Below are 144,179 nucleotides of genomic sequence, written 5' to 3'. Positions count from 1 at the left end.
TGACCAAAGCTGAAAAAAACACAGGATTAAAGTGGCTCTCCCAGCCCTACACGCTGCTATCTAAGGGCTGAGCTTGCTAGGTAGAAGACCTGATTTAAGAGAGCGTACAAGTCCAACTCTGGTTAGGCTTAATTGGTTTTATAGTGTATATATGTGTGTGTATATATACATATATATTGTACACATATATATATATATATAGATATATATATATATATATATATATATATATATAACGAGCTGTTCGGAGCAGCAGTGAGACTATCCAGCCATGTGTGGATTACCTCTCAAAATGACCCCAGGAAAGAGAGGGAAGAGAGACAGGGGTGAACCTTTGCCCCCAGGAGAGCACCTCCAGATGAGGCCAGCTCACTCCAAAACAGCAGCCATCTTTAACACATGCACATCTATTGGCACTGAAGCAGAAAAGGCTTAGTACACACGGAGCAACAACAAGAGATGAATCTGACCCGCAGACATACTACAGTGTCCACACAACAGGAGACTAAAACTGCACAGAAAACATCAACTACGGAAACACAAACAAGCTCATCTTCCAAAGAGTCACGATGTAGAGGAGCTGAGCACTGGAAACCAATATTACATTCATTAGATTCGGTAGATACATAAGCGCAGAGAATAATCATTGCATGGCCTATTACTACATATTGCAGGTTAAAATGACCTTTTCATTGTGGGACTTGGAGTGAAACTGAGTAAAGGCGCTTTTAGAGTACTGCAGGACCTAGACGCCATAACCTGTGCACGCAGCCTGCACCGGTGCAAGCCTCTGAAAGTTTCGACTGAAACTTTTGCCGAAATTTTGCCGAAACACTAGTCACGCAAATGTTTGTATCACCGAACCTCCTCAGCTAACCTTCCCCCGATGTGTTATAGAACCAAACAATACAAAAAATAAAATTAATAACCAAATTTAGCAAACACGGCAGCTACTGAAATGATCTGGTATGTTTACATGATGGAGCTAGTGCTATAGCATGGCTGGGTCACTAGTGTTTATTGATGATATGACAGCTAGATGAATTTTAGTATAAAGGAATATACTGCCTGCTCCGATTCAGAAAAATTCAGCGGACAGTGTAAGACGGCGGAAGGTGCTTGAGAGTACAAATAGACCCAGCAAGTTCTCGTTCAAAGGTTTTTTAAGACACCAGGTGCTCCGTTAAAGACAAAACTAAAGGCAGAAAGACTCACAAACAACTAAAGACAGATGCAGTAAAGGCCTGGTAAAGCATCGCAAAGGAGGAAACCCATTCTTTGGTGGTGCAGAAAAGCTAATAGGAGCAACGGCTTTGTCCAAGGGCGTGTAATGATACATCAAATTGTTCATCATTAGGTGTGTATTGCATATCAAATAGATTTCACAAATTAAATCATTTAAAATATATCTCTATATCAATAACATTTTAAATTTGCATGACAAGTAATGGATTTACTTTTTACAAATTTCCACACCCTGAATATAAAGCCTTATGCCACCTCTGTTGCAGTCAGCACCATAAATCCAAAAAGAAACTGTTATATCTCTGAGACATCATCACAGCATACACTTGTCCAGCAGATACACACAGATCTCAACACTGACACAGATCACAAGCTTCCACTGAAAATGAACAAAATAGAGCGACACTTTCCACTAGGTGTAACAGAAGCAGCGAGAATGGGAGCGCATATAAGTGAGGTGTGAATCCCCCCTCTCTGACTGACGCAGTGGCCCAAAACCAAACACTGATGGTTATTGATCTGGACTTCTTCAGCTGCTAAAATTAAGAGTGAGGGGTCCTTGGTTGCAATGCCAAGGCTTCTCGTGCTGCGGAGAAAGGTGACGCTTTAACAAGGCCAGCAAGGCTAAATGAAATCCAGGGAGAAATCGGCTGTTCATCTACTGAACAAAGTCTTGCATGACAGTGTTTTTATCCATCTGTTGGGAGAAGTTTGATAAATGTCAGCCCTACTTAGCCCCCACCGTTGTTTCACTCATTCTTCTTTTTGCCCTCTGTCTATTCTGCCCTTGGTCCCCGAATGAAATTGACACTTGTAGAAGGGGGCAATTAGGATGTAACAATGCTATGGGGCTCTATATGGTCATTTCATGGGGCCACAGTGGTATTTTATAGATGCGTGGAACAACCTAAACAGGCAATTTGAAAGCCCTCGAGAAATTAAAACTTTCCAAACGCTGTACTAGCTACTGTAGGAGAGTGTTTCCTTAAGGGCTATGTGGAATATAGTTTGCATTTTTATTAACAAGACCCTCTTACTGGGTTGTTGAAGGAAGAAGAAAAATCGGCAAGCAGAGAAACAATAGAATTCTAACCACAGGCTTTTAAATACTTATCAATGACTAAGTCAATCAAGAGACGTCTTCACATTGCTTCTTAAGGAAAGTAAGAAACACTGTTGGGTAAACACATGATACTGAGGTAATTGTAGTTTATTTAATTTGAGAAGAAGAAGTTTCCTGTCATTTAACACCATTGTCTTCCAAAGTTGTCCAGGCCTTTCTTTTTATTTTCAGTATTCTCATATGCCCAGTTGTCTCTCTGGTAGGATTTTGTTTTGTTTCTGCAGCCTAAGGATGGCCTGATTCACATTGTGGGTTCACAGAAACAATTTCCAAAGGTAACTGCCACACTTGGAAAACAACGCATTACTTGCTTAATTGATGAAAAAAATAGTGACATAATTATGTTAATGGCAGTTTTTGAGTCAATTGACTAATCCATTTTAGAGGCTACATATTAAAGATCTTTAATTGTTTCAACTTTCCTTTCTTTTGGTATTGAGATATTTTCTATTTTATTTCATTTTCATTTAAACACCGAATTCATTTTTTTTTTTAAATGGTCAAAAAGGGATGAGTGACAGTTTTTCACAACTGATTTGTATTTTCCATTCTAAATAACAATCAATCACAAGAAAATTACCGTACAAATAAAGCCTTTCCCTTAACAATTAGATTACTCAAATACTACAGATTAAAGTAGTTCACAGTAGTTTTGCAGTTATTCTAAGAAGTAGAATAGCCTTGAACAATTTGCTGGCCTCTAGTGACCTAATCAACACTGAAAATGGGAGAAAGTCTTTGTTTGTATCTTCAATTGTACTGGACTCCATCAGTTGGTTTTGTTTTCATTTTTAATGAAGGCATATTGTTCAATTTCTAAATAATGAAAAATAATCACTTTTCACTTTCTTTTTACTTTGAAACATTATTTAATTAGATTTGTGAGCTATTAGAATAAGCAACTTGGGGGCAAAGCACCACAGAAATTTTGTAGGTAGGTTCATTAACTGTGCGTGATTCATAATCCTACCATACCAATCTCTTTGGGTTTTTTTTAAATAGTTTTATTTTAATTTACTAAAATCTAATTGCTTCTAAAGACTGTGTTTTATTGACTTTTAATGGCAATGTAAAATTGCAGCTGCTCTAAGATGTCTATAACATTCAGTTCAGAAGTGTAAAAATCTCCAGTAAAAACGTGATTCAACCAAAATGTTAGATTAAAGTCAAAGACAGATTCTTTAAGAGATGTGTTTCACCTCAATAAAGTGGAGCTAGTAAAATAAAGCAAGTGCATTCAAACAGTATGACTTCATTACCAAACCTTGCCTGGGCCAGGGCATGCTAGCCACTTGCAGCTTTGCACCTGTTATCCTGTACATAAAATGTATTTTCTATGCTGCATACTTTGCACAGAGATCACATTATTCCAGCAGGGAGCTGGCTGGGCCCCAATATTCTCTAATGTGTTTCACAGCCTGCTGTCTTTAATATGATGGATTGGCATACTTTACGCTTATTGTACTTATAAATAATGGATGTTTTATTATGCTGAACCTTCATGTGTGGCGTTTAGGAGGAAAATGTTTTGTATCACTATGAGCCTGAAGAAGTTATTCATCAAGATATCATGTAAAACAAAATTATTCTTATGCTAAATATATGCCTTTACTGCAGCTGACAACTCATTACACATTTCTTCAGATGAACTGCCTTGCCATAAATGCAGCCGTCTAATCCAAATCATTCCATTTCATTCTGATGCACAAGTGTTTGCTTATCGTGTCACACTGGGGTGCCCTTCAGATGAGGCAGGCTCATATTATCACCTCTATTTCCAGAAAAACAAACAGTGGAGACCGAGGCGCACAATTTCCATCCCATCCTTTAACCAAGTACACTTGCTAGTGTCAGCATGTGTCCTGGTTAAGATGCAAGAAGGGAAAGCAAAAGGCGGTAAGAGGGGGAAAAAAAAAAACAAGAAAACCGCCGGAGGGAAGCAAACAGCTTGGGTAGTGGGGTTTGAAGGAGTTGATGCTGGGTACACTAGAAGGTAAGGCTGTGGATGTCCTACATCCAGCAGAATAAACCAGTCTTCAGGCATCCATAGCAAGGAAAAATGAAGGATGCTAGGTCATGGAAATACTGTATGGAGCGGTAGTAATGGAAACCTGCAGTGACAATACTTTTTTTGCTAATGCAGTTAATATGGTGTGTTTGGCTGAATTAACAACCAAATACAGCATAACCATAGACATCAGGGAATTGCCCTGAAAAGCTGAATCAGCTTCAGAAGAATTTGCTGGACGAATGTGAATGTGTATAATGTACTTTAAAAAGCAAGCATTGATATCAGTGTTAGCCATAAGGGTCCCATACTGTGAAAATGTACTTCACTTTAGTGTTTTATCGGTTCCTGGGTGTAAAATAAATCTACTGTGAAGTAAAATGTTTATGTTTTTTTGCTAATTTTAGTAGGTCTAATGAAAATATCCTATTAAATATTAAGGATTTCCAACCATTTTTAATGTACAGCAAATAAAATGTATGCTCAATCATTGAGGAAACTTTTCTTTTAAACGCAGCATTCAGTGCGTGTTGTTGTTTCAGTGCAGCCCTTGCTTGAGTCTACTCGGTATATTCTTTTTCTTTTTTTATTGTATTGAATGATGATCTATCTCCTAAGAAGAAGAAGAAAACGTTTTGACGCTACAGGGACGTGGTTCTGTTTTAAGATGTTGATGTAGAAAAGTCCTGCCATGTTTTCGGGGAGATATCCATGGCAATGGCAGGAAGGATATGAGTGGCAGACACAGACACTTATCGGAACAGGGATGGATTCAGAGCTATACAGGCCTTGTATAGGGAAGAGTCTAGGCAGTATATTAAGATGAAACTTGAAAACACTTTTATTAAAAAGGCGTATAAGTATACAACTCCACAACGATGATAACAAGTGGAATCGAGGAGCTGATGAAAGAAATAAGACCAGAATGTATGAGATGTGGAAAGAGGGAAAAGACTGAGGCAAAGCAATGAACATAGAGACAAAGCAGTGGGGTCTGCAGTGTGTGTGTGTGTGTGTGTGTGTGTGTAGTAGTGGGGAGTTATCGTCCTTATTTGTTTCACCTGCTGCACTCCTTCAGCTCCCCACTAATGACATTCCCATGGGGTGGGAGAGATTCCAGAAACCACGCACTGTAGGCCAACTCTACTGTGTTCACACAAGACACAACACACCACTGCCACAGAGGTTCATGCTGGAACGCCACTCTGTTGGGAATTACACACACTATGAAGGAACTGATATAATGTTTGAAAAACTGCAGCTGAATAGATACGGTCTCTTCACAAAAAAGCACTCCACCATCAGAAAGTGTTAGTTATAGAATGAGCAAAAGTAAAACAGGCCCACTCTCAGGCTAAATCGCATGCCGTTCTATCAGAAAGCAAGTTACAGAAAAGGCCCCACATTAGGACATGCACTCGCTGTTCATTTTCTGTGACATTTTTTTGATTATTAACGAATGCTTGTAGAATATGTTCACGAACTTAGCCTATATGGAGAAAAGCAAAATTCACCAGAAAGCCCATCATCCCATTTTATCCCTGACTAACTGTGCGAACCCCTCATTTGAATGTAACCATTCACAGCACTGCTCATCAGTATTAATAGGCTGATAGACGTGATGCTCACTTTATACCCACCCAGCATTGACAGCAAATCCTCTGTGTGTGTTTAATAAATCGCAGCAGTTTGGTGGGATGGCTTAGTCTCAAGTCACCTAATGACTATATTATGAGCCATAGCATTAAGAGGGATTAATACTAATCTTGCCTGTTTCAGTTTACCCTGGCCTGAAGGGGTGGGTGGTTTGAGGGGGACAACAGAGCAGTGTGTGTGTGTTTCCCTTGCAGGCAGTTAGTCAGCTACTTGGCAAGTTGGTTTTGAATACCGATTACTGCCAAAAGAAAAGTCTGGCTGATGATCTATCTTCAGGGCCTGGTGGTTCAGAAAGTTTAATCTGGGTCAAAAAAAACAAGACCTGGAACTGGCCAGGATCAGACAATGCATCTTTCTTTTGTACTGATATTGTAATATTGAACTGGATCACCCTGGTATTTCATCCTTATGAAGTACGATCACACCCAAGACTGTATTATGTCACAAATTCCCATTTGCCATATACCATTTCCTAACTGGATTCATTAAAGAACGCCACTTTAAAATTCCTGATGCATCTTTTACCACACATGAGTTTACAGTTACTGGACAAATGAGACAAGACAAGACTCGTACAAAGTCACTTGGCAACAGGCAGGGTAAACAGGCTATTCCAGTTCTCCCTCCCTCCGGCAAAGTTTTCTAGTTACTCAAGATAAGTCCCGAGTGGCTCCCCTCCGAGGTGAGATATGCAATTCCACCAGCAATTCTGGGTCTAGACTGTGCTAGGTAAGCCTTCAAGGGGAGGCGCCCATAAGACATCCTCACCAGTTGCCCAAACCACATCAACTAGCCCCTTTAAATGCAAAAGACCCCCAAGCTCCCTCTGGATGTCTGAGCTTCCCACCCTATCCAATCTCTAACACTGAGCTTAGCCACTCTACAGAGGGAATTTATTTCAGTAGCTTCTATCTGTGATTCCATTTATTCAGTCACTACACAAACTCTAGGTGAAGGTTGGAATTTACCAGGAATAGTCATGTTGTCCATCCTAGTCTAAAGGCACATTTTTTATATGTGTTCTTAATATCCACACTCAAAAGTCCGAGCAAAAAGCTTACCATCACACCAGGGTTTGGACAAGTGGGGGCACAAGGTTAATTTCACACTGATATTGCTCATGTCTTGCTCAAGTTTGTGGCCCTGACCAAACAAACATTTACATTCACTCAGAAAGAGAAGATACAGAATGCTGATTCAAGTGTGGCATATTGCCACTTGCCTGTCACACTAAAATGACCAATGCAGCCTAAATACTAAATACTAAACGTAGCGTGTCCTTATTCAAAATGATGAAACTGGTCCAACTAAATTACTGACCTGCCCTGGCCTATAGGCTATAGCCTTTACCATCCTCTTGGTTGAGCGTAGGTGGGCCCTAGCAATTGTAACTAATAGGGATAAAGCTAAAGCTAAAAGGAGGTTGAGGAAAAACTGAACATTTGGACCACTGAACAGAAAATTAAATCAGTTGGATTTGATAACCGTGCTTTCCAAAGAACACAAGACTATTTCAAACAGATTCTCCATATTCAACACATTGCCTTCTCCATGGCAACACATGGTGACTTTCAAACAACAGAGGCTTACAAGGGACATTGCTAACCGCTGATGCTACATAGACTCCATGGCCGGGAAACATTAAAGCCTATCGGGTTTATCCCCACAGGGGCACTGAATTGCCCCGCTCAGAGTGGTTGGAGATGTCCCGGGTTGGCTTAACAGACCAAGGCGACAACTGTCATAAATTACTCCCTTGTGAGCGTGCATGTCTGTCATACTAGAAACAGCTTTAGGAAAACTCAGGAACAACAGGGCTGGGATTGAGAGAGCACATGGACAGCCTCTAGCAGCAGGACTATTGCAGTACCTATTCTAATAAAAGTGGCCGATCACAAGCTTCCCAATACTGCAGCCTACTCTTATGCTTCCATGAAATCGAAGTTTCCTTGTTTTTCTTAGCGTGTCAACTTGAGGAGGGGCTGAGTGGCTAAAGAGAAGAAAAAAGTGGCCCACTTCTCTGCTGTTCACATGGCAGCTCACTTCCACTGATGTATAAAGTGCACTTCCCTAGGGTTTGCTGGTTGTCATAAAACTTCTTTCAGCACATAATTTAACCAAACTTGAGAGGCAAAGAGAGAAAAAAATGGAATACAAACATAATTTACTAAAAGGGGTGTTGGAGCCTGAGTTTGTTTGCCAGCAGTGCAGTAATTCTAAACCAAGCTGCAGTAGTGCTTCCTCAAAAGATACTGTGGGGTAATGTCAGACAGCTGAGCATATGGGATGGGATCCAAGGAGTGCATTATCTTTATGTATTCATGTCTACATTTTGGGATGAAAGTAACAGGGATGGGGGCGTTTGTAAACACATTGTCATGTCATTGTGGTCTACTCTTTAAAAAGAACGTTGAAGAGCAAAATGTACAGAGTATGTTAGGCCTAAATGTGCATTTATTTCTCTCAAATGAAAAGAGAAACATAGTTTTATGGTCATTGCAGAGAGCACACTTTCAGAATGAGGTATTACATTTGAACACAACATCTATAAACGCAAATTTGAGGGCATCAAATTAAAAACCTGAACCTTAAACTGAAAATACAACTAACAAAATTGATGTGAAAACTAAGTATATCTCTTCCAGTTTTTTTGACTTACACAACTGGCTTCACAAGGATGAACTCTTAACCACAAAACAGTGGGCCTCTCACTCCCACAATGTTCTACACAACAAAAAGTGAATAGGTACCAGTGCCAACAAAAGCCTGAAAACTACACTGTATTGCTTTAAAAGCATAAAAATCCCAACGCTCACTTGTGAAACTCAAAATAATGCACAAGACCAATAGATGTGCACGGTGCAAAGTATCCCCGTTGTGTTAGTTCTTTCAAACATGTAGACAAATTCTTTCCCATAAAGTTGGTTTCTGTAGTGCAATGTGTATCCCTCACACCAGGCTCGTTCTGCACACGCAAGGCTGCGCCTATCCAATCTGACTGGCATCACGGCCATGGAATGCTGAAGTCCACATTTTTCCCATTCAGCAAGGAAAAACTGCCTTTCAAAGCCAATCAGCTAGAAATGTTGCTTTGTTTTTATTTTCGACTGAACTTCCTGGAACCTATTATGGAGCTGTCAGGGATGTATATTTAGCTATGGCAACACAGGGCCTCCTCACCCCTTTGCGCCACTGGTCATGTCACCTCTGATAAACAGAAAAACAATTGGTTATCCCTTTTGTCACCTTTAAAGAAAATGGCATGGTAGTGTGACTGTGGATGTAAGTGACAGATACGGCCTCTGTGAATAAACCTAATATCTCTGTGAATAAAAATAGTGTGGGATGGGATTAATGTATACCATACATAGTCATGTATTTTGTCACTGTATTTATCAATACAGTGATAAAAGACATAAAATCAGTCAAACCTGAAATTCTCCTTAAGTCTGGATAACATGTCTGACTATTTGTCAATTGCATCCAATTTTTCTGTACTGGTTTTGGCTCTGTCTTAGCCTAACTGCTGTAGATTAATTTATTTAGTTTATTTTTATTTTTTTTACTATCTTAGCACTGGAACACAACCTCCTTGAAAATTCTTCCACGTGGGAGTAGTGTCTGTGACCAAAAAGCAAAACGAAGTAAATGAAAGCAGCAACCTTTATGTAGATACATAATACAGTTGCATTTCCAATTGCAATCAGCACTAGCTATTGAAGTTAAATCATACACAGTCCGTCAATGACAGAATATAGTGAACAATACCTTTCCCAATCAGGTTTAAACTGCATAAATCTTAAATTTTTACATTTGTAAAGTTAAAGTTTTGAGATGTTCATTCATAGAGTTCATGTTAAAATATGACATTATGAAAAAATGTCTGAATAAAAGATGGAAACCTTTGTGGAAGTAGTCATGGTTATCCTCTAGGAGAGAGGTTAACCACAACTGACTGCTAAGAAAATAAGTGATAAATTAATCAACTTTAAATTGTGTTGCAGTCCTTGTACCATCCAAAGTTATCAGATATGACACCAGCAAACTGTTGTCACAACCTTGATAGTGCAGCATTAAATAGCACCTCTTATCCTTTTTTCTAAGAGCCCATACAATATAAAGCCCAGACCTATACATCTGTGGTGTTGAGTTTGTTCTTTAAGCCCCGGATTAGTATGACCTATACTTGACTTCAACAGTAATACTGATGCCTACTAGTTCACAAGTTCATTCCCCTTGACCTCTGAGTCTGACCCTCTGCCAACCCCACCTTAATTCTAACCACCCAGAAACACGACCGCCACCCACACACGTCCTTCCAGGTCATAAATTTTGTAACACATCATCACTCATGCCCAGCTCCTGCCAGTTTTGCAGGAATTTTTACAGTTTAAAACCATCATATGCATATCTGCATAGCTGGGATAGCTGCTACCTGCCTTGAGCATGCAGGCGCTGGTCTGACTGGCAGGAGGCAGCACCCAAAGTGTTCAAGCTCTCAAACAAGGATTATGAGGTACAATAGACAAATCCAGGGATAAATATATCCAACTGCTAATCACTACATTATTATCGACTGTGGGGAAACTATAGATAGGCCAGATCAGATCAGATCAGATCAGTTTCAAATCAAACTGAGCTCGCTTTATTTGCATTTTTAATTTTTTAAAACTGTACAACAGGTGATATTTTGCACTGGACACTCTGAGTTAGAAATGTGTGATTGAGATTTGAGATGAAAACTGAGCTGATACTGAACTGATATTGGGAATTACCTCAGGATAGAAAGCTTTGTCGCTGCTTTTTAGGAAAGAAATGTTGCCCCTATGTATATCCCACTGCCACTATTAGCACCACCAGTTCATGGTGGTAGGTTAAGTAATCAGATGTGTAAATATCAAGGAAGGGGTGTTCTTTTCTGCCAGATTGTAATTACTAGGTAATATTTTACTGAGTGCAAGATATTACTAAGTGCAGCATGTGTTAAAAAAAAAAAAAAAAAAACATGTTTAAATTGTCTGTGTAGTCCTAGATTACTCAGATTAACAAACTAATGTCTAAGTCATCTCTGTGCTGTCCAACTCTTGTGAAAAAAAATCAGTGGTGGAGCAGGGAGTGAACATGGTTTAACATATTGCCAAGTCTATTTTGCTTTCAGAGCAATCAACACCTTCTTGTTGTCCCAGGTTGTTAGCATGTCTCGTCGTCAGCTGCACTGGGCCACAGCAGTCTGCTTGGCTCCCTCCCCTGTCAGCAGGGTGGCTTTTGTCAAAATTTGTTATCAACGGTGCTGATCCTACTCTATTTAAGAAGGGATGCGTCAACAGGTTTAACGCACTCCTGTTGCATGTGTCACCTCTTTTTGATTCAATATTTTGCTTTGAAATGTAGCCAGTTGTTAAATCACACTCACCCATACATGCCCACTAGCACGCCAGTCATCTTCTTCCCACCACTCACCCTCCTGTCGTCCCTCAACAAGAAATTTTTGACCCATGTCACCTTTACAGCATACACTTCTTTCAAACCCCCAGCTGCAGCCCAGAAATAGTACATCTTTTTTTAATCCTGGGTGTCCACTCAGGGGCGAGGGCCTTGTGCCAGTGTCCTGTTCCAGACTCTAACAGTAGGGGGATGACAAGCATGTGGATGTTGTTCAGAATTTCTCAAGGGAGTTCACTGACTGAAATGAAATCCGAGTATCATCCTTTCCATATCCAATTATTGACTAACTTTTTCCAAAACAACGAGAAAAAAAAATTATGTTTGACCAAAAAAAAAGGTTTGGATGTGACCAATTTTAGCCAGTGAATGAAAACTAAATAATAATTTCCAAATTTAAGTCTTACAGAAAAATCAGCAAGCATGGGTGGACAAACATAAAGTATACACTGAAGTTATCTGATCTAGTTCTCAGTACATCTGAAATGTAATCATAGCAGGTGACTTCAAATTCGGTGATTAAGTCTATAAGCACCAGGGAAACAGCTCTGTATATCACAGTATACCAGAGTTTTAAATATAGTGTCTGTGACAACATTCAAACGCTGGCACACAGATTGCAATGTGTGTTGTGTCAGCCAGCAATGAACTGTCTGGTGAGGTGAAAAGAGGTACAGCAGTACTGACGGAGACGGAGTAGCCAACAGCAACTAAGAGTAAGGCACAGGATACGGTGGAAAAACATGAATTACAGATGTAACCAAGATGTGACTCTTCCTCATTAGTCAGTGATGAATGAAGGGAAGAGACTACAGGACTGTAAACATCATAGGCACGTGTTGACAGTGCTTGTGTAATTACTCTCACTGTCAGATGGGTGAGACAAAAATTACACACAGTAGCTTTAACATTCTTGTACACGACAATCGCAGCCTCATAGCGGGATTTCATTCATTATTAAACTCAACTGGCTGAACTTTTCTTAAACTAAACCTGTTCACAGTTTTAATCACACCCTGAACCTTCTCCATACAGCACAGACAAGGAATATTGGCAAAATTAATTCTCATATTTAAGAAATGATTCCATTATTGTGAGCTTCAATGCCATGTTCCAGTATCTGAGAAAGCAACTGTAAATCAGAGGTGGTTAGCTCCTTGATATTCTTTACTTAAAAAGCACAAATTCATTGAAATTAACACTTTGTATCTCTATTACAAAAGTAATAACTTATGGAAAACCATCACCCTGTGATCAGCATCAAAGTCTCATCAAGCTCATGTGAAATAGTAAACACCTTTCCTCACCTATGCTGACTCCAAATAAGTCTTCTGACTTCCGATTTTTTTAAAGTCGACTAATATGTGGTGAAAGTCGAGTCGACATCAACTAGTCGCCGATGATGTCACTCATAAAAACACAGTAAAAAGCAATACTTTGCAACAATGAAACTATATTCTTGCCTCAAATATATATTGTAACGTCTCACGCAAAGAAAGATACAAAGGCTTTTCTGCAGTTTTATTCCTCTGCTACTGTTGGCAGATGCCTTTTCAGATGAGTGTGCTTTGCAGTAGTACTTTTGTTGTATTTTAGGACTGCCTTACACATTTTGCATGTGAATGGGCTTCATCTTTAGTGAAGTATTTCCACACACTTGATGAACCGCTGCTAGTTTGCTGTAATGACCCACTGGGCCCCCGTCTTCTTCGTGATCGGTGATTAGTCGACTTGACGTTTAAAGCATCATAACACAGCAGTAAAGTCGACTAATCGACTAGTTGGTACAACCCCTATCTAACATCTTCTTGGTTGTATGATACAATAAGAGGCATGAGTCAAAAAGTGTTCACTTCAATGGGATCTCATTGTGGAAAGTTATTGCTCAAATAAGCCATACAAATCTAAGGCACAGATATACCATGTAACACAGTGAAGACAATCGTCAACAACTGGAGAAAATATGACACAACAGTGACATTGTCACACCCCTCAAAAATTGATGGGAAGACCAAGAGAAAACTAGTGTTCAGGCTTCTCCACATGTGAAACAACTATCTCCCTATTCTTCATCTTTATGGCCTATTGGGAAGGGTGGCATGTTGCAAGCCTTTTCTAATGTAAAACATAACTACCCAGCTAGTAGTCAGCAGTTCAATCCCCGGAACATGCCATATGCTCAAAGTGTTCTTGTACAAGACACTGAACCCCCAGTTGCTCCCAGTGCTTGGCACTGGTAACTGGCTGTTAAGCGCTTTGGGTACCAATAGGGAGAAAAGTGCTACATAAATACAAGACCATTTACCAAACCATTAACAAAACAATAAACTAAATAATTTCAGGTCTACTGAGATCAAGATTGAATTTTTTGTTAAAAATGGTAAACGTGTGTTAACCACACAAACAACCATACCCGCAGTGAGGAATAATGATCACAGGCTCCTGCTTTAGTGCTGCTTTGCTTCAGCTTTTAGCATGATAATGACTCAGAGCACACATCCACATCAGCAAAAGAATGGCAAAAACAGAAAATTTATTGTCTTGGAATGCTCCTGACAAAGCCCAGCTTTGAGTCCTAAAGCAAAAATCTGTGAGGAATGAGAGCTATGCACAAGAGATGCCCTTGCAATTTGACAGATTCACAACGTATTTAAAACAAAGCGTGGGAAAATTTTTCGCAAATCAATATGTGCCAAACTGATAAGTGCTGTAACGTAATAAAGGGTGCTTCAACTATTAGTTCAGGTATGTGCACACTTAAGAAGTTATGTTTTCTCCATAATGTGTCACATTGGTTTTCAGAATTATTGGTTGCAATTGTAATTACAGCCCATGACTCAGTTATGGTCTTGATCATTTTTATCTGAGCCATCTTGCTTTATACACAATGTGCAAACCAACAACAGTCTCGCAAAATATCATTGGATGAACAGAAAAACTACTTTTGAACCGTCAGGTCAAACTCCAACAACATAAACAATATGAAGTCATCAGATAAAGTGGAAATAAGGAAAGACATTAAGGGATTATATAGTATTTTTTTTTTTATTTAACATCTCATGTTTTCTAACTGAAATAATACTTCAAATAAAAATCACTGCTTTGCGATAAGAGACTATATATATATCTATATACAACAAGATATATTCTATGTCCAGTACAACAGAGCATGTATGTATCTGTGTGAATCCTAGCTTGAGACAACATGCGATGCAATGCTTAGCTAATTGGATATGTGTATTACAATGTCTGTGGTCACAGCTCCCTTATGGGGCATGAAATAACAAGCAGCTGTGTGTGTGTATGTGTGTCAAGAGGCTATATGTACTTGTGTGGGTGTGTGGGTGTGTGTGGTGTATGTGGGTGTGTGTGTGTGAGAGAGAGAGCGCGAGAGATAGAGGGAGAGACGCGGCTGCTGAGAGGTTTATTAACCCAGCCCATCAAGGCAGTGTGGGATTCACAGTGAGACACCAAAGGCTTAGGGATGTGAGCGCCACACAAGCAAACCAGCAAGCCAGTGCCTCTCCAAAATACTAATATAGGCCCTTATTTTTGACCACAACAACTCTACCACACCATCCATCCCCCTCCAAATCCAAGACCTCCATACCAGCAGTGCATCCACCGCTTGTGAATTGTGGGCTTTGATTTGACCGGCTTTGCTGTCCTATTGAAGAGATTATCAACAACAGCCGCAATTCTTTACTGCCGACTTTGCATCGTGGCTCTAACTGTGGAAAATTATAACAATGATCAAGAGGACAACGTGAAACCTTGTTTACAGGACTTTCCTGTATATAACTGTCAATAAAGAATTAAAGGGCTCTGTCAAAGGTGCTGTGGATTTAAAGGTCCCTATTTTAGTCCTTGTTTTCACAAACACGTTTTACAACCACCAGCAGGGCAACATAGTACATATCAGCTATGTATTCTCCACTGTTCATAATCCAACTCATCCCCTCACAAGTCAAACAGTTCTATGTGAGATTAGCATTGTAATTTATGTTGGGTTGATTTCAGGCATTAAACTTTTAAACTAACTCCTTAATAACAGTAATGTGCCACAAGCTACAGTGCACCGCTGTTAAGCGCAATGAAAACAGATAATACAAAAGCTAAGAATATCCAGAACACAAAAGTGCCAATAGCCTAGAGCAAAGTTTCAACAACATAGCTTGTGAATGGTGCTTGAGATTTTTTGTAAAACAACCACACATAAAATTCCTGACACAAAAGTTGAAGTAAGATGAATGAATCTGCTTTATGTGGAAACAAAGGTGTTTTCATTCTGGCCAGATTCATGATAGGAGCACAAAGCAGAATGACATTTTAATCAACCTTTAATCTGTTTTATGACTGACTGAAGCCAGATTTAGCTGCCAACGTTATACTAATAACTGAAATAAGGTTCAGTTTGGCCTATACAGTATCATATTTGCCAAAACTTTATGTTAAAAAAAACCAACTCTGGGATGAAACATGGCACTGATGCTCAATTGTGTACTATAAAAACAATGAGCAAGACTTCTAACAAGGAAATATCAGACAGCTGGTCAGTCATCCCTAATGCGCATCCAATTTGGTGTTTGACGCGCTTCATTTTTACGAGAACTGTGTGACATGCTGTTCTTATGTGTTTAGTTTTACTGCATTCTCCTCAGCAATGTCACTTTACTCCAGAAAGAAATACAGAAATTCTAAATGAATCCTGTTTGTTGCAATATTTCCATTGAGAATGTTTCTGATTTCATAAAAGTAAGATTATTTCAAAATGTTCTTATTTTTTGAGAAATAATTCACCTTTGTAAGTGCTGCATTTAGTTATTATTGTTTTTGTTGAGGCTTATGTATGACCCTGCACCATGGTAAGGATCCTGACATCATCTATCACCATGTTGTTTCACCACCACTAATGCTTTAATATATTCCTGAAAACAGGGATACTGTATAAAAACTAAAGACAATTCATTAAGCATCTATCTATCTAAGAGTCTATCTCGTTAAGACTTAAATAAGTCTTAATAAATAAGATTTAAAGAAATAATTCAATAAAGGTGTTTTAGGAGAACATTATGATCTCACAGTGAAGTTTGACTTTTTGGATATTTAAAATGACATAACTTCATAATTTTATCCTAGCAGCCACACACATGAAATAATTAGGGCTGATGTAGAGGAACAATAACTACAAATGGAACTTTAACAACAAAACTTTAACAATGGAATAGGAGCACAGAATTCGCAACCGGTAAGTCAGAGAGAGCTTTGCTGCTTAGCTGCATGTATTAAATTATTTTCAAGTTATAGACACACCAAAAATATACAAAGACATATACTCCAGGTCAAGTCAACAAAATTTGCACGCCCACTAACCCTGCCTTGGGGCTAAACTTAGAGTCACACTGTAAACCTACACTTGACACCTTCAGAAATTGTAAATGCCAGCTTGTATAGTCAATCTTGAAAATGCTTTTCAGCCAATCAACATGTCACTGCATACCAACCACGAGCCTGTATTTAGAGCAGACGTCAGGTGAAGAACTGGGTTCAGAGGTGTTGAAACGTCCCAAACCCTACTTTAATACCCTGTTTTTTATTGCTCTTGGCTCAGTGGTGAGTAATTAAAGTAACACTGAGCTCAGAGTCCATTAGCTCAGGAATAAACAGCAAACTAGCAGTGGGCTTACGGGTAGGGGTATCTGTCTTGTGGTGAACCCCCATTACCACCTCATAAGAATATTATTAACAGAACACTGAAACCCAAGGCAGGTTGCACTGACAAAAACACTAAATCCTCACCATCTAGTCAATGCTGACAGCACAGAGAAGGTCTAGACCTTAACTGATCCTGTCTAGACACTACAGTACAAGCCTGGAAAACTAAATAGATAGCACCACTGATTTGTTGTACAACTTGAGTTTTGTTTTCTTAGATCTGGCAAGAGGATCTATTTAAAAAAAATGAAACAATTCTTTAGACATGGTGGCATCACATGCACTTCACTTAAAGGTACAATACAACTGAAACTGATCGCACCATAACATAACCAAACATGGGTTTCACTGTGTGCCATGACATTGTCTTCCACATAAGCTGGTTTGTTTTCTATCCATAAGATTGACTACTGGTGCTTGTCGCTCCATTGGATGTATTATTAAAAAATTTCAAGATTCTCTTCAGTTAACTGAGGCTTAAGACAAACTCAACACGCTGACGTTGGGTCTATACTGGCCCCTTCACCGTGGGTAAAAAACGCTATGCTACAATGCTACATACAAAAATGTAAAATTGTTCTTTAGTCATAAGTCACTAAGGGTGTCTTTATAGAAAGAAAGCAGCAAAAACTGTTAAGCATAGAGTAGGATTGAATGTACTTCAATTCAAAAATAAAAAAAGGATTTATGAGGAACTCTGCCAGTGGCCACAGAGAAAGCTGGTAATAACTGAAAGTTTTACCTGGATTGAAACTATGAGTGTGCGTAGTCTAAGCCAGGGGTGCCCACACTTTTTTGGCTTGCAAGCTACTTTTACAATGACCAAGTCAAAGTGATCTACCCGTGTGTATGCACATATATATATATATATATATATATATATATATATACACACACACACACACACACACACGCACATATATATATATATATATATATACACATATATATCCTAAGTCATATTAATTGATGCTAGAGTGTTAAAAGCTCTATCCATTTTTGTCTTTATTTTTATCAAGAAAAATTGGTGCACTGCACCTTTAGAAAAATAGCGCTGTCTCTTTAAGAAAGACGGTAGTCTTGAGTTGTTGTTGAAGTTGTGCGTGGCTGTGGATGTGTGCCGCTGAACTGAGGGCATGTTGCAAATATAAAGTTAAAATAAATAACGATGAACGTTTGTCTTGCTGTTTGTTTTGGAGGCGAAACAGACGCGATCTACCCGCACTACCTTCGCGATCTACCGGTCGTTAGCGATCGACGAAATGGGCACCCCTGGTCTACGCAATTAAGTAAAATGAGTCAGAATTGTGTTTTTAATATTATTAATGCCATTAATCTGCAAATGAATTGTGTATTTTGTCAGATAACTTTAAGTGATAAAAACTTACATTTCAACATCACTGATAAGTAGCGACCGCCAATGACCCCCAGTGTCATGCAGCTTTAAACTACAACAAGCTCATCCCAGCCTGGGTGACCACTTTTCGTAGTTTCTCTAGAAACATGTATTTGCAGCATGTTTCTGTCTTTGCTTGTTGTATTTAAAGTTGTTATGAGTATTTGCATTGTGTTTCTATATTTTTTCATGTTGTGGGTCTTGTGTTTTCTTAAGTTGCAGTGTGCTGAGCTCTCTTGGCCACTGTACAATGCAGCGTAAAAACACAAACAAGCGTAATAAGCATGCCACTAGCCAAAGCACAACTGCAGGGGCCAAGGCAAAATCATATCAAATAAACACATCAAATCAGCCATGCACTCTTCGAACACAACTCCACACACCACACAAGTGAAAGTGCAGCACCTTCAGCATCCCTACTTCCCACAAGAGGTTTTAAAGCTTGTTAAAACACAAACTGCATATACAGTAGTGTGCTGTAGACTTTATATGAGTTTTGCTTCATCACAATTTCAGCAATAAACCATTCAATCAGGTTTAAGAGACGGGTTTAATTGGTGATTTAGTTAAGATTGTGACAACAAGTACTGACAAGACAATTGTTTCCCAAATACGTGGGGCATGATCCTAAACTTGTTGGACATCATTTGTTAATCATTTTGAATGATGTGATACAGAAAAACTGAGTCTGGTTCAAACAAGTTCAAAACTCCATGCATGCTGGATGCTTTAATGTAAATAGAAAGCACATTTCCCATGTCCTGGCGCAGGCTGCCTTGGGCCAGTTGGGCCTCCTCCCCCTCAGGACTCATGGAGGCTAGTTTGTTTTGTTCATATCTTGCCCACTGTTCCTGTCAGCACATCCAGATCCTCTGTGGCACCTTCAACCCTCTCTTCTAACTCTCAGTTCCCTCTGTGTATGGACCCGACCCCCCACCCAACAGACACCCCGGCCAGGATGATTAATAGCCCTCTGCTGGGACTCTACATCTACTCAGCACATTGTTGAGAGCCTCTGAAACAGAACAACAGTTGCATCCCCTCTTCACACCGGGCCTAAGCCTTTCCTGTCAGTCCCCGGTTAGGACACAGTTAACTGGCCAGATTTACAGCTACTAACCAGCACTAGGTGGCAGCCTGTCTGGGGAGGGGGAACCACTCCGATTATTCACAGCTGTTTTAATGGGAACTTTTAAAACCAGCAGGCCAAATGCCTATTACTGCATGACACCTGTATAACCCTGACTGTGGATCAGACAAAACAAGCTAACAATCACTAAATCACAAGCAAGATGAATAGTCCAACTACTCATTCACATCAGTAGCAGAAAATATTCACACAATTACCTGGTGTGTCCATAGTGGGTGAATACATGGCTTATTAGATGTACTAATAAGATGACACTTTTCATATGGCTTTATGAAAATATTTTTTTTGTGTGTATAGGTATTATGCGAGTAAATCTGACGAGACATCAATGTAAGTGATGACAACTCCACCCGCTCAGTTTATTGTCTTTTGACCGTGTCATAAAAATAACACTGACAGCAGGAATGAGAATCTAACCCATGATCACATGCTTAAAGCTACGCGACACCACTGCCACACAGCAGACACGCAAAGCATTGCTATGAGACAGATTCTCCTTGCTCAGAATGCCTTCATGAGTAAACATATTTGCATAAGTGGCTGAGCGACATGAATTATGGTTCCTCTTCCTCTGCATTTGCCAGCTGCCTTCTACCACTTCAATTGGAAGTGATATATGTGTGAAGATCAGGTGGCAGGGAAGAGGACGGGAGGGGTGAGTGGGTTGTGGAGAGGAGGGGGGGGGGTTTGGCGGGGGGGGTGGTGGGGGTAAAGGCCACAACGAGTTTGGGCTACGACCCCCAGAGGCCCGCCAGCGCCTGCCTGACCACAGCTGGGGACTGAGATGACACAAACACACACATACTTCACCTTGAAATGAGACTAGGAGGGACAGCATGTGTGCATTCTCTACTGATGACTGACATGTTGGTAAAATGTGACAAATTAGTGAAGTTGTCAGTAACATATGGATTACACCATGTGAAAACAGATGGACAACATTTCAAAACACAAGCAACACTGTAATTGTACCATCACGTTATTGCAACAGACAAAATAAATGAATTGAGCCCATCCAATGTCTGTTACACGCTGGGACCTCAAACTACAAATCAGCTCTGCTTTGTACTTTGCTTTGGGAAAACCAGGATAATTATTGTAAAGGTCAGCTAGTAATCAAATCATCCTCCACAATCTTCAATCTACAAATCCACTGCCATGCCCCCTGATGTCTACCTCTGGTGCTGTGCTGGTGTTTCGAGTCAATTAGAGGTGTGCTTGTGAATTTCGTTAGTGCCTGGATGAAAAGGAGAAAGCTGTCAGTCAAAAGGCCACTCTGGCTATGTATCTAGGGGCTGCAAGGGGCTCTAAACCTGTATTTGTATGAATAAAAATGAAGGGATTTAGGAGCAGACTGTTTCTTCTGCAGACTTGTCAAAAATCTGACCTTCCCTGCAGCAGAGGGGTTTGACGCGAGAGGAGGGTGAAAGGAAAGAATTGAAGATTTGAGAAGATGAGGCTCAGTGACTTCTGCATAAAAATGGGCAAGTGATGAGAGGGAGAAGAAATGAAATACATTTCAGGAATGAAAGGATGTTCTCCGCCCGCACTCTTTTACTCTTGAGGTATAGTGGAGCAATAAAATAAGTCCACAGAATTATTCAGCAAGAGGCTGAGACAGATTTGTCCGTGTAATGACAATCGCATATAGGAGGGACCCCCTGTCAATGTCATGTAAGAGACAAAGACTCAATCTGCAGCTCAAACAATGTTTCATATATTAGGAAACCGGATACAAATAATGTTTTCTGGGTGTTATTACATGAATTATTAACTATAAACATGAAATATCTCTCATTATCTGGTGATTCAATGGAAATAAAAGTCAATATGTCAGTTATGTTCCAGCATTACTAAGTTGTCAAGAAATGGCTTCAAGACATTACATGAACCCTTACAACCTGAAAAGACGTTAGAAATGCCCAGGACTGAATGACGTAATGAAGGTCCATATTTTTTGGAAGTCAGTACACATTTAAAGCGATTCTGGCCATGAAGCTGTGGAAAGCACTCACTGTAATAGGAAGTAATGAGGTTAGGGATGGAGCATTAGATATCAAGCTTAAACCAAACCATCCCATTTAAATCAGAGAATAGACTGCAGCTTCCTGGACTGATTTGCCAGGCTGCCTGAGCAAGGTGGAGCTGAGGCATTACAACACATGGTTCATCACTTGCCCGGCTTTTTTGACTGTGGTCTCATTGTTTGGGAGTTGAGAGTGGACCTTATATTTTCCAGGAGTTGAAGGAAAAGAGAGACAACACTTCCTTTCCCAGTACAATTTATCTCTTTGCTTGACAAGACTCCCTGCTATATTTACTAAACCAAAATTGCAGATGATATACTTCCAGCTGCACTACTCTCCAGCTCTACAGCACATGGTCCTGTCAATCACACTAGTTACAACAGAACAGAACCTCCAGAGGAGAAAAACCCTCAACCTGACAGAATGAGCTACAGAGAAAATCGGAAAGAAAGAAAATAAGAGAAGAAAGAGAGGGGCCTTATGGGGACTAATTCATATTTCCTTTGCTGGTTGGCTTTTATTGTTGGAGGGAGAGGAGATACACACCAGAGTGAATGGAATTACTGGGCTTTCATTAGTCAGACAGCTGGGCCACTGTGAAGCCTCAGAGCAGCAGCAAAACACAGCCCACCCACAACATTTCCAACCAAAATATTGCTGTGTTTCTGTATTACAGACACAGCTAGAGAGATATCTTATGCTGCTGCAAAAACAAAACAAATTGATCAGTCTCCGAGGCACAACATTCCACTCTCTGCTTGAGAGGCTAGGTGCACAAGAGATTTGGGCTTAAGGATGGAACAAGGCCTTCAAACATCCTTGACATGAACTCATTACTTCATGCAAATGTCCTAAAAATTCAATTTTGCATTCGACTTCCATTCTGCTAAATGTAATGGAATTAGTGAGGTTAGAGGCTTTCGGTGATTTGACGGCTGGAGGGAAAGGGTTATAGAGAGGGAAAAAGGAAAAAGGAGGGTTAACCAGTGTGGTGGATTCCTCCTCAGCCAGCCGCGCCTGTCCATCTCACAGTGGCAGAGGCATTCCCTGGAGGAAGGCAACAGTGGTGGGGGCTTAGTTCTGCACAGCTCCATGTGTTGCATCTTTCCCATTGCTCATAACTTCTACAACTGAAGCTGTAGGGCTGTGGGAGCTGCCAGGACTCATTGCAAAGGCATGACAACATGCAGGACTGTTCTCCCAGCTTGGGTCTCTCAGAAGGGGGATGGGGGAACTATTAGACAGCAGCGCAGAATTTACAGACACTTGAACTAGCAAAAGCTTAGTTAGTGGGATTTGATCGGAATAAAATAATATTTAATCTAAACTTGCATTTGAGGAGGCCTTGACTGAAAACATGATCTTGTCACGGCGCAACATATGATGGCATGAGAGTTACAAACGTTTATGTGTCTCGACTGGAAAGGTTGTGCAAACTTGAATCTAAAATATAGATGGGTGATTGCAGCTTTGATGCAAGCCCATTTCTTCCCTTCTCTCATCGGTCAAAGATGTATTGTCAATTACAGTGGCTTTAGGAACTTTTGAAAGACCTGATTCACATTTAAACTGCTTTTTAGTTCAATGTGTGGCGGTTAACATTGATGTCTTACAGCAAGAAGGTTCTGGGCTCGAACCCACCAGCTGGGGCCTTCCTGTGTGGAGTTTGAATGTTCTCCCTATTCCTGCGTGGGTTTCCTCCAGGTGCTCCAGCTTCCTCCCACGTTCCAAACACATGCTTGTTAGGTTAACTGTGATTCTGCTTCTCTCATATACATTTGAGGAAACTTCAAATATTACTTTATTTGAAATATTTATGTCATTTAGACTGCTTCCCAGCTAAACTGTTACAGGACGTTTTACCCATAATCGACACTTCTGTATTAGATGTGAACACACTATCAGGATATGTACCACAGAGTTATGGTTGCTGAAATGTAAGCTCTGTAAAATGATTTCTTTAATCAATAAAAAAGCTGTTGTTAATCAGTTATATGACCATTTGCACTGGAATGGTTTATTTAAGGAATTTCAGCAGGAATTTGAAACAGGAAACTAATAAAGTGGTTGCTTTGTAAAAATAAAACTCTGGCAATGTTGTATTTCAGTTTTTGCAAATCAATGGCAGAACAAAGTAAACAATTAGATTCCTGATTAGGGTAGCACAGCCTAAAACTTCTTTGTTTTAGAGGAAAACCTTAGAAGGACTGCAACCCCTCGTCATTCATCGATGACGACTCCCAGCTGAGCCACTGAATATCTGGACTGTTACGTTGAATTTAGTCTAGTGGTTGCTTGGTGGTCAGAGCCTGGTCATTGTTGTGTCCTTATCAGTTGCTTTTGAGAAAAGAACTCAACAGAGACTCAAAAGCAGAACGACTTAAATTTCCGTGAACGTTCAGCTGTACAAGGTGCAACCTTTAGCAGTGGTTAGTATCACACCAGAAAGTTTCTGGGTTCTAACCTGCTGGCTGTCAGGGTTTTTTCTATGTGGAGTTCATATGTTCTCCCTATGTCCATGTAAGCATGTTACGTTAATGGAAGTTTAAATGGTGACCTTCTACAGCCTAGGTCACTTACAGGCGAACCGCGGTCCAGACCCAGAAGCCATTTCAACATGTACCCTGGCCTACAGCCAAAACAGAAGTTTATGATTTAAAACCTGAAGGGGTGTCTCTATTTTAAATGGCGTAGCTTTTGTAGTCTTTATGGTAGGTTTAGTGGATGACGAAACACACAGGCCAATTGCATACGAGTTAAGCCATCCTACATGGTAACACTCAGGCAATCAATTCTGTGCATTCCAGGTAAACACTGTGACTCTACGCTGCAGACAGATGAGTGAGTTAGGGCCTGTTCAGACCTTGTATTAAAGGTGACACAGAATGATTGAACGGGGTATTTATCCTTGATCTGTGATGTGACATGCAGACAACTAAATTTTGGTTGGGTCTGTAATGCCTTAGAAGCTTCCTAAAAACCTCTCTCAGAAAGCTATATTAGGGTGGGGGATTTTAAACGCGTGGTTTTGCACCTATTTGGCGCCCCTTCGGGCTTAACTGGCAACCTCATTATGAAATGCAAGCACTTGACGCTGATTGGCTGCATTTGCTGCCACTCATGTAAACTTCGCTATCTGGCACATTCACAGATTCAGCCTTATATGTTTGAGCCCGAATCCGAAGAGGACACTGAATCGGAGGAAGAAGAACCAGTCCAGCAAAGGCTGGATTTAAACGTTTCTGAATGTTAAGTTTATTTGAATGTTTTTTTTGTTTGTTTCAAGCGTAATACATTCCTTGCCCAAAGTGTCCTAACGAAGTTATAGCACGGGCCATTTGGACATTAGCCTAATCCTTTTGCAGCATTACATTGAGAATAAATACTAATTCTACTCTACTGCATAAACCTGCCCGAGGCTGTTTGGGTCTTGGGCTGACGGTAGCCTACCGTTCGAGCAAAACGAAAATAGAACCGTTTCAACTAGACTGTAACAATAGGAGCATCAAAATAGACAGAGGCTCGCTCAAAGGCGGATGCTTGTTTTGTATTAAAAGTTGAAAGTGTATAGAAAAGTTGGAATAGGTTCGGAGTGACACACAAACGAAGTAGCAGTCTGTGGTTGAATGTAGTTGGAATCCGATTATAAATGAACAGCAGCCACGCATCTCGTGCATTTCTTTCGGTGGGAATGTAATGGAAAGTTTGCACACCGCTTGCACAGCCTGGAAGAGCACACCTCGGAACGCGACTCGCCATTTCGCCTTGAACTCCGCAAGCACTGCTGCAATGTACTTCCCGTTGGAGGCGAGAGGGCGGATGTATGCAAATTATTTTGAAGGGGAGGGAATTGAATGAGAGTGGGGGGGCAGTGAGATGCATTTTACGTAATATGTATCCGTTGTTCAGATTGGGCCATTTTCTGGCTGACATTTCTAAAGGAGGAATTTCTATGAAACGGAGATGTTCAGAATGTCTAGCACTTTTCGTATGTTCGTAAATGCGGGCAGACTACCGTTATTCAACTAAGACAAGGTAAAAACGTTTTTTCATTCTCTGTCACCTTTAAGATCAGATCTGGGGAATCTGGTCACAAGTGACCAGCATAAAAGACAGGTGCGAACAGGCCCAGGACGCATTGAGATGCATTTGGGAGATCTGATCTCTGACCACATTTGGAGGTGGTCTGGGTCGCATATGTCAGGGGTGCTCCTGCATCAACAGACTTTTGCCTCACACACCGCTATTATAAATGATCACCTGAAAATGAAAAGGCACTGTTAGAGATCAGTAAGTCTGTTCATTAATAATGAGAGCATCTTAAATTATTCTGTCCTTGTAGCTGAACTAATTGAACAATAAATATGTCTAAGCAATAATTAACAAAGTAAAGTATTTCATTTGAGTACACTAGTGTGATTCAAGAACGTTATCATTATGTGATCAATTATTGATGTGATCATGTTGATGTATAAGGAGCTACATGGAGTTAAGTTACATATTTCCTCAACCACCAATGTATTAATTTACCTTCATTACCAGAGACTGCAGTACATATGGAAGCTTTCAGGGTTGGAGTTATAATCTGAGATCAGATCAGGAGAGCTGGCTGGAGACACATTTGGAGATGCCTGTCAATGCCAGGTACCACACATGTACCAAAAGCTTGTCACTTGCGATCGCATAGCCCAGAACAGCTCTTAATGCAAGGTCTGAACAGATCCTTAGAGGCAAGTTACACGTGAAAAGACGGTAGAAGGAGAAAGATAGCGATACATGTAGAGAAAACAAAGGGAGAGATACAGATGACTGCAGACAGAGGCAGGGAGAGAAACAGACGAGTTTTCAATTGTTAAGTTGTGTTGAGATTTATTATCTGTAAAATTGGTTGACTGTTGAGTCAAGTCAAGCTTTTCCTCCCTTTATTAGTTATTTAAAACACTATGTATGCAAATTAATAACAGGATATAGAAAAAAACATCTTAATTAATTAAGATTATAATAACAGGTAGTACTACACAGAGTATCTGATGTGGTGGTGCAACTGAGAGTTTTGCACAGCTTTGGAAGCAGTATAATATCCTTTAAATTGCCTCACACGCCAACTAGTATTTGCCTTTCTTGTAGTATGGACACTTTAATAGAACTAACAAACGGCAATATTTAGATTTCTTAAAATGATCCACTGAGGAGATCACTGTACGATGCTGTGAGAAAATGCAGGGAACTGTGAAAGAATAAGATGTTTCTCAAAAGAAATCTGCTTGACACTCTTGACTGAATATCTAAAGGCAAGTATAGTTTTTCAGTTTGAGTTAGTTTAATAGCAAATAGTTAAAAAAGATGATCCTCAAACAGTTTGATCTGCAGGATTAAAACTGGCACAGACTTCATCACTTAATACATAACCTACATAACTCCAGCCCCACATACCTTTTATGTTGTTGAGTATGTCTTTGAGCTGGCCAAAACTGTGGAGTAATGGGTCTTGTTCTTCATCCTAGAGAAAAACAACAATGAATGATTGAGAAGACATGTATGACATATAAAATGTTTTTTTGACTCTTATTAATAACTGTCCCACATGAATCAAGACAGTCACACCATGCCACTTTATGGTACTTGAGCCACAAGTCGTTTTTCTTAGTAAATCTAATCTGCTGTATTCTGTATCCACCTATAAAAAAAATTCTGGGAGTCCACCAGAAAAAAAAATATCTAAATCATGCAGCTTTGCATGATCCTTATTTACATTATACTGCTTATTAAGTATGCAACATTATATGTATATGACAAAAAAAAGGAAAGGCATAATAGGTCATAATAGGTCAATGACACAATCAGTATATTCACTTGGGTTTAACTTACCAACGGATTGTGGGTATTCCATCTGGAATTCCTCTTTATAGCTCCAATAACAGTGCTAATTTCACCGTGGACAATGTAGATATTCTTGTCCACCATGCTGGTTTTCTGAGAGAAAAATAGCAGAAGAGAAAGTTACAGACAGGGATAGGTCATAATTCACTTTAAGTCCACCTGTATAATCATTTGTTCAAAGGTTCATTAGCATATACAGTACACGGTTTTAGTAGGATTTCCTTTTTTTAGCGTTTTCTATGTCTAGAAGTATGTCCAGAAGGATCAATCAAGGCTTCCAGGTTCACTATGAACTGGTTTGACTGTGTCCATTTGAAAACACACGAGGGGTAAAGCGAACACGGACAACTTAATAAGTAAAAACAAGATTTTCTTTCTGTATAGTCGTGCGAACTACTTTAGTTGACTGTATTTCTGTTATCAGCCTGGGGAAGATGACTTGCTTGCTCATGTTTCAGCTTCTTGGGAGCTGTAACAGGTAGGAGTCCGACTGAACAGATTGTTGCCTAAGCAATACAGATGTCTAATATTCTGGGTAAACTGGAGGGTGGAAAAGAACACCACAAACTACCTAATTCAAAAGAAAAATGATACGATCATCAACATTCATTCATTCATTCATTCATTCATTCATTCCTCTTCTGTAACCGCTTGACCTTTGAAGGGTTGCGTTGCGGGGCGGGGGGGGGGGGGGGGGGGGGGGGGGGGGCTGGAGCCTATCCCAGCTGTCAGGATAAGATCATCTTAACAGGTTATTCAGTATACTTATGGAAATACCATAAACACATCTGTACCTTTTGTCAAGAATCTATGTTACACTGTAATCTAGTCAAAATTCACACCAAAGTGGGGTAGTAGGTGTGTATTGTCCAGGTGGGTGTATGAATTTATTTAAGACAAAGTCTAAGAACTTTCACCCTAAAACACATACACATTACCATATTTACCTTGGCCATGCCTAAAACAAATATGGATAGCCAAACTGAATCAAATTGAGATGCTGTTCATATTTGACAAGCAGTATAGCTTAAAGTGGTTGGATTAACCTTTTTTCCTTGTTTCATGAAAGTCAGGCCAGATAATGTTCTGACTTCACAGAGAGATTTGAGTGCACCTACATAGCGGCTGAGACCATAATATTTTAAATTCAGAGTAAGCACTAGGTGCTGGCACCTAGTTAATATAAATACAAGGATGAAGGCATAGTAGGTGTTGAAGAGGATGGAATGTACGGACACAGTGGCAGGCTTCAAGCACATAATACTGTAGAGATGAAATAAAGATGAAATGATTACATTTTTGACCCACTAAACTCTAATCTGTATCAGTGATGTTGAGCTGATATTATATGTATTAGCATGCTACAGCTACACCGTGCTCACAGCACGTTTGTTTGTTTGGTCAAGGTTTTATAAAGCACTTCCTACCTATCAGTACTCAAAGCTCTGTCACAGTGACACATCTGCCCTTTCACTCACACAAGCACACACACATTGACACACCGGTGCCATGCACTGGGGGCAACTGGGGGTTCAATGTCTTGCTCAAGGACACTTCGGCATGTTCCAGGATTGAACCGCTAACCCTCCGGTTTATGGACAACCACCGCCCCATGTACAGTACAGTGAACTAAGGTTAGGTGAAACATGGCCGCTGAATGGCTCTGCTTAAAGAAAATAATACAATTTTGAAGAGAATTCTTCAACTAGGAAACATTTGTCACCATGAATTCAATTTCAATTTTCAATTCAATTTTATTTATATAGCGTCAATAACAATACAAATTGTCTCAAGACGCTTTACAACATCTGGTCTGAAACCCGGCCTGAAAACACCAGAGCAAGCCTGAAGGCGACGGTGGCAAGGAAAAACTCCCTTTTAACAGGAAGAAACCTTGAGCAGAGCCCAGCTCATATGGAGGGACCCATCTGCCTAAGGCCAGACGGGTAGAGTCAGAAAAGAGAGAGAACAGCAGGAGGAACGACATAAACATACATCTGTCATAGATACACATATCTGACTAAAGCGCACATGTGGAATCTGATGATGATACAAATACAACATATAGCTGATGATGTTACATGACAGTTTGAGAAATTAAGAGGAATCAAAGGCAGGAATAGAGAGATATCTTGTCAGACAACAGTCAGACATATCTGATAACCCTTTCAGGAGCCACACGTATTTCCAGATGATGAGTAGATCGTTTGTTTCAGCTTGGACAAGGGTCTAGTTATGTAAACTTGAGCCACATCACTAGAACTATGGGTTTACATATTCCCAAGATACTTAAGATGAAAAACATCATTTCATTTCACCTGTCACTTTGTCCGATCAGACAGAAAGCCACCTCGACAAGTCATGTCAAGTGTATTAATCAAACCCAAAATCAGTGGACTGTCAAAGAGGTGTTTTGAGCAGGCCTGTTTAAAATCGTATATATCCACATTTAAAGAGAAGTGGCCGTGTTGACTGGGAACGGTCATGAATGTAGGCCTGTTTTGCATGAACTTAGCCAACACGCGACTGACTAGTTAAAATACAGTGACAGTCATCGGGGTTAAATAAAAACATAATGACAGGTCACATGATCATGGTTTAGTTGATATCCATCAACATATCCAAGCGTTTAACAGCTAAACCTGACAGCTAACTCCTATAGCTCAACAAGCTAGCGTTATCAACTGGATTTGAACAGCTGTGTCTTCGGCGTTTGTCCACTACGAAAGACGGAGTTATTGCCTCGATTTAAAGACAAAAGCCTGTTGACAAATTCATTAACGCCTTTTTTCTGGTATTGTAGAGATGAATATTACCTGTATGTTGCTGCTATTTCAAAGATGGAGTCCTGCTGTAGCTAAAGCTAGCCTTGCTTGCCAAGCTAGGAGGCTAGCTGGAGTGAATGAAGACCAAAGTTCAGTTCAACACGAGCAAAAGACAAACTAAAAAAATCGGTCATTCCACCGTGTGATGGCGTGATATTTCCAGACAAGGCTTATTCATTCACTATTCAAAAATGCCCCATACGTGAATAAATGGAGCACCTTCCTGCAGCTGAGAATCTGGTCCTGGTAAACACACTGACGTGGAAATGCTCTGCACTCTCAACCTAGGCTGATGACAGCGTTTTGATTGGCATACTGCCGAACAAGGAAATTTTAGTTTCATCTAGTGCTTTGGGATACAATCATATATCAGATAATAGAAGCGGAATATGTGTTTGGGCTTGTAATATTTATAAAGCCATAAAATAACAAGAATCTTCTAAAAATAAAGTATTACTTGAGTTGCGGCGAGATGGGGGCGGGACAAAGGCAGCAGTAGTGGCGTAAAGGTAGGTTGCACCGGGTTGATGACGTAAGCACGGCCTGCAGCTTCATTGAGGGAGCAGTCCCGACTGTAATCTCTCTGTTATGCTGTCTGTAATGAAATTATTCTTTTAATCAGATTATTCAAGAGACAGAGATCGTGAGAAAGGGAGAGGGAGAGAAAGCGAGAGAGAGAGACACAGAGAGAGAGAGAGAGAGAGAGAGAGACGCACACATAGACTTATCCCAGGCTCCAGTTCAAAATCAGAGGGAAAATGTGACTCTATTTCCACAAAATGAGCTCCAGTTTAGGGTCTTCACAGTATCATATAAATATCGTATAAAGTACCACAATTCAAACTCCATGTCAAGACAAAAAAGAAAAAAAAAAAACAATCCATGAGGTCTGAGGAGTTCCTGAGAGGTGTTAAGCATTCATAGGAGCATAGTGCCCTCAGTAATTTTGACATGAGAGGATCTGAGACTCTTTTATAGCTCTCCTGACTGTATGGCTAAACTGAGAAGAAAAAAAAAGGAACTTGACCAAAGAGATGTGCAAGAACCCAACTCTTAATAACAGGCATGTGAATGGCTGTGCAAGACTGTAAGGTTGTTCATCCAGATGTTTGGTTAGCTTTAGGCGACAATGATTGTGGTTTTGACTGAACGCATCATGTTTCAAGTCACAGTGGACTTACACTGTCAATGAACACTGTACAGATTCATTCAGTATCTTCGTATTTGTGACTTGCTTGTGACGTTACTTAAAACATCTTATTGCATTGATAGAAACAGCAATACAGTTTGTTTTTCTTGACCAGATATTAGAGAAACTTAGTTTTTAGGAGACAGGGTTGACCTACCCTTTTACCCTTTTAGCTGATATGAAAGATTACCATAGATATTTCCATATGAGACGTTTTCCACCAGTGTATTGTCAGAAATCACTTTGTACATATTTTGGCTGTGAATGGCCATCAACTCAGACTTTATTGAACTTTTTGAGGATATGTTGATTTTCTTGAATTGTGAATATACACTCTTCATAAGAATAGGAATAATAAGAATAAGAAAAACTTTTATTTGTCCCGCAATGGGGAAATTGCAGTTCACAACAGCATACAAAAAGGGCAGAAAAATTATCAAGGGTGTATGTATTTGTGTCTGTGATCATTGACTGAATATATTTTGTCAGTTTTATAAGTGGGTGCACATGCTCAGGAGCAACAGATGCTAAAAAGATTGTTTTTGTTGAAAATGAAAATGAGCCTGCATGCTCAGGGTGTCTCATACGTATTATTTCAGAGAATGTACCAAAGTAATTCAATGGCTCCACATGCATGTCTGTGTATTTACTTTATAATGTGTGGAGGGGTGGTCCATGCAGAGATTCCACGGTTACAATCCTAAAACATCTTATCTCACTGTGCAACCAGAAGCCAAAATTTGCTCAACACCCACACTCAAAGTACTACTCTATGTTTAAAGCATGTAGAATTTACTTGTGTGGTGCCTCTGTTTGCTCATTGCAAACTGTTTGATCAGCTGTGGCATTAATAATTGCAACAGTTCATCTGCAAATATATGCACGTCATGTTTCACAGTGGCAGATATGTGTGCGCCACTGAGGAAATAGCAACATTTCATATATTTGTCATGCTCTTACATACGTTTGCAATGTTCTACCAAATGAAAGCACATCCATCATGTGTGGAACACAAGCACACCTTCATAGACTAATTTAATTATCACTTCCTAGAGTAGTGCTACTTAGTGACCAAAGATAGAACAACTGTCCAAGAAACTGTCTTTATAGTATGACTTTGGGTTGCATATCCTTGTTCAAGCAACCATATCCCTGTCTTTTTCCTTTACAGCTGCATGTAAAACAGCTGGATTTCTCTGGGTTACATTTCATGCATCCAAACTAAAAATATTTCTGTAAGCTAGTGTCTTGGACATGAGTCCATTCACCATTAAGTACAGACGTGAGATGAGAATTAGAGCAGAGTGATTAATGCTCTTATTTCACCCAAAGTCCTGAAGAAAAAACACAAGAGCCACACATTCTCTGGTAATAGGACATTTATTCAGCATATTGGCTTGAAGAAACACACTTGTGTCCTGTAGATTCATGTTTGAAAGATGAGGAAATGATGAACTGAAACTTATTTATCATGAGTTCATTTAACATTTTCCTGGATACTCCTGAGCAGCCGGAAACTTTACCATTTTACAAATTGTCATTTTTAAATTCATCCTTAACTGCTAAACAATATCATATCATCTACCGTTTTCTCAGTGCTGTAATTGTTAACCTCCATTTGAAGATCTACTGTATGATTAGATGCTTCCAGCCAAAACACACCTCTTGTTTCTACCTTGAACTAGACTTTGTCTAACAAAATGGTTTGTCATTTGAACTCATTATTTCACTGGGAGTCACAAGCCATAGAAGGTGTTTCTCTCTTGCTCAGGATTTAAGAATCTGTGCATCCTGCAGCTGCCCTTCTGTATCACCTGACCTGCAGAATGTTGAAACAAAGTTTATCAGAGTTGGCATGCATCGTGGGCTTTTCATGCAACAGGTGTAACAGAAAAACAAATACACCTGCATTTGAGTTTTGGTCATTTTCATTCATAACCCGCTCTGCTGGCCGATTTTGCAAGCCTTCAAGTTCCAGCATCACGTTGATGTTGTGTACATTCATATATCTCAAAGCCCACAGCTGTGTTAAGAACGTCTCACACCAGACAAATAAGTGTAGGGCAATTACTCTCGCTCTACTTTATAGACTTCCACTACTTTACCTACTGCATGTGAGTTAAGTCTTTAAGTTCGCATTTGAGTTAGGTCTACAATCACACTGGTGCCCCTACTTAGGCAGAGTGCTTTGTTTTAGCTGATGTCAGCATGATAATGTGTGTGTGTGTTGGAGGTGGTTGTCTGGGCAGTGAGCTTTGCCACAGTGAAACTCCTGAAAAAGACAAATATGGCTAATTCTGTTACTGGAATTAGTTGTATTTTATATATATATATATATTTCTTTTTTTTTTCGTTTGTTGTTGTTGTTTTTTGCATTACACCAAGAATGGGACAAACGTGAAGAAATTCTTACTCTTCAGCACTCCCTTTTCCTGGCTGCATATCAACTGCTTCCATTCTTTACAAGCGCTCATCTGCTTGAAGTTATGCAATGTGATCACATTCTCAGGGCAAACACTGCCATTGTTAAAACTCAGAGATACACAAGCATGCCCTTTGGCACTAGTGGATGATGCATCAGGTGTACACACTGATTCAAAACTAGAGACAAAGTCCATAGAAGGAAGTGGGGAGGGGAGGTGGTGAAGCTCTAAATCAGGAGACTGGGGTTCTTGTCTTTTGTGGGGTCATCACAATTATTTCATCAAGGTTTGTTTTCACTCTGTGTTAGGTTTAGGCACCAGAAGGCGGCTTGCTTAGGTTCAGGAAAGACCATGGCTCTGAGTTAAAATAGACCACCCTGTAGGAAGACTACTTATTATTCCCTGAAAAGGAGTGACAGCAACAAGAACAGCACAACATTTGGCTACAGTCTCATGGCATCTAACACTGCAGAGGGTGGGTTAACACGGGAGTCAGTTACAGACCCTGTCTGTCTGTACACCAAAGGGCACCTTGAGTGTATTTCTACGAAGCCAGTGGCTTTGACAAAATACCAGTATCTGGTACTCTGGGAATGAGGGCGGGCTCACTGATGACTCTTAACATTTCTAGCTCAGTTTATCAGTTACACTTAAATAATTTAAAATCAAAAGCTTTCAGTCAATGAACTTCAACTGAATATTTTGCAGCATTGCTGTGCTGTATGTTGTACAAGTAAGCTGAAAGTCAGTTTATCTATGCCGTCTGACTAGCCGACATGATGCCATTTAAAACATTCTTACTTTAATTATAGTGCCTAAAATGCCCTTGTGAAAGACTAAGTATTTGTTTTATTTTATATTTGGAGTTGTATTTATGAACCATGAGTTGTTGTTGAGTTTACAACTCAACCCGTGCAATACTACAACTCAACCTGTGCAATATTCCTGTGCAATATCTGTTCCACTATTTATCTTTATAGCTACCCTTTTTGCTCTTGCTATTTTCTTTTATTCTTTCTGTAAGCTGTTGTGAACTGCAATTTCCCCATTGAGGGACTAATAAAGGTTTTCTTATTTTCTTATTCTTGTATATGTCAAAATCAACAGCCATCACTGTTTCCTTGTAGTTTATTCTACAGGTTGGTTTTGCTTAAACTCCAAAAACTAAAAAGCATTTGGACCTACAATGTCTGAAAGTAAGTTACACTTGGTTCCAACAACATTTACCACTTCTATTTCCACTGACATTCCAACTGCTTCCATCGCTGACTATTACATCTGCCATTTCTCATTCTGTTCCTGAGAAATGATCTGCCTTGACCAGTCACTTTTTCTATTGTTTTAATGAGTGAACTTATTCCCCAACTCCATTCACTTACACCTAAACTCCCCCCAGTACTCACCTTTTAGCTGCCATTTTGATATTTTCCAGCCATGGTATGTGCATTGCTCGTTCAATTACTTACTAGGATTTTGAAAAGTATTTACAAAATGTACCCCTAAAACTGAAAATCGTCCACAGCATGCACAGATCATTTGTTTTCTCACGTCTCTTTTCTGGTTTATTACCTCTTTCACATGCCACAACGGAAAATAAAGATGCATTTGAAATCAGTATGGAGAAAGTAATTAATAATTAAATGTGCACCTGGGGTACATGCTGCAAGTCCCCACGTCTTTGTAGTCTGAATTAACAACAACGCAATAAAGAGCTGCAGTGTGGAGACTGCAAGTAGAAAGAGATGGAGAGAGCGTTTGTAGACATGAAGCCAATGGGAGGCGAGGTGGGGGTGGGGGGGTGCGCGTGTGCATGTGTGTACGCGTGCGTGTGTTCCCCGTGTGTTCTCAAAGAGAGGGGGAACGACAGAGAGTGGGAAAGAGAGAGAGAAGGGGGCCGTCCTTTCTACACTGGACCTGTCACACACAATATTTAGCATGAAGTTAACCCCCTCCCCTTCCCCTATACTCTGTGGGGATCAAGCCTCACTCCTCCACAGCCTACATGTCTGACAGCACAGAGGGCAGAAGAACAGGAGGAAGAAGAAGGAAACTGACTGGCAGGCATCTTTTTGTGACTTTCTGACGCACCGGGGAACTTTTTGTCCATGTCACTAGCAAACCTGGGCCCAGGACATCCATCAGCCCGCAGCAAAGCTCCTTTCCTTTTCCACGGATTAATTTAACCACACCGGGATTCGACGTAAGTACAACTAACCGCACTGTTCTCTTTCCTTTTCCTTTTTTTAAAAAAAAAAAAAAAAAAAAAAAAAATCTCTGTCTCACTTTCTCTCTCTTTGATTTCTCACCTTGTGTGTGCGCGTCTGGACTCCATCCAGTAGCCTTCAATTTTATTTGTGCGTAAAAGCTGCCAAAATAGCAGACAACTGGAAGGAGGGGCGACCTCTCTTCTAAGTTTGTTACAATTTGCAATTTGATTCTCAGTGTATAAAGTAGGAGTAAGATCACTATCACTTGCCACCGTCGTCCCGTTGCCGGAGTGTGTGTGTGTGTGTGTGTGTGACAGCGCTTTCTGCCCAGTTTCTCCCGTAGCATTAGACGGAATTATCATGGAATCTGGTGTGGTTCCTGCACAATTTCGCCGTGACGGAAATGATAAAAAATATTTGGGAGGACCAAAAAAATGTGGGATGTGAATAAAATTGATAGGTGGCAGGTGGCTGCGGCGCCAGGAGACAACGGGGGGAAAACGGATGCGCGCACACACCCGCACGCGCGCGCACACAATCACACTAACTGTACCGATAACTTCGGTCTCACTTGTTAAATGTGCATCTATACTGGAAACACACTGCCAGGAAATGACATGCTCTTAACGTTTTAGCATCCCAGAGGTGATCTTCAATCCTGGCCTTGGAAGCAATTTGAAAGAAAACGAAAGCAACGAAAGAAAAAATAATAAGTATAATTTTACACAATAGCCGGAACTCTTAACTGCATCTCGTAGTTTTCTAAAAAATCTAAAGCTTTTTACATCAAATTTTATTTAAAAATACCCTAGTTTCTTATTGTTGTTTACGTTAAAACGAGGTTAGTGCATTATTAAATGTGAGGCCTCACTCTTTCAAAATAAATAGAATAAATAGCCCGCATAGCCTATATGAAAAAAAATAAAATAAACTAAATTTGTTTCCATAAAATATAATTAATAGGCCTAGAGAAAATGACCTTGCACATTTGTTAGTCAGAAGTGTTATGTTAAGCTTTACTGTTTTATATTGTTTTCTGCTGAATAAAAGGCCTAATCCACGTGTAAGATTTGAACTGGTTCCGTCCCACAAACAATTTAGATTTGACTTTGGCTGTAAATTTCTTGATTCATACATGTATACACATATACATAAAAATCTCTAGATAAATAAAGAAGGCAGATTTACTTTCTAGGATCGCCAGGATAGACTCCCTCCCTTAGGCCTTCAGGTTATACCTTCGTTTGCATCTGTTCCGAGGTCGGGACATATTAAAATACGATTTGTTTAATCTAAGTTCACGTTTGGCCTCGGGGCTTAATGTAAATAGTTACTTCGTTTAGTGTTTATCACCAAACCGTGCAGAGGAGGCGCCGGCTTCTGTGCTGAGGGGCCAAGACTGCAACAGTGCATCTATTAGTCAGATGTCATTGTCATTGCATTCACAGTAGAGGCAGACTCTTATTATTATTATTATTTTGCAATTACATTTACTACAAGAGAACTTCAGTTTAGCCTTACATCTCACAATTATGGCAGTTAAAACAATCTTATAATAAATAGGCAACACGTTGAACAAATGTGCTGAAGCAGACCTGCAGCCAGGATTATGCATTTACATGGTTCAACTTCGTAATATTTAAGTTACACAACTATGGTATAAACTATGTTATTCTACAAATTATTATCAACTATTAATTGCAAGATCAGTGCAAACGTGGTAACCCCTTCTCAAAATATTACCTAAAACTAAAGGTGCCACCTTAAACAAACAAGCAACAATTTACTGTCTTGTAAAATGGACTATTTTATGGCGGAATGATTGTATTTCTAAATTAGAAAAGTTGTTGGGCTCAAGACTGAGTCCATCCAGTGAATCCTTTTTTCGATCAGCCGCAATAAATTCTTGATGTGGAAAGGCTCTGTGTTAATCACTGCTGAGGACTTCCGTCGGCTTGCACAGCCAATTATTTGCCGGTGATTCTGCTGCAGGACTGCCTCGGCCCTACTCCCTCAATCATATGCAAATGGCTGTTATAGGAGGGCAGAAATTAACATCTACAAACATTGGACTGAAATTCCATCTGCCGCCTCTTCGAGGAGGCCCTTAATAAGTTCTCAGACAGCAAAGTGACACACATCTTAATCAACTCTTAATCCCGGGAATTAATTCTCGACGCGTTTATGAATAATTCCCGGGCTAATGCCTGCAGTCCGTGGAAATGCAAGCAGTCTGCGGCGCGCACCGCCAGATGGACCCGGCAATCTCCCGAAAAAAATGAAAGGATTTTTTTGCTTCCATTATTAATTTTTATTATTATCACCAGATATATAGCCTGTTTTAATGAGATCGGTGTCACCGGGCTACTCTTTATGCAAAGCGCTCTAGTTTATGCAAACCGTAGACTCTCATCTGGCTGTTGATTTGCGTTCATACACATCGTCCCATCCTACCAGTGTTTAGGCTTTATTTAAATGTAGTGGCGTCGGAACAGCATGTCTGTGGACGAGGTTGCTGTATTTAGTGCCACGAGAACTCCAGGAAATGGTCTGGTCCGTGTGATAGCCCTGTCCAATGAAACCGCATCAAATCGGCTCTAAAGTTTCACTGCCGAGTAAGCTCATTGGGTGTATTAGACTGCAGCACGGTGATCAGCCTTAGTGCTACAGAGAGAGTTTGTTATTGAGCTCAGTCATAGCTTGATGTCCACACCGAGCAGGGACAGAGGGGGTCAAAGGACTCTGGATTTGTACAAAATGACTGTCTTGCATCTGGCCTGCTCGCCATCACACTGACATCAGGCCGTCTGTCCATCCATCCATCACTGCCACAGTGGATATAGTCCCCTGAACTGGCTCACATTTGGATTTCTGACCAAAATACCGGACCTTGCTGATACTATACCTGCCTTGTGTGCTCACAAAGGGACAGCTGTTGTTCTGTCAGGCAAGTACCCTGAGCAAACTGCTTCCAGCAGCCATTTGGGGCCTTTTTGTGGTGTGGTTTTGATTTTAAAAAACAGAGAAAGGACTCCACGCGCATTTACATATAGTTGTCTATTTATTAGTTATACATTTCTTCTTGATTTGTTCTGCGGTATGTTTGTGCTGAGATGCTTATACTGAGGTACTATTTTTTGCCTCATTCAAGAGGAAACTATCTGACTGTGCAAAAGTGATGCACTGATTTGTGTTTGTTAGATCAAGCGCATGTCCGTATCATTTTATGCGCCTCTATCAAGTAAGGCACGCTGAAATGTCAGACCAGGGCTGTTAAAAACAACTCAAACACATAATGTAACAAATGTAAGACAAAACTGAATATGTGAAAAGTCGGACAAGGGTCACATTTGTCTGGTACCGTATGTGTTCAAAAAAGAGACACAGACATTTGCTGTTATTCCACTGAACAAAATGGAAAAAAAGGACAATATTCGTGCGGTTATGAACAAGAGGAAAACTGATCTTTCTGACCCAAAAGTCAACTTTAACCCACAAATCCATATCAGAGGTTTATTAATCCAAAACCCCAACACAGGGGCAGTGTGCTTACTGAGGTAATCTCTCCACTGGGAGACTTGACCTTATCCTCAGTCTTGCATCTTTTTTTCCCAGAGATGCAGCAATGGAGTCTGGATGACTGGAGAAAACCCTTTTTCCTGTCCTCTAATCTTTTGTGAGATGCTACAGTCGTTCTCACGGTATAAAACATAAAACAGATGCAAGGCTTTTCTTTGAAGATGCTAGCAAATTTCGCTTTAAATGTGAATTTTAAGGGTTGAGATGTTAACTGTCTGGCAAAAAAGCTGGCCAGCAGATGAAAGAAAATGTTGGTTCACCTGTCAGATGTCACAGATGTTCAGCGGTAATAAGGTGCTAAACCTTTAATCAGAATATGCAGGTTGGCCTAACGCTGCATTATGTTACTTTGTCGGAGTGACTGACACATTGTTGCGTGTGGGTTAGGAAGAGTTTAAAGGAAAACATTTTTTGTGACCTACAGTAATGACATTGTTAATTTATGAAATCATTATAGTGAGTGAAACCAGAAGGATGTGGAGATGTGAGGACTGTGGGTCATTCTTCACATATTTACTGTCTTTCAGTAATTTCGTTATAAAGTTAATTCTGTTAAGTTTCATCATCCCTACGTGAACAAAATGAATAACTTCTAAATGTATTTTTACATGAAAGCAAAATATACATCTAATCATTTTCATGAGAAATTTAATCGGCATATGATGTTTTGGATGAACAGTGTTCCTGCAGCAAAAATGTTTGTTACTTTAGACTGGTTAACTGCACACTCTGTATCTAAAGCAACAACTGGAGATAGGCCTCTCTGTAGCTAGGGTTTAAGGCAAAAAAAATAAAATAAAAGTAGATAAAAGGAGAAGTACAAGTTCATATCACAGCAATATAGACCTCTGAATGATCAGAGTTAGAAATAGGAAAAGCCTTTATTGTCACTGTATGTATGATACCACCAAATTACAAAAAACATCACAACAGTGCTTTCAAAAAGAACAAAATTCTCAACAACATGCACTGACAAACTATCAGGCTTTCTTTACTCACTTTACTTTGACTTTTGCATGAATCTTCAACAAAGCTGCAGATGCACTGAGGACGAGTTCTCCTGGGGCGAGGAGAGGTGAGGGCTGGAGGGGTGGTGACAAATATGCATTCCCCCGAAAATCTAAATCTGCTGCTTCTAAGTATAAAGCTTGTAACCACAACGACTGCACACAGAGAGACTAGCAACATCCAAACAGTCAAGAGGAACGGCATGGTCAGAGGGAGGACTCTGGGTCTATCACCTTTTAAAATCTTTGATGACATGAATGCAGACTTTGCCCTGAACTAGTATACTTTAGATTTACTCACTGGACTCCTGGAAAATGAAAAGTAAATATAAATCAGGGTTAAACAATGGCACTGTGCCCGCTCGAGGCAGGCTGCTTGATCCCTTTTAGTTCTTAGTAAGTCTTTGCTTTCAGTTTAGTGCTTTGCCAGCATTAACTTGACATCACGTTCCAACAATAAAGTAACTGGAGGACATCATCGGACATATTTTCCGCCAGCATCCTTTACTGTCGTCCTGAACTAGGATGTTTTTTGTTTTGTTTTTTCATACCCCTAAAGTCAAACCCAGACTTTATTGGCTCTAAAGCCATGAATCATCCCACACCTCTCTCAGCTTATGCCTCTCCGACATTGTCAAGGTGTTAACTGCTCTCAGATAAATGAACGGAAAGTTATTTTGAGGGGCTCCATTGAGCAACACGTCTACCCCTCTGGCTTGAATTTGGCATGGAAATGTCATCGCGTATGTAAGGTGTATTTCGGGACCATATTGCTCTCCCATTGTAGCCCAAAATAGAGGCAAGGCAAGTCTGATTATAGCTGTTTATGTCAGCCTGCTATAAAGGGGATCGGGGTGACAATCACAAACACGGGTGAATGGAAAGATCCAAGACAAAATGGGATCAGAGTGTGCCGACGAATGAAACAAACACATCCAACCCACGTCTCAAATGGAGTCTGTATTGATTTAGATAAATGGACCCTTTCTCCGGATAGAATGAGTCTCTGAAGGGAAAGAGGGACGCAAGGTCAGGTATCCTCCAACCAAAAGAAACTAAACACATTTACATTAACACGGGATGAATTTATCCTTTTGAGAACATAAATTTAAAAATGCTAAGGAAGTTATTGTGCGTTTTATGTGTCACCCCTACTTAAAATAACATGTTAATGGATTTATGTTAGAGCTGCTGTTGTAGGCCTATTTGCATTATTAGTCCTTCTCTGTCTTATATTTGTTTTGTGAGGAGATTTTTTGATTTTATTTAATTTTTTTATAGAACTAAACAGGCTTCTGGAGAATGTCCTGTGTTGTGTTGGGAAATGCAAAATTTTCTCCATTCAAAATGAATCTCCACCGAAATAAAATATTAATAGGTAATAGGCTAGTGGCTACACAATCATCTCCGGCTCGTAGGAATATTTTTCGGTGATCACAATCGTCTAATGAAAGCGGCTATTTTACAATTAGATAACTACCGATGTCGGCATCACAGGAGGAGGAAGACGCCGCCTGATATGTGTGTGTCTCTGTGTGTCTCTGTGTGTCTGTGTGCAGAGCCTGGGGATGGATTTTAATCTGCTGACGGACAGTGAAGCCCGCAGCCCGGCGCTGTCGCTCTCAGACTCCGGAACACCGCAGCACGACCAGGGATGTAAAGGCCAGGACAACAGCGGTCAGTCATGTCTCTCTCATGTCGGGTTGTCTCCATGTGCAAGAAAATGTGCAAAAAAAACAATGGCTTGTTTACTCACTGAATATCGGACTAGTTGCGAGCTGGGTCAATTCAGTGCATGCAAGGAATATTCTGTACTAGCCACTAATATGATTAGTCTAAATAAATAAATAAATAAAACGGAGACTGTCTGTGTGCAGGCCTGCAGTCTGGCCCCAGATCCAACAGATTGTTAGTATATTTTGTTATACATAATGGACCATTCGCAGCATTTAGTCTGCTAAAAATGACTACTATCTACAACAGTCAATAATAATGATGATGATAATAATAATAATAATAATAAAGATTTCCTTTGTATTATTTCGCGTTGAGGGCAATGAAATAGTCTGATCCTGAAATCGAAGCCTTTTTAATTTGAGGCTTGCGGCCATGTTTACGCAGCAGCCTCATCAGGCCAGCGAACATGGGCCGTAATCAAATAGAAGCCCATCTGACCTTGAATATGAAAATGAAATGCAAAAGAAGGAAACGTAGGAAACGGAATTCTCCTGAAAGCGACTCAGAGGCCGACGGTGTGACTCCATCCGGCGCACTTTAAAACCAAGGTCAGTCCCGTCATCGGTAGGACGTCTCAGTGCGACTGAGAACTCTAAAACGGAGTGAACGAACTGCGAAAACAAACTGAGGAATAAATAAATAATAACACAATAAGCTAAGTAATAAACACAGTTGGCCTATGTGCTGAGGGACTTTTTTTTATTATTTTTTTTTTTTTTTGCAGTAGGCCTAAATGGTAATATGACAAAATAGCAACTCAAAGGCCACTGAGCTTCTTCTGCATCTTTCAGCATCATCTCACGGCCTTCATCAGGGAATGGATTTTGGTTTCCATTCGCAAATTACGCAAATTGAAGCGTTGGTCACGTGTTTGGCCGTACACGTAACATCTGTGTGATCACCTTCAGGGTGGTTGTTTGGTTGCTGGCGTGTTAGTGACAGTTCTAAACCAGACTGTTGAAATGTCTGTACTGCAACACCTGTAATATCTGTGCAGCAACTATGTTTACATATCTTTATTCTCGAGTGCAATAAACAGACGTACGACTTTCTGTTGTATTTCATTTGCTAATTTTTGTACTTATTCACTCTTATATCTCCTGTGTGCACTGCCCTTAAACTGTCTGCTGCTGCACCGCTGCAATTTACCCACTGTAGGAAAAATAAAGGATGATCTTTTTTTTTTTAACATTAGAGCCCATGTAAACTGATTCGGTTATGTTAATCATGTGGATCTGAAATATTTCTTTCTAATTTCTCGTTATGCGTCGTCCAGCCTGTCTTCAGCCTGCCTGCTTCTGGTGCTGTGTGAGTGTGTTTATGCGTGCGTAACCCAATCTAACTGCTAAGTGAGTGTGGTTAAGGATCCAGTCCTAACAAACTGTCAGACACAAACTATTTTGGAGAGAATTGTGGTGCAAAAATGCTTTGTAGTGTGGAGGGAACTTCTTTTATACTTATAACAATTGTCTAGACTGATTCAAAAACAAGCCCTCAGGGCAGACAATCCTTTTTTTCTTTCTTTTTATTAAATTATTTATTTGAATTATTTTAAAATGTGCAATTAGTGCTTTTTTAACTTCTGTGTAAACCTAATTTGTAAATCCAATCCCAACAAATTATGACAGATTACTAATTTAATAAGGAAGAAGCCCTCTAAATTACAATCATTCTGCAATTATCATATAATAATTATATAGCTTTGAGACTAATTGAATAATAAAAAAAAATCGATGTATTTATTTATTTGCGTCACATAAAAACATACACATTTAAACTTACTTGTACCCATATAAAGAGTCCAGCACAACCTGAAACACTATTCTGTAAGACAAGCAAGGGATTCATTAGGGAAGCCCTGACATGAGTGACTGAATAATCCTGGCTGTGGCCCTTCTCTCTCTCAGCTGTTTCACACACAGAACATTGTGTGAAGTCATGTCCTGGAGTCACTTTAAAAATAAATGGGATTGCAAAATGACTTTTCTGATGAGAGACACCCTTTGAATGACTATGTTTTCTGTTGTGTTCCCCTCTGAGCAATACTGAGTGAAAAAGTCTTGTGTTATCCCCATTGCGATCTTATTTATTTTCTTTCTTTATTTAAAAAAAAAAAAAAAAAAGAACATCACAAATACATTTCATACACTTTAAAGTTTGCTTTTGCTCTCCAACCTCAAATCCTGGCTTAATTGTTCTGAGGAATAATACGGCTGCCACACCTTACCACACTAAGCTGACGCCTTTGCCGGAGGCACTGATCCATCGCTGAATGACCAGAGTGTGCTCTATTATAATAAATGTTCTCTCTGATAAAAAGGAGCAGCTTCCATATAACCTGACTTTGGCTTATTCTTTGAGAAAGAGTGTGGCAAGCTGCCTTTCAAAGCATCAGTCTGAAAAAAAAAAAAAAATAGATTTGGTATGCCATATGTAGTCATCACTGCTTTTTAAATTTACATAGCCTTTTCTGTGAATGCCTGTCTATTCTGATCTGTGTTGTTTTTCCAGGTTTTCTATAGTGATTTGGTTAAAAGCCTCTTGAAGTTGTTTTCCACATTAAAGCACCCTGAGAAGCTGACCTGGAATGGCTCTGTCATGTCGGCACATTATCAGTCAGATTGCTTCTTTTGTTGGTTGCGTCAAAAGACTGCCCTTTCCTCTGTATTGTGATATAGACTTTGGCCTTAAGTGACAGCTTACCCAGTGTCAGTTTACTGCCAGATAACAGCCTCAGCCTGGCCCTTATTGGTTTTGCTGGTGGCCCTGTGGAGCCTCTTTTTAAACCCTGCTGATCATTTCGAACTGCTCCCAGAGAGCTAAGCCCTCGCCAAACAGAGCCCAACCTGCCCCAGTCACAAAAGCCTGATCCACAGGATTAGCTGGCCAACTAATTTCACTTCTTTCTGTGAGGTCCTCAAATTGTGGGAGTCAGATCTGGCATAGAGGAGCACTGGCAGACATAACATGAATGTGTGGGCCTCCATATTCACCGGGGGCCACAAGCACTCACTGCTTCTGCACATCTTTAAATGTAATGCAGTGTTTGCAATCATTCTCTCGTGGCGATGTCACACTCATGTCATTTTCCAGCAGGATGGAGAGAATTCAGAGGATGTTTGAGGTGGCAGTGGGACTGGACATTTCTGATTCTAACCAGGCTGAAAGGTGTCAGAATAAGATGCTGTTGCACATGTAAACATTGCTTTGGCTTTACAAGGGTTCATAGTAATTCTTCTAAAGCCTTAAATGCATTTGCATACTTTATTTGTGATATTTTCTCGACAAGATTTGACTTGTCAGTGTGAATCCTTAGAAAGAAGGACATGTACTAAAAATCATTTCCAGGTAAACCTCCAGTTATTTCCATATATTATTGGACATTATGCTTCCCTTTGTCTAAAAAGAGAACTACAAATTATACTATCATAAATTCCACTCAACTCTATATGCTGTGTATAAATTTCACCACAAATTCAGTAAATTAAAGAACTGAGGTACTTTAATTTGAGTGCTTTCATGTGATATTCTGTTACATTTCAGAGGGAAATGTTGTATTTGGTTCTCCACTATATTAATCCAGCAGCAACAGGAGTTATTTTGTTGATAAAAAGGCAAAGATGGTGAATTACGTTTTTATTTTTTTGTCTTTTAAATAGACTACCAACACCAAATATTCTAAACATTTTAAAGGCAGTGCCACCTTGAACCAAAGACGTTTTTTAAAATTTTATATTGTGCTACCTTTACGGAAGTGAAAGTTCCACCTTAGTATCTATTTGTAAAGATGACATTGTTTCATGATTGTTACAGGTAAAAAGACTGAAAAGACTGAACCTATGTTCCTACAATCATTGCTGACACCCATTAAGTGATAATGTGTTACAATAAAAACAGTGGTTTGTGATAACCGAGCAAATGCTGATTCTTCAGCATATATTGTAAAACAAAATATATTTCCATTTCCTACAACAGCCCAACAGTAAAACATAAAATAAATTACCTTACAATAGTTTCATCCATCAGTTTGCTTGTTTCCCTGTAAGGGACTACCATGGTCCTGAATATTGTGCAATAAGACAGTAGCTATAAGTCATAACAACACATTTCTTTGCGTCTTGACATGGACATTAAAAGCAGTGGTTATAAGCTTCGTGCTTTTGCAAAAAATTTAAATAAGCTGATATAACCGCAAGTAAGTGTCTCACTTCGCTGTGGCTCAGTAGACAGAATGGGTTGTCCATGAACCAGAGGGTCAGTGGTTTAATCCCTGGTACATGGACCACATGCTGAAGTGTCCTTGAGCATTAGTGTGTGAACGTGTGTGTGCTGGTGTGAACAAAGAATTATATTATTATGTATTGCTAGGACTCCATCAATTACTATGTGTTGATGCAGACGATCATTCTGTTGTTACTCAGGTTGAAAAGATTACAGCCAATACAAATAAATAGATTTGTAGGATCTAGTTTGTTCTCTTTGATAAAATAAAAGGTCTAAGTTCAAGGTTAACTTTCAATTTTGAGTTTCTGAAAGCATGTCTTCATCAATAGATGGCATTTGCTCACTAGTAATGTAACTCAGTTTTTCGACAATTGTGGAATTTATGGGCAGTCAATTCTTGTGTTTAACCTTGAAGGTCAAGAATGAAGGTTGATAATCGGCTGTTTTATTTTCATTTGCTTGTCACGGCACCCCGTCTATTCTCATCCTGTCATTGTCCTCACTGAGAATGTGTTATTGCTCTGTGTGCAGACACAGAGAAATCCCACCAGAACCAGCTTGATGAGTCAAGCGCCGAGGACGGCTCTCTGAAGAAGAAGCAGCGCCGGCAAAGGACACACTTCACTAGCCAGCAGCTCCAGGAGCTGGAGGCCACCTTCCAGAGAAACCGATACCCAGACATGAGCACCAGAGAGGAGATCGCAGTGTGGACCAACCTCACTGAGGCACGGGTCAGGGTGGGTACACAAGCTCTACTATGGTCTGACTGCAATAGGGAGCCCTGATTGAGTTATATAAGCTCTTTTCAGTGATGATGTCTCACTCACTGGTTGAAGGTGTGCTTATCATTTAAGTGTAGCATTTGTTTAGAATGCCTGTGAAACATGGCTACATGCAGATGGTCTGAAGAAGATCGAAATGTTAGTTTGCCTTATCACTTTAACATTTGGTATGTACAGTATGTCTGTGCTGTTCTTTTCTTTCAGTTCCTCCAATGGACCCATTTTTCTTTCATCTAGTGAATCTCCTCCAGGGTTCACTGACTCTAACGTTGCATAAAAAATTCTGTCTGTCTCCTTCATTTGAATGTTGCCAGTTTGTCTGCACAGCGGGACAGTCAAAGGAGAGGGCTTAGCCAAACAGCACGGGCAAACAAATCGTATCAGGCTTTTGCCACAATACATCAATACGCCAAGACTCCGCATTGGCTAATGCACACTATGTAACCTCCTGTCTCTGCTTTATAGTTGTGTAGCTTCGGGTTATACAAATCAGAATTCCTCATGTCATTGATAAATGGTCTGAAAATACAAATATTTTCCTTAAGGTAAGTTGTTTTATTCCCTTCTACCAAAGCTTGATTTCACATTCTAAGTTTAAATGTCAAAGGTAGACCAGAGTGTGGCCACGCCCAGTGGTTTGGTCATTGTAGCTATATGGAGCAGGAGGACACACATTCTGATGGATGACAATACAATCGCTGGACTGCCTGACAAGTAATGGATCAAATTAATGTTGGCTGGAAGAAAGGTCACATAGCACGCACTCTTCGTTGTTATTTTGAAGGGACAACAGACTACACGTTGTCTCACTCGTAATTTCCATCAGTCGCCCTTTTAAAGCCCTGCAATAAGACAGAGCACTACATGCCCCGAATACTCAGTTTGATTCTTGTGATTTGTCAAGGAGCTGTTGTTAGTCATTGAATTTGCAGCCTGACGGAACATACAGATAAGACTCTACGTAGGGTCTGGGATATAGAAGTTGGAAGGACTACGAAGAGCTTTGAAGCAATGTGTGATTTCTTTACATGATTTTTTTTTTTTTTTTATTAACATCACGTAATAGATTAGTGAGCATGTGTCACATAAACAGCATATATGCTTTGTGGGTAGCTAGATTTAATTATAGTTGTGATTGAGTAAGGTAGCATTAATATACTAACAAGCTCAGAGTTAAAATGTTTATGTGCAGATATATCGCAGGTAATGTCTATCAGTTAATGTCATTTAATGTACTAGAAGGCCAACAGTTTAATATTAATTCTTATTCTAGGATATAGCTAAGACAGACAATGGGTACATGTCCCCTGGGGACAAATAAAGTGATTTAATTTGAACTGAACCGAATAGGCCAAGGGCCCCCAAAAATTCATCCATCTCCACTAGTTATTCTGCAGTTTTATTATAATTGCGTGTGGAAAGGTATTTGCATGACAGCTTAGGCAAGTACTGCATTATTAACTAATGATTACCATCTATTATTCAAGTTTATTTTGCCCTCATGTGGAGCATAATATCCCACATGAAGCTGTGTTTCATCAATTTGCCACCAACTAAGATATATTAACGATTGTTCAGCACAGGGGGTTTAGTTGTTGGACTTAATGGGAGGTTGGCGGTGACACGGTTCGTATTTAAAAGGCTGGTAGATGTTGACCCAATGATGGAGCTGTATACAGAGAGTCAGTCATTCATTTTATGGTAATACGTTCACCTCCTGCCAAATTGTTTCAGTTTGTTCCAAAAGTTTTATTGTAATAATTGAATGTTTGTACAAACTGAAGAAAAGAATATAACTATATCTGCCACAAACTTCTGCGGATCAAGACATTTGATAAGAGAGGCATCATTATTCATTATTCTGAAATGACATCAAGTCATGATTTTAAAACCAGCCAAACAAACAAACAGTGAAAATGCCATATATTACATATGTTATAACTGTTGTGTAGTGTGTATCCTAATAGTGTGCTAAGGTAATTAAGTTCATTTGAAATGGGTGCCTGAATTTGTCTGTATTTCAGTATTAGGACCTCTGAATATCAAATGTTCAAACCAATCTAAATCATTTGGAAGTTGTTCTCAATTAGACTCTTAAGGCAGTTACAGGCAAGGTTGACACTCATCAGTCTGCCATTAGTATTTGATCATTTACATCAAATACATTTCAGTGCTTTTTTAGAGAAATCTTTTTGACCTATTTTTCTTGTAGTTTTTGACCATTTTCCACTGGAACAACCTTGACATTCAGTGTCTTACATGAACCTTCTAACAGCATTGCCACCATGTCACGACAAAGATTGGGTAGCTTCTGTCCTTCAGCATGGGGTTTCCCCGGCTGTCACTGAGTGTGATGGAAAACTTACAGTCATGCACTTTATACTGACCATATTAATGGTCAACAGCATTCTGTTACTATAATAAAAGTGGATTAAATGATACACAGCCTGTATGCCAAGGGGGCGGCAGAGTATCAATACAAGAAAGGTCTGTAGTCTGTCTGAGTTTGGAGTCTGGATTAAAGCGATGAAACATCTGATAGCAAATTATTTTAATGTAAAACATATACAAGAGAGAAACAGGTGACTACAGTATTTCTACTCTTTGTATCCATTTCAAAGAAAAAGTTTGTCCAGAACTTTACCCACAGCGGAACTTGGCTCTGTCATTTTTAAAAACCCTCAATTTAGATTTTCCATTAAACTTTAATCCAATTCATATCCTCTAAATATAGGACCATAAAATGACAAATGTGAAGATTGCCCTTTCCTGACATTTCTTTCATCTGGATCTCACTATCCAAATAAGTGAATGATTAGTTTTAATAAGCCTTGCCTAATATGACTGTTTGATGATACACTTCAACTTACTTTCTGGGATCATTATGTCTTTCAAATATTCTACATATGCACACAATATTACAGAAAGTATTTGAGAGGGGTTAGGATACTCTGACTGGATGTGTTTTAGAATTAGACTTTATTGACTCCTGACAGTTTTTGAGGGAAAAACTCATTTGGGAATAACTTCTTCAGTCATTCTATTTTCTGCTTGTTCTCAAAAATAAAATTAATTTAAGAGAGAGGAGGAGATTCATTGTCATTATGCGTTTGTACAATGAAAATGGGATGAAATATCCACTTGTGCAGCAGTCATAAAGCAATGAAACAGTACAACACTATTAAAATCAGCATTATAGGACATGACTAAAACAGACAAGAATACTACAATTGCTGGACACATAAGCTGTGTGTGTTCAGTAAATGGCATTATACAAAGTTACAGGCATTTAACAAAAGTACTATTAGTAGTACGTATGCAGTGTTGAATAATACAAGACCTGTGTAGGTAAGGAGTGTGCTTATGTTTAATGTCTGCAGTTCTTGGTCCAGGATGGCTGCTTGGCCCAGAGAGGAATGATGGACACCTCTGTCCCGTAGTCTGACTCCAGAAGTGCCCAGCCTTAGTTGCATAATTTATTGACCAGTATGTAGGAGATAATGGTGTTAAATCTGTGGAACAGATTGCCTGGTAGTAATTCTGGTTGGCGTCTCGATCAGGTGAAAATGATAGGTCTGATGTGTAAGAGCATCAGTTTCTTGAAGCACTTCATGTTTATTGGCATGAGAGCAACTGGCCAGTAGCCATCAGACTCTGACTGCTCGTACACCGAGGCAATGATGAACATTTGAGGCATGTTGGAACAGAGGCCCATGAATTCAGTGTTCATCCAGTCACTCAGTCCAGACGGACAGAGTTACTAGTGTGAACTTTCTGAAGGTGTAAATCCAGTGCCTGCTCACCAGCAGGTGCTGTAGTGTGGGGAGCAACTCTTCCATCCTCCACCGTTTATTTTCCGCTTGGCCTCTTTGGTGGCCCTCTTAAGGTTCCATTGTGCTTCTCTACCTGGAAGTCATGATTCCAGCATATGGTTGTTTATCAACTCTTTTTGGCTGGGAAACACATTTTCTTTCTTCTTTGTAATAACATTTCTAGTATAAAAATATCTCTCAAGACTGATCATTTGTGTTCCACTAGACTTCCTCAGATCATATCTGAACAGTACTGATGACTGGTTTTATCATTCAGATCTGGGGTTTGCAAGATGGTGTTAGGATCAGGGAAAGAGGGCCGAGGATTCTGGGGCTGTAGTTAATTGCTTTCCTTGAAATGTTTGTATAGATCTGGTCCAAACTGTTGCCATCCCTTGTTAGGAATTTTACATTTTTATATATTTAGGCACCCCAGTCTTGAGACATATCTAGAGTCTACTGGGTGCACATCAGCTGGTTGTTAACATCCTTATGTAGCTTCATTAATGCACATTTGGCACTGTTATGGGGGCACACTTACGGTCATAACTGTAGTAGATTAGCTTGGCAGAAATAATGAAAGTTGTCAGATGATTGAGAGGGTCACTGCATTTCCATGTGCCACCATGATGCAATAAATTGTAAAATGAATAAACTATACTGTAAGTAGCTGGGATAGGCTCCAGCAGACCCCACGACCCTTAACAGGAATAAGCGGTTACAGAAGATGAATGAATGAAGGAATGTACTGTAAGTGAAGTTGTGAAAACATCTATAAATCTGTCAACTTTCAAAGAAATGCAATTTAAGGCCTTCTACCTTTATTCATTTTAAAATAGTCCTACTATTCATAGGTTTTGCCTTCAACTGTTACTGATCACAGGAGGATAAGTGGCTGCACCAGTACAACCAGGCAAATTGTTCAGAATTAACATAATAGCTACCATGCAAGGTACTGGCTGACAATTTGAAGCAACTTGTGTTTCACTGTGTCAGTGTTCCCACATTAGAGCTCAAAAAGGGTACAACCAAGAGTGCTGAGTAATTTTTTTCTCCGTTTTTGTTTCCTAGGTATGGTTCAAGAACCGTCGTGCCAAGTGGAGAAAGCGGGAGAGGAACCAACAGGCAGAGCTATGCAAAAATGGTTTCGGTGCCCAGTTCAATGGACTCATGCAGCCCTATGATGACATGTACACGGGCTACTCCTACAACAACTGGGCAACCAAGAGTCTAGCAAGCAGCCCGCTCTCTGCCAAGAGTTTCCCATTTTTTAACTCAATGAATGTAAGCCCCCTGTCATCCCAGCCCATGTTCTCTCCCCCCAGCTCTATCCCCTCCATGAACATGGCGTCTAGTATGGTTCCCTCAGCGGTGACTGGAGTTCCTGCTACTGGGCTCAACAACTTGGGCAACCTCAACAACCTCAACAGCCCCACGGCACTCAACTCGGTAGCTGTGACTGCAGCCACTTGCCCTTATGCCACTACAGCCAGTCCCTACATGTACAGAGACACCTGCAACTCAAGCCTGGCCAGCCTGCGGCTCAAGGCCAAGCAGCACACCAACTTCGCTTATCCAGCAGTGCAGAACCCCGTGTCCAACCTGAGTCCCTGCCAATATGCTGTGGACCGGCCAGTATGAAGTGTTCTTTGTGTTCCTTGACCCAACCAACCAGCTGTCCACTGTTACCACCATCACCCCACTTCACATCTCTTCAGTGCCTGTCTGCTGCCAGATATGCAGCACACAGGCAGTTTGTGTTTTGATGGTACAAAATGAGAATTATCTTCAAAACTGACACAACAAATAGACATGGTCAGATGGACCACTGCTTTTCAAAGGAATGCTCTCCAGTATGTGAGACCTTGTCACTGAACTGACCAACTGCTTTAAAGGATTTCTAAAGATTATTATTCACATTATTCATATTTTTTTTTTCTTCTTTTGAACTGCATGGCTAGGGAAATTGTAGAAACCAAGGGTAAATACGTCATGGAGGACTCAACTGGACTAGTGGTCAACATACTGGCCCAAAAAACATCAAATATGAGCTTTGCTACTTTTGCAGGAAAAGGGACCTGTGGTTGCAATATGAAGAAATGGAGGATGTATATAATGAACATTTTTTTTTGTTTTGTATGTGACAAAAACATATGAAAATCTAGTACTTTAAAGATGAGAAAAGCATGTACTTCAAAAGGAAAGGCCCTAGGTTGATGTCCTTTTGGAACATTGTTTAGGAACTTTAAACTTTGTTGTGAATTCCTCTCCCCTTGGAAGGTCATAGGTCAAAGGTCAAATTGGATGGGTGAGAGGAAGGCAGTTCTAGAAAGTGGACACAACATCAAGCTTTTTAAATGAAGAAAAAACAACAACTCAGACACACACATATATCAGAATAACAACAAGAATTTTCAAATGAAAAGCCATTGAGTATAGATTTGTGTGGTGTTATACAAAAGGAGTCCATGACTGTAAAAACATGTATGTAAGAGTGCAGTTGTTATAACAAAAAACAAGCTTTTTTTCTCCTGGTGTAGCCTGCTTTGTCTCATTAAAAAAAACAAAAACAATTAAAAACTTGTTTCTATGAACTACGAACAGACTTTTACATTGAACAGACCTGCACACACCTCTCAGTATCTATGATCTATACCCCTGTGGAATAAGTTGTGTGACTTGGGCCAAAACAGGATGTTCTCAACACAGTGAGCATGGCACCATGGAAACCCAGACTCACTTCCATGGCAACATTTACGCAATGAGGAAAAAAAGTAGTAGGCTGGAGAGGGGAGAAACGGAGGAGATATAGATGTTCCCGATGACTGCTCACTGATATGTTTGACCTACACTCTGAGTGGTAACCACAGGCTATCCAGTAACTCAGCAGGAATTTACAGAGGCATGGGCTGAAGCAGTGCCAGGATTACGTAAGGGCCTCGAGAAGAGAAGTGTCCCAGCAAACCCACAAACGAGGCGTTAGCAGCCCATCAATCCCCATCAGCCCCAGCTACTGTTTATGGCTCTGACATTTCCACTGTTCTTGTCCTCTGATTTCTAGGGAAATTCAGATATATCATCATACTTAGAACAGCTAAAACTGAAGTTTTGCCACTAATGCTAGCAATTTGACTACATAAAATATCACTACATAAAGGAGCATAGGAGAATTCTTTATTGTTGATCTAGATGTCATGGTATTTATGGGGAGTTTTGAGAAAGTAAGTTGGAGGACACGGAGTTCAAATTAATTTGTTAAAGTAAGTAGGTTACAACAACATTTACATGAACAGATGAGAAAATTTAACATATGTAAAAGGCATCTTGTATGAACGTTAACAAACCTATTTTGTAACTTAGTCCATAGTGCAATGCACTCTCATTATTACTCATTATTAAACAACAATATTACATAACTAACTTTTAGTATTATAAGTTATTATAAGTTATATTTCGGAGACCCTCAAGTAAATTACAGCAGTTTTATTTTCCAACCTGTCAGTCTTAATGTTCTTTCCAAAGCCTCCATTGCCTCTGATTCAGAAATGCTAACTCCCACTATACTGAGTCTAACATGATTATGTACTACGAAATTAAACCTTGATTTAGTTCCCGCAATGTGAACTTCCTCTAGGTTGAAGAAAAAAAATATACAGTATATATTTTAGTATCTTTGAAAGAAACAAAAAACAATAAAGTACCCTAAACAGCCAGAATCATGCAAGGAGCTTTTAATCCTAGTAACCCTTCCTGTCGGATATCCAGTTTGCTTTAATAATTTACCCTACGTTTGTTGGGGAGACATATTCATTGTGTGTTCTGATTGAGCTTAGCTGTTTTAGCAGCTTTTCCTATTGACAGAAATTCGAAAGCGCAATTCTGATGCTGCAAGACCTCAGGAACTGAATCATTTAAACCACATACAAAATTATACCAATAATAGCCTACTTATAATACTAATATTAATACTTATAATAACGATAATAAGGACAAAATGTATCTATAAAGCACCTTTTAAACATAGCTACTAAGAACAAGGTGAACAAAGTTTCCATTATTTTAAATGGGGACAGTTGATCAAGATGTGCAGACATTAGTTTGGTTACTTTAAAGTACTGTGATAATAACTGTGAACCTCTTAACAGGTTTAGATTATTTTAACAGTTGGAAATGCTAAAGCTCTTTGTATTATTGTCGTCACCTTAGGATACAAGGTTCTCATTTGTGTCTGCGTATCGGAGCATCAACAACAACATCAACAATAAAATAATAAAGACAAATAGTAAAGGCGTTACAGCTTCATCAGACACAGAGCGACTGTGTGTTATTGTATCAAACAAACCCTCAGTGAGAAAAAGAGAGGCTTTCAAACTCTAAAACAAGCTGTGAGGAGCTTCCAAATCAACCTGCTGATCCGACTGCAACTATTCTCCTGGTGGCCTCTTTACAGACCTATTTTGTGGAGTGAGGTGAAACAGTCACAGTGTGTGCTCTTCACCTCACTAAAGAATCAATATTCCACCGAAGGGGAGATGTGTGCCAGTCCCTGATGTTTACTCACACAGCAAAACTACAGCAAGCGTGGAAAGAGCACAGACCGTGGTCTGGAAAAAATACAGAACCCAAGGAAGTTCTAATGATTACCTGAGGGAACAGAGAAGGGAAAAGACAAAATAACAGATGGCGGAATTAGGCATGAACATACGTTTCCATAGGACACCAGCTCAATTAAAAATGTTTTGTAGTGACCTTTCTTTCTTTCTTTCTTTCTTTCTTTCTTTCAGGCACATTTCAGGAAATTAAATGTTGCATAGCATGGCCTTTACATGATAACAGAGAGCTGTGATGCATAAAAACCATGAACAAAAAAATATATCAAAGGGTGTAATATGATGGCTTGTGCATATGTGTTATTTGCACCGTTTTCTCTTTTTGTCTTTTTGTCTTGACACCCACCAAAACCTCTTCTGGACCAGTATCACTTTAAGAGTCACCAGATCAGTACTGAGTATATATAACATTTACATCAAGCCTCTGATATAAACATCTATTGACAAAGAGGGGACATTTTGACAATACTCACCATTCAATGTCTCACAGCTACTTTAATGCACCAACAGTCCTACAGCAAACATGTCATGACTAAAACCTGCCTGCATCTCTTCAGGTAGTCTTTGTTTGGATTTTGCGGTGTGGTTAGGACCATTAAGTCATCCTCGTTGATCTCCAGCTATTTTACATATCTTGTGGTGTTTGCATACATAATGCGCTATTTATTTGAATCCAGTGAAATGTAACCCATGCCACTGGCTCCAACACAGTTGACGCTGAAGGTCGTATTTGTGCAGATGTCGTTGCAGAATACAGTGGACCGTCACCCCAGTCTACTAATGCTTCCGGAAGGTATTTTGCAGTCAAAGAGAGGTTTGAATTTCTAAGAATTATATGAGCAGTTTTCCATGAAAATGTTCTTGGTCTTTCAGACCTCAGCTTTACCCCACCCCTCCCTGTGAACTGCTGTTTCTTTATTGCATTGAGGTTACGGCTATCTCAAGTGCTATTCTGTCTTCTCATGGCATTTTCCTGCTTTGTGCCATTGAATTATTTTAATTTCTGGAATGCTAGGAAACTCCTCAGCAGAAACAATGGATGCTGATTGCTTCAGCAAAGTTTGAGAAGTTAAAGCTTTGCACCATGTGGCCTTTAATTCTTGGTCAAAGTTATCTTAAAGCTCAAAACACTTGTGGTGCCCAAACTCCTTTACTTTTCATCCTTCAAAAATTGTACAAAATAAATAAATAAAAAATCTCATCTGAACTGCCGTTTTTTTTATTCCTTTACGTGGTGAAAACGCTTTTCTGTCTTCTCGGGGCCTTTCCTGCTTTGTGCCCTTGACTTATTTGAATTTTTAGAATGCTAGGGAACTCCTTACAAGAAATAATGGAAGCCGATTTCCCCACTGTGGGATGAATTAAGGATTATCTTATTTTATGAGATGAGAGCTGACGTTTTCCATTTAATTTGCTGTTGGTGCATGTCGGTCAAGCTCCCACACTTTACTAAATTGCTAAATTGCCTGCAAATAGACAATATAAAACCCATTTTAGGATTACCCCAACCTGTCAGAAACATATTTATTCATATTTCAGTTCATGACAGAAATCTTTTCGTAATTATAAAATTACTGCAAAATATTAGTTTCCCTTTAAAATCTGTGACAGCTGCATTTTCTCTTCTAAATAAAATATAAAAAACAAATAGATCTGTCCAAACTTTCAAACAGTAATATCTGGTACACATTTGTTTCTAAAGAACAACAGGCTTTTCTAATTTGAGAAAATTATTTATTTTCATAAAATTTTGAAGGAGGAACTTCAGGAGATGAACTAGAACAGGACACATTGTTTCAGAAACCATTAGGCATGATAAAGAACGTTATAGTCAATGAGCTGTAAATAATTACATATGTTACTTCAGTATAGCATACCTATAATACATTATTTATGGAACAAAAAATCCCCAAAAAATCAAGCCTTACTTTTTTTGGCTTAGGAAACAATTATTAAGATTTGACAATTATAAGGAAACTAAATGGCTGATTAAAAAAATAAAAGTAATAATAATTTCTAATTTCAGGTAGAGAGTGGAGCAGGCAGAGATCAAGTTGATCAGAATGAAGCTGGGAGTGAGCTAGGGAATGAAGGGTGAATGGTTATCCCGGACACAGTGAGGTACAGGGTCAGAATGAGTGGGTTAGAAGTTGCTATTCTTTTCTGGGTTGACTGTGGACATTAGGAGGCTTACCAGAGCCAGGACGTAGCGCCTCATCCAGACACACGCAGACAGAGAGACTCACAAGACAAACACATGGACAGAGGGAAAGGCATGGCTGAGGCAGTGAGGTGAAAGGCTGGCGTTCGTGTTTCACATCCACCGGAGGTCAGTTTATTCGCTCATTTTTGCTGACTTTTGCTTATAAACCTGCTATCTGCAGAAAGTACCTGGTTGTAATTTTAGGAAGTGCCACCTATTTGCATTTCTTTATTCCTTAGTGATGTGGTAGCTTATTGTCTCAGAGGAGGTGCACTAAATAAAAGCCAGCAAAGTGATAAATATAATTAGGAGTCAAGCAGAAACCACCTTCATGGTAATTACTGTTGAAATTGAGTGACTGTGTAATTCAGCAGACTATTCTTACTGTTTGTTCCTGGTAGGGGATTAGAAAAAAATTAGGACTGGATGACACACGCTTTTCAAAGTTATTAACTAAACAAAGTGACTTTCGGTGGTACTTTTTATGAGCTATTTGCTCAACCTATTAAAAGTGGAATGAATCACATGAGTTAATTGCTCCAGCTGAATTTGGGAAATAAAAGTTTCATGGAGGATATGATGATAAGATCCCTTAGCTGTGGATGTTTGTTGTAGGTGGGTGTTTTCATGTGGCTGTGGTAAAGAAGTTACTCCGTGCTAAAAGGTGGCACAGAGACACATACTGTAATAACATTCATTTATGAACATCATTTGGCAGCTACTGCCTCAGATAAATGTTTCATTTAGCTGGACAACATTCAGGACAAAGTTTGGACCATTCTTCCTGACAGAACTGTCATCTGTTGAGTGTTGGGTTAAGGTCTGGTCTCTGACTGGATCACTCCAGAAGTGTGTTTTTGTTTAGTTTAATTTTTTTATTTGAAATCATCCTGTAGTAGATTTACTGGACAGATTGTGGTGGTTGTCCAACGTCTGCTGAGTACATGACAAACCTGGGTATTAATCTTCCCCTTCATGATGGTGAGCTGTCCAGACCTGGATTATGACCATGTTACTGTATGTCTGATGTTTTCACATTGATAGGTAGTGTTGTTTTAAAACCGTACTGGATGTCACTGACAGTCCACTTTAATTGACGTCTTTGTCCCAGGGATTTGAGTACCTTTATGTGTTAAAGTAAATTGTCTTTTTTATTCATAATTGCATCTGATCTGATCTAAAGACACATTTGTACCTTTTTTATTTTTTATTTTTTGCCAATTTATTAGTTATGATTTTGGTAGATTGTAATAGTTAAGACTCATGTGTCAGTATTATCTTACATTGCTATATTGTTATATACAATGTACAGATAAGCAGTTTGGGGTCTGGTTGTTCTTAATTTAGTGATTTATCCTTTAGGATTAATATCAGAGGAAGGAAAACAAGATCTTTTACACAAAACTGCAACCTTTTTCTTATCTTTTTTCTTTAGGTACGACAGTGGACTGATAAAACCCCACATCAAAAGACTGATTTAAGAGAAGTCAGAGGGACAGCATGTCTTTATTGTCAGCTCAGAATTAAAGCAAAACAATATGTAAGTCAGAACATAACACAATGGCCTTCAGCTCACAGCAGGTGTGAGCAGCTACACAATGAATTCTACCCTGCAGCTGACAGACAGCAATGACACACCTGTTAGGACATAAGGAGGACACCTTGTCTGGGGGTTTGATCCAGAACAAAGCGTCCTTTTTTATCGTCAACGGAACATCTGTGGTTAGGAAAAAGAATTTATGGAGGCTGAAGTTAATGTTGGTGTGTCTTCAGTACATACAGCTATCAGTACACTATGTGGCTCCTGATATCAGGAAATGTGACCATGGTTGTGGCACCAAAGAGTACATCTATGCCGCTGCTAATACAGAACTACAACATTTAAAATACAATGCTACAATAAGATGAATTTAGCAGTGATATATCTTTGCAGAAAATCTTCAGTTTTATTTACCCTACTTGACTTTCTGCCGAAGAAATGGTGAGAATTAAATCATCAACCATGCCTTTTTACAACTGGGGGCCACGAGGACACAGGTCTCGTCATTGAAAGTACTGGGTTTGATAGTGCAATTAAATTTCGGAAAAATTTACGAGTGAAGGAACGTATTTAAAACATCCAGTTTGCACCATGTAGCACCAAAGCAGAATTTTGCTTTGTAGCGAGTGTAGAATTATAGTGGAGACAATAATGGGTGTGCGTGCAAACATCCACAAACACACTCTGCTGAGCTTGGACAAGAACTCCGTTAAACTTCTAATTTTGACTCAGAACCTGGAGGCTCAAATGGCTCTTAAGCACAATGCTGTTTTAGGGATTTGAGGAAATTGTTGTCCATATGCCAGATGGCGGAAAACACACACACCACACACACACAGACACACAATGCAGACAATCAGTAACCACACTTTCTGTTGCGTTTTTTTCTTCTCTCCTCTCACCTTGTAATCACCCCCCTCTCCCTCTTTTTCTCTTTCCTCCTCCTCATGCCCCGAAGGCCCAGTTCAGCCTGTGGTCTTGCTCTTCCTCCAACTGTAATACATTAGGAGGATTAACATTCCTACAGTAAGCCGCTGCAGTGCAGGCCCAACCTACCAAGCTTTTCTGTCCTCATCCCCAGCTCCTCCAGCTTGTGCTGTCGTGCATGTAATTTCCCGTTTGCCTTAGAACTCCCCACCATCCAAATAATGGATTCCAATATGCATGCCATGCCCACAGTTCCAAGTTGTTTGAATTTGTGAGTCTGTGCTGCATCTATTAGAGCAGACGCACACTGAGATGACATCCCCGATTCTGCTTGGTTTCACATGCGAAATAGATTTACAGTATGTATATATGTACATATTTAACCGCCTATAGTTTCATGTTGTCTTGAGCTTTACTTTAATGCATAGTAATTACCAGATCCCAATCTGCTGAAAAGAACCCAAAAAGCATGACGTGTCAAAAATGAAAATTGCAAACAAAGACACAAAGATGTCATTGTATATTTTAACAATTATCTATCAATCCCAGCATCTTAACACATCCCAGAATAACTTTAAGAACTGCAGACAATAAAAATATTCAGTTTGCAGGCTCCCTGCTTAAATCTATTATCAGTGCTGTTGATAATAGCAGGCTCTGCTACACAAACAATATCTATTAGAGAACTGCTGGTTTGGCTTTAATTGCAGTTAGTTTGTAACAATATTTGTGATATTACTGTCAAGCTATGACTAAATGTCATAAAATGGAATCATACAGGACGAGTCTCTCACACACACGTACACACACACACACACACTGGCTGTAGCTGCAGCTCATGTCTAAGACCTATCCCAGACACCTCTAATTGGCTTGTATTTATCCAGGAGCCCAGGAGAGCATAGTGCACAGAGGCCTGTTTTCACATGGGATTAACCAAGGTCCAAAGCCCAGCACACTTCACAGACAAAAACCCAACACTCTCACTGCATCATCTGGCAAAGATTGGCCCCCGACAGCCTGTTTACCCAATCTTACTGCTCTGATTTAGCTCAGTGTTTCAGCGCAGTGGATCTCCTGGCAGGCGATGGGTGTGAAAGTGCTATGTGGATTATTTTATTCAGAAATGCCATGATGCTGTTGAAGTCAGTACAAAAATCACAGGAGCCTGTGAAGCATTCATTTTGTTGAGTGCTTGCGAAATGATTTTATTTCAGTGGGAAATATAACATTTCATGCTAGTATTTATATATTTTGTTCATTTAGTGTAAATGATGTGACAATAAAGGTTTTAAATACATACACGATAAAATACCTTGGGCTGAATCTGCTTGAACAGAGGTGTGACAGAACTGATGAAAGGGAAGACCCACCACATTCTTGCTCTCTAATGCCATCTATTGGACATAAGGGAAATGTCCAAAAACTAAAGAAAAACAAATGGCTTTCATATCATCAGTATTTTAGTTGATTGGTCCCAAGAGGTCAGTTGACTTTTCTTTTATCATAACTAAAAACTCTTGCCGCACGGACAAACTTTAATAAGATACCCCCTTATATATTTAAAACATTATCCAACACCTCAGCTTTTCTCGATGTACAAACGGTGTCAGGCTGAATTTGAGGAAAATTAGTGTACAAGGATGTACATCATTCAAATGATTCTTAAAAAAACATTAATTTCAGTGCATCAAAATGAGCAAGTCTGACTTTAAATGCGTTAATTATATGATTTCTAATGTATTATTATGGGCAACATTTGGATAGACACGTGTGGAGTTGAGGATGCACCTGTACCTGTACAGTGTACATGGTATTTACAAGTCTGACATTATGAAGTTTGCATGAAACAAACAGTACGTGATTCTTAAGCTGTGGTGGGAGGAAATGAAAACCAGCACCGCTAAATGAGCAGGCAGCTTCTCTTGTACAGTAAATCAATAATCAACAAACAACAGATATTTCTACACTTTTTTTCAGTCAGCAGAATAAGTCATAGAACTGATATGTTTGTGAGCAGCTGTGAATGGTGATATCAGCTGCAGATTCGCCCTGACTGACTGTGCTGACTGTGTTGTTCACTGCTACTGATTAGTTCTGCCAGCTGCTGATACGGAACAAACTGATGATTATGAAATCTTGCTGAATGAAGATATCTACATGGGAAAATATGAACATTTGTCTCTCTCGAGATCTGCTTATGAACACATCTGTTCAAACTCTAAAATGGGCAAAATCATGAACTATGTATGAAGCATGCACACTTGCAACTAATAAGTCACCTTTTCTTACTTGCCACCCTTAGCATATCAGTGTTTCGGCCACCTGTGTGTTTCCCCACTACGTGGGTAAAAAAGCAGGTGGCTGGAGTATTTAAAACAGAGCAGAGTTCCGTACCTTCCTGTCTGCTCCTGAGGTGAGTGTATAGCAGGATCATATTCATATCTTTGTTACATTTTTCTCCAACCCAATATTCTAATTCTATGTGTGTGTAACAGATGTCTCTGATGTGGAGTTTGGGTTTGTGCTGCTTCCTCGTTGGCGCATCGTATGGTAAGCTGACTTAAATGTTTGGATTCAATTTCAGTGGAATGAAAGTGAGCATTAGAGTTAAGGAGGGGTATTTTTGTTGTATTTCTCCAAATTCAGGCTACTTATTTTCTTTATCGGAAAGCTCTTAATGCACAGGCGCTATTTTTCTTCCTCATAAAATGTTTCTTTTAATTAATTTTTTCCAAAATGAAATTGTATTCCACACTGTCTGACATCATCATACAGTAAATATTCACTTGTGGCAGTTTTCAGTGAAGCCAAATGACTGAGTGGGATGGATCTGCTAGCAGCTATTAGAGTCATATAGTATAAGATCAATTAAGTAACATGCTTCATGTGAATGTTATTCTTTTGATTTGACCTTTCTAGTACATAGTAGATGTAAGGACTATAATCCGAACATAAAAACAATTTAAAGTTGAATGTTTCACTGCCACTAACCCCCCAAAAAAACAGAGCTATCGACACAGCTGCAATATCATCCCATGGCTGCAGTCACAAGCAGCTCTGGCAGTTGTCCACCACAGAGCTATTGAACCAGCTTCTTTACTTTTCCCTCCATCTACAATGATGCAGACTTGCACAGAAGCATCTGCTACATGTGCATGGACTCTCAGTGTGTTTACAACATTAACCTGATACTGTGCCATAGTCTCAGTGTGGGTCAGAGGAAATTCACTGTGATTGTTTCTGAGGTACAAACTGGGAACTTGGTGAGGTTCGACTCGAATCTGTGTGATGTATCCACGTCAGGTTCTTGGTCTACATATGAGATTTCTATTTTTTATTGATTTTTTATTTATTGATTTTTTTACTTTTTACATTTGTTGTGTCAAACTTTATCCCTCACGACACATTTGTCTTTACTGCCTGTGCTTGCATGACTATGTGGCTCTCACACTGAGCTCAGGAGTAATGTTCTCTCTGGCTATCCTGGATTAAATTGCTTTAGAAAACCATCTAATGAATTTTTAATTTGCCTGAATTCATGAATGAACAAAAAGAATAAAACCAAATAAATGGAGAACATGCTGTGACCTTGGCAGTACAAATCATGTAACCTTCATGAACTCCTTCCACAAAGATAAGCTGTTTGCTGCTTCAGCCTATGTTTCTTCCTCAGTGGTCTGCTGCACATGTCAGTTTGAGCTTCAAATGACAATGGACAATCTGAGTTGTCATTATTGAATATAAAACTGTCAAGATCACTGTGAAATTTTTCCATTGGTGAAGCATGATGGTGTCATTCAGAGGTACATTCTCCACATTAACAGCGGCTGAGGTCTGCTATAATGAGCTGGGCTGTTTTGATACCACGCCTCCCTGGGGGAACACCGACCAGAGACCTGTTTCCGCCCTGCCCTGGCGCCCTGAAGAGATTGGGACACGCTTCCTCCTCTTCACCCCGAAAAACCAGTACTACCAGGCAAGGAGGGGGGTTGATTGTCAGAACTGTTGTTTCTCACCAGTGTCATGTACGCATATAGACCATGAGTGTGCACACATATTCATCATTGCTTTTCAAATGAATTTCAGGAGATAACAGACCAGACCATCGATGCATCCAACTACAGTGGGTTGAGAAAAACTAAATTCATCATCCCTGGTTATTTGGTAAATGGAGATGAGGACTGGCCTCAAGACATGTGTAAGGTAAATTGCTCTAAACTTAAAACAATAAATACATTTCCAGTCTTTCATGCTCTGGACCTGTCTGCCATCTAGTGAGCACACTGCAAAAATATTTCCCGCAAACCACCTTCTAACAGAAGATACTAAGAATAACAGAACAAACTAAATCTGACTCTGTTAACAACAGAGCAAGACTGACAGTTTAAAAGTTGGACTAGTAAAACCCAAATGATCTGCACTGACATCTAGTTGGTAGGAGATGCAACCAAGTTCAGAGGTTCAGTGGCTCAAAAGTAAATGTGAGGAAAAATAGACACATTTAGTTCTTTTCGCCTGTTCTTTTCAAGGAGCAAGTGCTCTCCTTGTAAAATAAATGCTAATAAAGTTGTTGTGTGTGCTTGTAGGCTATGGTGCAGCAGGAGAATGTGAACTGCATTGTTGCGGAGTGGAAGAATGGAGTGAAGACTCGGTTCACTCAGGCTGTCAGTAATGCCAGGGTGGTGTCTGCACAGGTGGCCTTCATGATGATATACCTCATGGTATGTATAGTGCATCATTATCTCTCAGCGACTGGTTTAATCTATAGGTTACAACAGCAAAACACACAACAAGCAGTGGACTAGGACCTGCAGAGCTGCAACATGACATATCTTTTCTCGCATTTATTTTTTTCTGTCTACACTGTAAAGGTTACAATTGAACTGCCATTTATCAAACCCCTCAAATCATGTATCCGAGCATACAGTGTATGGATATTTTAGCTGACACAGACCAAGAGTTTATTAGACCAGTCTCTCATAGTGTGACAGCCAATAAACTCAAATGACTTTTGTTTTTGGACCGAGAAATGTGAAGCGTTTCGATACAACTGCAGAACATCAGTGTAATCAAAGAAGCAAAAAATTTAACTTAAAGTTTCACAACAGATGGGTCGGGTCGGGGGATAGTCCCATGGAGGATGAAGGAGTGTCTGTTCACTGTGTGTGTGGCAGATACTGCGTCTTTGAATAATAAATAAATAAATGTCACTTGACGCAGGGCCACTTCAGACAGACTTCTGATAGGTTCCACATTATTGGACACGGCCTGGGAGCTCACTCTGCAGGAGATGTTGGTAGAAGAATCCCTGGCATTGCACGCATCACAGGTGAGTCAACAATAGCTGGTAAATATAATTGTATTATGATATACCTAAATTTATAATGGGTGAAATACTACACAATATTCACACCATATTTATGCGACAAGTGACCATTACCTGCTATTCTAAAATACATCTAAAATGCAACAATATCTCTTCTGTTTAGAAAATGTTCAGACTCCAACATTTTGACTGGGCAAAGCGGCACCAGGTTCACTTACAACAACGTGTATATGTATATTTTATACACACTTCTGTATTGCTGTAACAGGTCTTTGTGTAGGCTGGTTCAGCTGCACCAGAACATCTTCCAGTCAGGAGTAGTCAGACTTAGACTAGATAAACTTAATTGATCCACAAGGGAAACTGCTTGGTCACAGTAGCTTAGTTGCACATAAAAAAACACTCTTAAGAACCACAAGTAAAAGCAAGATTAAATAAAATAAAATGAAAATAAGTAAAATAAAATCTAGTAAAATAAAATAAAAAATAGTAAGCAAAAATGTACAGAATTACTATATGATGTACAGAATTAGCATATGATGTACAGAATTAGCATATGAATTTCAAGTCCAGGCATAATGTCTGAATGTCCGTTACATCTCAGTGGTAGCTTAAATCTAACACTGAGTCATAAGACCCCCCCCCCTTAACATCCAGCTGACCACTTGTTAGATGCTCAGCCCGTCTAACAAGTGGTAAATATTGTGTAACTGCATAATCATATCTGGTGTACTATCAGTATCAGTATTTCTCCATTCCTTTAGATAAAATCCATAGATTGATATATCTTTGATTCATTTAGGACTGGACCCGGTTGAACCTTATTTCCAAGGCACTGATGTCTCCGTGCGTTTGGACACCAGCGATGCCACCTTTGTGGATGTCATTCACACAGATGGATATCCATTTGGCACCAAACTTGGTATTACTGATGATCACAAGTATTCTCTCAGTGTCTTCATTTTGCTTTCTAAAATCTTATGTCTCTGGAAAAACATGATTCCATTCCTGTAGGTCTCGGGATATCAGAGCCAGTGGGTCACATTGACTTTTACCCTAATGGGGGAGAACTGATGCCTGGATGCTCTGCCAACAGAGGCGATTCCACTGACCTCGACAGCATCTGGGAGGGTGAGATAAATCACAACACTCTTTACTTTCACTCTTCAAGTTTAGTAGACCTGTGATGTAATCACATTTTTTTAGTGCCCCCAAGTTAGTGAGTGTAATTCTTCACACTCGTAGGTCAGATAGTGTGTTTGGCAATCTTTTTTCTATTGTTGTGTGTAGTTATTGATGCTCTTTCAATTTCATTCTCACAACATGACCCAAATTTCTACCTTCCTTTTTGAAATTAACTTACAAACATGTGCTGTGACCTCTGGTCTCTGCGCTACACATCTGGTGTTCCGAAATTATTCTTGTCATTCATGACAAAAAGACTTATACATCCTATTTTCTCAACCATGCAACTTACAATGCACAGAGCCCTGTGGAATATTGGAGTTGTCCCAATGGAATAATTTTTAAATACGATGACGGCCTTCTTTTGATCTTTTGAAATGTGCCGCTGAGTAGCGAGGCTCAAGTGGCAACATTGGTGCCATGCCTGCGTCTCAGGGGTGGTGGGGGTGACGTTGGGGAGGGGTGGGAGAGGGGGTCACAGCTGAATCTGCCACTTTTGATCCTATAGATAAGAGAGAGAGAGAGAGAGAGAGAGTGGGAGCCAGGGCTGCATAGCTGGAGGTCCTGGGGCGCCTGTTGTTTGCTCTGTACTGGAAAAGAAAACAAAAGAATCCCTGACCTCTTTCTATGTCTGGCTCTCCCAAGACTGTCTCACATTCTTAACTCTGATTCTAACATTCTTAATATTATTGTGCTGTGACCTCTTGCTGAACCTATTTTCTGTTCAATTTAGGGCTAATATTTTCAATCATAGCAGGGCAGTTCTTGCCAGTTTGATAATATAATTGTCCCCTTCATAAACTTCCAAATGTTTCTCAGTGCTCAGCGATATATTCTCAATCTTGGCCTGAAATTAATTTACTGAACTATAGAATGTTAGTCTGCATTCATATCTCTCCCTTACTTTATGCTATCCTCCTCTAACCCTCTTCTAACACTATGTCCCTCCCCTTTCTCCTCCTCTTCCCCGTTACCTCCTTGTCATCTCATCCAATCTTTCACCAGGTACCTCAAACTTTGACCCCTGCAACCATGCCCGCGCCTACAAGTACTACACCGAGAGCATTGCTAAATCCCAAGGCTTTGTAGGATACCCCTGCTTTGACAAGGACACTTTTGCTGCTGTAAGTCTTCGGTTGAGTTAAGAGAGTTACCCCCGCTAACCCCCACTAACCTCCGCTGCGGCCGGCTGTGTTTCAGTAGGTAGAGCGGTTTGTTCATGAACTGACAGTTAGTGGTTCAAATCCTGTCACATGTCCTTGAGCAAGACACTGCTCCCGGTGCTTGGCATTGGCGTGTGAATGTGTATGTGCTTTTGTGAGTGAAAGGGTAGATGTGTCATTGAGACTGTAAAGCGTTTTGTGTACCAATAGGCAGAAAAGCACTTTATAAAACCAAGACCATTTACTACTAAATAATACTAGTTGCTGTAGCAATGGACAGTTTTTATTTTTACAAAATTTATCTAAAGACGCATTTAAAAAAAAAAATCAAATTGCAGAATGTTAAATAGCTTCCTTTTAAGTTTTGTTTAAAATAATTGAGATTAAATACTTTATTAAATAGAAATTAAACATCAATGACTTGTTTCAAATCTGATTTAACTGCACCTACAGTTAGCCTAGGAAAGGAAACAGGCTATAAGGTGAACACATGAAACATAACAATGAGCAGGTTCAAAATTTCACGCAATACAGAAAAAAAAACAAAAAACAGATCAATCACCAAAGTCATGACCAGTATCAAGTGGTTTTCAAAACTGTGGCAAGTCATGTCAGCTACACCGTTGCTGTAAATTCACAATGAAATATCAACAGTATAATCCTGTTATATCTAAATATAAAATATTACTGTAAATTTTAGTTTTAGTTAGTGAGAGGTAATATAACAGTGGTTTATATTACTGATAGCTCAAAGCAAAGTAAACAGTATTTTAACAGTATTTTTTTCATTGCACTGGGGAACAAAACTGAGTCCGTGAGTCCACACATGTTGAAATGGTGAATATTTATCCATCTCCATCTTGTGAACTAATTGGTGAGTACCATTTTTATTTTGCTTGTTAGCATAAGAAAATAGTTTTTCTTAACTGGATTGTTGTCAGACTGAGTCATTATCTGTGCCGATGCAGGCTCCCATTGCAATGCATTGCAATGGGAGCCTGCAATGGAATGGAAGCCAATATATGTGCCTGCATGTGCATGGCATATATTGTTTCACTAACAAGACCACGCCTCTTGATATTCAAAGAAGTTTATTTGACCAGGTTAAAGAGAAGGGAAAGATAGGAGATCGAAAGGAAGGGTCGAGGGGAAGGAAAAGAGAATTGAGTAGCGACAGATGATGATCCTTGGACGACTGGACGTAGGAAGCCAGGGAGAGAGATTCAGGGTGGGGCATATCTCTGGAGGCATCAGCTCCTTGACCCCCTGGTTCCTGCATGAATGAGGTGTCTTTGTAGCAAAGAATAATGCCAAGGAGTAATTTCTCAAGTTACAATGTTTAGAAAAAAAGATGTAAAAATAATTGCCTAAATCTAAAAATATGTACTGCGTGCATACACATACATGTTAAAAAACTTGCAAATACCTCAGATATATCATTTGTGGGGGAAACAAAGTGTAAATTAATCTTAATTAACTGGTAGTCCTTTGCCTACATATTACTGTAAAGGTGTAAAATATCAGTTTTATGCTGTTATTGAAAAGACAGTAACAAAAACAGTAAATTTCAACAACAGCAAGATATCATTCATTTAACAGTAACTGGGTGGCAGCACTGTTGTTTTTACAGGAAAATCTTTAAGAGTGTAATTTTAAAAAGCTAGGAACAACTTTCATTCACTGCACCCCGTGAGGGAGGAACCCATACAGAATATGTTTGATCGAAGGCAAACATATTTTGGGACCAATCTTGCCCATTTGTAGTTAAATTGTGTAACCCAGGCCTGCAAGGCTGCATGCATTTTACATGATCAAAAATCAACAGGTAGATATAACATTGCTGATGTTATATCTACCTGTAATTCTTTCTGAAGCATTTGCGCCGCACTTCTAGTTACTTGGGCTTTTTTGCTCTGCGCAGTGTGCTGGACTTGTAAATCAAAATTGTGACCTTCACAAATTTGTTTTGAGCCTTAAGACCTACAGTCTGGTTGATGGAGTTCTTGTTATTTTTCTCTGCACTTTGAACATCTTTTCCAGTGAAGTTAAATACTTCCAGAAGCTCAAAATACTGCATTAAAATACTGTGTGTCATTGGCCCCAGAGCCATTCCACTCATTTACCAGTTCAATAGGTACACTAGTGAAAACAAATAAATCGTCATGCCTATTATAATGGTCAGTTAATGTTAAAACAGAAAAGTGTTATAATATCTGATCATGTTGGAGGATGTAGTTTGTAGTGCTGTTAAACTGGATTGAATTAAGCACTAAAGTGATTCTGTTATTTAGCCTAGCCCATTGACTACAATGGCAAAATAACAGAAACATGTCAGCACAATTCAAAAAAAAATAGTTATATAAACCACTACCCCCACAATGACAACACAGTGGAATCAACAGCTCTCGGTTGTTTGAAACAAAGGCTGAATACAAAAACAGCTTTTTGTTCCTACACTGTTTAATCTAGACCTAAAATCAAATCCAGAGCTCTGACCAGATAATTAAACATAATAATTAAACAATTGTTAGAAACAGCTCTGCACTCTGGCCTATGGAAGCTGAACATGTATGAGAACTGATTGATTTACTTCACTCTCTTGAGTGAATCTACTAGTTGAAATAACTGACTTTTTTAAGGCAAGGGCACTGGTACAAAGACATTGGTATAGATATTTGTGCTGTGGACATTTAGAGAGTGGTAAAATCGAAATCAAAGATTTTTGTTTTGCTGCAAAAATACACAAATTTGTGAAATAAATTCTGTCTGAAGGATCCACTTAAACAGAATGGGACATGAAATGTGTACATACAGTGTAGAGAAGGTTTAATGATCCTAGTAAAGCTTCAAGTGATAGAGGCTACAAACAAAGGATCTAGGAGGCCCTCAGTTTAAAATGAGGCTCAGACCAAAAAAAAAAAAAAAACAACAGGAGGAGTGGTGGCCCATATCTCCACCATCCCAGCATGCGTGGGAGACGGCCACCTGTTGCTGCTGTATGACACTGATATGGCTGCAAACCATTTATTTGGTTTTAGAAGTTGATTAGGCAAGATTGGATTTTTGTTGCAGTGGATGGGGCAGTGTAAATGGTCTTCCCTCACGTCTTCCATGGAGAGGCCTTCTAACTGCAGCTGTTGGCTTTAATGACAGTTTATCCCCGCTTTGGACACATGTCCCGATCAAAGGAGCCAAGAATGACCTCATGTGACTATGTCCCTGTTGAGAGATGACAGCACCTCCTTGTCATTCTCCTCATAAACGCTCTCTAGTGTTATTCCTGCAGCCATAGTTGATGGCCACGCTGTCAGCCTGTGCAATTCCAGTGCAAATTCACTGTCATATTTATAGGGTGGCAATCTGCATCATTTTAAGGGAGTATAAGGGGAAAAGTCTTTTATGGTTGTCACTTTTCCCCTGACTGTTCATTGACAGGAGAAGACTCTTAATCACAGGGTGAGATCATTCTTCACACCTCACCATGTCCTTGTCTTCACAGGGAAAGTGTTTCCCATGCGTAGACAGCACATGTCCTCTGATGGGCCACTATGCTGACAGGTTCACTGTGACCGATGGCATTTCAAAGGCGAAGTACTTCCTCACCACAGGCAGTTCAAAGCCCTTTGGCCGTAAGTACCCTGCCTTTCCTGTCCTGATAAAAATAACAGCATGACTTACACACAGAGTGGAAGAACTCACTGTTTAGAAAACAGTGTGAAGAAGCATTGAAAACTTTTCTTATCCTTACAGTAAAAAATGGTATTTCCACTTTTAGTGTTTTTCATGAGTTCAGCTCAGTTGAAGGTTATCACACTGTACAGTTTCTTATAAACTGGTAACATGCTTCATCAAGAGTAGGATAACATCCTTTGCTACTGAGTTTGGGTCAAAAATGCACCATAATAATGCACCATTATAGTGTCAATAAAAGATCAGTTAAGAAGTGCTGGACAGTTCAATGTTATGTTGTCTTTGTCTGGACCTTTGAGTATGTCATATTTAAAAGTTCTGAGAGTTAGGCATTGCACATTTTTAGAATGCAAAAGTGCAGGATGTGCTTACCATTGCTTCTGGAGGGCTGGGTGAAAGTAAAACGATCTAATTATACAATCTGTTTATAATGTATTGGACTGCTGGATACATGTGAATGATGGGTATGTACAGTATGAAAACATGACTCATCCTTCAGTTTCCACTTTAATAGTACATCTCAGTGCATTAATGGTACATACCAAACTTTGCGAGATCTGTTTGTACTTTTTTCATCAATTTCACATCAACAACAAATCTTGCTGTGAGTTAATTAGGCATGTATAATTAGGAATGTTGTTACTTATTTCTATTTCTAGGTCACATCTATAAAATGGCATTAACCTTGGATGGACCCAGCTGGCCTAACCTGGGCATACTGTATGTGACTCTCGCTGGAACGAGGCATAGCACCAAGGAGTTCCAGCTTCACATGTAAGAATATTACTACATTGTTTTATTATGGACATGACTGTCATTTTAGCACCATGTTGTATATAAGAGTTCTTATTTGTTCTTGCTCTTATAAGAAGAACTCAGAAAGCCAGATAACCCCTGTGCTGTATCAGATAAAAGATTTTGGACATTGATGTTGTTAAAAAACAAAACAAAAACCTTACCTTACAGTTCATATTGTACAGTCTGACATACGGTGTTATCAATGTTACTATACTACCTATCAGTTACTATACTAACTATCAGTTAACAATACTATCTATGAGTGTTACTGTACAACCTATCAGTTACCATACTTCCTATCGGTGTTACTATACTTTCTAAACTGGAAGGATAGTGGGGAACCATTGTCTTCGAGGAAGAAATGTGGTCAGAAAAAAATTCTGATTGGCTGTGGTCGACTATCACTTAAACGTTTGGTGAAATCAGATCGAAGAAAAACAACAGTAGAACTCAGGGCTATGTTAAATAGTGAAAGTAAGAGCATTTCCACATGTATAATGTGAAGGGAACTCAAGGGATTGGGACTGAACAGCTGTGTAGTCTTAAGAAAACCACTAATCAGTGAGGCTAACTGGAAAAAAAGGCTTCAATTTGCTAGGGAGCATAAAGATTGGAAAGATTGGAAGAAGGTCATGTGGTCTGATGAGTCCAGATTTACCCTGTTTCAGAGTGATGGGGGCATCAGGGTAAGAAGAGAGGCAGATGAAGTGATGCACCCATCATGCCTAGTGCCTACTGTACAAGCCTGTGGGGGCAGTGCTATGATCTGGGGTTGCTGCAGTTGGTCAGGTCTAGGTTCAGCAACATTATGTGTCCAAAGAATGAGGTCAGCTGACTACCTGAATATACTGAATGACCAGGTTATTCCATCAATGGATTTTTTCTTCCCTGATGGCACGGGCATATTCCAAGATGACAACACCAGGATTCATGGGGCTCAAATTGTGAAAGAGTGGTTCAGGGAGCATGAGACATCATTTTCACACATGGATTGGCCACCACAGAGTCCAGACCTTAACCCCATTGAGAATCTTTGGGATGTGCTGGAGAAGGCTTTGCGCAGTGGTCAGACTCTCCCATCATCAATACAAGATCTTGGTGAAAAATGAATGCAACACTGGATGGAAATAAATCTGGTCACATTGCAGAAGCTTCTTGAAACAATGCCACAGTGAATGTGTGCTGTAATCAAAGCTAAAGGCGGTCCGGCAAAATATTAAAGTGTGACCTTTCTTTTTGGCCAGGCAGTGTATCAGAATCAGAATCAGAATCAGAATACATTATTAGGCAGGCAGACTTGAGAGACACAGCAGCATGGCATAAAAATTCAAGGGACAAACAAAGTAATACAGGTATATGTGTGTTGCATATATGAACAGTGTATTAGTAGCCAAATAATTATATACCATGTAGTACCATTTGGTCTATACACTGTATAAGAATGGTTGCCAGATACAGTTTTTTCCCATATCTGCTCCATATAAGAGTTTGGCGTGTATTGGTGTGTTTATGACAGTCTGAGCACTGATGGAATAACTTTCAATAAATACAGTTGTTCATTATGACTTACATTATCATTTTGACATTTTTATTAGTTTGTTTTATTTGCATCCTTTTGTAACTGCACACCTTCTGCACATGATATGGAGTCCTTGGATATATGTAGCTACAGAGTCCTCAACGAAGAACTGAAGAAATTGCGATTCATTTCATTTTTTTAAGAGGGCCTCATTTCCTGAAGTAGTACAAGTACCAGATGTTTGCATTGACACTGGGCACGGAATTTGAGCACAGTTTCCCACATGCTGATAAATAAATAAAATGTGTTTGTATAAGGATATGTACCAGATGTCAAAGACAATGATACCAGCATTTGCTAATTTAGAGAGTATTCCCTCACACATTGAGAAAGAAAATGTTACATTTTTGTATCCAAACTAATTTTATTTGTTTTAATCTTCACAAGGGACATTTTTAGGAAATACTTTTGCTTAAGTTAAGTGATATTGTCCCCATTGCATTGGTTATTTTATGTTTTTACAATGAAGTACTATATTTCTGCGTAATGTGGAATAGCTGCATGTAATGAATGAACAAATAATCCTCATGGTTACTGTGTTGTGACATGTTCTCCAGAGGTACATTAGTTCCTGGACAGATGTATGCCATGCAGATCGAAGCAGATGTGGATGTGGTTGAAGTGACAGCGGTGAAGTTTCGGTGGAACAACCACATCTTTAGCCCCTTGAACCCCAAGTACGGAGCATCCATAGTGGAGTTGCACAGAGGAAAAGACAACAAGATGTAAGTTTGTTTTTTATCTGTAAACGCTGCTGTCAGGCAGCTCATATCTAATGGCACAAAGAGTGCAAATCAAACACACCTAGCCAGTGTAGGGGCATATAAACAATGAATTCAAGCTAAACATATTACAAACTAGATTTGCACATGCCAGTGCTCCAATTAGAACTGTTCCTTGTTAGCTTGAGCAGAAGAAAATGGACTATAATATAAAATAAACTAATACACAAACTAACCATGGTCTACATATACAGTACCGCTATCAATATGGGACCTCAAACATCATACTGTTATATATCAGTTTATCTTAATGACATTTACTGGAGGTTTTAGTGGTGGGTTCCATCTCACAAATGTGAGTTTCATCTTTGAAAAATGTTTCACACACTGGGCGTACATGAAAAGAGATTTTGAATTAACAGTGTAATCAATTTAATTAAAATAGAGAAGTACATTTGTCGTTGAATGTACTGTTTCTGTAAACAGAAACCCTTACTGGGTGGGCATGTCAGGATATTCCAAACCTGGCACAAATGAATGAATTAATCTAAAACTAGCCATCATTTTTAAGTTCTAATTCAAACAATACAATTTTATTAAAAAAGGCCATTTTTGTGCAGCAAAAAGAGTATAAATGTATGAAATAAAGAAAACGTTTAGTTTCTAAGATTAAGGGTTTTAGATGGTGACCAGAAGAAGAATGTACCCAGAGAAACTGCAAGCAAATCTATTATATATATATATATATAATATATAAAAAAATATTATATATATATAATCCCTCTGTTGCAAGAATATTTTTTAAACACAATAAGCTCTCTTCCACTGTATGTGTGGCTGTGTTGTGGAACAGCAGCTGTTCCTGTGCCACAGTGTACACAAATAAGCTTTGACCACTAGAGGGCAGCAAGTGACTGTCTCTAGTGCCCTCTAGTGGTAATGGCAGCTGTGGAGTGGGGATGGGGAGGCTCCATCCTGTGTCAGCACTGTTCATATCTTTACATTGCATCTGTCAGTTGAAATAATGTTAAGTGGTTGACGCATTAAATGAGAATTATTTTAATTAAAGAATTATTTATTGATTTTGGAATTATCTGAGTTGATACAGCTCATATTTTCAGTCAGGACAGACACATTTCAAACAATAACAGTTGACCAGAACCCATTCCACAGTAGCATGTCTGAGTCAGAGGCAACTCCACTGCTGATACACATTTATACAACCGATACTTGAATCCCAATGTTGATTCAAATTCCCTTCTACAGTGTGTCACTCAGTCTCTGTCTCTTTTCATCTCCATTCTTCCTTCATAGCACCCACTTCTGCGGAACAGAAAACGTGGAAGAGAACGAGATCCAGTCCGTGCTTCCATGCCAGTCTTAATCAGCCACAATGACTGAGTCACGCAGGGTCTTTCAATAAAGATTTTGCATTTAAAACTATTCAGCCTTCTCTGTTTTCACCCTTTGTGCTGTTGTGCAGAATGTAGCAGCTTTACACAATGATCAGACAATAAAGGCAGTGTGATGAGAGCACTTACATCGCCAGTTCAACTGTCTGTTTAAGTCTTGTTCATGTTTGATGCCTCAAGATTAACATAAGCTTTCACAAAAGAGGACTATTATGTTAAATGTAGCTCTACGACATTTGGACATACTGTTTTTCATTCAAGGTAGGTTGGAATAATTTAACAATGAGTACACATAATACAGGTACAAAAAACAACAATAAAGAGACAAAAAGACAAACACAAACAGACATTTAGACACTAAAACCAACAAACACAAAATCAGCACAGACAAAGACTACTGGAGATTCAAAGTATGTTCAAACTGACACAAAACGAACAGTGAGACAGGACAACCACAAAGAAATACAAAAGAATCACAAGCTCTTCACTGAAATGGCATGTCATTTTGTGTCTATTTCAGTTTTGTGTGTCTTATGATGGTAATGATGAAAATGTAACAGCATAGATCAAGTACACAAGAACTACTTTCAATGTGGACAAACTGTAAGGTCTCCCAAAATCCATAAACTGGGATGAAATCGAGGAAAGCATCTCTAAGTGCAAACTTACGATCATCATTCATTAGTTAGCCTTCTTTGTAGCAGAGAATTCAAACCCATCCCTGACAACTTCTTTCCTATTTCTAGTCCTATTACTGCAGTGTTATTACTGTCAGTTTAACAGGCTCAGTGGGAGCAGCAGTACGAGGGATACTTCACATGTCCGACTGTTAACGTCCCTTGTCTTTCTCTGGCTTCACAAAGCTAGCTGTTCCTCACTGCCAAGGCCTGTCAGGACAAGGAGAGGGTAAATATTACCCTTATTAATGTTGAAAGACATCAGACTCCATTTGTGCAAACACAAATCAACAGTAAATTACATGGTGGGGTCTCTGCTTTCTCCTGCTCATTTGGATACAGAATGGTCCTGGAAAAAATCTTGTCTAATGTGTCACATATATCTGTAATTCCAAAAGTCCTTTGCATGTACGTGTGTACATGTGTATGCATGTATCTGCGTGTGTGTGTGTGTGTGTGCGCGCGCGCGTGTGTGTCTACAAAGCACTTATTAATCTGTCCGTGGCCTTTCCTGGGCTTATGAAGTCCTGATTGTGTGTCATTGTTTTGGCTTCATTTATTTGAACACACACCCCATAATCACGCTTGCAAATATACGGCTTTAAAAAGGCGAGCTGCCATTTTCATCATGGCACTAACAAAGTGCATTTGAAATCACTCTGACTTCCCCTGAGCTGAGCCATCAGTGCTCACACAATACCAATCAGAAAGAAAACTCTTGGCTTCAAAGCTTGAAGCTTGACTACATTAATAATATTAATAAAACAGCAAATTGAATGTGTGGGCTAAGAGGTGGGGGGAGAAAGTGTCTTGAAATCCTCTAAAGACATCCGTCTTTGTCTCTGACTCTTGTTTCTCTTTTCATTATTGACTCATTGAAAGTGAAGGCTAATGACAAAATAGCGGGCTAATTCCTGTAATTATGTGTGTTTGTCAGACGAAATTTGCGAATGACAGCGCTTCTTTTCTGATCTTTAAGCCAGCAGCTTCGGGGGTGGCATTGTTACTAACAAAGCATTTAAAGACAGGTTATGAATTAGTGAGGTATAGATGTAGGTGGCAAAAGAAAAATAGCTCCCCTGAGGAAAGCTTACACAACAAACTTAACCCCTGGCCGTTTGCTGGAATTGCGCTGCCGTCAAAAACAGTTAAGAAAAATATCACATGACGGCTGTTAGGGCAAAGTTGAAGCAAAATCAAGACGGAAATGTTCAAAAGCATATATTCTGTTAAATGATGTTTCGGTATATGGGGCAAAGCTAAAAGGAGCACAGACACACTAAACTGCCAAAGGGTTTTAAGGATTTGTTCACCATCTTCCCAAAGAAGTCATATGAAGAGGTTAAATCTATTTGACTTCCATAATAAAACTATTTTGAATACCACAATATGTTTTGACCTTCATAATAAATGGATTCAGAAATAATATGAGAGTACACAAAGGAATCTATTATCGTGAGCAGGAGGGAGGTTGAATAGAGACGGCTCTTTCAGACAGGCTCGGTGCAGACTTTTTAAAGCACACACTGACTGTTTTGTGCTGAGGTTGCTTTGCACTGATATTTGACTGTTTGAGAAGACGACTACTGCAGTGTTTTTCAAAGTATGTGATTCCATACATTTTCATAGTTCAAAGACTGTTTTTTATATATATATATATTTAAAGTTTGAGATACTGATTCATTGTAAACATTCGCTCTGTGTTTGGTCAGGCACAGTGGTTGCAAGGTGAACTCCAAGCCTCTGTAGCAGACATAATTCACTCTGGTAAGGTTGAGTTCTGATGAAAGTGAGACACAATAAACATCACTGTGGAAACAGATTTCACTTGCCTTGGAATCAAATGCCAACAATAGCATTCCACATCAAGTACCCAGGTGCTGTGTCACAATAAACTCTGTGACAGGCCTGTGCAATAAGAAAATGTGTCTGAAATATGTGCCTTCTTTTTCCTAAATTTGGACAAAAAGATCAATTCATAGGTAAAGAGAACTGCTGTTGCAGCTTGCTCCTGTTTTAATGCATATGCAATTTGCACAGAAAAAGCGAAGAATTTAAATATTTTTGGGTTTTATTACATACAATCCATGTAAAGTAGGAACTGGATCCAGTAGTTCTATTTTTTTACTGTGCATAGACACTGATGTAAGTGTATTTAGATATGGAACATGAATGTAAACAGACTGATCATAGCTAATGTGTCCTACTCATAGACTGTATATAAATATGGACAATGCGTCCCCACTTCCTTGCACTGGCCAAACTGATGCTAGTTTCCCGGGTATATGGGCGGCACCGTCTTGCGTGTTCGGAGCCAGAGTCTGTGCAGTACAGTGTGAGAGTGGAGCCACGCGGCGCCTTGTTATCAATGACCTGCCCACACTTCCATCAGACTCACTTGCGTTTTCATTTAATACTGCACTCTGCTCTACCTCCACCAGTTACACAGAAATGTTGGCTTATACACTGTACTGATTTATTACATTTGTCACGGTCCTATGGACAATTTCACGCAGCGGTTGGCATGGCAACTTCTAGTCATCATAATGTCACACACTAAAACGAAACTTGTCCAAAAAACGGACACTTAAATATGCATCAGCATTATATTAACAATCTAAAATTAGAGAGTCAGAAAACACAATGGTTGTGATACAATAGAACTCAATAGAGTTCAGTTTTTCATCAAATCCCACATGTGTATGGGTTCTAATGCTGTGGTATGTGAGGCAATGGGTGTATTAATATCTATCTGTGTATGATTGCTGGCTGTGTGTTGTAGGTTTACTGTCATGGAGGTAAGTTTTAGAACAGCTCTGTGTTCACTTACTGGTTTGAAGAGCCTGTAACTCTGGACTGTTTCCACTGTGACTCAAGCCTCGCTGGCGAGAATGAGCACCGCTAATCGACAACTTGGTCTCACTGAGTCAACACCAGCCTGTGTGTATGCGTGCATGTGTGTGTGAAAGAAAGAGAGAGAGAGAGAGAGAGAGAGAGAGAGAGAGAGAGAGAGAGTGTTTGTAGGTGGGTGGGCAAGAGTGAGAGTGTGTGTGGATGTTAAGTGTTCGGGTGTACCTTTACACCCGAACACTTAAGGAGGTTACACAAATATTCAATTCAAACAAACAAATTTTAATGAAGTTACATTCCGTCTGTTTTCAGCCGAGCGAAGCTTTAACAAGCTCGGAGCGTGTCAAGCCCCCTGTTACTGTCCTATGATTTCATTGGTTAGTCATGTAGCTTTGAACCCTGCCATTAACTGGAAGAGAGCGTGTATGTGGGAGGGCAGTCGAGCTGGTAACTAAAGGGCCACTTGAAGAGTTTGGGTCCCTCCAGATTGCCGTGGCAACTACTGTACTTCATAGTTATTTGAGGGAAATCGGCCACACCTATCCAACCCTGTCACACTATCTCCACAGTCCCCTTCCCCTGACCCCGACACGTACACATACAGCACGTCCAAACTAAAAACAACCTTGCCCTGTAAAAGGTTGAGTGGCTCTCTACCTCCACTTCTGAAAGAATAATACACTCAGTGTGTAAATGTATTCTGGTTACTAAAAAAGTGCCCGTGTTTAGTTTCATATTCTGCTGGGTGAATCACGGATGGGGGTGTTTGAAGAGAACTAAAGGAAAACAATACTGTGAGTTTAATAGAAAATGGTTCCTTTAACCTACAAAGTACAGTAGAAACGACAAAAAGAGTTGTTTTTGTTTGTTTGTTTTTCAGTTAGGGTACAAATTGACTTACAATTTATCAGAAAAACCAAGGAAAAACAGAGGATCTTTGGAATGTGTCCCAAAGTGGACGCCATATTATATAAGGACTGGATAAATATATGTAACTCATCCAGCTCATCCCAATTCCCCTATTTGTGGCAAGCAATACACACAATGCACATATTTTATTTAAAAACATATTTTTCTGCCTCTCGCCTGATGACAGCTGGGATAGGCTCCAGCAGACCCCCGTGACCCTGAACAGGAATAAGCGGGTACAGAAGATGAATGAATGAATGAACATATTTTTCTTTTTCTGGCTGATGTAGAACAGTAAATTATCTTCAAATCCAAAACACATACAGTAGCTCAGAGTTTTGGTTTCATGTAGCATGTTGCTAATGTCAGGGGCTTGCCATAGAGAGGCAGTATGAGGCACTTAAACATGTTAAGGCTGCTGTTTATGTAGAAAATGTTCTTTACTAAGTAGCAAAGAGACAAACAGTTAAGATATTGTAGTTAGCCGTGCTGATATCATCTGTTCAAAAAAACACTGGAATTTCCAGCACGGCCATTAACAAGGTCTCATAAACTGTGAATACAAACAGACACTGAAATTTGCTGCAGCCATAAATATCATGTCTCCTGCATGAACTGACATAACAGACAGAGTAGATCCTTAGGTTCCTTCTGAACCTCATAAAGGGAGTGTGTTGGTGTGACAGTTTCAAACGCAGGGGTCTTTTGTAGCTCTTCATACACTGCTGATGGTGTGTGTTTCACCATCAGTACCAAAATAGTTTTAGTACATACAAATACATAGACGATTTGAAAGACTGAAAACGTTCCAGTGTCAATCCTCACTGAATCCACTTGGTGGCAGCGTTGCCTCACTAAGATTCCACCGTCTGTCCAGATTCAGGTCATCAACCCCAGGAGATGTGGTGGTGTAGAATCTTCAGCTGAAACTGGTCTTTAACAGTGAAACTACATGGCTTTAGTTTATGTAGCTGGAACGTACCTATATATGTTATAAATATGGCCGTGCCTCAGGTTTCTACTGGAACGTTGCTTCCTTTGCTGCACTGTGATAGTGGAATGTATCAGATCTAAGCTAAGATGCCGAAAGTCAAATTCCAAGAAAAGAGGGCCTTTCTCTGTATCAACCCGGTCCTAAGGCAGCGACAGTGCATGGAGCTCTAAAACACTTGGTGGCACCAAAGATGAGAGCACACAGTCAGAGGTTACATCAGCTGTGTCTATGTGTTTGCTACTCAGCTACTCAGTTGCTGAATTGAAGCGTCTCTCCATTGTTTTAAGACAAGCTATACCTTTAGGTGTGCAATCACCAAATGAAAAGTTTTTCAAAACTAATAGTACAGAGATTCTTAAACACTTTTCCACAACAAAGAATAAACAAAACTATAAATATCACTCGAATGTTTCAGGGCAGAAGGAATACTGGTTTGACACCGCGACCTAAACACAATTAAAATCCATTATTATTATTAAGGATTACTGAGCAGAAATGAAGAGATAACACCACAGAGAAAGGTTTGTTGAAATACACATACACTTTATTGGTGACCTGGCATTGATCAAAATACATCCATTATTGTGTGAAAACTGCAGGATTACAAGACATTTAGTTAACTCAAGATAAAAGAAACAAATTGTATTTGCATCAACAATAAAGGATTAAAGGAACAAAGTGTGTACATTGTGTAGCGTTCCAGAGTGACTAAGATGATCTTAACTACAAGCTCAGTCATTTTAGCTGCAAAATCTTCAGAATTGTTGTATATTCTAGTGCTAAGCAGATACGTATGCGATGCAAGCTGAAGAGACTGCAACCTCAAATCACATCCACTGAACCGCTTGACTTCAGACTGACTGGCCAAAATTGACGCCCCACACCCCAAGAATAGCAAGCTAATGTCAGCTAAACATGTCTTCATATAGTATCATCATAGCTTTGAGTCTAAAGCTGCTACATAACAGTACCCGGTGCATCATATAATACTCAAGGTTAAGGAAAATACATAGCAATCATCTAGGCAAGGAAACAATAGAAACATGGTGTTATTAGATCCTTCCACTTGATATTCATCTCTCACGAGCACAGTGTAAAGAAGGGTTATTAGGTTAGTTACCAGTAAAGTATGTGAAGTGTTGCTCTACTATGTTCGCTATGAGCTGCCATCAAGTATGAGTATTAACAGTCCCAGCCCAGAAAGCAGCCCGGCCAGTCTCCAACACAGTGACAAAGCTGAGAAGAACACCACCACCAGCACCATCATCATCATCATCACCACCATCATCAGTGGTTAACCTTGATTTTGTGTAATAGTAGCAGTAATAAACTTGTTGTTTAGTCATTCCTATGCGACACATGCGAAACGTGCATTGCAGAAAGAGTGCTGAAAACAGCAGAGGGAACTGAAGTTTGTGCAACTTTGTACAGTGACACAGAAAAGCGAGACATGTCTAAATTCACAGTTCAAATGAAGGATCTATAAAATGGCTTTTAAACTGGTTACAATTAAGACCTCCAAAATTACTGATCAATACTGATGGCTCAATGATTACTTGGCCTCTGTCTTGCCAAACAGGTTGAGCAACTAAATTTTTCTTCCAGTCAACATATCAGGGTGCCATGTCGCCCCTTTAAATGATGTTTCACATCTACATACGTCATAATTACTGACCTAGCTTAGAGCATAAAGTATAAACAGCTTCCTCTCTCACTGAGTTGTGTTTGGACATGGTGACACTTAATGGTCATCTACTGTATACACACTTGTAAGGGCCACTGCAGCAAATTTATGACAGCAAGATTCTGCCCTTAAATCTAATTATTTCACTAAGTCAGTGCAATCACCAGATTTTACTCAAGGAGGCAAAATATCTGCAGGACTCTCATATTCATTTCAACACTGGTGAACTGTGATGACTTCAGCACACGCAAAATATTTGTGAGTAACTTTATCAAACAGACAATCTGACAGTGAAGCAGCAATCAGCAGCACCGCCACAGCTTTTGTTGCACAGGACCATGAAGGAAAAGACTGTCACGTGTGTGCCATCTGCAAAAATGATTGTACTAAGATTAGAAAGACCATAAAATGGGCTGCTGGAGGGAGCTCAGGCAGGGAGGGGCTATCTTAGTTTCAAATATACTAAGATGCTGACTCATAAATTCAAAGTGATGACGATGAGTCCAAAATGGAGGAAGCTATAATAATGCAAATTCATCTGGAGGGAGGAGGGTGGGAAGGAAGGGAACCTCCTGGGGGGGTTATCAGCAGAGCGGTTACATTCCAATATGAAGTATGCTCGCTAAAGTTAGCCTGCATTAAATTTGGAAATGCCCGTTTGCCAAAAGGTAACAAGTTTGAATCTATGCATATCAGCTGTTGTCTCCCCCAGATGTATATAACCCTGCTGTGTGAAAAAAGAAGCATCAACAAAAGAACATTTTGCCACGGAAAAAAAATTAACCACAGCCAAAGGTACCAACTGCATGTTGAGGTCACTACATTACAAGGACCAAGATTCCTTCTACCATCGTTCTTGCACCTTCCTAGCTGCCCACAGAGGTCGACTGAGATGATACAGAACTCACAGTAATGTTCCTTTAATTCTACCTGAAGTTCTTTTCACCAGGATGTCAGACTAACATGTTGAGTCACACTGAGATTTGGCAACAGCCTTCAGTGGACTCCCACTTAGTGAGACAGTTAGTGATAATGTCTGGAGTCACACTGTAGTGTAAAGGTAAATATATGATAAATGGGTGAAGGACTGCACTGTATGATCTGACTGGATGAGTGAATCTTGACATCACATTTTATTCATACTAGGCACTCATAATTAAGACTTAATTCTTTCATATTCATCTCATTAATATATGGTTCTGCATGACAGGTGGAAAATGGGACAGGACACATTCAGATTCTTCTACCGTCTGCACTGACTATCAGCAGATTTGTTCAATGAAATGCTTTGTTAAGGACGGAGGTATTCAAGTTTCCTTACAGATTGCAAAATAAGTATAAGAGTAAGGCAACATACTAAATGGTTGAGCAAACACAGCAATCAAATCTGCCTTGGCCTCTCATGCTATGGCTGGTGAGAAGAAAATGTCGAGTGGTGTCCACATGAAAGCAAACACACAAATGCACGCACGCACACACACGCACACGTATACACGCAATAGGCTCTAAAGCTGCTGAAACATTGCTAAAAATCTGTACAATATTTAAATACTGTATTTACAGAAGTAAACAAACTTTCTTATCTCAATCGGCCTGCACCGTTTATGTGCAACCACACCTCGATTCAAAAATATTCAAATGGGCAAGAAGCATTTGATCCAGCTAATAAGCACACGCATGCACAAATAAAGGCAACATTTAACCCCATTTAGTGGCTGTTCTTGCTTTTTAAATTGAGCTTGCAGCAAGTTTCACATTCTATGATTCAGATTAAACTTTGGATAATATTAAAGGTCTATACTGGTGATTCTGCATCCAATCAGTTATTTAGACTCATTTCAACACTGTGGGGTACTGAAAAATGACTTATTGCCATTGTCCATGCAGGTAATCTTCTTTTGAATGAACACTATCAAATTAAAACAAAGCTCTATTATTAAGTTTGTCTCTGCAAATGTCTGTAATACATGTTGCCATGAGAGCATCATCCCCCTGCATGAGGCTCTACAAAGCTAATTTAACCACCAGCAAAAACAAAACCTAACTGCATGTTATTCTCCCTATCAACACTTTTGCTTTGATAACACATGACATGACCGTGTAATGTGAACAAAAATAGTAACAACCCCCTGCAAAATTCCAATTTATGGCCCATAATGTTACAATCAGGTTCAGCCTTCATTAGCCTGGTATCCAACAGCAGCTAGAAGATATTTCCAATCAATAGCTTAATTAAATCTAAATCTGTGCACTACCTGTCCAGCACCCAACAGCAGACAGACAGTTAGGAAAAGAGAACACGGTGGAGCATTTAGTAGCTGAAAATCCCATTTTTTTTGTGGAGCTAGAGCTTAACTGACAAGAAGTTGAATTCAGTATGATTTCAAATCATTATTAATGTTGCTTGGATGAGGATAACCAACCACTTTATGAGGTGATGATACTATATACCGTTGTTTATATCTCATTTCAGTACAGTACAGTTGGCCAAAAACACCCCACAGTGAACTCTTGGTCCCATGTTCCTCCACAGCTCATATGTTTTACATAGCACTTCGGACATTGATAGGGTAATACCCAGATATGAACACGCTACAAATGGAACATCTTTATGATATAGCAAACTCGTCAGCATAGAGGACAACACCAACTAGCCCCTCTGCTTCACAAGCTGACAGGTATTTGGAATGCAACTCCTTGCTGCAAGCCTTCCATGAAATAAATTAACTACAACAAAAATCTTAGCAGTCTGCAAGTTCACTTAAGTAAATTACTAATGACAAAACGCTTTCTGGAGTATACAGTAGAGACTGAAAATAAAAAATAAATGTATACTTTAGAAAATGGTTTACACTGTACTTCAAGAGCAGATAATGCAAAACTTTTGATATTGTCCTCAGAACTGTAGTGTACTGGTGCTGATGTGATTTCTGAAAAGCATACTATCGTATTGTATTTGCATGTTATTATGCCCGTTTTATTCTTTTATCACATTCTGTAGTGAACACATGGAACAAGGAGATGCTGCATAAATCGGAAACAGTAATGATGTACAATGACTTGCTGTAACATGAAGTGTCATGAAAGAAGCATTCTGACTGAGTATTACTTTGTGTCTGTATTTGTGAATGAAGTGGCATTAATAGCATTTCCTCTGGAATACACAGAGATTCACTTTGAAAAGCTTTCCTATGCTACATTATGGCTGAGAAGTGATGGAGAGTTTAATAAGACATTAACAAAGCTTTCATCTTTCCTGTCAGGAGCTTTTAAACCTAACTCAATGAAGCTGTAGCCTCAGTGTGGGGTATCTGGGTTTGTTTTGAGCATATGGACACTATGGAGCGCCCCAGCAAATAAGCTCCTTGCTGTAACATGGCTTCTTCTATGTTTGGGTTTAAGGTAAAGTTCAACACTTTCATTTAGTCTACCATCCACTCTTAAACTGAAAGTGACTATGACTGATTAACATTAACAATAAAGACTTTTCAATATCTGCTTCTCATTTTGTGTCTGCGTGTGTGTGTAAGCTGCATGATTCCTACAATTCTGGAACATAAACTCTCTCAGGGCCTACTTAATGGCTTAGGAAGTCAATGTTAGCTTTGACAGTGCGTCCAGTGGACACATCCACTGCCATGGCCCGGATCTCTGTGTCACCAAACTGCATGAGCGTCTGGATCTCTCTACGTGCTGCCGTGCTTTCCGTTCCACTCACATCCAAGCGAAGTGTCCCACACTTCCTGACGCCGTGCTCACTGATGAACCCCACGGTTTCCTTTTCAGAACAGTAGACATGGATGACAATAACCTGCTGGGAAGGCTTGGCTGGTGTGTAGCTCCGCTTTACCATCTCGCCAAGTGCCACGGACTGGTCGGCGGCGATAAAGGTGTCGAAGACATCGGTGCACCAGCGTGTGCCGTCCTTCACCAGCAGCTTCTCTGGCGGGTGCTTGCCCTCCACAAAGCGATTGAGGACGCCCACGCCGTACGTGAGCGGCGAGCGGCGGACTTTAATAACACTGGGGTCCAGGCCAAACAGTACAGCACCTTTCAGGATGGTTAGGCCCACGTCATGGGGTATGATAATGCGGCTGCGGCCCTGAAGCATGTTCTGGACAGCTTGCTGTAGCAAGGGCGACTCGGCAAAACCTCCCACCAAGAACAGGAACTTAATATCGCTGACCTCAGGCTTCTCAAAGAGCTCAGCTAGAAGAAAAAACAGAATGTTCAGAATAACTGTTTAGCTGCATTTAGACAAACAAGCCAAAACATTTGCAAAGCACATGTCAGTTTGCCCCTTATACACCAGTTCTCTCTCTCTCTCTCTCTCTCTCTCTCAGTCTCCCACACACACACACAAACATTTGTTTATCTTTGTGAGGACACTGCCTAGCCTCTAACCATATCAACCAAATTCCTAACCCAACCTGAGTCTTAACCCTCAAACAGTCTGGTAAAGAAGTGAGGACCTGCCAATGTGTCCCCACTTTGCACAAATGTCCTCACTCTGGTCCTCGGAAAGATAGCTGAACAAGAAGCCACGCACACACACATACATCCCTACACTGGCCACAATGGATTAAATCTGTACCATCTTCAGCAAAGTACATTCACTGGGCAGAGGAGTCTATTTGAGACTATCTCCACAGATACACAGAGGAACTCTCTGTCCTTGTCACATATGGCTATTCAACTCTTCCCAGCCATGGCAGGGCAAAATGGATTCAATGCTCACCTCTATTAGGCTTAGACTGTCAGTCAGTTATGTCAGCCCTTTGCACAACTTGGATTTGTAATCACAGAAACTGTGGTCTTGTTCTTGTGCTGCCTGTACTTTTAACCTTACATTTTCTAGACTCACAGGAGGTTTATACTTCTAGGTTAAGTCAACAATGCAGACACTGGCAACGCAGAGCGCAAGAGCTGTGATTGGTCAACGTAGTAGTAGTGTGTTTGCACTCTCCGAAATTTTCATATTGATTGTTTTGGATCAATAAAGAATCTGTAAGGTTAACTGACAAAGCCTGGAATACAGACATAAGTTGTGCCATTTAGGCTGAATTTCGCGGAAATTTCAAAAACCCTAATTTCGAAAGTTTCAGTCGCCATTGTCGCCAAGTGAAGAAGGAAGTAGAGACAAAAATGAACCCGAATGACAAAAAAGACACAGCGGCGACTAACGTTTTGGTGGCATTTTTACAGAGCGAGCCAGACTGCCGAGTATAAATGGCAGTTTGTAAACAGGTCAGTCATGTTACACTATGAAATGGTAATGCTCAAGGCTTCCAGATTGTAACTTTTTAATTTAGTGTGGAGGGAGATTTGATATTGGTGGAGTCGGTGCACATTATGAGTAAGCATTCTGTGACCCACCCCCGGAGTTAGGATCATCACTGGTTTTGATAACCCTGACCCCTGGGGTGATCTTACTGTCTGTCTGACCACTCCATTTGGATTTTATTATGGGGCGTATATACAACCAATCAAAGCCATTTTGTTGTAAACTAATTCAACTCCACTGCAGTCAGAGTACATAATTTGACTACATTGCTGTTATTTTTCTGCCCAGCACCACATAAAGCCCATCTGAACGATCTGATCAGCCGGGCAGATCTTTGCCAGAACATGATCAATTCCAGCCAGACCCACTCCAGAGCAAATGTCCACTACAAATAAATGTGTGGGCGAGGAAGTTGGTCTACCTTCCAGGCCAGTACTGTATGTGTCTGCCTGTGTGTTACAAATATAGCTTACTGAGATGCTGGATGATATGGTCTATTGTGGGCTTAAAGAGGGAATTCATGGCATCTGGATTCATCCTCAGCATCCCCTGAGATGACCATTTAACAAAGTCCACACTGTAGAGAAGAGGAGAGAAAAATCAACACATTATGTTGAATGAAAGCCTCTAGGGGATATGTGGTGGACAATAACATGTGTGAATGTCCATACAAACAAAACATGCGTGTTAAAAGGAAAAAGAACAGAAGTTAAAAACTAAGAGATAAAATATATAATATTTTTAAATTAAAGCACCGTTTAAAAACAACAGCAGGTACATTTCAATTAAAGCGCAAAGCAGATATATCACGTAAATTAAACCTGGAATTTGGACAGCCACAACGGATATTAAATTTATTAAATATCCTGTTTCATGGGTGTGCTTATGTGCTCCGTTTTTTGTAGCACCACTTTATCACAGTATTGCAGTTTGAAAATGCAAGCCAGCTTGTGTCTTTCTCTGCTAAGTTTACATGTTCTCCCTATGCCTGCGCGGGTTTCCTGTCACATCATAGTCAGTCCAGTTTATGCTGAAATAGCTTCAGAAAGGTACAATTCAACTGGATGAACATTTTGGAGGATGTAGTTTGTGGTGCTGTTAAACTAGATTGAATTAAACACTATGTTTCTGTTATTCTGCCTTACCCACTGACTACAAAAATAATAGAAACATGTCTCAGCATGCAATACAACACTATAAAACTCAACAGTACTACAAACCACAGCCTCCAAAATGTAAACACAGTTGAATCAACAGCTCTCTCAGTTACTTTACACAAAAGCCAAATATTGTAATCTTCATGAAGCTAAGATTTAGTTACATTAAAATGTATTAGTTCTCACTGACGTACTGTACCAAATCTGGAAAGTATGTGTGGTGAACAACACATTTCTACACTGAATAAATCTGAACTTTTGTTGAATAGTATCAGTAAGGAAACGGTAAACTTTGAAAGGCTTCCTTTATTCACAGATACAATGCTAACATGTGTCATAATTAGGTTTGAATAAAAGTTCAAACATTTAATATTATTTAGCAGATAACCAAAGAACTGTATTTCTTCAGAAAACAGGCAATATGCTAACTGAAAAATAAGGCACATGCAAGTCAGCAGCTTTCTGTGTGTGTCCTTAAAATATGTGATCATTAATGGAAAGTAGCACATACAGAAAAAGTGTTGAGAAAGTGTTATTCTGGTTTATGTTGATCTATTTCATAACTAAAAAATAACAACATAAGTGGGAGAATGTTTGTCCGTGATTCAGATGATGTAGCTGAATCACTGCCTTCCATCCAGTAGGCTACTTTAACATGTTTTGTTGGCAATTTAATATAATTTACAATGTATAATTAATGTATGATTAATAAGTTGGTATCTGGTATGTATGTACATCTTATAACTATTTGCCTTCCCTTTAAAACAATGCCAGCATGATGACAGAGACAGAGTCATCCTGTCAAACTATCAATCCTGCCCCCACATGCTCTAGCCTATATCAATGTGGCATATCTTGATTAGTCTTACAGTGACAGGTGGCAGTAAATAAATAAAATAAAATATTAACTATTATGTTCTAATGTTTTTTTTAATGACAACAGTTCTGATCAGTCAAGTTTAGGTTCAAGTTTAGGCAGTTCAGGCTCAGACAGACACAGACAGACACATTCCAACATGACAGATCAAGGTCGCTGGATTTCTTTTTGCACTCACTTGCTTTTGCGCAGTGCATGCTCCACACTGTGGCCCCGGTACTTCTTGTAGTAGTCAATAAAGGAAAAGGGCAGGTTAATATTAAGGGGGTTGGTTCTGTCCGGAGCTGCTGCTCTCTTCCGAGACTCGAATGCAATCATGAGATCCACCCAGGCGGCTGGCCTCTTTAGCTTAAACTGGTCAATAAAATCCTGCCCGAAGATCTTACACAGCAGCTTCTCAAATTCATAGTCAATCCCAATAGAGCCGTAGGGACCACCTAGGAGAGGAGGTGGTTTTGCTTGTGAATAAAATAAAATAAGTTGAAATTTCAGCTGCAAAATGTATGTGTCTTGGGTTTACCTGAGGCCTTGTAGAGCTCTTTTAGATGTCCCTCTGGAAGACGAATCTGATGGACAGTCAGGTCTACTGTACCTCCGCCACAGTCCACCACCACATAACGGTCACCTGCACAGAAATACAGAAATGGAACACAGTGTACACCAAGCTCAGACACAAGGCAGGGCTCACTGCTCTGACATGCCACCACTGCCACCTATCTCATACCACTCTGCTGTCTGTGCAAACATTCTCAACGGAGGTTGGATGCAATTCTAACAGCTCAGTGAACTAGGCCACTGACAGTACTGCTCAGCTACATAATTGGTGGCTATATTGTCATGAGCCCAGTGTTGAGGCGATGAAAGAAGACAAGGTGGATGAGGTTAAAGATGGTTAGCAGTAGCTGACATTTCAGACTTCAGATGATTCCCTCAGTGAAACATATCCAAAGTCTCAAAGAACCCAGTGTCAGTGTGAAGCTTAAGGTGGGTAACTTTACTAATACAAGTCCCATTTGTATTACATACATACATACATAGATACATAGATACACAAACACAATGTGTCCGTTGCTGTCCGACTGGATTCAGTTACTAATTTGCAGTCAGAATGATGCTAAATTCATTTTTACATTTTGGGTTAACCTTTTAGAGGACGAAAACAACCAAGTCACACCAAGTAAAGTGTCTTGAGACAATCTGTATTGTCATTGATGCTATGTACATAAAATTGGATTCAACTGACCCATTGTCTACCATGCTGCTTTTCTTCAGAATCATATAATGTTTCAGCTGTCTAGTGTTCTACAGATGATCTGAAGGACAGTAGCTAGCAGGGAAGTTTCCTGCTAATATCAGTTTTAAGGCATATATCTCAGCATAGTTTTAAAATATTTTTTTTTGTTCATACAGTGGTACTTAATGACCCATCATGAGACTGGCCAACATTTCTTCCAGTTATGGCAACAATGTACAATCCAATAGGGCACCAAAACAGGCAGTCAGGTGATCAAACAGGTAGTAACAGGACTTGAGTTATATGCTCCCATGAAAGCAGTTAAAACGAAGATTGTAGTTGGACCCCTAATCCATCTGGGTTAAGGGGTAGTGAATCAGTGTAACGAGTCTTATTCATGTAAAGAGGAAAATAGGGTAAAACAAACATGTTTTCCAAAAAAAAAAAAAAACATGAACTCTATAATCTGTCAATGAAATGAATGACAGCAGGACTGTTACTTTTAATAGGCTGTGTGTATGTATTTGTGCCCTCTCTATTTAAGCTTTATGTATCTATGCATTTATGTAAGTGCAATCAGTTTCGGACACCTACTGTCCAATGCCTGTGTTACATCCTCAATATGCACTATGCAATAACCACTCATTGTCTGATAATTTAAATTATAGCAGACCATTTATTTACTATGGCAGACTAGATTTTACTTATTCCAGAGTATTGAGACATCTTAATAATTACTGGTACTTAGCTGTTCTGTTAAAACAAAGGCTCACTGTCACTGCTGCTGTTGTCAGAACCATGAACACTGCAGTTTATTATGTGTATAAGATGCACAAATTGCACAGCGGTATGATACAAAAAGGTGGACTGCTGTGTGTGTGAAAGTGTTGGAAAACTGTATTCTCTCTTGGTCAAGCAAAGCGTACTTGATAGGCTATTTTTTTGATTTTTGACTTATCTCCTCCTTTATGCCCCTGACATTATTTTAGAGAAATAAAAGCTTAAGCTGTAACTTGAAACAGCTTATTTTACGGTCAAATGGAGGATGAGAGGATTAAAAATGTTGCTTTGAATTTCTCACGACACAGGAAAACTGTGCACAAATACAAAATACTTAGTGTTTTAGTCTGTACACTGTGATAATTACAACAGATATTTAATTATTGCTCATCCTTGGTTTGTCTTCCAACTTAAGGTTTGACATGCGTGGCCTTTTAATATTACATTTGGATAACTGGGACTACTAAAAAACCTGAGAAATATGATGACATTTTAAAAAATCATTCTTTACAGCCTGATTTTTCTCTACATATGTCTTTTACCAGAAATCAACATTCTATAACTCTCAAAATGTATCTAAAATCTAGTACCTAATCTGACAGATTAGCAACATAGAAAACAGCAAGAGGAGGAAAAGAAAGTCAAAACAGATGAGTAAAAGAAGTGAAAGACTCTACCTTCTTCCAGCTCCGACCAAAGCTCCCCTATGACATTTTCCACCAAAAAGGTGCGGCTCTGCCGGTTGCGCCGTACATGCTCCTTAGCTGGTTGTTAACAGAAAGAGAATGTTCTGGTGAGTGTGATAGAGGCGTGAAGCTCTGCTGTGAAGCTGTGCAGCTCATATACAGTGGTGGGTGAGACAAGCAGCAGGCTGAGGTGCACACGTATCTGCACTACGAGCAAGTCTCATTCCTACCCTGTTACCCAACCTGTAATGGATATCAAATCACTGGATTTAAACGAGTATTAAATGCATCATTTGCCTGTCCAATACCAGTGTACAGACCTTTCAGAAAGTATAACACCTCTTTCCTGCTTTCTGCATAGTTTTGTAGATTTTATTAGATATATATTAGAATCAGAAACCCATAACAACAAAGTGAAAACATATTGGCCCTTTTTGTGAATTTATGCAAAATCAAAGCTGAAGTCTCTTATTTACCAGCGCTTTAAAGGCCTCAATGATAAAACTTTGGTGAGGCATGACAGTGGAAGCATCATGCTATGCAGGTGCTTCAGCAGCAGAGGAAAAGGAAACTGGTTAGAACTGTGGAAAGAAAGACTGCTGCAACATGTCCTTAGAGAAAACTTGCTTGACAATGCTACAATGTTAGGCCGGAGAAATTGCTCAATGCTAGCAAGAAGCTATCAGTAAACCAAGGCATACAGCCAAGACAGACAAGACTGTACATGAGTGGCGCAGCTACAGTCCAGACATCCAGCTAGACCCATATATTTCTGGTCACCGACACAGTTTCTATTGAGTTTTTAATTGACCAAGCTAACATCTGGAGAGACCTGAAGAAGGTAGTTGACAGTAGATTTTCATTCAGTCTGTCAGTGTTTGCATGCATGAATGAGAAACTCAAATCTGTAATGTCTGTCCAAGGAGATTCTGCAAAGTACTGAATTACACCAATCAGCCATAACATTAAAACCACTGACAGGAGAAGTAAACAACACTGACAAGCGTGTGACTATTATTAAGAACAACTCAAAAAACACAAAGAACAGCACAATGTGTTGACCTGGCCTAATTTACTAGATCCCAAACTGATCAAGATGATCCACAGAGGCCCCTCCCCTCAACCCATAGGACCCAAAGGCCTCCACTAACAACATTCTGTCACTAGACACCACAGGACACCCTCAGAAGGCCCATGTCCATTCTCTGATGAGTCACAACTATTTTGGAGGCACAAAGGAGATCTACACAATATTAGGAAGGTGGTCATAATGTTATGCCTGATCGGTGTCTGAATACTTTTGTAAATGAGAGATGCAGTTTTTGACTTATGTGAACAATTTGCAAAGATTTCTAAAAGTTACCAGTCATTATTGGTTACTGAATGCAGATTGGTGTGTACAATGTAAGTTTTATTCATTTAAAATGGAACCTAATGACAAAACTTCATGCAAAGGAGAAATGTTCTAAAGAAACATTTCTGAAGTGACTGTATGTAGAGCAGACAGCACTACACAGATGCAAAAAAGGAAAGTCTAAGTGGAGCTGGGCATTGGTTTGATTTTGTTGATTCTCAACTCTGATCGTGCAATCAAGGTGACTGGTTTAAGGTACTTCAAGACAGTCTATGAGATAACACTGACAGGTGCTAAACGTTATAAGGAATGTACTTGTTTTACTAAAATACAAAATCTTGGTCAAAGTCAACCGTCATGCTATCGCAGCAGCTTCATGATTCTATATTCATGCTCAGTGAATGGGAAGGTTATTTCACCATGATCAGGTTTAAGCATAAAGCCTCCTGAGTCAGTTTTAACGAGAAAACATGTTTCTGCAAAAGTGCAAAGCAAAAAAAAAAAAAATACTGTTGCCACAACAACCAGACAACAAACAACTACTTCACCAGGGTGTTTAACCTGCAGGGCATTAAAGCCATCTGACCTAAGTTTGACTGGCTAATAGCAGGAAGACCTGGCAGAAGTAAATGTCAGAGGGACATTTCCTCCTACATAAAGGAAACAATACAGAAAAGGAAGGACAACTCTCCAATTCACATTAACTGTGCAGAGGGCATGAGAGAGGTCTACCGTTAGCATTAAGTCAGTCAAACATTCCAGAAACATAATCAGACCAACAGCAATTACCTCCCAGGACAGCTATGAAGTAACATGTTCTGCAGAATATTTCAAGAAGATACTTAAGTAGATTTATCGCTATAAAATCGTACAAACAGTACAAAGAAATATCAGCCAGGAGCTAGTAGAAAAGACAAATGAAAAATCTATCGCTTGCAGTTAGGCCTTTTAGACAGAAGAGGAATCAACAAGAATGCTCATCAAAGCCAAAAGAAAAATGCAGCAGTGTGTTCAAAGTTGATTGCTTCTCTTGTGACATCGACTCTAAAAGACATGAGCTGCTTATACTAGCTTGACAGATTACTAAATATGGGTTTATCTTTGCTAGCCATACCATTGTATCATACTGTGAGACTGCTCATGCTTAAGAATTCGCAAATCATCCAGATAGCACTCCATCAACAATGCAGAAAAGCAAGCAAAATTATAATATAATGTTGCACATGACATTTTAAAGTCGTGCCTGAATAAAATAATGTTATGGCTGCAAGGAACACTTACTAAAAATAAGTTGCAATTCACTGCAATAGTTGAACAATCCTATATTTTATTTGCGTTTTACTCAACTACAGTCCTCCCTAAGTGGTAACACCCGTGACACTTCTCAGTTGGGTTTAAGGTCACACTAAAGGACAGAGTTGTCAATGACCCTGTATTTACTGCTGATGCTGGTGGCTTCGTGAGCAGTGCGTCAATATCTATGACACAGCTCAAAATTGGTTTAAGTCTAATCTGACTGATCCCTCTTCACCAACATGGAACCCTACGTATGAAATCTTGGTGTGATTATTAATTCTTATTTTTTTGACCTTGTTGGAAATTTGCAGATTAAATCATTACTAAAGACCAGCTGGTTTAAATGAGAAGGTTTGTCTGAGGTCAAACATTTTCCTTCCTTTGAAGACCTTGAAAATGCCACTCTTGGTTTTATTAATTCCAGTCTGGACTATTGCAGTTTATTTTACACTGGTATGAGCCAGCCATTTAGTTCCAGGTTGCATTAGGTTTGACTTGTTTTTCTTCTTTACTGCTTAATGTTTTTTGTTTTAATGTCATGCAGCTAAGGAAAGGACACCTCTTTAAGGGCTACAACATGAACAAACACATTCATAGGCAAGGGAACAAAACAGAACAATTAAATAAACGAAGACATTGTGTTTTTACTAGTGTATCTGTGGTGACTAGAGAAAAGACTGAAGTAAACCTTGTAAATCCTCAGTTTTGGTGGTAATGGTCATGAATAGCAGTGAAAAACGTGTGGGGAAAAAAGAAAGTAGAAGTGGGTATTTGCTTTTGCTGCTTCTCATGTGTCAGACTAATCTCTGAAATATTCAGAATTTACTGTTTACTAAAATAACGACCGAAGACTGATTGACAGCAATGATATTCTGACTTGGAAAGTATTGCATCCCTTGAATTAAAGGCTGTTTACTGATGTTTAAAAAAGGTGCCCAATGTTGTTTTTCTTTATTTCTTTACTTCCATTGCATCACCACCTGAGTGAGATGCGAATAAGAAAAATCCAATTATTTATAAATGCCCTGCATTCACAATCAGTACGCAAACGTGTGACCTATCAGACGGAACTCTGAATTACTGGAATACTCAACAGAGTTTTTGCACAGTTCAGATTTTCCATATTGTGCAGAGCTTGAGGAGTTACATAGGAACCTCCAGCACTCAAACGTGCACTATTATGTCAAACAATAAGCAATGAGTGTAATATTAGCCAAACAGAGACACCGTGCTGTAATCTTTGTTGCAGCAGCCTTGACCTCACCAACCTGCTCAGTGTTTATCGCTTATAATTGAGTCTCTCTTCTCATTCTCTTTTCTCTTCTGTTTGACCTGCCTTGTTTTCAGTTTCTGTACCCTGCCAGCCTCTAACAGATGGGTCCCTCCGTATGAGCTGGGTTCTGCTCAAGATTCCTTCCTGTTAAAGGGAGTTTTTCCTTGCTATGTTACCTAACGGCTTACTTTGGGAAGTCCAGGCACTGGCTTATGTAACGTGTCTAATAAAGTTTTACTGAATTTAATACAGTTTGCTTTCATAACCTTTACAACAGAACGAGTATGCAGTGATGGACACAAGCTGAAGTCTGCAAATAATAAGATAGTGGGCTTTTAGAGAATTGCCAATATTGCCCATATTCAGGCAGGGACTGAACAGAAAGACTGGATCACAGGCAGTATGAGATAAATAAGGATTGTGTTGAACTGTAAATTATTATTATTTCAGTGGATTCCCACAGCTGTGCCCAGTTTAAGTAATACTCAATTGGGCCAGGCCAGAGGCAGGATTTTGATACCATGTCTATACTCCTGGGTCATAACTGCATAGAGTCTGATTCAGCAGTGCCCATTTCTGAGATTTTGTGTGTTCATTTTTGTATAATGGGATAAAGAGGTGATGTGCTGTCCACCATTACGGTCTATGTTTTAACCAGTTTGTTACATTCATATCTGTTTCATATCATTGTTGATTTTCATATTATATTTAAAGACAAGTTCTTTTGTATAGGACGGAATCTCAGAAAAGAAGCAAAAGCAAGTTGAAATGTGATGGTTAAAACACAAGGTAGGTGAAGGTGTCATCGTACCCTCATGCATTAGTGTCTGAATTAAAAAAGTAAACAGTTTTACCATGGCCTGGAGACACTATTAAAAACAGCAACATTCACCAGGAGGAAACACAGCATGTTACAATGTCAGTACAAATGTGTACACGGCACTGATAGAGAAACTTTACACAGACAAATCTGGATAACAGTACACAATTACTGAAATGAAGCTTGGAGTCAGAGGTGGTAAGTAATGTATCATCAAAACATCACAGAAAATGAATCAACCAGTCATCAGAACCACTTGATGTCAGTGTTAGGGGAACATACCTTGGCTCATTCCGCTCCCCACGTTCTCAGTGGGGCTGAAGCCGTTCTGGGTGGTCTGGGAGGCCAGGTCCACCATCTGGTGGAGACGAAGCTTGCGGCAATAGATTGATGCTGCTTCAGGTTCTAAGGCAATGATCAACTGCTCTGGGTTTTCACGGGACACCAGACCAGACTACACAAGGAGAGAATACAACAAGAGAATATGCTTCAACTCTAACATAACCTTGAGGTGTCAATTCCAGACTTTCTGGAGTTATTATGTAAAAATGCACGTGTTTAGTTGGGTAGTATAAAAAATGTGAACATGAAATACACGCTGTGACACGTGTCGATTTTCAGTTTCAATTTTCAATGAGAATGAATCAAAATTGTTGCAAGACGCTTTCAACCCACAGCCTGAAAGCCTGAAAGCAAGCATTAAGTCAATCACAGAGGTGGGCAGGGAAAAACATTGAATCGACAGTGGAGATCAGCATGATTCAGGAGAGGCCAGCTCTGTAGTTGTAGCTCTTTCTAGCTAGTCCTAGACCCAGCTTGGTTTGTCTGGGCCTTAAGACTGGATCTGTAAACCCTCACATTACCAGATAATCTGAATTTGGAGATAAATTGTCCAGAAACATCTGTAGTTTGAGCCCAACATACTGTAACTGTGAGGGCGAGGCTTGTTTTGGAACCACTGACACACAGAGAAAATTACAACTGCTATAAATCACACTCCAGCAATATGAATATTTCATTCCAGTAGTGACAGATCTCATTAATTTCTTTTTCAGATTTCACTCAGGTTCTTCTTTCTTCCTTACTTTATCTCTAGGCTCCTTAAAAGGAGCCATGCTTGGATAAAGAAATCTAAAATTCTGCACTGATTTTATGGAGCGTAGGAGCCAGGAAGAAACAGTACTTGGCGGGTTAGCAGAGAAAATAGGAAGACAAAGAGCTGTAAGTTATGTCATGTCCCAGGAGAACTAAGGGATGAGGTAATCATGGGAGGAGGAGAGAGAGTCAGAGAGCTGTTCACTTGTTCCCTCCCTCCACCTCTGCTGTCCTCCAAGAACAGCCAATGAAATGAATCCCACTGCCTGATGCTGAGTCACTGCAGACGCCAAGCTTCCTCTCTGCTCTCATTCTCTCCATCCGAGTTCTAATCACATCCTCTCTCCATCAGCTCATCCCACTGTCTTGACTTCAGTCCTAAGCTAAAAGCTGCCCTCCTTTTCTTCTGCCCTCACCCGCATCCCCCTCTTCCTTCTCTTTTAGCGCAGGTAACAGGGATGTGAACAGGACAAAGGGATGACATAAGGTGGAAAGACAGCTGGGTAACAGACATCTGAGCCAGTCTGGAACTTTTTCGTGTGGTATAAGATTTTAGACTCATGACTTTTAGACTCATGACTTTTGAAATCATTCCTACGACTGGAATCAAGGTATGAAGGAGAAAGTTTTGACCAGTCTCATGTATTAGCAATGTTCCACCATAAATGGTATGGTATGGATGCGTTCTGATACAAACGCATTTTCCTTTGCCAACACTATAGGCAACTGCAAATAAAAAAATGGTGACCTGTAAAAACACTGACTCCATGACAAAGTTGAAGGTGGAGTTACATTTTGGAACTACAGTATATCCTGTCCAGTAGCATCGAGGTGCACAGTTACACACAGCTTATGCACAGCTTCCTGCAGCCTTATAGTTTGCTTATGCGTTAATCAAGCACAGATGTGATACACTGTAGAGTCAACTCGTGACCGTTTGTTGGAGAAAAAAAAAAAAAAAAAACTAAGACAGCCTCAGTATAAGATTTTCCATCATTAGGTCTGGCAACAACGTCAAATATGCAGGGTCATTTAAAGGGCAGTTTGCTAAGCATTTTTTCTCATTCCATTTAAGGCTGAGGTAATATATGATGCTTTCACATCTCCCAAATACATAGTGCATTTGTTCTGTAAGGGATTTATAGCAAAAACCGGCCCAGTTGGAAGCTACAAAACACATTACAAAGACGCTGGAACTAAAGTACCAAGAATCATTTTTTCATTATGGTAAATGTAAGTGCTTCAAAATTTTGGGGTTCAGCATTTTGCACAAGGACACTTTCACACGTGGACAGGAGGAGGAACAATTGAACCAGCAACACTGAGATTAGATATGAGCCACAGCCACCAACAGTTCGCTACAGATGTCTTTTTGTCGTATTCTTTCACAAACTTAGTAAGCATTTTCTTTTGTTTCTTTTTTTTCTTTAAAAGCATCCCTCTTATTATCATTTTGATGCAAATCTGCTACGGTTGGCTGTGGTTCAGCCCAGCCTAGTTGTGAATATGTGCGCACTTGTGTGAACAACTGGGCAGAAGTGTCAGTGTGACAAATGTAACATGACTAATCCAGCAATCACATGCAGACAGACAAGAGACTTTTTTCTGTGTGTGTATTTTGTGTTGACTGATTTGTGGTCGAGGGGACGTGCAAGCTAAATCAGAAGTGACACTTGGAGTGGGATGGTGAACCCAACATCTTTGACAGTGTTAATCACCACTAAAACCCTTTGACTTAAAGCCTACAAAGTACGTCTAGTGCAGAAAATCACATAAATGGAAATACGCAATAAAACATTAATCATGTCATGTGCAGTGTGACTGTGGGTCTTTATTTCTCTGTGGCACTGTAGCAAAATTGTGTACTATTCTCTCACAAACTGTCAGTGTTCCAACACAAACATCATTTTACTAAACCACCATAGATAATCCTGTCTTTCTTTCCTTCAAGCTTTCTAACTGGAGTCTGGTCTGTTTCTTAGCCTACCTTATAGGCAGCTTCTCTCATGAACTGCTTTGCAGGCATTTTCCAGATGGCAGGAACAGTGATCACCCATCTTACATCATTGTTGTCAAACTCGCCACCTGTCTGATCACTCAGCTCCTGTGGAATGAACATTTAAACACACATTCTTGGTTATATAATTCACTGTCAAGGGTTTCTGAATTCAGAACAAACGTCATAGCTGAGTCTGGTTTACAGCTCATTCTTTTCATCTCTACCACTCTTCCCTTTGAATGGATTTCTTAAGCAATTTATAACATATGGTAATGGTAATATGTAAGTTTTAGGCAAGGACTTTGCAAGAAATCTGTCCATTGTGGGCTTATTCTTATAATTCCAGTTCTCCAGGATGTAATTATAAGAATATCCACCAGATAATACATTGCACTGTATAAAATAGAAAATGTTGTGCTGGCAGAAATACGGTATGTTACCTTTAGTGCTTGCTCCTTAAAAAAGGCCAGTGCATATGCAAAGATGTCAATAGCTTTCACTCGCTTCCCATTGGCTGCGTGGAGGTCGGTGTCGATGGACAGATTCTAAATGCAGAGAATTATAGTTAAACATGCATGAAAGAAAACCCGTACTCATTCATCATAGGAATGCGAGATATGAGGTCTAGATTTGCGATAATATGTTCTCCTTTTCTCTGTGTGCATTGTAGATACTACTGATACACAGTATTACACTTGTCAGGGATATTTAGTGTTTTTCTCTTGGCATTGTGATGGTCACCATGAGCCAACACTTGAATTAAATGAGTGTATTTGAATTGCTAGCCAGACTGCCATAAACTTCAAGGTAGCTAATTTTAGTAGTGAAAATCATGTTTGAATAGTAGCAGGGAACTCTGTGCGTCTGTCTAATTTCATGCTCATATGCTTCAAGTGTGGCTATAATCACTACTACATTAAAACCTTGTGGTGGTGGTGGTGGTTAAGTCAGTTTAGATATTTAATTTAACAACTAAAAATATCCTCTAATTCTTCTGACATATTTATGATTACACTGCAGCGGGAACACAGAGGCATGAAAAATAAAAAGTCAAGAGTCTGCTGCAGTATCAGCATGCAATACATCACAGCTGCCAAGGTGAGCACAGTCAATGTGTAAAGAGGATGGAGTGTGTTTATAGCGCTGCTGCTTGCTAGAAGGGTAGCCAGGAAAGCTGCAGTGAATTTATTATATAGGGTGTGTTCAATGTGTTTGTAATCTTACTGCAGTGGTGTGAAGCTTCATTTTGAATTTTTCCAGGTAGAGCCATTGCTTGGACTCGCTGGGGTCTAAGTCATGGTAGAAGTCACGAGCCGCATAGCCAAAACTATGGAACTTTCTGTCTGGAGTCAGTAAGATAGTGGTTGGAGTCTTCTGATTGGACACACCAGGGTCTCCACCCTCCCAACGCCTGGGAAGAGACAAGACAGTCATCAATAAAAGAGTATGTCTGCTTTTGTAGAAACCAAGTCTTGACGTTTGGATCTGTTAGCATGATGTAGTTGATGCAGCCGAGCAATAATTTGTCAGGGCAAATATAATTTTAAAATATCAATTTACATGCTTTTTGTAACATTCACAGAACTTGTAAATACTTCTCAAATTCAAACCAATCAAATGCCAAATGAACCCAGTCCCTTGATAAGTTGAGCTACCTCAGTATTTCTGTAAAAATGGAGGTCAGCTGTAGCTTGGAAGCTAGCCCGACTTCCCCCACCCACTAAATTGCATCTATGCGGGTCATCTTTACCGAGCTGTTACAAGCTGAGGTAAAACTAATTTTCAAATGAGAATATTCAAAGGTTGCATCATGTGGAGAGAGGAGTGGAGTTTTAAATTGGTAAGAAGAGGATTTACCATCCATCTCCAAATAGCTGTAAGCACCTAAGGTTGTTTTCTGTCTTTGCGATGTTGTTGTAATCAATAAGGCTCCAGCTATATTTGTTTCTCTCTGACACAAAACACATTTTTCTCAAAACCAAGGAATCCAGGAACATCTAGAGCTATTCTCACTACAAATCTTTCAGCACAGAGTGAAAATAAGATATTCAGTTTTATCTGAAGGTTATACTTATTAATCTGTGTGTGGAGGAAATTCTTGATGTACATTTTTCTCATTCAAGGACATTCAAGAAAATATATTAAGTTTAACTACAGAATTTAAACAACCTGATTCTGAACACCAGCAAGACCAAGGGAGTCTACAGGAGGACTACAGGAGGTCCAGGAAGACAGAGCACACTCCTCTCCTCATACAAGGGGAGGCGGTCGAGCGTGTCAATGACATTAAATTCCTGGGCACCCACATCACATCTGACCTGACGTGGTCTGTCCACAGTGCACACCTGGTGAAGAAGGCCCAACAGAGGCTTTTCTTCCTCAGGAAGCTGAAGAGGGCTGGACTATCCTGTCAACTACTCACCAACTTCTATAGGACCACAATAGAACCCATCCTCTGTCTCAGTGTGACACTGTGATACGGGAGCTGCACAGCACAGGACAGGAAGGACTTAACTTGGGTGATAAGAACTGCACAGGGGACTGTGTGTGTGTGTGGGGGGGGGGTCCTCGCCCAGATTTGGACTCAGTCCATGTGAACAGATACCACGCACCCGGACCATTGACTGTTTGTATGTCCCCCATCACGGGAAAGTTCCAGAAACATCAGAACTACAACCAGCTTCTTCCCCAGAGCTGTGAAATCAATCCCCCCCCCCCCCCCCCCCCCCCCCCCCCCGTCTTGCATACATACACACACTCAACCCTCCCCCCAGACACACACAGACACATCTCCCCCCTGCTGACACTCACCCCCACCATGGACACTTTACAAGCCATTGCAATGTTTGCACTGTATGTTTACAAGGTTTGCTGCTGACTACTCATATGTATATATCTGTACAGCTTTCTTTTTCTTTTATTCTTATAGCGCTTATTCTATTGTTTCTATATTTGCACTAATCAAGCCAACAAGATGTGATTTGACACTCAACTAAACTAACCCAACTGGGGGTATTTAAAAGCATAGTCCTAATAAGTGCAATAGTAAATAGTAAATTCTGCTAATAGTAAATCAGTAGTGGAAAACCAACATATACACATTTATGAAGGCCTCATAGTGTTAGCTTCCATTCTAGCCGATCTTTCAACTGAATTATTTCGAATATACAGATGTAAAACTGCAAGAGCAGACAAACAATTGGACATACCTACTCAGTCAATGGTCTTTCTTTATTTGAACTATTAAGAATATCAAACATTAGATATTAAACCGTACCTCAGATGACTGGTTGAAGCCTGATAATATTGTCAAATAGACAGGATAGCCAGTCAGACTGATGGGATAGTCAAGCAATCTGTTTTTCAGTCCTGCCAATGCATCTTCTCAGAATGACTGCATCTGAGTCTTTCAAACTACTGTTTAATATTCACTTGGACTGAGGGAGCAAACGTTCAGCATCAGAGTTAAAATACTAATATTGCTACACACTTGCATTAACAAGAACACTTCTTTTTTACAACATTAAATTATAGCTATTCTTACTCGGCCGGCTTGCTAGAAACTAATTATTAGAGTTGGGCCTCAATGATTTACAGCACTGTATTAACACAAACAGACGATCTTATTTGTGAACTCTGAATTTTGCCAGCTGTCTTCTCTTCAAGAAAAACCAGAAGCAATCTATCCTCCTCGTAATGTGGTAGTAAGAGAGAGCAAGCAGAAGCAAATGAATGTGCTGCACGCTGCTCCACAACGAAAGAACTTTTAATCCATTTTAAATGGTAAAAAAATAAAAAAAATAAAATCCAGAAATCCAGAAATCCAGTCAATCTTGTCTCCCACTGGACAAGACCAAAAGCACTGGAGACACCTTGGACACAACCCTTCCCCCTGAATCACTGCTGCAGCTGTCCCATGCCACCACAGGAAGTGACCTCTGTAGATACATAAAACTTTAAAGGAATCAGTTTAGTTGACTCTGCTGCCCCTTTGCGACTGCCCCAACAGCCCTTTCATCATCTGCATTCTGAGGAAACAACAGACAGACTGAAATACATCAGCTTCCAATTCCAGCTTTTTTAAGTTATCCAAGTAACTGGGCATAACTGGGCTGCCAATAGGGAGTTTTAAAGTCTTGCATCACATACTAAAGGAGAATCTTCTCTCTAACCCTGACATGAGCTCACTGAAATAAATGTAAGAAACAGAGACTGTGGTGCATAATTGTGTTGTAAATCTACTGAACCACAACTCCAGTTTGGCACATGGCAATAAAGCTGGTTTGCCAACAGCCAATCAAACCATAAGAAGAGCAAAGACAAGAAACTTGCTCTAAATTCACAATACTTGGCAGTGAGAAAGAAAAACAAAGCAGAAGGGTAAACAGGCCCAAAATGTTTGGGGTAACTCCCTCAACAAGGGGTGTTGATTCTTCAGACAGAACAGGAAGTGAGATCTTAACTGTGAGTTTTAATATCTGTCTACTACTCCTGAGGCCAGCTTTAGGGTCTACCACAATAAAACTCTAGAACTTTAGAATTGTGTTTATTGTTAGAACAATGTGTATCTACTAAAGTCAGCGAACAGAGTGGATGGATGGGCCCATTCACTGTGTCACTAAGTGATGACAGCAATTATTGCATGCTTTTGGTAAATGGTCTTCTTTTTATTTAGTGCTTTTCTACCTATTGGTACTCGAAGCTCTTTACAGTCACAGTGACACATCTACCTATTCGCTCACACAAGCACACACACATTCACACATCAGTGCCATGCATCGGGGTAACTGGGAGTTCAGTGTCTTGCTCAAGGACACTTCATATTCCACTCTACCTACTGAGCACAGAGGAATAAGACTGATGCCATTAACCACTGCCTCTGCTCGGTCCACATGATTATCTCCCCTGACTGGAACTACCTCCCATGTGGGTTAAGTCTGCCATCATACTCTTCCACTTCCTCTTTCACTCCCTCGCACTTACACATACACACACCCACATGCCACATGCTTGCTTTGTTTGTTGTTGTAGTTGTAGATGTTTGTTGATAGTGGTATGGTTGTTAACTGATATCACTTGAATTATTAAGCGTGACTCAGTATGTAGAGCGAGTTGTCTATGCACCTCAGAGTTATCGGTTTAATCCCGCACACTAGTGTCACGAAGCGTGACACTGAACACTGAGTTGCTCCCGGTGCTTTGCGCTGGTGTGTGAATTTGTGTGTACTTGTGTGAGCAGATGGGTAGATGTGTGATTGTAAAGCACTTTGAGAACCAACAGGTAAACATTTGACATTTTAAAAGAAATATCTTGGTTTCACTTCTATGCATGTTGTGTAAAAGGCTGGTTCAGTGCTTGAATTCACACCTTCAACGTTAATCAGTGAGTGAATATTTAAGACTAGATGCACTATTTGGTTATTATTACCTATTAGGTAGGTAGGGTGTTGACCCATTGTTATACATTCTAATTATTCATAATCATAATCTTAACACAGGTATTTTTTAATTATCAGATAGTCAGAAATGTATAACCAATCTAATAATCTAGAATTATTATTATTATTTACTGATACTGATACAGCACTTGTTAATAATCACGGATAGTTAGTAATTGTCACTAATAAGGCAGAAAGGTGCAAAATAATCACCTTTTATTCAATTCAATTCAATGTCATTTGATTTAAATAACATCAATAAGAATAAAAATTGTCTTAAGACTCTTTACATAACCCTGAAACCACCAGAGCAAGCATGGAGCTAATGATGGCAAGGAAAAACTCCCTTTTAAAGGAAGGAAACCTTGAGCAGAACCCAGCTCATATGGAGGGACCCATCTGCCTAAGGCCAGCCAGGTAGGGACAGAAAAGAGAGAAGAGAGAGCAGCAGGAGGAGCAAGATAAACATACATCTGCCTTAGATACATACATCTGACTAAAGTACAAGTACAAGATATAGTTGATGCATGTTACATGAAAGATTTAAAGTGTATATAAACTAGAGAATAGAGGCATGAAACTGTTAGTGACAAAAGTACTAGTTCTATGGCAGGTGGCAGGTGGCATTTAAGAACACCCAATACATGAGATTCTCGACATAATTTGTATAACAGGCCTGGGCTGCTCAGGAATTTCATTTGTTTCTAAAAGCAAGTAAAGCGTAAATAAAAAAGCATGTATAGCTTGAAGTTTGATCTGTTATTTCAAAATGCTTGTATTTACTTCCAGGATACATGATTCAAAGATGCTATTAAAAGCTTAAATTACCCTTATCTAAAAATAAGAACTATTTCTCAAAGTATTCACAACTGCTAAAGTAACACTAAAAAATGTTAATCTGTTGGATTGTGTGAGCGTGGCTGTCATTAGATTTTGATTGAAATGTTACTAACACCTGACCCAGACCACACTGCTAGCATAGGTTGATTGAGAAAATAGTAAGACCAATCGATGGTTGTTTAATTTGACCCAGTCACTTAGTTTGCAAATTATGTTTACTTTTAATTTGTTATTTTAAAATTTGAGTAACTCCAGGTCCACTTTATTCTACATATGTGATGCAGCTGTTTTACTGAGTTCAAAGCAGATAGGCCACAATCAGCAGAATATTGTATTGATGTTGCTCCACCCCACCCCCATGCTCTTCCTTAGTGAGTGTCTGCATTGCAGTACTGTCCCACCTCATAGTGTGGATACACTCTGGCTCCTTAGTGAAGGCATAAGCATAACCGCTGGATGTGGTGCCAAAGTCAATGGCAACCACCACCACAAAGGACGGCCCTGATGGCACCTGGTCTGTGTCGTTCTGCTGTACACAGAAAAGAATACACAAAAATATAACAAGACATGTAACTATTCCAACCGTAGGATAACTATATTCTAATATATTATTCTTCTTATTCTATATTACTTTCGGTATAGTGACATGTACCAACGTTATGTAATTAAATTTACGTTTAAATAAAAGTAACCGTTAATCCATTACAGAAATATCCAGTAAATTACAGTTACTAAATAAAGTGATGGGGATTACAAAGGAATCACATCCATATATACTGGATATAGTGTATGCTTTTTGGTAAAAAGCTTATATAAGAATAAGAAGAATAGGAACAACAATGAAATACAGTTCAGCAGTTCTCTGGTTCAGAAGCAATAAAGATAAAAACTATAAAATCTACAGTATATACAGGGAAAGACATACAGTAGCACACAAATGAACATAATTAGTACAGTGGTGAATGAAAGTGACACTGATATTGAACAATAAACTGGTATGGCATAGCAGCATTGTAAAACAGTATGTTAAAATAACCGTGTGTCACAGAATGAGAAAAAATAATAATACTTAATGATTTATCCAAACTTATCCATAATAGTGCAAAGTTGTTTTGGAATCTTTGCAACACTTAGTTGCATTTAGATGCCTTTTGCATCAGCAGCACCTCCATTTATGATCCCCTTCACAGCTAAAACCAGCTACAAGTCAAAAGCAACTTTCCCAGCACTAATTATTTTGCTAGTATAGGGTGAAGAGTGAGCAGACAAGCCAGACACTCTTTCTTTACAGCAGTATGAAAGTATGGAGAAATATGTCTGCAGATTATACAGAGTTGGAAAAATAACTGGTACAAAAATGAGTTGGTGCTCAAACAATGAGTTACCTGGGCGTGTGAGGGAGAAAGAGGGGTGATTCCAGGATCCCCCATGCTCTTTGCTGGAGAAGGATTAGCCATGGCATCTGTACAGGAAGAAAGACACACATCGTCATGTCACAAGCACATTGTAGCATTCATTTTTCATTCATTTATACATTTATATTGTTAGTTATACTTTGCCATGCACTGTGCTGAATGTTGTATTAGTATATTTGACAACCAGACAACATTTTTACAACATCAGATGGTCACAGATTTCTGCAGGCACATTGGAATTGATAGGATACTCTCTTCATATTCCACTGTTGCTAGCATTATTTCAAGCTTACAAGAAAAAACATGTTGACGTAAATCAGCTCCAGACTTTGGGCACAATGCTACATTTAGCATACCTATAATAAAAGAAAGAAGACCAAGGCTGATTGGTCAGATAGCCAAAACACCTGAATCTAATCGTGACAGTCCAGCAAGCAGGTTGGTTTCCAATGGAAATTATAAGTGGGGAGTCTCAGAGACTAAACTGGGGACAAAGTGACCCAGAAACAGACGCTGAACAGCAAATTGTGGCAGAGGCTTCATTCTGCTATTGAAGTTGAACTCTGTAAACTCAATAGCTGAGGACTGAAAGGATGCCTGATTCCTGGCGCAATACTGTGAACAGGTAACATCTTCTAAGAGCAGAAAATTCCTGTCGCACCTGTCTTTAAAACACAATGACATTTCAGTTGAATTGGAGATTATCTCCCAATTTGCTAACATCATTTTCATTAGTCTGGCTTAATAGCCTTCACTGAAAGTGTTCTTTGAACGCATACAATAATAATACTCCCTCTACGTATTGTAAGTGTCTGGCAGAATTGTCTCTCAATGGGACATCTTGTTATCCATTCTATTTTTCCGCCTCACTCACCCTTTTCTCTTGTCCACCCCTACGGAGTGGATGAGTGGTCTGAAGACCCATAATACACTTTGCCAGGCAATTACGGTGCAGAATTACAGACCACCTGTGGCTAGACTCCATCTAGCAGCCATCCAGCTCGTCTCTCAGTGATCCCCGGAAGCCCACTCCCAAAATCACTTTTACAACCTGGATCTTTTATTCGTAACAATGGTTATAAAAATGGAATCACGATTAGAGAAGTAAAGTGATTGTAATCTTGTAATCAATAATATGTCAAGCGCTGCATTACTGAGATTTGACTCAGCTATTCTTTCTTACATGCTAGCACAGTTTGTATACAGTCTGTATATAGCGTCATTTCAAAACTGACATTCTAGACAGGCAGCTGTGTGCTGAGAATGTAAATGTTTACCTACAACACTGACTCGTTCTCTTAGTAAAAAAAGTGTTATCAGTCCTATCAGTCAATTCTGTGTGGAGTGCCATACGCAAAGGACCTGTTCTCCAAGATCCAATCTCGGCGATCCGATCACGTAAAAGTGAACACCCCCAGGACATATTCGAAAGAGCCGATCTCTGACCACATTTAGAGGCATTCTGGGCCGTATGTGTCCGCATTCCTTTTGTAGTGTGAACACAACACATTCTGAATCACATTAAAGACTGCCTTTACTCAGCAGGGGTGCCCCTGCTTCAGAGTTTAACACATTCAAAAACATACGACCACTACTATAAATGGTCACATGAAAAGGAAAAAGCAGCTTAAGTGTGAGAGAAGTACACGAGTGGGTTTCTTTGTTCATTATTGATGCAGTCATGTTGATGTATGAGGAGCCATGTGTGGTTACATTAAGTATTTACTCATTTGCTGACGTCTTCATTTATCTTTATTACCAGAGATTATGGTGCGTATAGAAACTTCCAGGGCTGGAATTATAATCTGAGTGGTGGAGAGGGTGGAAATCAATAAATAATAACTGTATAAATAATGTGTGCCAAAGTCATGACGTACACACATAAAACAGTACTTTTCTCAGTTCAGGAGCAGCGACAGAGATCCATTAGAGACAGTAGCTGTCTGGGGTTATTTGCATACAGAGCGCAAAACTAAGATTGGATGTGGAGACACATTTGGAGACAAATGTTAATGCCAGGTCTGAACACATGTACCTAAAGTTGGTCACTTGCGATAGGATAGCCCAGATCGGATCTTAATGCAAGGTCTGAAAAGGCCCTCACTATACAGACCTGGACAAAATTGCTGGTACCCTTCCATTAAAGAAAGAAAAACCTACAGTGGTCACTGAAACAACCTGAAACTGACAAGAGTAATTATTAATAAAAAAAATGACTGGAAATTAACGAAAATCAGACATTGTGATTTAACAGACCAATTTAAAAAAACAATCTTATGAAACTGGCCTGGACAAAAATGACAGTACCCCTAGTGTGCCAAACTGAACATGGGCCACAGAAAGCTAAGGACAGAGTTGTCTCAGAAGATAAAAAAGAAAATGATAGAAAAGCATGTTAAAAGTAAAGGCTATAAGACCATCTCCAAGCAGCTAGATGTTCTTGTGACTACAGCTGCACATATATTTAGAAGTTTAAGGTCCACAGGACTGTAGCCAACCTCCCTGGACTTAACCACAAAAAAAGACGACGAATTGGAGAGAAGGCTAATTCCAATGGTAACCAAATAGCCCAGAACAACTTCCATAGATATACAACCAAAAGACCTGTCAACAAGTGCAGAAGTCTCATTGAGAGCTACAGAAAGTCACTTGATTGCAGTGATTGCCTCAAAAGGTTGTGCAAAACAATATTAAGTTAAAAGTACCATCCTTTTTGTCCCGGCCAGTTTCATTAGTTTTTTTTTTTTTTTTTAAATGATTCTGTTGAACCACAATTCAAAATCAATGTCTGATTTTCATTAGTTAATTTTCAGTAATTTTTTGTCAGTTTCAAGTTATTTCAGTGGCCACTGTGGGTTTAACGTTAGGTACCAACAATTTTGTCCACGTGTGTATCTTCCCTATAAGACAGCCACTTGCATAAAGCAGTGTGTTTAGCCTTGAAATTCCTGAATTAGCACTGACACCTCACAGCATGAAGATTCTCGGTAGAGTTTGTTCTCCAAGTAGTCTTGCTTCCTCACACAGTCCAAATACATGCTTGTTAGGTTGATTGGTCTTTGCGTTAGCCCCATGATAGACAGGTGATCTGTCCAAGGTGTACCCTGCCCAATGACAGCTGGGATAGGCTCCCTCTAGGACAAGCGGTTACAGACAAAGAATGAATGAATGTGGTCCAAGCTTCATTCTGACATAATTTGCAATGGTTTATAAGATCCTCAAACCTGGTGTTTTATATTTCAAAAGTGTCTGATTGTAATATTACAATGTTAAGCGTCCCCAGTTCCTTGCATTGGCCAAACAGACACTGTTTTCCCAGGGATACGAGCGGCATCAATTTGTGAGTTTGGAGCCTGAGTTTGCACAGCACGGTCTGAGAGTGGAGCCACGTAGAGCGGTGTTATCAGTGACCCGCTCACACTTCAGCCAGACTCCCTCACTTTTTGTTTAATTAATACTACACTCTGCTCTACCAGTCACAAAGAAATGTTGAATTATACACAATACTTATTTACTTATTCTTTCCAACTCTCACGGTCCTATGATACCGCTTCACGGCATGGTTGGCATGGCAACTTGTAGTCATTATGATGTCACATCCTGTTTCTATAGTATAAAATAACTAATTGAAACGAAACTTATCAGAAAAATTAACACTTGAACATGTATCAGTAAAATATTAACTACCTAAAACCACAGAAATTTTAGTGTTTTAGTTTGGCCCACCCACTGACACGGAGGAGAACCTCAAACATTTAATTCTAAAATTTTGTGCTGATGTTCATGAGGGTGCTGAATTCTTTCTGGAAATAAAAGTGTAGATAAAATCCAGGACAATATTTGGACCCTTAATATTCTAGATAATGATCTGGTACTGCATCGCACCCTGTGTGTTTTTTCCATTTAACTGAACTAACTGTCTTCTACAAGTGTATTTGGTCATTAGGGAGCTCATAAATTTGTGTGATGCTGGAGGCAAATGGTGCTTTTTGTTTTGTTCCAGTTCCACTGTTGTTTCTTATGCATAAATGCATAAAAAAGTGATGAAGTATTCAGTACATCATCACAGTAACATGGTGGTGCAGGCCATCAGGTTCATAACGGACAGCATTTCAATTATCGATATTATTGGATTTTAACAATAGCGGCTTTGCAGATGAGGAATTAGACTATGTGACAATCATGAATCATTTGACTTGAATGGTACAAAATACATCTTATTAGAAGAGAAGTTTGTATGATCTTCCGTCACTTCAGTTGCCTTGATCTTGCTGCTATAATAGAGCACATTCATTTACAGGACACACTTACAACTTGCAAGGCCAGAAGATTTCACTAACACACACTTAAATGGAAAGTTTCTGTTTTCATCAGGAAACAGTTTACAAATGTACTTAACATGTTCTTTTTTAGTTGAAGCAAAAGTGCCTCCTCCTATAGCTCAGGCTCTGGCAAACAGTTGTTTGAGGAACAGATGGAATGTGAGGCCAACAGGAAGTCACTGCTCCTGCTGGGAGGAGAATCACGGATGCAAAGACTCTTTGCAAATTTTACATTTACTAATGTTAATTTCTGTCACAATGTTTTCTTACTTGCAACTCAAAAACACATTGTGAATTTTCATCTCAAATAAAAGCTATGCCATAATTCAGTCTACTGCATTAAATGTTTCCAATTGAGATATTTTAAGTCAAACATGGTCATTAACGTGTGAATAAACCCACATGGAATCTTGATAGAAAACAGCAGTACTCTGTTAGCAATATTTAAGAAGGATACAAAGCAAGGCACCACCTTTTACCAACAATAGCAGAACCAGAGCCTCATTAAATTCAAAGCAGCAAATTTCACAAGCCACAAGCACACACAAAAAAAAAAACAATCAAAGAACCACATTCATGAGGGCGGTGGCAAAATGAGTTTGAGGAGAGAATGTGCTGTTTCTTCTTCCTATCTGAGGTCCCATTCATTTCGTGCCATGCAGTGAGAGAGAGAGACCCCCACACATACCCTTCTCTCCCCGGCTGACTGCATCCACTTGGCTCTTAGCCCAGACACACAGTCCAGAGAAACAGCCTGACAACAGCTGCAGACACTCAACACGCGCATGTCCACACACACACTGGGGTGCATCTAAAGTGCACACAGACCTCTGAAACACATTCGATTCTTAAAGCCACACAAATATTACTGTGCAATAATACTTAGAATTATATCATAAAGTTTTTCTAATGGCTGACAGAGGCCGATTTTATGGAAGGATTTCTCTAGCCAGACATCAGTAGAATAATATTTATCATACCAGAGGTGAATAATTAACTGGCAGATTTGGTGAAAGCTATTACAACATTTCAGTCTAATCCTACTACTCACATTACTTAACTTAAGCAAATGTATTTGACATGATGTTATTATGTAAGCTAAATGCAGACTTGTTGAAGAGACAAAGTCCTGTTTTCATATGTTCTATGGTCCTAACTGAAAGACACTAATCACTGCTGAAACATGAAGATGAAGTCTCTAAAGTAAGCCACTAGTCCAATACATTTTTGTCACATTCTGTAAATTTCTCCTTGTGGTCCATTAGCTGTCCATTCTGTGCATGGACACTTGGTGGTTTCTCCATTGGGCTACTGGGGCAATGCACCTCCAAAGGAGACATTCAAACACAGACTTTGGCTGAATATAGAGCAATCAACATAAAGTCATACTAAATGGAGTATAGTGAACTTGGACTGTCCATTTTGAGTGATTTCTGTCTGCTTGCAAAGACGCTGCAAAGTAATCTGATCGGCTTCCGGGAGAGCTCTTGAAATATCACTTTATAATTAAATATTCTTTCCTCACAACTGCACTTTTTAAAGTGTATCTTCAACACATCACCACAGTTTTAAAATGTTCATTGTTGTTCCACTGTAGCCAATGTTGTACATGTACATGGTACATGTAGCCAAACCTTGTAGCACTCATGGTCACCTTACATAAAACAGCAATGCATAAAGCATCATAAGAATAAAGTAGATTTAAAAAGTATGTAGAAATGAGAGAAAAGGAAAAATAGATTAAACGGATTAAGCTGCTTTAAAAAGACGAGTTTTGAGTCTGGATTTGAAGCATGTCTGAGAGTCTATGCTTCGAATGTCAGGTGGGAGAGTGTTAGAAATCCATGGAACTGGCCAACTGACTTCTCTGAAAGCCATGGTGGACAGTCGGGCAGGTGGTGCAATAAGTTGGTGGATCTGAGAGTACTTACTATGTAAGAAAGTAATAAGTTAAACTTGGACACAGCAAACGGTGCAGAAAGTGTAGACAACCAATGCAAGAACGAGACAGTGCAAAGACAAACAATACTATACAGACAGAACAAAACATGTACACTAATTGGCCTAAATTTTCACTCAGTTTGGTGTTTAAGAATAAGTTCAAAAGCTGCTGATCTTAGACCGGGGTCTGCAACCATTACCCTCAAAAAGCCGTGGGTAGTGCTACGGTTAGACTGTTCGCTCAAAACATAATGCAATGTAATCTAAGGTAAACGTCTTTACATTTTATGCTGAGATAAAGACATTTTCCTGGAATTCCTTCATATTCTGCGCTGTACATGCTGTGTATGCTACAGTCAGGTCCATAAATATTGGGACATCGACACAATTCTAATCTTTTTGGCTCTATACACCACCACAATGGATTTGAAATGAAACGAACAAGATGTGCTTTAACTGCAGACTTTCAGCTTTAATTGAGGCTATTTACATCCAAATCAGGTGAACGGTGTAGGAATTACAACAGTTTGTATATTAGTCCGAAGCCTACATCCACCATCAGATTGGCCAGAGATCAGATATCTCAAATACAATCTCAATGCGTCCACACCTCTCTTTTACATGATCAGATCGCCCATATTGGATGCATGGTCTGAACAGGACCTTAAACTTAATAATGTTTCTGTTATTTAGTCTAGCCCATCGACTAAAATTGCGTGGTCAAAATAACAAAAACGTGTCAGTATAACGCAAAATGAGAACACAGTTGAATCAGCAGTTCTATCTGAAATGCTGAACACAATCTTAGCACCTTCATGGAGCTAAGATTTAGTGTGGGACTGTTCTATTAGAAAGCATTCGCTTTCACTAGTGTACCGAACTAATTGACAAGTGAGTGTATATTCAAATGTGTGTAATATTTCCAAGATAACACATCCAGACAGAGTGTGACTATTAGTGAAACAGATGTCTATAGTGACTGAATAGTGCATTGTTACTTACAAAAACAAAACAAAGACTTTTATATGAAACAATGAACAGAGATGTCTGAGAGAATGACAGAGCAAGGCAGGAAGAGGTCACTTTCTGAGGAAATGCCTTAAAACCTTCTGCTGAACAATGGTTTTCCTTCCTGCCTGTCTGTTATGGAAAAACTGATACTAACAAAAGCTCCACTCAAATACTGCCAGATTACAGAAGACAATTCCCTTAAACCAGACAAGACAAAAATAGATCACTAATGTGTTGACATTCACGTCAACATGCCATTATCTGTAGTCACTTTTAACAACACATCTGGAATAACAAGCAACTTCTGGTAGTAGATTTGCTCGGTGTTCTTTCACTGTATCAGATGCTTTCGTGCTACAGATATGTTTCTGCAGCCATGCTTTTCTTGGGGTGGCTGCAATTTTAAACAGTCTGTGAATTATTTAAGAGTGAGGAAGCATTCATAGCTTAGCAGTGCAGCTTCACATTTTAATGATACACGGTGTATATGTGCAAGATGAAAGAATATTAAGGACATGTTTATAATAAAGCAACGAGTATTAAATTACTTTTTTGTACAAATAAAATCCAAAGGAAAATTGCAAAAACATACTTTCCCAAAAGAAAGCAAGTGTAACAGATTGATATTTACATCATTAACATCAAGCGTTTTTAACTGCCTTTAAATGCAGATTACATGACCATGACGTCTTGTTTTTACCTAGTCATGTAAAGATACAAAACTTTTTCCGAAAGCCTTTAAAATTATTCACAAAAATAAATCACAAACCACAGTGGAATCATTAGACAAAACAGGGCAGTGGCTAAATGACAATAAAATCAACTTTTGTGTTTGCTGTCCAATCGACTAAAGGTGGCCGGGCCCAACCCTAGAGCCTAGCTAGGACAGACAGTAGGTAGAATACAACTGGATACAGTCTCTGTCACTGTGCTCATCATCACACATGTGTGGTGCACCAATGGTTCACATGTGTTAATGTGACAAGTACAACATAGGATATACAGCATCTCAGATTAATTAACTGATCACCAGATGTGGCTCTTTAATTTGAAAACCACTGGCCAACTGATCTGACAATATCAGATTTCATCTGATAGCTGTGTCCAAATTCATATGTTCAGGTTCAAAGAGTAAGACCAAGGCACAACTTCTGTGTAGTCATCTCAGCAGTTTGCATGTTCACACTCACATATATATACTGATTATCTACTTCTCAAGAGCCTTGGTATGGACGACAAGGACAATGTGAACACTGAGTAGAGTAACACTTAAGGTTCACAGTACTTCCAGAGACAAACATTCTTTCCTTTCAGAAACCAGACTACAGTGCTGTACACTGGACTAACATGGCCATCAAGTTCAAAGTGAACACACTTGGGTCAGCAGAAATTCAAATTACTCCACAATATAAAGGTGAATATGTAGAAATCTAGCACCATACAGCCTTCCTCAAAGTGTTTTGTTTTCCAGATGAGCGCTGTTTCCTCCCACCCACTTTCCCAGTTCCTATCTGATGGCCTGTTAGGAACACCTCCCCCATCCTGGAACTCCCGCTCCTCCACACATCACCACCTCCTCCTCCACATGGCTTATGTCAGAGGCATGACACAATCCCGAAAAGGGCCTCTCACTTCCATTTTCCCTACAACATTTTGAGCTATGATCTATCATTTTGGGGATTAGGATGGTTATACCATCATGTTGAGTTTGTTTTGGTCAGGTGGTTGCAGAGATTAGGTCATGCATGCTATGTTGTCTTTATATGAAGATATAATTACATTTGGGGGTCAAAAACTGTTTTTATGTAGGGGTTAGGGTTATGGAGTACAGAGAGTCAGTTTTTTTCAGTTACCCTAAACCTGCTGCTACTGAATTCTGTCTCAGATTAGGTCCCAGCTTTTTAAGCATCACATCCTCAGCTGTCGTGACTGGTAGATGCGGTACACTACACTACAGCAGTACAACAGTCATGAGTGCTACTGCATTCATTTCAAGTCTAAAAAGGGCTCTGCATATAGCATCTACGGCTTTTCCAATGTGGATGTTGATATTTAAATACAAATCCCTTAGTATAAGACAACTGGATGCTTAGGGGCTCTTCAGCTCCCAGTGTTTATATATAAAAGTGAGCCAGCCTTTTAGAAGTTAATGGGCCAGACAGCTAAATCACCTAACACCTCGACACCCACTATTAACAAAAAACTGATTCACACCCCCAACCTCATCCAGATGTTCACACACAGATGTCAACAACATGCAAAAGCCACTTCATTTACTGAGCACGGTTATGTAAATGAGGTACCTTTTGGTTTCCTATCCAACTCAATCAGATGAAAAGCTTCATCTCATTTAGTTATAGCTGAACAGGAGGTGCAGCTGAGAAAGTCAGTTACTGGTGCTTTGTATTTGCAAACTACATTGTGCTTGCTTGTGGGTAACAGGTCATTTGTATAACATGCTTTGTTATGTTTAGCTAGTTATATTCAAAAGACAGGAACAATAATTTTAAAACTCAGCACTACAACTGCAAGCAATGAATTGAGACGTGCACAAGGTTTAATTTTTGAATTTTCTTTTAGTGAAAAAGCTCCAGTTGACAGCTAAAGTTTGCCGCTTTTTAGTTGTGGCTTTAGAGCCGGGACGTGGGCTGGCATCAGAATATCATAGAGAGAGAAATTACCACCATTGCTTTATTTTAATTCAGGTGCCGCTGCAGGTTTGCCATGCAGCCATGTTTGCCATGCAGCCATGTTTATTTTATTTTTTTTACAAAATTTACACATCGCAGTGGTCTGTTCCATGACATTGCAAACTAAGTCAAACCCTTTCTACTTGATAGAAGGAAGTCATCTTCAGCAGCTCCAGTTACCCTTATTGCAGCTTGTTGTAGACTGCCAAAATTCAGACGACAGCATACATTACCACAGAAAACAAGCTGGCGTATGTGAGTTGCAATTGAAACTTTTTTTGACATTATTCAATAATAAAGACTCAAATTAATCAAATTAATTTAAATATTTCGCCCAGCCCTTACCATAGATAAACGCAATTCTCGCACATAAGTATGTTGCACGATGTGGCTCTTTACTGTGAAAACCACGGGCCAATTGATCTGACAATATCATGCCTCTGCGCCTCTTCCACTGTTAAAACAATCACTGGTCATTTGAAATCCTCAGCCTGTCCAATAGATGCTGCCCCTCCTTACTTTTGAAAGAAATGTTTGGAAGAACTATTGGACTGCTAGAACTATTGAACCTAACATTCAACAATTATAAGCAGCAGTATTGCCTCATGTGTAGTGTCAGCACATTTTAAATATGCAGAAGGGAATTCATTCACGAAGACATCCCATCTGGACACCTTGGTCCTTTCCAACTCTAGACCTTCAAAGATAATGGACAAGGATGTGTTCTAACAGTTGCAATATTTTTGGACACAGATGGTGTTCCAGTCTGGCTCCAGTTAATGCTCTTCATGAAGCTGCTCACATTTAATGTTTGTCTTTGTCCTCTATATCCTGCTCTTACCTTGTGGAGTCCCCAGGACTCTATTCTGGGGCCAAACTTAACCTTACACATGCTCCCTTTGACGTCCATTCTTAGGAAGTAAAGCATCATTGTTAAGCAGATCATGATATGTGACGTTACGAGTAACTGAAATGGAAAGATGCTCACTCATTAAAAAATGGACATCAAAGAGTGGGTGGATGGCTGCAAACTTTCTAAACTTTAATAAGAGCCATGATATTTGGACCTAGTTCCCTGCTTTCATATTTTAAAATCTGGGTTTGATAACAGACAGTGATTTTAAACTGGACAAAACTTTATAAATTCTATGGTCATGTCCAGTTTCTTCTAGTTGAGGCTCTTATCTAAAGTAGTTTTTATCTTTAAAGACCTTATATGGGTTATACATGTTTTTATCTTGTCCAGTCTCAGCCCTCTCTCTCACTTGCAGTTGATGCAGAATGCAGCAGCTCATCTTTTAACTTTAACAGCAAGAGCAGAGTTTGTGCTTGCGCCTGCTAGTTTGTGGGTCTCACTCATTGCCATATTGCTCAGTCATCCTGTGTGGTTCTGCTATCGTGTCTTTAAGCCTTGCTCTTTGGATTCATCGTGTTTTGCCATTTTATTCCCCTTTCTGCCTGCTCTATTCCTCAGCCTGTTTAGTCAGGCTTTGCACTCTTCCTGCCATGGTCCACATCTCCATCTCCAAGCAGCTCTACATAGCCACTGTTAACCTGTCCTAAACTGAGTTTGTGTTTTACATTTGGGACTCAACTATTGATTCTCTCAACTATTGATTGTAACATGACTATCAATCTCTTACACTGTACTCAGACCAGTGATGTAATAATCTTTAGAGTAATGAAATTAGAAGCCAAGTCCCCCTTACGACGGCAAGAGAAATGCTAGACAGTTTTTTAATAAGATCTTATTGCAGGCTGACAAGGATCAAATTCAATAAATCAATAGCAAACTGTGACAGTCTCACTTATATGAGACCCTAAAACAGATGAATATATATCATAGTATACGGTTGTTTGAGAGTTTGAAAGGAAAGGGTATATGTTGTATTACCATAGTAACTGTCCTGGGGCCTTATTTATTACAGTGACAGTGCAAAAGAAGACTCGTCAGACTCGAGTAGGGCATACAAATACAGGGTTTGGCAACCTAGACAGTGACATGGTGAACTGAAGGCAGCTTTTAGCATTTAATTTCACTTCAAATCGCACATTACATATAGATCCACTGAGTATGAATATTCAGATCAGCGCATACATAAACCAGCTAATTTCTCAAATCAATTTCCATTCAATATTTCATTAGCAGTTTCTCATCGTCACATTACATCTAGGGCTGCAACAAACAATTATTTTTTTCAATCTATCAATCTATTTTTTTATTAATCTATTTAGTAAACCACAAATATCCCCCCAAATAAAAAATGTATTCAGACTGAGTCATGACATAATTTGGCATAATATCTATGAATGAAGTACCCATTTCAGTCTTTAACTTTTAAACAGTGACCTATGACAGTAAAGTTGAGTATATAGAGGATAGTACAGAGGAATCCATGCAGACAAAGGCAGGACCCAGTCAGTCAGCAGGCTCAAACCCAGAACCTTTGTGCTGTGATGCTACAGTGCTAACCACTGCACGATCACGCTACCCTCTTCTACACTATTCATCTGCTAAGGTGGTTTACACCCACTTAGAGCATAACCTTAAAGAATTCTACGCCATTTAGTTTTACAGGTCTATATTGCACAGAAAAAAACTGCTTACAACTTGTGTAAGCAATTGAAAGCAGCACTGCCATGCTAGTGATTAGCATCTACTCTAACAAGTCTTTGTAGAGTTCTTATCTGAAAAACAACAGATGAGGACCCAACGGCAACTCCCTGGCACTGACCACCAACCAACATTCCGACAAACATGACTGTAATAGCTTAAATACTGATATGGCTGTCTTGCTGATTTGAGGGCGGAAAGCCGGCGGATCTTCCCCGTTAAGCTGCTCATGCTTGGAAACTGTGCAACACTACGACTCACGGGCCTATTCCAAGTAAATTGATGACATTGATGATTTTTTGTAGCCCCAACTGCATCCCATTTCTAAGACAGGAGGTTAACAATTGTTGATCATTAGCAATACCAACAAAGTCATCAAACTATTACTCCAGCTTGTGACAAACAATATTTCCACATACTAACTTTTACTAATATCAGTTATTATATAAGGACATAATATGACTGCTGCTGCAACATAACTATTTCTCTTGTGGCAACAATAGTATATCCATTTATCTCTCTATCAATCTATCAATCTGTCTGTGACAATAAACTAAACTTTCTGCTTGATGTTGCGTTTATTTGAGTCTCAGACTAAACTAGCCTGTTAAATAACATTAATCCTAGGTTGGTAGAAGTTATGGTAACAAAAGACACTGAAGGAATTGTGTAAGAGCTTTTTTACAATATGAAAAAAACTCTCTGACCTAATTTTGTTTAGCTACCGGGCCACTTTAGTTCAGTCGAGGTATCTTTGCGTAACTTCAACTACACCCACTGGCTAATTTGGTAGATAACTATATATGAAACTAGGTTAGCAATTTCTTTAGATGATGTTTAAAAAAAACTTGATCACAAGCTTATCTTTCCATTTGAGATCAAGGCCCTTCTCAATTTTTTTTTTTTTTTTGTCAGATGATAGAAGTCTCTTCAGCTTTACATTCATTCAGTAGTTAGGCATAAGTAAGGCTTAATGCCCTCAGCAAAAACAATTCTACTGTAGGGAACACTGTGAAAAACATGAATGCGTCCATTACGCTGACCTGTGTGGACCCACAGAGGTTCAGGTAACATATCAACATGAACAGAAGGATCTTTATCATCCAAGTGCTGCTGTGAAAATCTAAGATAAACACATATTAGGCTCATTACTAGAGAGTTTATAATATTACACACAGACAATCTGCACAGTGAATGTGGAGATGTTAACCCTAATTGTTTAATAAAACTGTTAAAATTGTCTAAATTGTTAAATAGAATTAGCAAGTCATGTTCAGTAATGTCATCTGAGAATGACATCTGGCTGTGAGCGTTGGCATTTTCTTCACTGGCAGGGTGTTACAAGCAACTTCTTCTGTCACTCTGATACACATACCATACATGTGATCTATTCACCTCCAATCATAATCAAAGCTCTCCTTTCACAAATAACTGATCACAGTCATGAACCAGGTAGCAGTACAAAAGTATTCAGTGCTGCTATCTGCAATCTTTCTAGCATAATTTTATTGCCCCACAAGTAAGACGATCATCTTTTAACACAAACAGCTTCAGAATTTAAACTCAGTGCTATTTAGTTCTCATCCTTGCAGGACCTCATTAGGGTGCAGTCTCTATGGCATTCAATTAGTTACATTATGTAACACTGGAGTGTGGCCAAGCCCTCAGAGATGTTACTCCTAGGCAGTATTTTAACTTCATACTTTTATACAATTATACATAATGAAACGTTTTGTTCCCCTCTTGAGGATCAATAAAGTCTATCTAAGTCTAAACAAATGATGCAATGTACACCATTAGGCTACCCTCAGCATGTGAAACCATAGTGGATTAAAAAATGAGTTAAGCTGGTGCGTTTGTGCAATTTGGGTGTATGTGTGAAAGTGATGACATTGGTTAGGAATTGCCGCATATTAGGTTTCTGAGATAATGGACAAAATGACAAATCTTCCAAATAAGTTGCCCTGATTGCTGCTACAGTATGGTATGTAGGCCCTAGATTGAAACAAGAGATATGAGGGCTTATATAGATATATAGAGATATCCTCCATGTACAGACAATAACTTACTGCATTTAACCGGTGGACATTTATGAGGGTGGTTTGAAACGTAGCTGTAGAATGGCCGGACACGAGCAGCTCCGCCTGGGCGGGTGATGAACACTGCGTTACCTGAGGACACGGTGCGGACTTTCTTTGCTGCATTGAGTCACAACTCCGATGGGACGAGACATGTGACCAAATTCTGCACCGTTATGGGGGCTCGGAGTGGAACCTATCTGTTCAACCCGGCCGACTGTAAGCGAGCTGAGTCACCGAGCCCAGCCTCTCCGGCAGAAAACACAAGGCAGAATGATAAACTTTTAATATCGCCATGTTTAGCTTGAGAGTGCCGCTCCGTACAGGCCAGTAGGCGAGGTCCTGCACACTGCGGTTGCCCTTGGAAAGCCAGACAGGGTATAGCTCATAGCCTACAGACTCTGCACTGCAGTAGAGGTGTCGCAAAGACTTGGCGGTTGATTTCCATCGTAAAATAGCAACATACAGTGTCCGTATCCTTTACTTTGACAGCTAATCTCAGGAATCCCACTAGAATCTACGTGAACGCGTCACACACGCGACCGCACCGACAAACCGCACGTGCGCATACATTTATTTGTTATGGGAGATGAGCACTGCTAAAAACTACTGGAGGACTGTTCATTACGAAATAAGCCAGCTCACCTGTTATTAATTTCTCTGTCACCGTCTCTTTCTCGGTCATGATGTCCCGCAGTTTTACCTCCTCCCGAGCCTTCTCTCCGATACAGCTACACCAAGCAATTTTCCTGGTTTACTGGGAACACCGGGCCAGGGAAGAAAAACATCAACAAAAACAAGCTTTGCGCTTATAACTCGACGTTCACTTCCTCTTCAGTCTGTCTTATCGCTTCCTGAATTGTGGAAAATGCGTTAAAAACACATGAGAAGATTTGGGGTCCGTTGGCTTTTGAAGCAAGAAGGGGGGCAGTGAGCTTCGGCAGAGAGGATGTTGTACCCCAGGCTTGCTGCTGCTTCTCAGTCCGCCCCTCCCTTCTCAGCCAGGGCTGTCCTGGACAGGAATGCTGCCGCTGCCCAGTCTGCTCTCTGCTGAATGCTGCAGCTCTGACCAGGGCAGAGAAGGGATGCTATGCTGGCACACAAGCATGAGTGCAGACTCCACATGCTCAGGACAGGCGAATTAGTATTTAGGCAGTGAATTTAGTGTTAAATACAACGTACAAGTTTACTTGCAACATATTATAGATTGTTTTCAATCATTAAGATGTGTTTGACTAAACCTAATGATATGCATATAAGCTGCACAAATGGTTGAATTCAGCTTCAATACATAGAGCTACAATTTTCTCTTGTCACTCTTTTCCTCAGTTCAGTTAAGTTAACCTCAAACGCATTTATATAGCATCACTAATAAGTGTCTTAAGATGTTTTACAGAACCCAGAACTTGAAACCTAGAGAGCAGCCACTAAGGCCATTGTGGCGTGAAAAAACTCCCTCTTAACAGGAAGAAACCTTGAGCAGAACCCAGCTAATACAGAGGGACACATCTGCTTGAGGACAGCCTGGCAGAGACAGATAAAAGGAGCGGAAAGTAGCAGGAGGAAAAAGATGATGCATACATCTGTCATACATAACTGTGTATCTGATTAAAACATCCATCCTGTTGATTAGTTAAAATAATATCCCAGCATGTATATACAAATAATATTTTAAACAGATTTCATGATTTCATTACATTTCTGAACATTGACCATCTTGTGAGAATACAATGTTCTGCTGGGGATACGTTTGGACCTGGCATTCATGTGGATGTTACTTAGACATGTACCACCCACCTAGACCAGACCAGGCACCCCCACCCCACAGCAATGACACTCCTTGATGGTAGCAGCCATTCCCAGCAGGATGCAGCCTGACACAGGCACACACACAAAAGCAGTTTAGGAACAACTCAAAAAACATGAAGAACAGCACAAGGTGTTGACCTGGCCTCCAAATTCACTAGATCCCAAAGTGATCAAGTATCTGTGGGATGATCCACAGAGGCCCCTCCCCTCAACCGATAGGACCCAAAGACCCCCAGTAATAACATCCTGTTGCCGGACACCACAGGACACCCTCAGAAGGCCCATGTCCGCTCTCTGATGAGTCTGTTTGGAGGCACAAGGGTTAGGCTTATATATCTGGTTTTAATCACAAGCACAGCCCTGAGACAATTCTTTTAATGGTAATGATATTCTCATGTGCATTGACTATGGTGAACACACTATCCCCATCCTCCTTTGACACCATCGCTCATGCCATTATATTAGGAAGGTGGTCATAATGTTATGTCTGATCGGTGTATTAACCATAATAAAAAAATCTGCTTGTGTCCATCATTCACATAGTGTGTCTGACTCAGTCCTGATTTTGATTGCGATTAAGCTAGCAAAACAGAAGTAGCTATCGCTAAACTAGCCTAAAGACAAATTCAGAAGAACTCTGCTGTTTACAGATTCATTAAGGTCATGGTAGTTGACAGAAGCGAGCAACACTGTGTACAGCCTGCACATTTATTTGATGAATAGGTGGATTCAGGAGTTAAACATTAGGTTGAATTCACACTCAAAGGATAATTCCATTCTCATTAAACCCGATCCAGTGCTGCTCTCCATCATTAACCACTCTCTTTCATCTGGGTCTGTGACAGGTTATTTTAAAATTGCCAGTATTCTGCCACTGCTTCAGAAACCCACGCTTAACCCTTCACAATGGCATAATTATTTTAAAATTCCCTTTTCTCAACTGCTTAAATTTGTTGATGTCCAGTATATATTCCACTTATATATCTGGTTTTAATCACAAGCACAGCCCTGAGACAATTCTTTTAATGGTAATGATATTCTCATGTGCACTGACTATGGTGAACACGCTATCCCCATCCTCCTTTGACACCATCGCTCATGCCATTATACTGGATTGATAAAAACACTGGGAAGGCATCTCTGGTGGAGTATTACTTTGGAGTCATACCTCAACTCTAGGTTTTTTAATTGTCTGTACTAATCATGTGTCGACCTCTGCCCCCTGTTGTGTTGTGTCCTTCAGGGGTCAGTCCTGGGTCCATTTCTCTTTTCCCTGTACATGCTCCCTCTATGCCACTTGTTCAGTCGCTTTTAGGATGTCACTTACCACTATTATGCAGATGACACACGGATTCACCTCTGTCAATCTAAACCAACGGAGGGTTAGCTGTTCTTTGAGCAAAACCCTAAACTCCCAGTTGTGCTGAGTGCATGGCACCAGTGTGTTCTTGTGTGAACGAATCTGTAGATGTGTCACTGTGACTGTTAAGCCCTTTGAGTACCAGTAGGTAGAAAAGCGCTATATTAAAACAAGATGATTTACCATTTAGCTTCCAATAAGAAGGAACTAGTTACTGTATCCACATTGCATTAATAAGCATTGACAGGAATCTTCTATGATTCTCTAATTCATGCAGCTAGCTCAAACATAGATGTAATTGCTAAGCAGAGGTTTATTGGTAGGCAAGCTCTCATCTAACTGAATCGGCATGGCAGGGAAGCATGAAACTCACCGAATTTTGCAAACATAAGGTTAACATTGTTAACACGTCAGTCTGAGAAGCAAATATACTGATACTGATAGTGTCAATCACCAAGAGTTCTAAAGCTTGATAGTTGAACTTGATGAAGACCTTCCCATTAATTTGTTAATCCACTGCCCTGTGGAATGTCTTTCAAGGGGTAACATGCTTCCTAGTTTTTTTGGAGCTTTCGAATCCAGCTGGAGCTTTTGAACTTGAATTCACCTGTGCATGACATCTCTCATCAGTCCTTTCCTCCTGAATCAGACTGTTTGGAAGCCCCTTTAGTGGTCAGATGGAGATGACTGAACTTTCTGAGGATGATGGACTTAAAGTGTTAAGAGCAGGACTAGTTTTGGAAAATCATGGCCACAGACAGATATCTCAATGTCAAGCAGAGTGCACCGTAGCTTGGTCAATGTTTAAATCAACTTACAAATGTGACTCAGTTTTTACAATGCTAAAACAGGTGAAGTAAAAACATGTCTCTGTTGTTGCGGCCACACATGTGAAAGCGTTCCTGAAGGCTGGCTTTAATATAGGGCTGTCAGAGTTAACATGTTAAATATGCATAAATGCAAATTCCTTTAAACATGGATGATTTAAGCTATGTAAGGTGCATGAACATTCTGTGATTTGACCCTGAGAGCAAACCGTAGGTTGGCAAATCAATAGGAAAACCCATGGATGGCACGTAGAAATAAACCTCCCCGAGCATTTATAAACAAGCTCAGCCCCAAAGCCCCACCAGATGGCTCTCCTGACAAGAATAAAGCCACCTGTATTCACTGTCTATGCGAACTGAGTCAGCGTCAGAATTCCAACTATCACCTCCCACCAAAGGCAGACCACACTGAGCAGCCTGCAACACAGATTCAGCGTATCCTCTAAGAGTGCAGTACCTTGAAGTTATTCTGAAGAATATTCTGAACAGTATCTATCGTTGTTTTGGATTGTTTCAATTATAATAAACTACATCTGCATAAAGTAAGCATATTCGTCCACTCCCATGTTGACAAGAGCATTAAATGACAGTAATTTGCGATTAATCGCGAGTTAACTATGGAAACCATGTGGTTAATCACGATTTAATAGTTTAATCGATTGACAGCCCTAATATTTACCATTTACTGCTTGGTAGACACTGTGAGTGCACACAATAGGTAGACACCAGCATTAAATAAAAACTTATATAATTAAATAATAAGCATAAGCAACGGATCTTTGAATGATAAAAATATATCTTTTATTAAATTTTAAAATGAGAATAGAATGAGGCAGGTTGTGCTTTCAGTTACAGAATGAGCGTACTGTGTACTCAAAGTCTGTACTTCACAGTTAAACTAGCCAAGTCTGAACTACGCAAATTCAAACTTTGCATACCTAAAAGTAACAAAGAAGCAACAGAAGAAATCGTGTGTCACAAAAATCTGAGAAATTGAAGCTCAAGATCAAATTTGTCCCTTCCTACGTTTTTTTTTGGGACTGGGACCACAGTTACAATGCTTTACACACGTTTCATTCCAATTAGTTTATTTAAGCATATTTAAGCACATATTGCAATCATGTTCTCCTGGCCATGGTATACTTTTTAGGTTGGCTTTCCCGCCCTAATTTTTCTTTGCATTTTGTTTAACTTCGTCTTTAATAATCTTGAATGACCTAACCTTGTATTTCAGTTTGGTCCAAGCTGACTTTTATTTTGTACATGTTTAAATCTCAGTCTTGGTATCACTTCTGGTATTTTCAGTTTGGCTCTCTAGCTTTATTTTCTGCCCGGTTGTTGCACCTTAACATTTCTGTTTGATCTCATTATCTTTTATTTTAGTTTTATTTCATCTTCCCTTTCCTTATGTTGAACCCATCGAAAGCATGTGGTGGTGACATCATGCATATCTTGTGGTGTTTTCAGTTTGGCTGCTGAGCCTTAGGTTCTGTTTAGTCGTTGGAGCCTGTGTTTCTGTTTGTGTTTTATTTCAATCCTTGCTTATTTCAGTTTGTTATTGATTGTTTCATTATGCATCACTCATGGTATGTTCACTTGTGTTTGGCCATAAAATCTTAAATTTCCGTTTGCATTTTATTTAATCAGATTGTAACCTTATCACCTGTTTGAATGTAAGATTCTCAGTCTTCTGGGTCATGGTGTATCCAAAAGCACTGAAAGAAGGGCAGCTTCTTTGTTCTCAGGTTCAAGAGTCCAGTGGCCCTTCTTTCAGTGTTTTTAGATAGGTTCTATTTGGCTTCTTGACCTTTTATTTCAGTTCGATCCTTGGTACCCGCTAATACATGCATTCTTTTTTAATGTTCTGATATACCACTCACATTTGTTCTTCATTCACATATAAATCAAGTAATGACAAAGCCCCATAACATATAATTTCAGTCCATTCATGGTTATGTCTCATCCATGGCATCATTTAATATAGGCCCTAATAATGAATCCTATCTATAATTATCATGTTCTCTTAGCTCCATGCAACACGTTGCTGCCTAATGTTCTATTACCTTTTATGCTAGAAACTCTGCTATCTGCTATGTAAGGTCACCCTGGTTTGTAAAAGCTCTTCATCCACTTGTGTTCTTTCAATGAAGGGTTTCCAGTGCTAAGCATGGACTCACTTTCTCCACCTCAAATATGATAACATCACGATCGGGTTTAATCACCAAAGATTTTGGTGATTAGACCCAACAACACCTCCCGTCCCCACTTGAAGGTCAAATTAATTTTATTTAATTTTATTTTCTAAATAGTTCCAGATCATAACAAAAGTCTTTATTTCTACTGTTCATGATATAAAGTAAAATCTGAATTGTTTACCTAGAAGGAAGTCTGAAATGTAGTTCTTGTGAGTGTATCTGGAACTTCCTGAACAAATGATTGTGGGAAAAAAATGTCTCACACAAAAAAAGAATAAAAAGCTATCTTTGGTATAAACTACTAAAGACATCTGAACCCTCAGCTAATTGGTTAATGTGTACCATGAAATAAAACTGTAGTGTACTTATGCATTTACTGGGGATTTGGGGGATCCAGTTTTCTGAACTAATTTTGCCTTCTCCTTCCATTAGCTTTTCTTCATAACAGACATTTTAAAGCTAGTTGTTGTTCTACACATATGCATGAATAAGAATACTGTGTGTGTACATAACATATTCATACATAGATCTACAGCTTATGTACACATGCAAGCATCTTTTTTACTTGTGTACAATAGCAGTATCTACAGCAAATTGTGCAATGGTTGTGTTAATGACAGCTGAAAAGACAACAGTGCAGATGAACAGTACATGTTGAAGTGATTTATATAAATTGTATTTATGTAGATGGCAGTAAGGGGTTTATTTTGCAGAGTCACAGTCTCTTAAGGATGGAGATACTTGGTGTTGAGTCTGTCGCTGAACGTACTCCTGAGTTGCCTCAGTTTGACACAAAGAATAGGATAGGGGTTGTTTGTGAGCTTTGTGAGCTTCCCTTTCACCAGCTTGCCCAGTTGGTAGCACAGGTCCCATTGCAACCTCTCCATCACACAACAGTAAAGCAGATAATAAGAATAAGAAAAACCTTTATTTGTCCCGCAATGGGGAAATTGCAGTTTGCAACAGCATACAGAAAGGGCAGAAAAAATATCAAGAGTAAAAAGTGTAGCGTATAAAAGATAAATAATGAAATAAAATAGGAGAAAAAAGTTGCACAGATGAATTGTCAGATATTGTACAGACCAGGTGTAACTGCTTTATGAAGTTTTTACACCTTGTGGTGTAATAATATTGCACATATTAAGAGTGTCCGTTGTGGATCCTAACAGCAGCAGGAAGGAAAGACCTTCTGGCCACATGCTGGCCACAACAACCTACCTCTATTTATATTATTTGTATATTTCCTTATTGTTCGATTTTCTGGCCTTGCGTATATGTGTATTATGCTGACCACCACAACAAATTCCTCATATGTGTGAAAATATGTGGCAATAAAGAGAATTCTGATTCTGATTTAGTGCTATAACATCCATATCAGCCTAGTGTACATATTAAACAACACGAGCCTCAGAAAGAAGAACCAGCTCTGTCCTATTTCTGTTGAATGCCTCTGTGTTGTCTGATAGTCCACACTGTTGTTTGTTTAGTAGCACTTCTCTCCCTCTATATAGCTTTTGCTGAACAAAGTCGATGGCATTTAAGTTCAGGTATCATGTTCATGGTTTCACAAGAGGCAGCATTATTTATTTATGCTAACAGGAAAATATGTGTTTCAATTTTTTTAATTAGTTTTATACACAAGAAAATCCAATCAGGGTTTGATTTTTAAATCAAATATGAGATTGTATATATATATTTAATCAGTGCCCTGATTCTGCAGGTTATTTCTTAAAAAAATGTGTGTGTCTTTAATGTGGTGTACGGTTTATGATATTTCTTGTATTGCTACCAGTGCTACCAGATTGCATAGAGTTTTACATAGCCTGAATCTTCATTTTCAAACCAGACATTTTAAGAGTAACCAGACATAAGAGTTTTGTCTTATAATTGTGTCATTATAATGGTCACAGCTCCATTGGAAATTCAAGGGTTTGGTATTCAAATAGGGCAGATTTTGACGGACCCCTGGGAAAAAGACGGCTGAGAATCTGATTTATTTTAGGTTCCCTGCTCTCTCTAGTGTTTCCTTTGTGTCTTTGCTGCCTCTATCAAATAAAGATAAAAAGCCTTAAAATCTGTCTTAAAAAAATACGTAGGGACATTGTGTCATCATACTTTTAAATTTATTTATATGACAGTTGGAGTATTTTATACATTAAGCATTTAAACATAAAATTATACAGAAGGATACCATAATAAAGTAACCTATGGGGGCAAAAGTCTCCAGAACACCTTCATCTACTTCACAGCATCTTTCTTATAAAATATGTGACCTCATTAATTATTTTTTTATTATGTTGGAGGAGGCCACTAATATGCTGCTCAAAAGTCTCCCAGAACTCTTGAACTCTTGTGACTGTGAAAACCATATATAATGTAAAGGGATATTTTGAATCAGTAGGAATTTCTAAAAAAAAAAAAAAAAAAATAGAAGCTTGATTTTAGCATGTGGTTAGGAAGTACCTCTTGGTCATTTACGTTATTTTTACCATGCTGATCAGCATCTTACCCCATCTAGTGGTCACTTAGCATCAGGTCTTTCGGCTGTTGTTTATCCTAGGTATCCTTGCCCTGTATCTTGTGGCGGACAGATGAAAGAAACCTTGCTTCATTATAGGATTTACTGGAAAAGAGAAGACAGGGGGTGTTATTGGCTTCTTATCTCCTACAGATACATGTTCAGAGAAAACTTTCCACTTATCCGGAGACATGGGGACACCCGGTTAAGCTGTCATTTGTTACAGAAAAAGTATTCTTTGCATAGTAATGTGGGGTCATGGCAAAGGAAGATATCAAGGGGTAAATGAGTTTGTTTCATGTTGTTGTAGGTATGTAGACTAAATGTAGTAAGTTTAGTGATAGATCAATTATTTGTTTTATGAGCTGCATTACTGGAAACGTAGGAGCCAAAAATGTCCCAGCACCTGCTCCTACAAGTTTCACCATTCATCTTTTCTCTTACCATTTCTCCTAACAAGTGCAATGCCTAGTTGAAAAAGTATTTTTTCCCCCCATTACATTTTCAGAATACCATGCAAAACATGCAGAGCACCTACGTCTTATATACAAAAATAAAAAAATACGGACAGAAAAATACCCAGACCAAAAAAAGTGATTAAATAAATACTTCAAATAAATAATGTATTATTATTATTATTATTATTATTATTATTAGTAGTAGTAGTAGTAGTAGTAGTAGTAGTAGTAGTATTTACTAAGCTTTTTTACACTGCTCGGATATAGCCTGTGTATGTGTGAGATGCAACAACTTGAGTGCATCACTAGAGGGTAGTACAAGTGTAGAAACTAAAAGCTGCCTGCAGGCTACCACCATGGACACACATTCCCTTAGGTTGAATTAGCTGGCTAGTAGGGCGTTCAAATATCTAATTAAACAGAATTAAATAGTGAACTGATATTTTCTTTCTCTCTGTGTGTATATATGAAGTACTGGGCAGAACTGCCGACTGTTTATTTGTATTATTTACCTACGGTTTCATTAAGTGTTCCGTCTTGAGATTTTTAGCCTTAAGACCTGAGCCTGCCGTGCCTTTCACAAAATTAAATATCTAAAAAAATATGTACAATATTATGGTTGTTTTGAATAATATTAATTCAACAGATGGATAATATGAGGTATAATTGAATATTTTACCATTAAATACCACCAAGTTGGTGGTGACAGGTAAAGACAGGCTCTGTCTGTGCGTTTGCTATTTAAAATTTAGAGTATTTAAGAATTTAGGCTCAGAGGTAATTTACAGGGTTGTGCAAGTCAAGTTTGAAGATTTAGCAAAAGGAACCAAGACACCTGAATGCAGTATAATTTTCCTCTATAATATTAATTAAAGTTTCCTTGGAAAAAATGAAATAAAATTGCATATTTGCAGTTTTTAGTCCGTAGTTACACCTAGAAATAATAAGGTAGAATTCATACTGAACAGAATAAAAAATTAAGAGAAGAAGTAAGATGTATTTTCAAACCACGCTTCGCAGACTTAACAAGTTCTGACCGTCTTGAGTAAGTCTTTCTCTAAAGCATGCAGGGAAAGAGTTCACCAACAGGTCGGCCACGTCTTAGGCTTAAACAATGAGCTGCACAATACTGCTGAGGTACCGGAACATCTGTGCTGATTATGTGATCTACATCAGCTCACTCTACATCTACCCTGAAACGGCAGCGCCAAACACTTTCTACAGACATACTGCATGTCAAACAAGGAAAAGCTGATCACCGGAGAACATGACCTGCTAAATTTTTTGGTTTGATATAAATCAGTGTTACTCTGTTACTCCATTTTAATATCTGCAACAAGCAGTTTTAACCCAGTGGGTAAATATGGACTGGCAGCTGCATTTGAAAAACTTCAGTAACTGAAATACACTAAAAATTCAATACAAATTGAAAATAAAGCAAAAGTTAATTTATCTGCAGAAAGCACACAAAAAGATAGAAGATTGCGTCACGAAGTTACACAGTTAATGAATTTCTGTCTATGTGATAGCTGTATAGTACCAGCCTTAAAACATGTTTTATGGTGATATTTAATTTGGTATCTCCAAAAACATTCTTTTCATTCATTCATCTACAGTATCTGTTTAATATTGAGCACTGGATGGATTTATGAGGAGCTGACTGCAGGCTATTATGAGGTTCAATAGTTACAGATTAAGAAACTACAGCCACATGTAGGATAGGCCTTTCTATATTATAGACGGTATAAAGGTTTTATCCACACAGTGTTGTTTTTATGCAATGCATCTCGAATTTATAGGATTAAAAAGAAACTGAAGGATTACACATTCCGTTATAGGCAGACAAACACTTCTAATCTCTAATCACTATAAACAAACTAGATTATATGAAACACACATGATCACAAAAGAGAAATAGATAATAGAGGCAGATTTTTTTAGTTCTAGATTCCTCAGTAATTAGTTAAATCCTGCACCTACAACCACAAACAAGAACACACACACACACACACAAAATACGACAAAAATACCACATGTTCCAACTCGTCAACTTCTGTATCACCATCACAAGCAATCCTTCTTCAGATACCAGTCTGAATCCAGATTTTTAAAGCCCACCAACGCTCCCATTCAAACCACACCTGGTCAAGTTTGAAAACACGACGAGGAGATTTTAATTAGACACAATTAGCAATGGGGAACACGCAGAGGAGCTGGATGCGCCCAGTGCTCTTTAGACTGCAGAAAAAAGATGTGCTAATTAGGCCAGAGGCTACTTTTATTCATGTGACCTGTGGAGACCTTGTGTAAGCTATTTAAGGTCTCCGCTCTGACAATTAAATCGGGAGATTTGAATGAACCGTGAATGTTGACATAAACAGACACCATTGCATTTACTGCAGCGAGATGAGATGTCTATGAACCTTGAATGGCCTGTGTGAAAAGTAAAACAGCAACAGGTGATCAGCAGAGAAGGAGGTGGATAGAAGTTCTGTGCAGCCACGCCCCTTTAAAGAACTAGTGTGTCGGATTTAGGGGCCTCCACCAGCGGAAACAGACAGTATTCGTAGTCAGGATTGAATTATAATTAATCACACTTATTCAAGAATCAAAACCAAACTGGAAAAGATGACAGTAAAATGTTTTCTTTTATTAGGCCGAGCTATCTCGTCCTCCCCCATAATCTATAACCTGACCCTGCAAATGTGTCCTATTAATGCTATCTTGCAGACACAATGAGAAATAAGTAAAGATATTTTTTTACCATACCTTCACAAACGTTAGCAATAAAACACACCACCATGTGTATCAAGTAACAATAAAATGTTCTGTCTTGCAAGGAAGCTATGACCAGTGTTTAACGAACTAAATAGTTAAATACAACTTTGAAATATCCATCCAAAGAAGCCTCATTTACACAACCACCAACATGGCGTTCACTCTGCATTGACTCAATCTGCAAGGGATTATGAGAATTTAACTGACACAGACGCTACAGGGATGACATTGTTTTGGAAGAAGCAATCATCCTAGGTTCTTCTATGTGCTGGAAAATGGAGGAGTGATGAAGGAGAATTCAGTTGATTGCAATCTGCCATCTCCCTGGTAGATCCCACTAAATCCTACACACTGACTCTTTAAACGCATATATTACTAGGCTACTTAAATAGATACATAATAAGCCAATGAGCATTTTTTTTGAGACGGAATTATTCTGCTGAATGTTCCCTTACATGAGATTATAACTGAGTATTGAAGTATTCCACACTGATTTGGCCTCTTCGTGTGGAAGTATTGTTTTAAGTTCTGTCTTTCTAAGAAAGCTTCGGACAAAAAGTCCATCTTCTGTCCTCGACATAACAAGAAAAATTCAACTATTCCTTGTTTTCTCAGGGGATCTGTGCGAATTCCCAGAACCCCCTGAAGGACTCATGGTGGACCCCCACAAAAGGCAGCATCACTTTAAAAAATACATCCAGTTCTTCTTCCTGTGACAAATTAGTTCTAGACACTTTTCATGCAGCCCAATTTCATATGCCATTTATGTCACTTAGACCAAACTGGTCATCACACGTGAATCATTTTCTTGGCAGCTGCTGCATTTAAAATAAAAAAAAGAAGCTTGTGGGCACCCTGCTGCTGTAGCCTACCATCCTCTGGAAGAAAAAAAACAAAGAGAAAGGAATGATGGACCTATTATAGCCTCAGATGTGAGAGAAGAGTGTCCAGGAGGAGGCTGGGGCTGGGCCTCATTGCCTGAAAGCTTCACCTTTTTAGGATTTAGCGTCTTAAAATGTGTTCCTTTTTGACAAGCCTGAATGGGTTTTACTTTTTAAAAAATATCCTGCTTAAGGGTCTGGCTGAGTCTGTGGCCTCGGGCCTGGTAGGTAAGGCTTTTGATATGTAAGACTAATGGGAATATATAGCCTAACTGTTGCGAACACACAGGAGATCCGGATGACAAAGGGACAGTCCTTCTCCTCTGCATCCAGGCGGTGGCGGCAGTAACTTTCAGAGTGTGACCCGGCCTCACCTACAGTAATGGTAATATGGATGTAAATACAAGATTAAAACATTGGCCTATATTTATCAGACAAGATAATACCATACATGACATGAAAAACTCTTGTTCTGTCGTCATCCATGTACGTTGTGTTTTTGTCTGACTGTCTATACAAGGACCAGTGTCTATATTTTATTTTAGTTTAGTTTTTTATCAAGCAAAATAAGGTTTGGTATCATGTTTATTTTTTTTATTTTTTTATTTTTAAGCACAGTATGTTTTTATTCTAATTCGAATCTATTACAAACGGACTTTTTTCATTATTCTAATTAAATAAGTCGTTTTGTAATGGAGTTTGAGGAGCAAATATTAAGTACATTTTGAGAGGAAGTGTGTCACGAGTTTTTTTTTTTTTTTTTTAATTATTATTATTATTCTCATCATAAATTCCGTTATTTGAATCCTAAAGCTCATGTTTTGGTGGGAGGTTGCACTTTAGGAGAAGAATGTGCGGTTTGATGAGACGCAGTGATGTGTTGTGGCATGAAAAGTGGCGGTGAACGGAGGACCTTCTCTCCATAGTGATTATTCTTTCCGCGTGGCAAATATGACCTGTGCCGCCACGGACACGCAGGCTCGACACGACGCTCTGTTTGACCCTGTGGAGCTGCTGCTGGCGGGGCCTTCGAGCACATTCAGGCTTCAGTTAAATTAACGTGGAAGGAACGGAACAAAAATAAATATATTTTGGTTATCGTGGAAACATTTATTTTTTTTTTAGACCACGTTTCTTTATTTTATTTACTTCTTTGGTTATATGGGAATGAGCAGAATCGTTGACCTTTGTCGAGAACAAAAATCTATTACAAAATATAAACATTAAAAAATATATATTACTAAAAATATATCAATGATTTGACTTCGTTATAGTGGCTTATACTTAAAATATTAAAAGAAATGTTAAGTGTCTCTTTGCTTTATCCTCCATCTGAATTTTGAACTCAATATTCCCTCTGTAACCTATTTCACAGGCTGTTCACACAGTCTGAAATGAATTGAAGTGAATGTCTGAATGCTGTATGTCGAGTAACGCAATATAGCAACACAAGCTTTCCTCATAAATTATTGAATAATTATGGACAGGTTGAGAAAGAGAGAATTTTGCGCTTAAAATGTCAGAAATCTGAATGAACATGGACGGCACATATATAAACGACTGATGGCATTTATAGCATTTATACTAACCACTTTACACGGTGCGATCATATCGACAATTTCCTAAAATCATATTTGAAAAATATTTTTCAAATGCAACTTTTGATATCAGTTTGCTTTATATTTATTTTAAGTTATTTTCTATTAGGCCTGTAAAATGTGTCTCAGAAATTTGGATAGGCTAGAATTTTAATTAAAATATATCAAGTAAACTAATATAATATAGGTAGGCTGCGACAAATTAACGTATTCAAAAAGGATAGCCTAAATTTTTGAATTTTATTCATGTCCTGAAGGAGACGGGGTTCTGAAATGCATGGCGCACTGTAATATGCAGCGACAGGTGCGTTTTTATATTTACAACCTGCAGAGTTCAACCGTAAACCACATTCTGTGTGCATGAAGGAGCTCTTGACTCACTGATCCTTATTTATGGGAAACTGTTCCGCGCTGCTCTGCCTTCATGTGGTTGGAAAGCTCACCTGTGACCACCGCCACTGAAATAATACACGCAGGAACATCCATCCGTACGGAACAGCGTGCACATGTCAAGTCTGTGGCAGTGCTCGTGTTACGTTTACTGTGACAAATTCGGAATGTTGAATAGACATCAGCACAGACTAAATGGAAAAGCAGCATAGATTAAATAGAAGCCAGCCCACTAGTTCTCCCTAAATCAATATTACTATATAGGCCACCAAACGTGGCCGGTTTCAAAATAAAAGCTCCGCATGAGTAAATTGAGATTTATTTTTATTATTATTTTTTTTCAAATCCAAAGATGACAAAAGGGAGAGCGTGAGATTAAACGGTCCAGAGTGAACTTTAATTCAACAAACGTGTGAAATGTTCATGAGCAGCGGAATCGTCCTGAAACAATAAAAGCCTTGTGTGTGCGTGTGTGTGTGCGAGTGTGTGGGTGTGCGTGCGTGGGGGTGTGCGTGGGGGTGTGCGCGTGTGTGTGGGTGTGTGTGTGTGTGTGTGTGAGAGAGAGAGAGAGAGAGAGAGAGAGAGAGAGAAAGAGAATTGTCCATTAGTCTATCTCTCCAACAGGATTTGAAAGTCAAGAGTTTATTGTGGGTGTGTAACGGTCTCCCTCGGTTGATTAAGGTCACAAACAGGTCAAGGGTTCAGCTAGTGTATTTTCACAGCTATGGTCAACCACGCAAAAAGGAGCAGAAGGCGCAGGATGGAGGTTATTACTACTGTAATCTATATATTTGTTAAAAACTGATTTAATTGTCTTTGGTTGCATCTTTGTGGCTCTGATTTGTGTCGGGAATGAGGGTATTATTATTATTATTATTATTATTATTATTATTATTATTATTATATTTGAGCTTGACCTTTCAACATAAAGTGTCTTGAATTATAAAGGGTACATAACGGGAGATGTTTTCAGCGCATAACTTTCTCGTGCCATTGTGAACATGTTCTTTCATTTGCTCTTGCGTATTTTTGCTGACAAATACTTATAATGTTAGGAATTCTGTCAGCCCTATATGACCTTGTGGGTATCAGTTTGTGAGATTGAATGTTTGTGAATCCAATTCAACGCTTGGTAATAACTTGACACTGGGTGTAATGAAATGAGCCAGGGTTAAGGCCTACCAAATAATGTTCCCATGACTGTGTGTGTTTGTGTGCTGCGTGGAGGCATGTTCATGGACAATCGGTGGGGGTCTGATTGCCAATAGCCTACTTGGTGTAGGCTAGGCTATACAGAGAGTTCCTGTGAAGTTGCTTACTACAGACGGACGGCCTGTGTGTTAAGTTTCACCATTTTAATTTTAAATATGATGTGTTGATGATGTGATATGTGGTATACATATACACATATCTCCTTTTCCCGTATAGTAATAAAAGGTAATGTTCTTGTTTTGTTGCTTGTAGTTGAGTGACGTCTCAGCGTGTATTTCTCAGCATTTCATTGTTTCATGCAGGCACTACTCCTCTCAGCTGCAGCAACACAGGAAAGAAGAAGACATCTGGAATGTTCAAGAAGCAACTCTACATGTGAGACAGGGCTCAGTCTCCCCTGCAGACTAAAGACACAGCACAAAAGCAAAAACTGTCTCAGAAGAGCCAATCCGCGCCCGATCTTCAGAGATGTCTCAGCTGACTGCACAAAAGGAGCTTTAAATTTCTTTTGGCATAGCTGCTGCAAAGAAATGCACAACCTATAAGGAAGGTACATTAAAATTGTTTAAATTCTTATAATCTCAAAACGCAGGCATTTAAGTTTGTGTTTCTCTCTATTTACTCATTTCCAATGGTTTACTTCATGATTTTTAAAACATTTCTAACCCCTCACAAGCTTCAGTACATTGTGAACACTTGCAGAGAGTGAAGTGAACAACATGTCTGTCATCACTGTTACCAGACTAACATCATTATATCATCCATTATGCACATCAAATAAATGTTACAGTTTTACAAAGAAATAGAAAATGCAGGTCAGAATACTATGTATCTCTGGTTCTTAACATTTAATAATTCAAACTAAACAGTTTGTTTCTTGTATTTTACCTGTGTGTGTAAAATACGTGTATTTAGGTAAAGTTGGATTATATTGTTGGATTATTGTATTTCTACTTTAGTTACTGAGCTGCTTGTGAGTAAAATAGTAGTAATGTTGCCATTGATGAACTTCGGAGCATTTCTTACCTGCTCTTATGTTTTTGAAAAATAAAAGATTTGTAAGTTTAGTAGTGTGTTGTTTATGGCATACATAATTTCCAAAATTAGGATGTTTTTGTTATGGACAAGTTTATCAAAGTAATGTAATTGTTGAACAGACATGGTTAGTTGTTTTAATATATTTACTGTAAAGTATAATAGTAAGGAGGTAGAATTAAGCTAACATTTCAGTTAAGATACAAACATTCAGCCAATTTATCAGGTACACAGCACATGCTGTGGTGTTAAAATTATGGTGTTGGAGAAATTTTAGCAACGGTAGAGATAATTCTACTCTTTCTAGGGTTAAATATGATATATATAACTCTCTGAGGACAGATAGTTGGTGTTAAACTTTACTCTGTAAGTGTCAGTGCAACACGTTTAACTCTCTTAATTTCTACTATGAGCTCTGAACCTGGATAAGACACCTAAGGTGTTCATTTATTAGCCCCGCCCATTTATCATACCCGCACCTGGACAGTCATCCCAAGAACTAGTCACTGATTTTCACTAATGAGAAAACATTGTTTGTTATACTTTGTGTATAATAGTATGTTTGATGTAAAAATTGGCTGTCTTACATCTGACATGCCCTGTGTAGTGCTGTGTCCAAACACCAAGCTAACGCTAACATTCGAGTTTACACCTATGTCAAAGTCAGTAAATGCTAATTCATGTACAATTACACGGTTAACATAAGTAGACTATTACAGTTGTTACAGCTGATGGCAGAAACAGTAGTTACCTAAAAACAAGTAAGTAAAAACAAGTAGACAAAGTCTGTGGTGGTGTCGGTTAGGTTAGCGGGCCCATCACAGCCGGTGCCGTTATACACTATCGAAAAGGAAGAGTTCCAAAAAAACTACAGGGAAATGTAGAGGCATTATTTGAGAGATTTCTGTCTTCACCGATAAATTATTGGTAAAGTTGATAGAGACCAACAAGACAGCAAGTGGTACTGGGTTAGCTGGGTACAACTTTACTGCACCGCTGCAGGCTGCTGTAACCTGGTACTGCTGTCTGTTTGGTGGTTCACATGAAGTCCAAAAACTCTGTAGTAGTCATTTGAATATATTTCTCATTTAATTCAACATTTATTTTTTGTGTGTGTGTGTTTTTTTGTGTTTGTGTGTGTTTCTTTAACCAGGAACTCCACTATGACCCTGAGGCCAATGTTGCGTGGAGACTGGAGACAGTTCAACACCTGCTGTAGGAGCTACACGACTAATACGCTCTCATTTTCCCTGATGTTTGGGAACAAAGTATCTGGGAAGTTTGATGTGAAGTGGCATCTAATGTGTCCATCCACGCAATTTAAAATAAACGTTTTAAACTTAATGTGGTCTCTTTATTTTATCAGTTTATTTTACATATAAAATGTAACTAAAAACAATATTTACACCATACAGTGTACATACAGTGTATGGTGTAAATATGTAAATGTTGGTTAGTGTTGAAAAGTGTTAAATTTTAAGTATGAGAAGAGTCAATAATAGCATGTTGGGAGAACGGAGAACATACCAACATTCCAAATTAACACTCTGTGGTGTGGACCCTTATAGACACTTTAAAAGTGTTGAGATACCCTAACTCTGATGGTGTTGATTTGGGTATGCAGATTTTTCTGTGTAGAATTAACCCAACATTGTAGTTAAGTGGGACCCAGTGTTTGAACTGAATGTTGTTGAATAAACAACCTATTTTGATAGTTGGTTCAATATTTACCCAGGAGCTGAGTCAAAAAAATCTACCCAAATTGGATTGTTTTTAACCCAGCATTTTTAACCCAGCTACATAGCGCTGCATGCAGTGGTCTCAAAAAGTGAATAGTTTAATGGGCCAGTCTGTTTCCAAATGGAGCCTGTAATACAGTAAACTCTCTTATTAACCAGTAGCCCCCGACCTTGTGCACCCATTTTACATGCCCATGTGTTTGTCATGTCAGGTTTCAGACTGTATTCACAGCCGTAGTGTCAGTGGAATTAAAATATAGATTTTGATGCATAGGCCTATACATGAGTGACAAAATCATACACTGCCTGGCCAAAAAAAAGTCACCACCTGGATTTCACTAAGCAAATAGGTAAGGGCCTCCTATTGGATAATTACTGCATGGGAGGCTATCTTTCAGCTGGCAACAAGTTATTTAACTCCAACTGATGCAATGAGTAGCTTCTCATTTCTGAAACAACCATGTCTAAAGACACATCCTGTGGTCAAGGAAAAGATGTTAGTCTGTTTGAGAAGGGTCAAATCATTGGCATGCATCAAGCAGAGAAAACATCTAAGGAGATTGAAGAAACTACTAAAATTGGGTTAAGAACTGTCCAACACATTATTAAAAACTGGAAGGATAGTGGGGAACCATCATCTTTGAGGAAGAAATGTGGTCAGAAAAAAATCCTGATAGATTGTGATTGGCAATCACTTAAACATTCGTTCATTCATTCATTCATCTTCTGTACCTGCTTATTCCTGTTAAGGGTCGCGGGGGTCTGTTGGAGCCTATCTCAGCTGTCATCGGGTGAGAGGCGGGGTACACCCTGGACAGGTCGCCGGTCTATCTACAGGGCCAACACAGAGTACACTCACACTCACACTCACACCTACGGCCAATTTAGAATCACCAATTAACCTAATGAGCATGTCTTTGGATGGTGGGAGGAAGCTGGAGTACCAGGAGAGAACCCACACAGACACAGGGAGAACAAACTCCACACAAAAAGGCCCAGTCGGCCCATGGATTCAAACCCGGGACCTTCTTGCAGTGAGGCATCACTGCTAACCACTGTGCCACCCCACTTAAACATTTAGTGAAATCAAATAGAAGAAAAACACCAGTAGAACTCAGGGCTATGTTTAATAGTGAAAGTAAGAACATTTCCACACATACAATGTGAAGGGAACTCAAGGAACTGGGACAGAACAGCTGTGTTGCCTGCCTAAGAGAACCACTAATCAGTGAGGATAACTGGAAAAAAAAGGCTTCAGTTTGCAAGGGAGCATAAAGATTGGACTCTGGAGCAATGGAAGAAGGTCATGTGGTCTGATGAGTCCAGATTTACCCTGTTCCAGAGTGATGGGGGCATCAGGGTAAGAAGAGAGGCAGATGAAGTGATGCACCCATCATGCCTAGTGTCTACTGTACAAGCCTGTGTGGGCAGTGCTATGATCTGGGGTTGCTGCAGTTGGTCAGGTCTAGGTTCAGC

The 144,179-nt window shown here is 39.4% G+C and overlaps 4 protein-coding genes across 5 annotated transcripts in view; 2 read left to right on the top strand and 2 right to left on the bottom strand.

The window, feature by feature from the left end:
• The window catches only part of gbf1 (golgi brefeldin A resistant guanine nucleotide exchange factor 1), a 72,567-nt gene extending 41,856 nt beyond the window's left edge, over positions 1–30,711 (bottom strand). The window contains 3 exon segments of the mRNA XM_084562039.1: positions 27,196–27,262; positions 27,631–27,735; positions 30,459–30,711. Coding sequence (XP_084418165.1) covers positions 27,196–27,262; positions 27,631–27,726 — 163 coding nt within the window. The 5' untranslated portion in view covers positions 27,727–27,735; positions 30,459–30,711.
• An 11,464-nt stretch (positions 30,712–42,175) lies between these two features.
• Positions 42,176–53,524, top strand: pitx3 (paired-like homeodomain 3). Of its 2 annotated transcripts, none has more exons than XM_084562038.1 (3): positions 42,176–42,528; positions 47,365–47,570; positions 52,499–53,524. In XM_084562038.1, the coding sequence occupies exons 1-3, from the start codon at positions 42,441–42,443 to the stop codon at positions 53,066–53,068; spliced, it is 864 nt and encodes a 287-aa protein (XP_084418164.1). In that variant the 5' UTR covers positions 42,176–42,440; the 3' UTR covers positions 53,069–53,524. The 2 variants fall into 2 exon arrangements, with proteins under 2 accessions (XP_084418164.1, XP_084418163.1); XM_084562037.1 differs by having other exon boundaries at positions 42,176–42,549.
• A 9,238-nt stretch (positions 53,525–62,762) lies between these two features.
• LOC311500869 (inactive pancreatic lipase-related protein 1-like) lies at positions 62,763–76,557 on the top strand (the record flags this gene model as incomplete). Its single annotated transcript, XM_084562498.1, has 12 exons — positions 62,763–63,260; positions 64,535–64,686; positions 64,797–64,913; positions 65,297–65,431; positions 65,931–66,039; positions 66,839–66,958; positions 67,051–67,167; positions 68,227–68,345; positions 71,884–72,013; positions 72,734–72,848; positions 75,009–75,176; positions 76,488–76,557. The coding sequence occupies exons 1-12, from the start codon at positions 63,206–63,208 to the stop codon at positions 76,555–76,557; spliced, it is 1,407 nt and encodes a 468-aa protein (XP_084418624.1). The 5' UTR covers positions 62,763–63,205.
• Positions 76,558–84,095: 7,538 nt separating this feature from the next.
• On the bottom strand, positions 84,096–124,588 carry hspa12a (heat shock protein 12A; the record flags this gene model as incomplete). The annotated part of the gene is made up of 12 exons (XM_084561679.1): positions 84,096–87,908; positions 89,457–89,560; positions 91,196–91,454; positions 91,538–91,642; positions 93,709–93,795; positions 98,743–98,914; positions 101,543–101,659; positions 101,995–102,099; positions 102,779–102,965; positions 108,234–108,361; positions 109,218–109,294; positions 124,549–124,588. 12 exons carry the CDS (start codon positions 124,586–124,588, stop codon positions 87,277–87,279), a joined length of 2,013 nt encoding a protein of 670 aa, XP_084417805.1. The 3' UTR covers positions 84,096–87,276.
• Between the last annotated feature and the right edge of the window lie 19,591 nt (positions 124,589–144,179).

This window comes from Chelon labrosus (genome assembly GCF_963514085.1).
Source record: "Chelon labrosus genome assembly, chromosome: 15".
NCBI classification, from domain to species: Eukaryota; Metazoa; Chordata; class Actinopteri; order Mugiliformes; family Mugilidae; genus Chelon; species Chelon labrosus.
Note: the sequence above shows the minus strand (reverse complement) of the source record. Positions and strands in the feature narration are given on the sequence as shown.

Coding starts and splice junctions, on each gene's coding strand:
- pitx3 (XM_084562037.1), top strand. CDS start 42,441: ATGGATTTTAATCTGCTGACGGACAGTGAAGCCCGCAGCCCGGCGCTG. Junction 42,550..47,364: donor TAAAGGCCAGGACAACAGCG/GTCAGTCATGTC, acceptor CTCTGTGTGCAG/ACACAGAGAAATCCCACCAG. Junction 47,571..52,498: donor TCACTGAGGCACGGGTCAGG/GTGGGTACACAA, acceptor TTTGTTTCCTAG/GTATGGTTCAAGAACCGTCG.